This window comes from Rhinolophus sinicus, chromosome 14, assembly GCF_057876585.1.
Source record: "Rhinolophus sinicus isolate RSI-liver-muscle chromosome 14, RSI-T2T, whole genome shotgun sequence".
Taxonomy (NCBI): Eukaryota; Metazoa; Chordata; class Mammalia; order Chiroptera; family Rhinolophidae; genus Rhinolophus; species Rhinolophus sinicus.
The window spans coordinates 102,622,948-102,763,997 of NC_142514.1; the positions used below are offsets into that span (position 1 = coordinate 102,622,948).

General features: G+C 45.2%; 6 protein-coding genes and 1 non-coding gene across 21 annotated transcripts; 2 read left to right on the plus strand and 5 right to left on the minus strand.

Annotated features, from left to right (window-relative positions):
- The first annotated feature begins 674 nt into the window (after window positions 1-674).
- Window positions 675-24,264, plus strand: BACE1 (beta-secretase 1). 5 transcript variants are annotated; one of them, XM_074335442.2, is made up of 9 exons: window positions 679-1,424; window positions 16,440-16,528; window positions 18,031-18,247; window positions 18,734-18,871; window positions 19,575-19,652; window positions 20,631-20,732; window positions 21,086-21,235; window positions 21,491-21,662; window positions 22,287-24,264. In XM_074335442.2, the coding sequence occupies exons 1-9, from the start codon at window positions 1,164-1,166 to the stop codon at window positions 22,526-22,528; spliced, it is 1,449 nt and encodes a 482-aa protein (XP_074191543.2). In that variant the 5' UTR covers window positions 679-1,163; the 3' UTR covers window positions 22,529-24,264. The 5 variants fall into 5 exon arrangements, with proteins under 5 accessions (XP_074191542.2, XP_019569183.3, XP_019569180.3 ...); XM_019713622.3 differs by having other exon boundaries at window positions 680-1,424; window positions 19,575-19,709; XM_074335441.2 differs by lacking the exon at window positions 22,287-24,264 and having other exon boundaries at window positions 675-1,424; window positions 21,491-21,907.
- RNF214 (ring finger protein 214) lies at window positions 12,949-57,648 on the minus strand. Of its 6 annotated transcripts, none has more exons than XM_074335433.2 (16): window positions 57,388-57,648; window positions 55,688-55,803; window positions 53,129-53,639; window positions 52,363-52,422; window positions 49,143-49,283; window positions 48,342-48,389; window positions 46,506-46,645; window positions 30,627-30,723; window positions 30,366-30,454; window positions 29,716-29,806; window positions 29,417-29,515; window positions 28,838-29,214; window positions 28,580-28,712; window positions 28,266-28,370; window positions 27,874-27,969; window positions 12,949-13,575 (listed from the first exon to the last, which is right to left on the minus strand). In XM_074335433.2, exons 1-16 carry the CDS (start codon window positions 57,646-57,648, stop codon window positions 13,516-13,518), a joined length of 2,424 nt encoding a protein of 807 aa, XP_074191534.2. In that variant the 3' UTR covers window positions 12,949-13,515. The 6 variants fall into 6 exon arrangements, with proteins under 6 accessions (XP_074191534.2, XP_074191536.1, XP_074191532.2 ...); XM_074335435.2 differs by lacking the exon at window positions 12,949-13,575 and adding an exon at window positions 19,274-26,968 and having other exon boundaries at window positions 53,594-53,639; XM_074335431.2 differs by lacking the exon at window positions 12,949-13,575 and adding an exon at window positions 19,274-26,968.
- A 306-nt stretch (window positions 57,649-57,954) lies between these two features.
- Window positions 57,955-82,978, plus strand: PCSK7 (proprotein convertase subtilisin/kexin type 7). Of its 5 annotated transcripts, none has more exons than XM_074335437.2 (17): window positions 57,955-58,092; window positions 59,635-59,756; window positions 60,241-60,720; window positions 61,495-61,629; window positions 62,242-62,407; window positions 63,551-63,641; window positions 64,568-64,622; window positions 65,085-65,223; window positions 65,925-66,025; window positions 68,619-68,786; window positions 69,208-69,315; window positions 69,765-69,867; window positions 79,358-79,514; window positions 80,040-80,134; window positions 80,883-80,976; window positions 81,158-81,302; window positions 81,565-82,978. In XM_074335437.2, the coding sequence occupies exons 3-17, from the start codon at window positions 60,253-60,255 to the stop codon at window positions 81,928-81,930; spliced, it is 2,391 nt and encodes a 796-aa protein (XP_074191538.1). In that variant the 5' UTR covers window positions 57,955-58,092; window positions 59,635-59,756; window positions 60,241-60,252; the 3' UTR covers window positions 81,931-82,978. The 5 variants fall into 5 exon arrangements, with proteins under 5 accessions (XP_074191538.1, XP_074191541.1, XP_019569171.2 ...); XM_074335440.2 differs by having other exon boundaries at window positions 81,666-82,978; XM_019713612.3 differs by having other exon boundaries at window positions 81,185-81,302.
- LOC141572598 (small nucleolar RNA U13) lies at window positions 77,950-78,053 on the minus strand. The gene has a single exon (XR_012497919.1). It is a non-coding gene; the product is annotated as a small nucleolar RNA U13 (small nucleolar RNA).
- Window positions 82,979-83,214: 236 nt separating the features above from the next.
- TAGLN (transgelin) lies at window positions 83,215-89,252 on the minus strand. The gene is made up of 5 exons (XM_019713615.3): window positions 88,991-89,252; window positions 84,833-85,024; window positions 84,552-84,729; window positions 84,147-84,249; window positions 83,215-83,808 (listed from the first exon to the last, which is right to left on the minus strand). The coding sequence occupies exons 2-5, from the start codon at window positions 85,010-85,012 to the stop codon at window positions 83,664-83,666; spliced, it is 606 nt and encodes a 201-aa protein (XP_019569174.1). The 5' UTR covers window positions 85,013-85,024; window positions 88,991-89,252; the 3' UTR covers window positions 83,215-83,663.
- A 1,721-nt stretch (window positions 89,253-90,973) lies between these two features.
- Window positions 90,974-107,110, minus strand: SIDT2 (SID1 transmembrane family member 2). Of its 2 annotated transcripts, XM_019713607.3 has the most exons (27): window positions 106,357-107,081; window positions 104,522-104,643; window positions 104,050-104,214; window positions 103,916-103,961; window positions 103,420-103,521; window positions 103,231-103,314; window positions 102,370-102,469; window positions 102,108-102,173; window positions 101,111-101,204; window positions 100,698-100,750; window positions 99,879-99,950; window positions 99,644-99,715; window positions 99,390-99,452; window positions 98,462-98,580; window positions 98,100-98,173; window positions 97,937-98,003; window positions 97,295-97,368; window positions 97,030-97,153; window positions 96,412-96,529; window positions 95,780-95,916; window positions 95,445-95,553; window positions 95,115-95,191; window positions 94,914-94,960; window positions 94,543-94,648; window positions 93,787-93,897; window positions 92,472-92,585; window positions 90,974-92,374 (listed from the first exon to the last, which is right to left on the minus strand). In XM_019713607.3, the coding sequence occupies exons 1-27, from the start codon at window positions 106,537-106,539 to the stop codon at window positions 92,312-92,314; spliced, it is 2,562 nt and encodes an 853-aa protein (XP_019569166.1). In that variant the 5' UTR covers window positions 106,540-107,081; the 3' UTR covers window positions 90,974-92,311. The 2 variants fall into 2 exon arrangements, with proteins under 2 accessions (XP_019569166.1, XP_019569168.1); XM_019713609.3 differs by lacking the exon at window positions 99,390-99,452 and having other exon boundaries at window positions 106,357-107,110.
- A 7,781-nt stretch (window positions 107,111-114,891) lies between these two features.
- On the minus strand, window positions 114,892-140,126 carry PAFAH1B2 (platelet activating factor acetylhydrolase 1b catalytic subunit 2). Its single transcript, XM_019713627.3, has 6 exons — window positions 139,571-140,126; window positions 133,566-133,653; window positions 124,410-124,499; window positions 123,514-123,630; window positions 122,188-122,310; window positions 114,892-118,208 (listed from the first exon to the last, which is right to left on the minus strand). The coding sequence occupies exons 2-6, from the start codon at window positions 133,644-133,646 to the stop codon at window positions 117,930-117,932; spliced, it is 690 nt and encodes a 229-aa protein (XP_019569186.1). The 5' UTR covers window positions 133,647-133,653; window positions 139,571-140,126; the 3' UTR covers window positions 114,892-117,929.
- Between the last annotated feature and the right edge of the window lie 924 nt (window positions 140,127-141,050).

A 141,050-nucleotide genomic window follows, 5' to 3' on the forward strand; every position in this document is an offset into this window, starting at 1 on the left:
ATGTTGATAGAATCATATGGCTTTTCTATTTTAAGCTATTAGAGCTCTAAAGCTTTTCATCTTAAGCTTTTACCAGTTAATATATATATATACTTCCTGGAGTGATAACACTTTAAAAGCTGACAACAGCCATTCACCCTTAGTGACTGACAGCATAGAAATCAGGAGGGTCTCAAGGATTCACAGCATGTGGGAGGGAGCTGAGGGCAGGTAGATCATCAAAGGCACTGAAAGATTCCAGCGGGAGACGACCCGACTGGCTCTCATCTGGCCACAGTGCTCGTGGAAATCCCATCCATTCTTTAAGGCTCAGATTAAATACTACCTCCTTCCACTGAGTCTTCCCAAGTCCTCTAGATGTCCCCAAAACCCCTACTCCTTTTGTATGGTGCATGTGCATTTTGTTTCTCTCTGTAGCCTGGCAGAATGCCTGGCATACAGTGGGTGCTCAATAAATGCAGAATGAAGAACTGACAGAATGAGAGGTCTGCTGCCCCTCTACGCTAATGGCCCTTCCCATCCTGCCAGGATCAATGCAACCTTGTCTGCCAGGGTCCTGCAGGGTGGACTCCTTCTCGGCAGAGGGCATCCCAGACCCCTCACCAGCTCCGGAAGCTGGGCTGCCTGTTCTGGGAAGACTACACTTCCCAGAGATCCCAGGGAACAGCGAAAACCCTTGGCTTTGACAGCCGCCGCCACAAGTCTTTCCGCCTCCCCAGCCTTCCTCGGAGCTGGGAGCTGGATTATGGTGGCCTGACCTGCAAACGCAGCCGCAGGAGCTCAGATCCCCTGCCTTTTCCTCCTACTGCCGACCTGCCAGGAGGACCGGGAAAGCAGCCACTGCCAACCTGCCATGCCCGCCCCTCTCAGCTGCCTGGGGGCTCCAAGCCGTCCTCTCCCAGACCTATGCTGAGGCTGAACGCCACTGGCCAGATGTAGCCAGGATCCATCTCCTCCCCTTTCTTTCTCTCTGCGGATTGCTCCTGACTGATACCCACAGCCTGAACCGGGGGCTGGCTCAAGGGCCTGCAAGCTCTGCAGCCCCGATGCCACACAGCTCTCTCTCCTGAGAAGCTACCACCAGCATCCAGAGTTGGGGGCAGGCAACAGGGACGGACGTGGGCCCCGAGTGAGTCCCGAGGGCCTGAAGGCCAGGGCCCACAATGGCCCAAGCTCTGCCCTGGCTCTTGCTATGGATGGGCTCGGCAGTGCTCCCTGCCCACTGCACCCAGCCTGGCATCAGGCTACCTCTGCGGAGCGGGCTTGGGGGGACCCCCCTGGGGCTGAGGCTTCCCCGGGACACTGACGAGGAGCTGGAGGAGCCTGGCCGGAGTGGAAGCTTTGTGGAGATGGTGGACAACCTGAGGGGCAAATCTGGTCAGGGCTACTACGTGGAGATGACCGTGGGCAGCCCCCCACAGACGGTAAGGTCGCCAGGCCAGCCCTACCCTCCTTCCTGCATGAGCAGAGGGGAGGCAGGCTGGGGATGCAGCGTGGTGGCCCCTGCTGAAGTGGCTGGATGCTGTGGGCAGGAGAGACTCACTCCAAACCTGTCCTCTGGGGTCCTATCGGTAGCAGTCATTCCCAAAGCTCCCCTTTCCTGCCTCCCTTTCCCTCACAGGCTTCCCAGTCTCCTTGGCCTGACTGCCTTCCCTTTACTCCCATTTTACATACACACCCTTCAGTAAGGGTTCAGGGCAAAAGAAACACTTCAGTGCAGGGATCCTGACCTGGGGAAGGGTCCAAGCCGCAAGGGACACTATGAACAGGTGTCAGCCTTGGCCCAGCCTGGATCTTGCAACCCCATCACTCCATATGTTGGTCAGCCAACCCTATCCCCTCCTCTGGTGTTCTGCAGTCAGGGTTTCCATCATCATTCCTGGCACCTTGACGACCAAGGTATCCTGGCATGAGTTGGATCAGGCCCTTTCTCCCACTGTCCGGGCTGCCACAGAGACAGCAAAGGAAGGTGTCTGAGCTTCTCTGACCTCCAGAAGCCCTGGACAGACTCTTGCCTTCCCCAACCCTTCCCTCCTCCTCCCCCATTCCCTTTTTGCATCTGCACTCCAGCCCCTCCTCCACCCCATGCTCCCAAGCCTCCAGAGCACAGGCCAGAGGGGGCTGATCTGAGCCTGGGGAAAGGACAAATCGCAGCAAAGGAGCCAGAGCCCCCTTCTAAGTATGAGACTCCTTCCATGAGCTGATAGGTACTGGGGAGGGGAACAGGGTGTGGAGGGAGGGGTGTGTGGGGGGAACATGGCAATGATGGTGAAAATACTACCAGTTCTCCCCATCCTTCCTGACAATCCTCCAGGTACCTCCAAGGTGGCTGGTGGAGGTTGCACCCTCTGCATCTCTGCGGGTGGGTGGGAGTGTGGGCATGAGCAGCCCTCCATGTGCTGCTGTGGCTGACCTCTGTGCACATTTGCCTCCTCTGTGGGTGAGTCTGGGCATAGGAGGCAGATGGCTCTGTGTGTGCTGGTGTGTGTCACCTTGAATCTGAGCCCGCATGTTTTTGTGAGCCAACCCCTCCCCTGGATCTGTGTGCAGGAGGCCTGTCCTTGGGAGGGTCTGTGAAGGTGGGAGTGTGTTTATGCGTAGCAGGAACAGCCATACTTCCCTGGACTTCTCAGACAGCTCTTACACTGGATCTGGGAGAAACGCAAGCTTCCACCTCCCAATTACCTGATGGAAGAAAGCCTTCCTAGGCCCATGCCACCCAGGCCCTCCTGCCTTCCGGCTGATCCAAGGTTCTGGGCTCCCCCTCTCAGCCCTCCTTTCTGCTGTGCACCACAACTTCGCCAGACTCTCCAGTCAGTTCTCACTGTGAGGATAGAGCCTGAATCCAGGCCCGCAGCTGCCTGGCCCACCAGGGTGGCAGGTATTGTCAGGGATCAGGGGTTGTGGAGCCCTGGTACCGTGATGTCCTGTGGAAACTGTGCGTAGACCCTGTGGCATGGGCACAGAACAGGGCTGTGGAGCCAACAAGGGCTTTGAGGTCAGACAGACCAGGCATTCCAGCTTTTCTTCTTCTCAGCTGTGTGGTCTTGGGCAAATGATAGAACCTTTCTGAGGCTATTGCCTCCCTTTAAAATATGGGTGAAGTGAGATCACCTTTGTTAGGTGATTTTGAGGGTTAAATGAGACTACCGTGTTTCCCCGAAAATAAGACCGGGTCTTATATTAATTTTTGCTCCAAAAGACACATTAGGGCTTATATTCAGGGGATGTCATCCTGAAAAATCATGCTAGGGCTTATTTTCCGGTTAGGTCTTATTTTCGGGGAAACACGGTATGTAGGTGAAAGCACTTAGAACAATGCACCTGTACACATAATTGACTTCTAATAAGTATGAAATCACTTTTTCCTAACTTGTCTGGCCACTTGTGCCTCTTCTGTACTATGCAATGAAGCATTAAAAACTTGGGTGTTCTGGGCCTCTGTGTTTTACATATGTAGAACTGGGGGACCAGTTACTGTACTTCACTGGACCCATGAGATAATGCCTACATCCCCCAGCCCAGAAATTAGGAGAGAGTATTTGTCCAAGAAATGTCAGTTCCTTCCCGTTCCTTCCTAGAAGGGGAAAGTGGACTTAAAATTCAACACCAGCCCCAGAAGCCAGTGCTGGGGAGACCACAGTCTGAAGGACTGTGGCTTGCCCTACAACTTCAAACTTGAACCAACGCCAGCCAGTGTCTGCTCTACAGTGACTTTGATTCTCTCCCTGGCAGTCTGCAGGAGGGATGCCCTTTCACCTTGCCTGGTGGGCTGTTGTAAGCACCATATAAGAATGCTGATGGCAGAGTACTCTGAACAATTAAAAGTGAGCACTTTCTATGTGCCATGCAATTAATTGCTGGGTTTGGGGGCTGATGCACAAAGAGATGGAACTTACATTTCTGCCCATAAAGAGTTTAGTGTGCAAGTAAAAGTGCAAGTGCTGATACAAGGTAATCCAGAGCAGTGGTACTCAAAGTGAGATCCCCAGACCCTTGTCATTGGAACCCGTTAGAAATGTAAATTCTCTGGCCCAACCCCAGACCTACTGAGTTGGAATCTCAGGGGCTGTATCTCAAGTTTGAGAAGCACTGATCTACAGTAGTACAAGGAATGAGAGCTGCACGTGTTCAGGAGGAGGCTAAATCAGGGAAGGCTTCACGGAGGTGTGTGAGCATGGTCTTGAGGGATGGCGAGGAGGAGGGAGTCCATTCCTAATGGGGAAATGGCACTTGTTTCACCAAACTTTAATTGCACTTTACTTGTATGTCCACTTCTTTCCTCCCTTAGACCGGGTCCCTTAGAACGGGAGAGGTCACAATGAATGGAGGAATGAGTCATGTGTATTTGGGCTTAGGCATATTTATTCAATGAGAAACCCAGTCCAGTGAATGTTACAGCTTTAGATAAATAAGATAGAGCCAAATTGCCAAAAGCCTTAAATGTCAAGCTATAAGATTTGGACTTTATTCTGCAGATATAAGGGGAAAACTGAATTTATTTGTGCAGGAGAATGGCATAAGAAAAGCAATCTTTTAGGAAGAGACATCTGAATTTTAGAAAGAACTGAGCCCACCAGGCAAGGTGAAATACAGAACTGAGAGGTACAGAGGCAGGAGGTTCTGTCACATGGTCCCAGGGTGAGGCCCTATGACAAGGACGGCATGAGGCTGTGATAAGATGAAGAGGAAAGGGAAGACCAGGACGCAAGGAACAGTACAAGGCAGATGGACAGGACTTGGTGACATTGGTGTGAAGGGTGAAGAAGAAGGTGTCAAAGATGATTTTGAGATTTTGATCTGGGGTGAATTGGAGGAGAACAAGACTATTTAGTGGAATAGGCAAGTTGGCAGGAGGGGATAGCTCAGCAGTACTTGTATAAAATATATACTTGTATCTATGGTTGCGGTCTATGTAAAGTTTTTAAAATATAGTATACATAATTTTGTTCTTTACAGTATATACATGTATGTAGATACACACACATAACGTGTTTCCCCGAAAATAAGACCTAGCCGGACAATCAGCTCCAATGCGTCTTTTGGAGCAAAAATTAATATAAGACCCGGTATTATATTATATTATATTATATCATATTATATCATATTATATAAGACCAGGTATTATATTATGTTATATTATATTATATTATATTGTATTATATTATATTACCGGGTCTTATATTAAAATAAGACTGGGTATTATATTATATTATGCCCGGTATATATTATATTATATTATTATATTATATTATATTATATTATATTATATTATATTATATTATATTATATTATATTAATAACCCGGTCTTATATTATAGTAAAATAAGACTGGGTCTTATATTAATTTTTGCTCCAAAAGATGCATTAGAGCTGATTGTCCGGCTAGGTCTTATTTTCAGGGAAACACAGTATCTATACATATATATGCGTATATATAGATAGATAGATAGATAGATAGATAGATAGATAGATAGATAAATAGATAGATATAGATATAGATATAGATATAGATATAGATATAGATATAGATATAGATATAGATATAGATATAGATATAGATATAGATATAGATATAGATATAGATATACTGGAGGTGCCAAAAAAATGTACACATTTTAAAAGTTGTTATCTATGTATTGCTTTTCAAAGTCGAATTGAATCAAAATGGCAATGTGTAGTATGACGTTCGCTCAAAAGTTGGCGTTAATCAAATGAATGCTAGCATCATTCATTGTACGTGCACTTACACGGTGGAAAGTTCATGAACTTAATTGTCCAACCTTTTCGTATTACAATTTTAATACAATATTTTCCTTTCTTAAAATGCGTATACATTTTTTTGGCACCCTCTGTGTGTGTGTGAGTGTGTGTGTGTGTGTGAGTGTGTGTGTCATAGATACTATCCCCCATGCCTCTCTCTCTCTCTATATATATATATATTCTTATCATTCACAGTTTCTAGCAGAAGAAATAGAAACTGAAATGGTAAGCAGTTGGCAAGGTGGCAGGCCCTGTGTCACCATTGTTCTTCCTGCTATACCATGACACCTATTTGTGTGGCTTGTGGAAGAAGAGTTTATCATGAACACCCCTCTTCCATTCTCCCATGACGCCTTCTCATATCTCCCTTACCACACTTATCCATATGTATTATAAACGTTTTTGTGTGTTTCCCTGATAAAAAGTCTAGCTCTTGAGAACAATGTCTTTAAAATTTTTTTTGTTTTCCGTCAGTGTCTTATTTCTCCTTATCTAATATCTATGACAACACTAGGCTCAGAACATGCACCTAAAAAATGTCGAGTGAATGAATAAATAAACTGTAAGACATTTAAATAGAACTGTTGTTGGGCAATTGTAAGTACAGAACTGGAGCTGTTGGTGAAAGTATTTTTATTCTTATTCCTTAAATAAAAGCATGTTATCTCATTGTAATGGTATGAGCATCACTATCCAAATACAGGATAATAATTTAATTGTTAGGATTGAAATCTGGTGATAGTCGATTCAGTTTAACAAATATTTGCTGAACACCTATTGTGTGCGGAAGAGAAAAACAATGTCATAGTAATCTTAGCACTTGGAGAGTTCTCTATATGGTGTGAGACACAGACATATAAACACCTAAATAACATACAAGGTCAAATGCATTCGGTACAAATAGAAGAATGGTGAGTCTTGGAAGTACAGAGAAAGAAGTGGTTACTTCTGATAGGGCGTTAGGAAAGGCTTGCTTGAAAGGGTAGCATTTGCATATGGCCTAGAAAGAGGAGAAAGCTTTGCTATTTGGAGAGAGGTGGGGAGGAAGACTTCATGAAGAGAGGCATGAGCTATGCTAAGAAGCTGGAAGATGTGGTCTGGATGTGAGGCTGGGTGGAGTTTGGGTTTTATTCTAGAGGCAGCAGAGAGTCCTTGTAAATATATGAGAAAGAGAATGATCTAGTGTGTTTTGGGATCTAGGAAAACAACGTCAGTGTGGAGGATAACTTGGATAGTCTAGAGCATGAGAGGAGGATGTCAGTTAAGATACGAAGAGCCTGAAAGAGGACGGTGGCAGTGAGGACGGAAAGGACAGGTCCTTAGAGACCAGCATTCACATGTTGGTTGACCCAGGCGGTCTCTGCCCTTGGTGAGGGAAAGGGAAAAGAAGATGTTTCCCTCCTTTCAACCTCTCTAACTGTGTTTGTGTCAAGGAACACAGCAAAAGTAGCAAGCTTTTAAAGCACAATTTACCAAAATTCCATGTGTATTATTCTGCTTTAATTACAAGGGATAGGTATTAGCATGCCCATTTCAGGGATGAGGAAATTGAGGCTCAGGGATTAAGTGGTTTGCCCAAAGTTACTCAGCTAAGGAAGAACAAAGCTGGGGTTCAAATCCAGGTCTTTGGATTCCACGTTCAAGTGCAAGTCCAAATACTGGGTTCTTTCCAGTGTTCTACAGTCTGGGACATGTTGATTGACCTTGAGATGCCATTGGACCATTCTTGTGGATGGATCCAGCAACCACCTGTGACTAGGAATCTAGAAACCAGGAGAGAAGTTATAACTGGAAAGATAGGCCCAGAGTCACCTGCAGAGGTGGTTGTGGAAGCCAACTTAGCAAATGAATTACTCTTGGAGAGAATGGAGAGAAAAAAAGGAAAACAATTAGAGAAAGCATATTGTATGTAGACTAGGGATCAAGGAAACAAGAGGAAAGAACCAGAGAAGTAGAAAACAATGAGGGTTCAGGGTCTCAGAAACCAAGAAGGGCCAAGTGGTTTTCCTCTCCCATGCCTAGAATGTTTTTCAAAACTGTGGTTTGTACAATTCTGTAAAGGAACCACAAGGGTGAGGGAGAAGGGAAGGAGAAAGGTAAACAGGCAAGACTCTGTACCGTCCACCCTTCCTATCACCAAGCACCCCCCACTTCTACCTGCCCCCAAATCTCCCAGCCCTCCCAGAATAGCTCATCTTTTATTGTTTTTACACAGTGGAATTCCAAGCTATATTTCTTTTCTTTCTTCCTTCCTTCCTTCCTTCCTTCCTTCCTTCCTTCCTTCCTTCCTTCCTTCCCTCCCTCCCTCCCTCCCTCCCTCCCTCCCTCCCTCCCTCCCTCCCTTTCTTTTTTTTGTGTTAAGAGTTCTGGTACTAAAAAGGTTGAAAATTGAACCCAAAGACCTACCCTCCAAATCAGACAAAGCCGGTGGATCCCAGTTCCACATTTGTCATCCGGTCTCTGAGACAACTGGCTGGCCTGGGATTGGGCTTCAGGTTGCACATTGGCGCTTGCTAGGACCTTCATGCTGTCACACACTTCTCTTCTTCCTCAGGTCAGGAAAGAAAGAGTTCAGCTGGGATTAGAGGCAATGAGAAAGCCCTCTCACTAAGGTTGAAGGTCAGGAACCCTTCTCCTGTATCTCTAATAAAGAACTAAGCAGAAAATTCTGGTTGGAAATCCAGGAAGAGAAACATCTCCCAGGGAGAACCCCCTACCTGAAAACTAACATCTCCGTCTGCTGGGAGCCATCTTTCGTGGGGGCCTGGGCAGTAGAGAGGTCTGGGTAGGAGCCAGACCATTTCCCCTGTCCTAGAGCTGCCTGGAGCTTCCCCTGGTAACATGGGCCCAGCGAGCCGGGAAGCACCCTTCACTGATGCTCGTCTGCCACATCCTCAGGTGCTGTGGCCAGTGGGTCCTGCACGCTCTGAGGAGAACGATGAACCAGTAGTCCTAGGGGCTGAGTGGGGCAGCCGGACTCCTAGGTCTTTTTTCTCACAGATTCTGACAAAGCCCAGAGCAAACTGGCTGAGCTCCCTGCCTCTCCCACCCCAGCCAATCCTTTCACCAGACCTTCTGAAATGTTACGGCCTACGGCTGGCTATCCTGTCACCTACCCACTGTGATGCCACTGTGCCCAGGCTGTCTGTCTTCCTGATTGGCCTCTTGGTGTCAGTGAACCTCACCAATTATTCTTTTCCAGTGCTTGTGCAGTCTTTTCCAAGGAGCACAAAAAGTGAAACCTGGTATCTCCCAATGGCTCGAGCAAACAAGCCTACGTGCTGAGCACGACCCGGTGCCATGGGAGAAAGTGGGCTTATGCCATAGGTCAGCTTCATTTTCAACTGAGGACAGACCTAGAGTAGATTAAAGCCACTGTCACCTGCGGGTGGGACATGGTTAGACATCAGGCAGGACTTACTGTCTGAGAAGGAAACGCAGGCACTTAGCAGCAGTGATACTGCACAGACTGGGGGTTTTCCACGTGGGTTCTGTGGAGGCTGAAGGTGCTAAAGAGATGCCCCAAGAACCATCGTGGGGACAAGACAGACACAGAGGAAGTGAAACCTCTCCTTCAAACAGAACATCTCTGCTTTTTCTCTCTTTGGGACACTGGGATCCTGCATGACACTGGGAAAGGGTTCTGCTGCTTAAAATTTTTTTTTTTGAAAAATTATTTTATTAGACCTGATCATTAAGAACAGACATGTGTATTTTTTGATCTTTCATATCCAGCATCTCATTTGAATCGGAAGCACTGATAAATGTTAATTGAGCTGGATTTGAGGCTGGGGGAAATGGAGCGTCCTAAATCTAAAGGAGGAAGGGTGCACTAAACAAGGTTTGGTATAACCCAGCCACCGTGGGATTCCTTAAAAAACAACAACAACAAAAACCCAGCCCAAGGTGGGGAACCTGGCAGCCTGCTTGCTCCCAGGTATTGATTGCCAGCTGCATCCTGGAGATCTAAGTGGAAGGCGGGGGGTATGTCTGGGGAAAGGAGTCCATTTCCATTGGGTCAGCTGATTCAGTCAAGGTGGGAGGAACCTGGACAGCTGCCAACCACTGGACTCAGTTTGAGGCAGGAGCTATGTGCCCTGCTGGCCCTCAGCACCCATAGCTGCTGACATTAGGCATCGCATGTCCTTCCTTGCCCCCTTCTCTCAGCTTTGGTCAAGTTCAGGTCTGGGAACATCCACTTAGAAAAGCAGGTGAAGCTGGATCAGAAGGCTCTGGGAGCAAGGAGGCCTGATGTCACTGTAACTGCTCTAAGCACCTGCGTGTATTCAGTCAACTTGTGTGTGTAAGATGGGTGTGGGGACAGAGCCAGGAGTGCAGTATCCAGGCTCTCGGCCTCACGTGGAAAGGTGCTGGCTCAGGTAGTAAATGGCCATCAACTGTGATTGGGTGGCCATCAGCTGTGGCTAGTTGTAACCAGTGAGCCATTGGCCACTAATATAACTGCCGCTGCTAAGCTAGCACAGGGTGGTGTAGTGTGGTGGTGTAGTGGCGTGGTGTGGCAGAGAGGTGGATTGCAGTTAGCAAGTTAGGTTGGTTGGCAGAGACAAGCGGACGGCAGGTTGTGGATCATGTGGCTCCTGCCTCCTGTGTCTCCAACCCAGCCGCCAGTGAGACTATAGTGGTATGACTCCCCTACCTATGGCTCCGTGGGTGTTCCTTTTTGGCCTCACCATGTCCTGGGTTCTTATGTGGGGAGCAGGACCAGAGACCCCACATGACACCCTGCATGACAGTGGGTGTCAGTTGTCATTGTCGCCATGCACAATACCAGACTGAAAATCACCCCTTCAAAGACCCTGGGGCTGAAAATTAATGGCAAGGGTCCGGAGTGTCACAAAGAACGGCAGGAAATCAGGTGATTACTGTTAGTTGAAAAATATCATTATGGGGCACCTCCTGAGGGCCAGGTGAGAATTTATTAACACGGATACAGATGTGCTCCCACTCTTGTGGAGCTCACAGTGTGTGGGACACACAGGCATTAGATACATTATCAAAAGTTTGATGAGTGATATACAAAGAAGCACAGGTGTTATTGAGGATCTGTAAGAGGAGGAATCTAATCTTGGCTGAGAGCATCAAGGCAAGACCTTTGGGGTGTATAAGCTGTGACTTGAAAGTTGAACAGAAGTTAGACAAAATAGGAAGAGCACATTTCAGGCAAAGAAAACAGCATATGCAAAGGTACACAGGTGAAACATCATTGTGCTATGAGAAACTTCACGAGAAGCTTGTGACAAAGGGGCAAAGTGACAAGAGATGTTCAGTGGAGTTGACCTGGCTAGATGTCTGCAAGGTCAAGGATCCCGGGATTTAATTCAGATAGTTTTGTATCAGTTATCTGATGCTGTATAACAAATTACTCCAAAACTTGGTGGCTAAAGAAAAGAGCCATTTTTTCTCTTGAGATTCTGTGGGTTGGTTTGTGGTTCTATACAAGTCTTTCCTGGCCTCACTCATGTGGCTGCCTTCAGTTGGTGGGTCAGCTGGGGGCCAAACCAAGCCAGGCCTGCTTGCCCTCTTTTCCCATGACGTCTTTCATCCTCAAGGAGGAAAGACTGAGCTTCTTCACATACAATTTCAGGGCAGCATTCCAACAGGGCAATCCCCAAATGGACAAGCACTTATCAAACCTTCTTTACTTATGTCCCACTGGCCAAAGCACGTCAAGTGGCCAAGCCCAGAGTCAGTGTAAGAGGGGATGACATAAGGGCATGGATACAGGGGATGTGATTCATTAGTGTAACAACCTTCCATATACTTCCTTTCCAAATGAGAGAGATAGGAAGGTCAAGGAGATAAAAGAGCAGACTTGGGCTTAGTCAGAACCAATGGATCCTTGTCCTGGCTTTGTGGCTTACTGTGTAAGATGGCTCACGTTGCTTACTCTAGGTCTCAGTTCCCTCCTCAGTAAAACGGAAGAAAGGCGTCTATATCTCAGCTTAGCTAAAACATTTGTTATACATATATGTAAGAGCTCTTCTCTCATCAACTCTGAGGCCCACACAGAAGGAAATAGACTAGGAAAATTAGAAGTAGAAAGAATTAGAGTGAAAGTCCTTTCCCCAGAGGCTTGCAAAACTGGTAAGACTCTGGCATAGACTACCAAGAAAGGCTGTAGATCTTAATAACTAGAGATCTTTCAGAACTGGAAAGAGCCCCATCTCTCCAGGTGAATGGACAGATGACTCCTGAAGGCCCTTTTTGTCCTGAAGTGTCTGAGCTATCACTGTCTACTAGTAGAGCTAAGATTTAGGGAACACAGTTTACCCTAAACTCACCAGTTCCATACCTATCTCCTCAGCCAAGATCTAATCTGAAGACTCTAGAGCCTTGTCTGCAGGATGAAAGGGCAGGTGTGCCTCTCCCAGTGGGGTTTGTTAGCACTTACCATGAAGCTGCCTTCCCTCAGAGGCCCCAGGGGCACATTTGTTTGTTAAGTGATTGCACTGACCTAGGCCTGACCCACAGGCTTCGGTCCCCTGGGCATCTAAGGGTTATAGCTACAGAGACTCCTGAGTTGGCAGAGCCCCAAGGGAAGGGGGAAAAGTAAGATGGCTCCAGGACTCCAGGCTGCCTGAAGACTTACATCCTGTGTCAAACCAGGGAGCCTGGAGAGAGGAAGGCAGGTCTAAGATAGAGCCACACTTACAACCTAAAGCTCCCAGCTCAGGAGTCATTAAGGGATCCCTTCCTCACCTACCCAAAGTATAGGGTAGATTAGCTCTTTCCCGCTTTCTTTCCTTTAACTATCCATTAGTTCGAGAAAGATTTATTGCCAGGCACTGTGATATCCGCTAGGAACACAATAGGAATTTTTAAAAAAATTAGATACAAGGGAATGTGAGAGTAAATGTGAAATTAGAGTGGCACGTTTTATGGAAGCATTTTAGCAAGAGAATATGACCTGGTGTTTCTCCCTTGGGAAGTCTCTTTTGAGCTCAGACTGAAGGATGCTAGATGAGTAGACAAAACTGCAGGTGGAATAAAGGATGGTCTAGCAGAATAAATGGCCTGTTCAACAACAGCCTTTGGGTGGAGGGACCATGGCTGGTTTGAGAACCTGAAACAAGGCCAGTGTGGCCAGTAGGCAGAGGGCTTGGGGGAGTATGGGACAAGCCAGGCTGGATATGGAGGCTGGGCTGGACCATGAAGGGCCCTGTAGAAAATGTAAACACTTTAAGTTTTTATTTTCATAGCAAAGGGAAACCATTGACATAGGAGAGGGTTAATATGGTCAAATTTGCACTTTGAAAAAAAATCACTCTAGCCACAGTGCAGAAACAGGTTGGAGAGGTAACGGGTGGTGGCTATGCCATGACCACTTGAGAAGTTATTGTCATATTCCAGGATGAAATCACGATAGCTTAGCCTAGGGGTGGCAGGGGAGATGGCAAGAATGAACACATTCGAGAGACTTTTAAGACTGTTAATTGAACAGGACCTGTTGAGGCGTTGGATAGAAATGTGAAGAAGAGGAAGGATGCGTTTGAAGTTGCTGACTGATGGAGCAGGTGGATGATGATGCCATTCACTAATACAGGGAACACTGGGGAAAGAACGATGTGCAGGACTGTGTGAGGTCAGCTTGGGACATCCTGAACTTGGGGCATCACTGACGTGGTTCCTATGTGCTTCTGGAGCTCAAAGGAGGGGAAGGAGCTAGAGCTATAAGCTTAGGAGTCGTCAGCATACAGGTGGTAACTGCAGCTACAGCCGTGGGTGAGACGGTTAAGGGAGACAGTCCAGCAGGAGACGAAGAGGGCCAAATCCAAGGCTTGAGAAGTGAGCCTGCAAAGTAGACAGAGAAGATATGGTCAGAGAGGTGGGAGGATGACCACGGGGTAGGATGCAGGGAAGAGTGTTTCAAAGAGGGAGGGGTCAGCAGTGTTGAATGCTCTGGAGAAGTCAAGCAAAATGAGGCCTGATTTGAGAAATGTCTTTTGTATTTGGTGACATGAAATCATTGGTAACTGTAGTAGGGCTGTTTTATAGTGGAGGGAGAAATAGAGGCGAAGCTCAGTTGTAGAATGGGTTGAGGCGTGACTGGGACAGCTTGGCTGAGACCTTGGTTGTGAAGGGAGAGAAGGTAGTTGGAGGCGGATGTGAGATTACAAAAATTTTTTTAAATGAATAAACTCAAGCATTTGTAAATGCCAATAGGAAGAATCAGATTTCAGGGTGGGAGTTGGGTTGGGGGAAACATCATGGTGGTTGAAGGATTTGAGGGACAGGGATAATTAATAGGGTGGGGTGCCTGAGAAGGGAGGAAGGAATTGGCTCCCAAGCCTAGATGGCAGTCTGCTCTGGAGCCAGCCGGAGGGACAGCTGACAGAAAGGAGAGGTCTGCGTAGCTGCAGGCAGGTTGCAATGGCTGGTTGTGGGAGATGAGGAAGGTCCCATCTAATGGCCTCTGTCGGGTGAGGTAAGAGGTTAGGGTGTCTGCTTAGAAAGTGTGGCAGCATGGAAACTTTCCACCACTATTTTCCTTTTTCCAGCTGCCCTCAACTGCCGTTTCAAGGTGAGTGTAGTTGCTCTGTTGACAAAGGCCCCTGCCCTGTAGGAGGCCTCTGCGGAGGCCCCCCAGGGGGCTCACACTAGAAATGTTGAAGGACAGGACCAGAAATCATTTCTCTCAGAAGCAGGATCGCACTGCAAAGGGCAGACAGGCAGTCGGACATTTGCTCAGGAGGAAATCGTAACTGCTTATTTTGATTTCACGTTTCCTTGTGAGAGTGGAAAAGGGGAGGCAGGGAGGGCAGTAGTGGCCTGAATTCCTGTTAGGGGCTGAGTGGGCAGGGAGTGGAGGGGGTCATTCCTCCCTGGGCTTGACCCCCTTTTTGAGGTGAAAGGGGCGACCTTCCTCAGACAAGGAGACAGGCTGAGAATGGAAGGGCAGCGAGAGTACTAACTGGGCCTCCTGGCTGGGGAGGGACTGGCCTGCAGAGAGAGTCTCTCTGTTTACAGGAGAGGGGAGGAGTGGGGACGAGGAGGGGCCTACAACAGCTGGGACTTAGAGCCCCCGGATAAAAGCTCAATTCCAGTGTGAAAAGTGGTCATATTTTCCTAGAGCCGGCCAGGCACACATTCCAGGCAGTTCTCCCTTGCACAGCCATGGGGACCAAGGCTGCGAAGGAGACCCTCTTTCCTTGGGGTCCTGTGATAGCAGGGACCCCTGCCTATAAGAGTCCAACCTGGTGTTGGGAGCAGAGTCCTGGCATGTGGTGGGGGGGATCCTGGGGAGTGGGTGGGTGAAGGAGCCTTTTTAATAATTAACCTGGTTGATTGAAATCTGAACTGCTGTGCCTCCAGCTTTATTTATTCTCTCTGAAAACATAGCATCTGGAGCTGGTGGCTGCTCAGTGACCAGGGAGAAGAACAGGGAAGAGTCCAAGAAGAGGGCACGGAGGGAAATGGGAATCAGGCCAGGAGTGGGGTCCAGGAAAGAGGACAGAGGCAGGGTCAGAGAGCGGTGTGACAGTGAAGAGGTGTCTTGGGGGACACGGGGAGGCCAGGAAGCCTGAGCAGGTGTTGGGGGAGGTGCGGTCAGCAGTGCCACAGAGGACCACTGAGAGCAGGAAGAAGCTGGCAGAGAGGAGGAAATTGGAGCCCACAGAAGCATGGTGACCTGCCCAAGGTGACAAGTTCAGAGCTGGACCAAAACTGAGGTCAGCTGATTTGACTGCACCAAGGAGAGAAGATACAGAAGTGAGCAGGAAGAAGCTGAGGCTGGTGGACATGGCAAGATTGCAAGACTCACTTTCCAGATGACTGTGCTTCTGAGGACAGGGCTTTCCCTCTTTTTGCCTGTCAGGACGTAGTAGACATTCAAAAAATGGCTCTGGACCGACTGAGGGAAAGGTCAGGCCATCAAAGGAGGAAGGAGCGACAAGCAGAAGGGGTGCTAGAAGGAGCTGCACAGATGCTAGGAGGAACACCGAAAAGATACCTGTCCATCTTCATTTAGCCGAAACCAGGGCCTGATGAGATGGGACAACAGATGGGGCCCCTGGCTCCCCACCGTTTCTTACAGGAGGACTCAGACAGGTCTATGTCACCTCTGAGACAGAAGGGGAGTCCTTCATGAGGAGCCACATTCTGGCAGGCAGGGTCAGACACATGTGGGTACCAACATGCCCTTATGGTCCCCCACGACTCCCCTGGCCAGTGCCAGCTCCTAGAATAGCTCCTCTCTGAGCTGGAGGGGGACAAGCCAGGCTGCCTGCTGAGTGATGTACTTCCTAGGAGAACGAGAAAAGGAGGGGAAAGGGCAAGCTCTGAAGACAGAATCAGCCAGGTACACAAGGTAAGTTAAGGGCAATCTCAGGGGAGAGAGAGAGCTGGGAATGGAGATGACACACACACCACACACACCCACACACACAGATAATGTGGCTTGGATGACATAGAAAATGCTATGATTCTACAGAGAAGACAGAGGCAGACACAGATTTCTGAGGCCACGCTGAGGATGCCATAGGACTGCATGTTCTGTCTGCAATCGTGGTACTGGACGGGTCTGTCCAGTCCTGCCTCATGGAAGCTTCGCCCTGGACATTCCAGAGGGAGACTGTGGCTGGTGGGATGAAGGGCACTGAGGTGGTGGCTCCAGAGCCGCCTGCTGGTAACATCTTTCTCTCCCCTTTCTCTGACAGCTCAACATCCTGGTGGACACAGGGAGCAGCAACTTTGCAGTGGGGGCTGCCCCCCACCCTTTCCTGCATCGCTACTACCAGAGGCAGCTGTGAGTCCTGGGGAGAGCTGAAGGGAAGAACCCTTCCCAAGTGTTCAGACAGAGAGAGGGCTGGAGAGAGAAAGACTAGCTCCTCAGATACTTTCTTCCTGCAGGGACAGAGGAAGGGAAAGGAAGGCAATAGTGACCAGAAAAGAAGAGTGGGGTGGGGGTGGATTTGAGGTGTACTATGGGAAAGGGTAAGCTGAGGGGCAGCCCGGAAGTTCTCCCGTACTGAGACCAGGCAGCTTCCTGCGGGAGGGAAGGCAGGAAGGAGAGCAGCCCCAAAGTTCTCAAACCATCTCAGGGGTCTCCTTCTCTCTTCCTGAATGGGGAGGCAGAGGGACTTCTTCCCACATCCCCTCAGTGGCTCTGTTTTCTGGAAACACCAACTAAGCCGAGGCTGAGCAGACTGCAATGACAGCTCGCTTTGCTGTGTTCTCACCCAGGGGCCGCTCTTGGTGGCTTTGCACAGTTCACGGAAGTGAAGAAAGAGCCTTCCATAAACCCCACTGCCTGGGCCAGTATCAGGGGCTGGAAGCTTCAATGTCTCCTCCCTGCACCACCCAGAGTTCCAGCAGCTGGACTTAGCTAACTGGTGGAAGGGAAAGTTGAAGTGGGTTTTCAAGGTAAGAGAGGCAGTGAGGGATGACCTGGGAGTCCCCTTAGCATAAAAGCAGGAAGTGGCGTGAGGACATCTCATCTCTGAGGCATCTCTTTGTGTGTGAAAACATGTGAGTAAGAGGCTTAAATCCTGTTCTTGGCAAAGCCACTTTCCCCGATTCCTGCCTTCTCAGGCTGCCTCCCCTTTAACTTCCCATCTGGAGGAAGCATTCAGGGAGTGGGGCCTGCTACGGTCAGTGAAACGGAATTCACGCTCAGTCCCTGTCCCAGTCCCGTCACTGTCCCCATTATACACACACAAGCTCTGAGTAAACCCAGGTCAGGGTGTCACACGTTGATAAGCATGTTTCACACAAGTGTGGTGTGTAATACCTACATGCTCTACTGAGATGCTTGCACAAATCCCTTCTCTGGAAGAATTTGTAGAGGTTCCACATTCACCCCGCCTGGCACTTTCTCTACCACTCAGCTGGTACCACTGCGTCCCAGGGCACCAAGAGAGTCAATGGCTCCTTTTCTCTGGGAGTTTGCTGGAGCCAGGGGTGGGGGTGGGGGGGAAGAGATGCCCACTTAGCTGTCCCTTCATCAGTAACAAGCACAATACACAAAGCGTAGGCTTGTTCTTCGTAGGGCCGGAGGTCAAGACCTTGGACTATGAGCTGTGGAGACAGGAGAGCGAGCCCCAGCAGTAGGTCGTCCCATCTGTTTGCAAGGTCACTTCACATTCTGTGCCAGGTGATTGATCTCCCTAAGTTCTGCTGAGCAGCCTGAAAGCATCTTCTTCATCAGGATGCCCCTGATAAGGCTAAGCTTTGAGAGTCACTGATGCTGGATCCCTATACCAGTTGTCATGGCTATGCATGCACAGATCTCTGCCTCCTTTTCCACAGGTCCAGCACGTACCGGGACCTCCGGAAGGGTGTGTATGTGCCCTACACTCAGGGCAAGTGGGAGGGGGAGCTGGGCACTGACCTAGTGAGCATCCCCCATGGCCCCAATGTCACTGTGCGTGCCAACATCGCTGCCATCACTGAATCAGACAAGTTCTTCATCAACGGCTCCAACTGGGAAGGCATCCTGGGGCTGGCCTATGCCGAGATCGCCAGGGTGAGTGGAACAAGTGTTATGCCTAGTGTCTGCATATTGCACACTGCACACCTCACAGGGACGGAGTTGGGGAAGGGGAGGGAACTAAGGGAGAGATACAAATCAGCTTCGGGGCATAGGGTGGCAGTCTGAACCATCCCAATAAAGGTCAAAACTATAGTGGGAGATGCTGTGATAGGTACAGGAATAGGTTGTGGTTTCTGACTCTAAGATCTTTAAGAATAAGCGGGCCCCATAAATCTGAAACAGGTTAGGCACTTGGGGATTGAAGCTCATGTAGATCTGTGGGCCCATCAGTACTTTCCTGTTTTCATTGCCAGTGTCTCCTGCTAACCCTCTCTCTGCCATATCTCAGTACCTCAAGATGGTCTTTGCCAAGGAACGTCCCCCAAGTCTGCTTTCGCCTTCCAGTGTAGGCAGGAAGCTGGCTTAAGTCCATTAGGGCCCTCTGTGTGATGATTCACTCCTTGTCTCTTTCTGTCACAGCCCGACGACTCCCTGGAGCCCTTCTTTGACTCCCTGGTAAAGCAGACCCACGTTCCCAACCTCTTTTCCCTGCAGCTCTGTGGCGCTGGCTTCCCCCTCAACCAGTCAGAAGTGCTGGCCTCAGTTGGAGGGAGCATGGTGAGTAGGTCCTAGGGGAGTGGAGGGCCTGGCACTGGGCGGAGACAAGGGTACCATCTGCCTCCCCTCCAGCCAAGGCTACAGCACAGTCTTGGGCTCCACTATTTAGAGTCTCTATATTCCCCACCCCCCACTTTTCTTTTTCCATCTTTTTCTTCCTTGCATTATTCCGGAAAGAATTCAAGGCACCTATAGTAACCTTGGAAAGGATCAGAGATGATTAGGAAAGTTTCAAAGGAAATGAAAATAAGACCTGTTATATTAAAATTATTCAGTCTGATGATCAGAAGGCAGAGGTATAAGGAGTTTAAAAGTCTATTTATTAATTTATTAGGGCAACTGGTGAATGGTTCTCCATCTCCAACAAGCAGGGAAAATAAAAATTTATAACAGAAGCAAATAATCATTCATTCAACATTTATTGTGCCAGTTTAGATTTAAATAACTTCACATCAAGGGCTGAGTGATTCTAAAACAAATAATTAAAACTCCTGGAAAGTCTCTTCCCCTGAACACATTCTTAATACATTTAAGAAACTGTAAGTCACTTGGGGTTTGATTTGATTAGATGCAGGAAGATGAGAAAGGTGACCTATAGGGAGCCTTGCCATCCCCAGAAATGACTGGTCCTATTGCTTGCTCTCCGGGTGACTTGCCGTCCTTCTGTGCTGGGACTCGGGTACCTGCCTCTTTTTCTCCCTAGATCATTGGGGGTATTGACCACTCGCTGTACACGGGCAGCCTCTGGTACACACCCATCCGTCGGGAGTGGTATTATGAGGTAATCATTGTGCGGGTGGAGATCAATGGACAGGATCTGAAAATGGACTGCAAGGAGGTAATAACACCAAGGGGGAACTAGGAGGGGTAAGCGGGGAGGCCGCACAGTGTGAGGTCAGACCCTGGGTTACGAGATTGGGAGGACAGGCAGAGGTGCAGGACCTGTCGCAAAGGCTGGGGGCTGAGGCTACAATAGTCAGGAGTGTAAGGGTCACACAGCAGGACCTGGGTTTTGGAGCTAGGGGCTTTCACAGGGACTGCATGATTTACGGTCTAGTCTGGACCCTAGTCACTGCCTCGCTTTATGGCCTTGGGCAAACTATTTGCAAGGCAGTGTGATATGATATAGTGTAAGAGTCAGGCTTTGGAGTCAGGTAGACCTGGTTTTCTAGCTCTGCCATGTACTAACTAACTTCTGCCCTTAGGCAAGTTACTATGTTGTGTTTCAATTTCCTCATCTGCAAAACAGGTAAAAATAGCTTTCCAAAGACTGTGGTGAAGATAAAGAAAATGCAGTTTTTATCCCAATGCCTGGCACATAGCAGTACCCAATAAATGGCAGCTAAGCCATTTGGGTCTTCCTTATCTAGATTCTTAATGTATGCTAAGTTAGAATAGATTTAAAACTGCTATACAGGATATTTTTATTTTCAAGATGTGGAGAATGTCTGCCCACCCAAGACAGAGTTAATATTACTAAATACTTCCTGTGTACCAGGCACCATTCTAAGCACTTCAAATGTATTAATTTATTTAATCCTTATAACTCTATGAGGTAGGTACTATTATCATTTTAAAGATGAGGAAACTGAGGCACCCAGGTTCAGTAACTTGCCCGATGATATACACCTAAGAAGTGGCAAAGCCAGGATGCCAACTCAGGCAAGACCCCCCAGTCAGACTCACCCTTCCGACTCTGGCCAGAGCTTGGCATCAGAAAAGGCTCCTGACGATTCTAACCCTCCCTTCTCCCTCTTAGTACAACTATGACAAGAGCATCGTGGACAGTGGCACCACCAACCTTCGTTTGCCCAAGAAAGTGTTTGAAGCTGCAGTCAAATCCATCAAGGCAGCCTCCTCGGTCAGTCGGGATAAGGACAGGGGTACAGAGATGACAGAGGCAGAGGAGTCCATGAGAGTCATATTCTTCAAAAAGAGCCAAAAAGTCTACCTTCAAACACTTCTACTTAGAGCTCTTTAAAACTGTTCTCTTTCATGGGCCTGTTTGCTCATCACATAACCCCCCGGTGTAAAGCTTTGGCCTCACTCTCCGGCTCTCGTCCTCTAATTCTTGGGTTTCAGTTCAGCTTTCCCCAGTTTGGATATACCAAGGAAAAGGAACTAAAAGGGCCCAGTAAATATTATCTGAAAATGGGAGACGCAAGATGGTGAAAAGAGGCTGCTTCCTCACTGTTTTCCCTTTCTTCCCAACAGACGGAGAAGTTCCCAGACGGTTTTTGGCTCGGGGAACAGCTGGTGTGCTGGCAAGCAGGCACCACCCCTTGGAACATTTTCCCAGTCATCTCACTCTACCTAATGGGTGAAGTCACCAATCAGTCCTTCCGCATCACCATCCTTCCACAGGTATGTCCCTAACCTGAGTCCGTGGGACCCCAGGGAAAGGACAAAGTACATATAGGACCGTCAGCAGACATGGCTTCCCAGAACTTGGAAGACAAAACAGCTAAGTGTCCAGTGGTAAAGAGCTCTTGGAAAAACCAACCCCTCAGAGTTCAGCGATGACAAAGGGAAGAGTGGCCTAGAAGGCAGAGGTGGGGTAAAGGATGGAGTGAGGAAGAGAGGAAGACATACTCTCACTCTTTGATTCCTTATCCTTAGCAATACCTGCGGCCAGTGGAAGACGTGGCCACGTCCCAAGACGACTGTTACAAGTTCGCCATCTCACAGTCATCCACAGGCACAGTCATGGGAGCTGTTATCATGGAGGGCTTCTACGTTGTCTTTGATCGGGCCCGCAAACGAATTGGCTTTGCTGTCAGTGCTTGCCATGGTGAGAGCGCCAGGGTGTGGGGTCAGTCTATCCATATTCTCCCTGTCCAGCAGTCAGGATACCTGGACCCGTCAGTCTGGGAGGTAGTGACAGTTGCCTCGAGCCAGTCAACATATTGTGCAAAAGCTAGTGTCAGTGCTTGTGCTTTTGTTGTATTGCCTGGCATAGTAACCCCTGCCTGGATCGGTAATCTTTGTTGGAGGCCCAGGGTGGCAAATGCTGTTTGGCACCTTGGGAAGCTCTAGATCCAAGGGCAGCAGGCTGAGCCTACAGTGACCCTGGCAGCTGCTGTATGGTGAGGTTGAATGCTACTTCAGAATGGCAGCAGGGTCTTGCAACTGGATTTCTGCAGTAGCAGGTGAGTTTACTGTGTATATATGGGGCTGGGTTTTTAGTCAACTCAGAACAACTGACTTTTAGGTATCATTCCTACTAGATACTAGGTATACAGGAAAAGGCTGCTGCTCCCAGTGAGCTGGGAAGACAGACATGTCTCCACCTAGCACTGGCTTTCTAAGCCTCCTCAGGGGCTAATTTCAAGGCCTATGAGGAAGTTCTTTGTTGTATAACACAAACTGCTTTTTCACAATGAGCCCTGCCCACTCACATCTGCCCTTTCTCCAGTGCACGATGAGTTCAGGACGGCAGCAGTGGAAGGCCCCTTTGTCACCCCGGACATGGAAGACTGTGGCTACAACATTCCACAGACAGATGAGTCAACTCTCATGACCATAGCCTATGTCATGGCGGCCATCTGCGCCCTCTTCATGCTGCCACTTTGCCTCATGGTGTGTCAGTGGCGCTGCCTCCGCTGTCTGCGCCATCAGCACGATGACTTTGCTGATGACATCTCCCTGCTGAAGTGAGGAGGCCTATGGGGAGAACTGAGATTCCCTTGGACCACGCTGGGTGCTTCTTTGGTCACAAGGAGACATGGATGGCACCTGTGGCCAGAGCACCTCAGGACCCTCACCCACCCACCACATGCCTCTGCCTTGACAGAAAAGTAAAATCTGGCAAGGTGGGTTACAGGGATTGCACCCGTAGGAAACAGGAGAGGGAAGAAAGACACGCTCTGGTGGTGGGAATACTCTTGGTCGCCTCAAACTAGAGCTGGGAAATTCTGCTGCTTGAAACTTCAGCCCTGAACCTTTGCCCACCATCCCTCTCAATTCTCCAACCCAAAGTATTCTTCTTTTCTGAGTTCCCGAAGTACTGGCACCACACCCAGGTTACCCCAGTGGTGTGTGTCTGCAGTACCCCGGCAGAGAGAGGGCCCATCTTGTTCCCTGCTGGCCAAAGGCACTTTGCTATTGGCTTTAGAGATAGGAACTGTATCAACAAGTCTAACAGTGGTACACAGGTTGCCTCTTGAATTAAACAGAAAATAATCACACTGAATATTTGTACAAATGGGGGCAGTTGGAAGAGGAGGGGGAGAGGGAGTACAAAGCCAGGCAACAGTGGGGATTAAAGCTAGAAAAGGCAGAAACATGACCACTCGCCAGTCCCAGTTTTAGACTTCATCTCCAACACAGAATCCGTCTGGTAAGATGGGTGTTACTTCCCAATGTTTCTTTCCCTGAGGTTGGAGCCCAACCAAAAGTGAGATGGGAAGAAGGGCTTATTTAGCCAAAACGCTCTTTTTAGCTCTTAAATGTAAAGTGCCCACTAAGAAATTCGATCTAAAAAAATGAATTTCTACGTGATTAATTCCACTGGTCTCCACCTGAATGCTTTGCTCTACATATGCTAGGCAGCATTAAAATAACCCAACCCCCCAAGCCCCAGTTACCCTATGGGAAAGCAATTGGAATACAGGAAATAGAGCATGGCTGGGCTCCGTCTTCCTGCACATGTCTTCGCTCCCTCCCCCAAATCCCTAGTCCTCTGGAGCTCTGCAGCTGAGGTGCTAAGAATAGACAGAGGACCTCTCCTACCTAACTCCTGAAGATTCGTTCAACAGGTATAGGGGTGATGCTGTATATTCCTGCCTGGATTTCTTCTTTTTCAGCTGTTAAGTTGTAGTAAGATCTTTACATAACACAGAGCAGTTTCACTGCTTTCTCAGCCTCTCTAATGGCCCCTCCATTCATTTGGCTGAGGCACTCCACAGTGGCACAAGTATTATACCAAGAGTGTCAGGAACACAGGGCTTCCTGGTTCTAGCATCATCGCCTTCAGTATCAAGGCTGCCTGGAGAAAGGATGGCAGCCTCAGGGCTTCCTTACTTCCTTTACCGTAGGAGCCCCTCAGTGGAGGCCATCCTTTTGCCCTGTCCTGCTCTCTACTCCCCAATCCTAATTGTACTCGGGTACCCCAGGCTGGTTCTTGCGCTAGGTATTGGGGACCAAGTTCATTTCCAATCAGTTCTAACACAGTTGAGTATGACACCAGTGTTAGTGGGAAGAGCTCAATTTTCCTAGCATACCCACTGGATCCTCTTCCTATGTGGTCAACACACTGCTTCCAGGTATGGGACCTGCCAAGTGTGGAATTACCTGATGAGCGAGACGGAAATACTAGGAGGGCCTCTGGAGATCCTGGCCTCAGCCAGCTGCCCACAAGCCATAAACCAATAAAGCAAGAATACTGAGTCACAGGTTTTGATCTGGATTCTCTTCATTCCCCTGCACTTGGTGCTGCATTGGCTGACTGGGAACACCCCATAACCACAAAGACTGACAGGAAAACTGGAGACTGTCCACTTCCAGCTCGGAACTTTGTGTAAATAAACTTCCAGAATTGCTACCGTAAAATAAAAATGCCACATTCTGCTTTATAATTTCTATCCATGTTGTGGAAAACTGCCTTTTCCCCAGCTCTTTCCAAGGCATAGAACCCAACCCCTTCATTAGTAAGTTCCAACGTCACCTTTTCTTTCAGGAGAAAATTTGTGCTTTACAGTTACTTCCTTTCTACCCTGAAACTATAAACACTAAGTGGGGGGAAAAAAAAAAGAAAATCTTGACAAATGCTTCTTGCTTGTAAAAGTATGTATTCTATATCTCTATTTTTAAATTCTACTCCAGAAAAATGACTGTCCCACCTCTACTCACTGCATTAGGGGCCTTTCCCATTGGTCTGCATGGTTTTTACCACTGCAGGCCAGTGGGAAGAAGGAACAGGGAGAACAAAGGTAGCCAAAACTTCAGTACTGTTTTCTGATTTATCCTGAACAAGAAAGAGAAAAGAGCAACAATGAAGCCCCAGCTCCCAAGCACAACTCTCCAAAACACTGGTCCTCCTGCTATAGTTGGCTTTCAAGGGCTTTCACTAGGAAGCAGTTAAGCCCCCTACTTCCTCCCTTTTCACTCTACTTCTTTGGCTTCAAAGATTTGTGGAAAGTAAACAGAATATTCTTTATATTCATTTCTAATTTCTAAATTTTCAAGAGATACTGAAAAATATTGCAGGTGGCCCAAGGGCTGCTACAAAGTTGAGGGGAAATAAAATCTTAAGATTATAAGATAAAAAATGAATCTTCCCGCCCCCCAATAAAAAAACAAAGGAACTGGTCTTCCATTTTGCCACATTCCCTGATCGTGACAGCTACCAAACGGGAGACATTAATATTTCATTAACCAAAGAAAGTGAGTCATCTAATCTCTACAGAGGGGAGTGCACCGAGGCCATTTCAATCACCCTACAAAACGCCAAGGAGGTCCTTGGGAAACTCAGCTCTTACACAGATGCCAGTCAATAAACCGGGCAAGTAGGGCGAGACAGGAGAAAGAATATGTCCATGAGAGCTGACAGGCAAGGGTGAAAAACAAAGAAGGAAAAGAGGAACCAAAACAGAGAGGAGAGAATTTAGATGGATCTTAAAGGAAAAGTCTTTGCTACCCTGATATGTATTGCTAGTGCCAATAAGCATTTCCAGGTCCCAGAATGGGAAAAATTCAGCTGTTGGCAATATAATAATGTCCTTCCCCTGGAGCTAATTTTTAGAAATTTAACACTTAGTTTATACTTCTTTTATTCCAAAAAAGAAGGATGCTGAAGCCATTTCTGGTAGGAGTAAAGAGAAAAGGATAGGAAAAGACTCAAAGGCCTAATGGAGTCACAGCCTTCCCAGGTATAAACCTAAAAACTAGAAGTACTCAATAAGCAGAGGTGGAAAAATTATCTAATTCCAGACAGCTATCCATAGAACAAATGACTTATAAACCTGAAACCCAACCTCCCGCCCTCACATCACTTTGGTCTCCATTTTTCCCAGGACAGGAAACGTCCCTCATAGCTTTCTTGCTTCAAAAATTAAAACCCAGCATCCCAAGATCATTCTAAAAGTAATTTTGCACAGACATCTCCTCACCCCCAGTGCCTGCCTGGGGCTCACCCAAGGTCACCAAACAACTTGGTTGTGAACCAGCTGCCTTAACCTTCAGGGGGGAGGAGGTCAGTTCGACTAGGAGACCAGAAGTGAAGGAGAAGAGATGAGGACTTCACAAGGTTGGGCAAGTCAGTGGTGGCACGGGATGGCTTGGTGCAGAGAAGACCTGTAGACTGTGCTAGTTTCTAAAGGGATGACTATCGAGGAAGTAGGGTGGACAGGGGTGTGGGGGAAACATGACCTGATTATGTTGTTATTCTTGGACTGTGAATTTTGCTGATGTAAAACAGAATATTCTGTAAACCTGAAGTCAATGTACAAATAAGAGCGTTAACACAGTAAAATAGTCAATGAAAAGTCAAACTATTAGGGCTACATTGTTTTTTTTCTCCTCAATCAGTCTCACTTTATCTATTTGGAGCAGAATCATCAGAATATCACTGAGGCTTCCAGAGGCTTTCAGTAAGCAAGGCATCTGGTTGGACCGCGGGTGAGCACCAGGGTTCAAATCTGCATACATGAGCCTTAAGGAAATGGACTAGCAGTTGAGCCAAATCAAAGCAGGATGGCCTTAGAGCAACAGCAGCTTCCTAGATAGTTTTTATATTGTATTTGAAAACAGCCCTAGGCAAGAATATCATAATTTCAACACTAAACTAAACATCTTAGCTACAATCTGCATTCCTCAACGGAACTGCAAGGTGAAGGGAACATTTCTGCATAATATACATACTTTCATTTACGAACATTTGAATACAGACTTTCTATACACACATTACCTATATAATAAAAATGTACACGGCATGAGTATATGTCACTGTATAAATATAGAGTTTTAGAAATGTTGAACCCGCGCTTCCTGTTCACATCAGTTTCTCCTCTTCTTCCTCCCCAGTCAGGTCCGTCATTTAAGAGTTGGACAAAAGGGACAAGTGTCATTTGTGTTGGTCTGGGCCCAGAATTTGATACACTAGAAAGAAAGAAAGACATACCTCAGGTTTATCTGGAAAGATGGACGAAGGAGGAGAGGGAGCGCCATTAAGGGTCACCAGGTCTAAGGGACGTTGGCTAAGTCAGAGAAGCTCTCACTGTGGGGAACTCGAAGGGCCATTTCCTTGGGCTCTTACCCCTCAAAAAATCTTCAGAGCAGGTAAGCCTGTTCTCACGGGAACACTAACAATCAGCTAATAGGATGTCAAGCTCTTTCTGTTGAACATCTAGCCTTGCTCTTTCTCATGCTCCGTTTAGGGTGAGATGAACCTCCATCTGGTAACACCCATACTCTCAAGTCTTAATCAGGATTTCCTCTTACCAAGAATTTAGATGTAAATTCAGTTTCTACCTCTTGGAAAAACAAAATGAACAAAATAAAATAGTAAACAAAGGAATCATTCCTGCTGCTACGAGACTTAAGTCTGCCTGGTAACATAATAAGAGATGGGACTAATTAGTCAGTTTGGGAAGATAATCTCTAACAGGCAGGCCTTCAAGCTATTCTGTTCATGGAATTACCAATCTCATATTTGGGTTCCCTACTCCATTCCTCTCACTTAAGCAAAGTCTCCTGACAATGTCATATTTGAAACAACAGTTAGATATGTGTACCTTATCGTCAGTTTTCCAAGAAAGTGCTCTAGTATGAATTGCTACAGTGTGAACTGCTTATCCAGTCCCTTAAAAGGAACAGAGTAAAAGGCGTGGGAGAGCCTAGCTGCCATCATTCCGAATTCTGCTGATGTTTAGGCCACAATTTACTGAAAACCTTATGTTCAGATATTAATGATGAACATCAACACTAAAATGTTCAAGAGAAGTCAAATTATCTCAGTTGTCAGAAAAGAAATAGGGGGGATGAGGATGGTATGGAGCACCCACCTCCTTATGCAACACATGGCTACAGGCCATTGGATGCAGCTCACTGGGCTGGACAAGTTTCTGGCACATGAGACACAATTTACAGGTGGCTGGAGCCTACAGACAGGGGAGGGACAGTCAGAAGAATAAGAAACCTCTGGGTCTCCTTGCTTTTTATGCCCATGATTCCACCTACGTAGCAAAAAGATTTTATACCAGAACAAATAAAAGTTCAAACACAGATTCTTGCCGAAAGCACTTGCACTTTCCCAGTTGGGGCTGCCAACAACCCAGTTGATAAGATAATGGTTTCTTCCTGCACTCCATCTGCTATAAACCCGCTCCCTCCTCCCTGACCTCCAACCCTCACCCCCCAGCCCCACATCCTAGTTTTCAAAGAAAAAGAGTCTTACATGTGAAGACCTTCCAGGATATGAAACTTGGGCAGAAGGCAAGAACACTGGGGTACTGATTTGGGCCAATGGAGCAGGGAACAAGGCCCGGATCCGACCAAGTGGCTGTAGGCAGAAACATTGTCAGAGTAAGAAAAGAATCTGAGTAACATACATATAACAAAGGAAGTCATTTAGTTCCCAGTCCAGCAAAGGAAGAAAGCAGACTCGATACCCCTGACTGCAATACCGCTTCCCACCTCAAATTTTCTTAAATCTGCCTCTTCCTCAACATCTCAGCAGGTCTGAATTCTCCCCCAAGCAGCTTCTCTCACCTGAGCACTTGCTGCCGCTCGCTCATGTTCTGCCAGTCGTGCCGCTACCAGCTGGATCAGTTCCTCCATGGTCAGGCCTGCCATGGTGGTACGTGCCGTCTTGATTTGCTGAAGAATGTTGGTCATCTGGGCCCTAAAAAGGAAAGGGAGAGAAAGTTTATGCTATGCTCATGGGGGATATCCATGAAACCTCCCCTATTTTAGCCTATCAACGTTTCTCGGACAAATTTTTTAAAATTAGTTCTTAAAGATACTTACTTATTGCATTGTGGGAACCGAGTCAGCAGCTTTTCCAGGATCTTCTCCAGTTTATCTACTGGTTGGGGCCGGGGAGTTTCAGTAGAAGTCTTAACACCACCCAAGCCTGGGGGAGGCGGGATGGAGGCGGCAGGGGGCATGTGTGGACCATGGGGGCCAACAAGGGAACCCAAGCCAGGGCTATTTCTCCCATGGGAGCCAGGAAGGGGTGGTGAAGGCTGGTTGGGCTGGGAAAGGGCAGGGTTCAGGATTGGGAAAGACAAGGAACGGGGATCTGCACTGGGCATAACCATGGGCATTGTGACCTGCCCAATGGAGAAGGGCATCCGAGGAGCCAGAGAGGGACTGGGTTGAAACACCTGAAGCATGAAGTCTGTCTGTAGAGGGGAGGAGGTGAAAGACAAGAAATAAAGGAAGAAAATGAAAGTTTAAGAAACTGGAGCAGAAATCAATGAGCAACCTTTACACCAAATAACATACATAAGAGTAAAACCAGTATCTTCTTACAAAGGACAAGTAAAAGACTCTGGTCCTGCCACCAACACAGAAAGGTTGACTCCCCAAAACCAGCACTCTTACCTCTGAGGGGGGTGGAGGCAAAGTGGGAGTAGGGATCTGAGGAAGGCTGCTCAGCTTGGCTCCGTTCCTCACTAGCTGGATATGACTATTAAATTGGTCCTAGAAAATAAAGAAAGGAAAGGATTATCCTTTACTGCTGAGCTGAATGAGCCTTTCCAGAAAGAGAGCACCATCCAATGTGAAGAAAACAAAGGGAGTGGTAGAACAGGCCCAAAGTGGCAATGCAAAAGGTCCCTCCCTATTACCAGAAGTGTTTAAATGCAGACTCAGACTCAGTGATCACCCATTAGTACACTTACCCGAACATTCTTTTTCATCATCCGAACTCCATTCAGTCTTGTCTCCCATTCCTGTTTGGAACGAACTGTCTCTAGTGTTGGGGGAGTTGACCTTTCAAGAAACCAAAAGGAATTTACAGAATTAAAGGGAGACTAACTCCTAACTCTGAGATAGCACACAGTAGCTGACTAATGGGCCTGGAGAGTAGAGGGTGAAACGAATGCAAGAGAAGGCCAAAGATCTAGGGCATTTGCCTCACTTTAACTCCAGTATCTTTTAAGCAAAGTATTGGGGAAATAGGACCAACCACAGAGAGAGGGTTCTTGTCTGCCTGATTCCATGGCAAAAGGAGGAGAAATGACTCTATCTCCAAAGATATTTGTTATGCTTTGACAGCCTAAAAGATACTGTTGATACAACTGGAGAGGATACAATAGAAAATATAAAACTATAAAACTGTAGAAAGGAAGAGTTAGAGAATGAGGAAGTTTAGAATAGAGGAAGCAAATTCACTGAACAATTACTACTGCACAGAGACAACCTTGAAATTCCTGTGAAGATAGAATAAGTGCCAGACTAGCTGACTTAGGGTTTCAAACCTAAACAACAACAACAAAACAAAATACAAAACTGCAGGATCATTAAAACTCTAGAATGGGAAGGTACTTACTTGAGGTAAGTAAGGTGCAGTTCTGCCTCTTTTTCTGCTTCTTCTAGCTTCAATACCAGCAACTCTTTCCGACTTTCTAGTGATAAGATCTAAAGAAACCACACACACAGCAACTTTATTAATTTTATATACACAAAGCTACCCCGAGATAGTTAAAACAAATGCTTAGTGGCTATATGGTGTAATACTTATATGGCTTAGTGGTATAATACTATACCAAAAGGACATGCCATCTGGAAGCCCAAAATCAGCTCTTCTCACCTCTGCCTTCCAGGCCCGCTCTGTCTCTTCTATAATGTTCCGATTTATTTCGCCATCCTGATTCTTGAGTCTATCCAATTCCATTTCCCACACCTCTCTGTAAGATAAGAAAGCAAGAACAAGACTAAGGGGGGGAAGACATCAAGGCAAAGTAAAACCCAAAAGTGATCTGCCAGATATGTTATAGGAAGTCTTACTCTAAGTATTAACTATAGATATAGACAGATAATGTTTCAAGTGGTCTATAATTGCATAAAGGCAAGTAAAATTTGAAAGTAAAAATGTTCCCATTTCCACTTGCTAATAAAATGAGGTTCCCCAGAACAGGAAAAAGTGCCCCTAGAACTAAAACCCACTGAAGGCAGAATGTTCTCCTATGTTCGAGGAGGGCTCAAAATCATTATGGCATTCCTCTTATGTCCCAACTTGTCCTTTGGTATGGTACTGAAGAATGCAGGACCAAACACAGGGGCCCATTGAATACTCATCTCTAATTCACTACTAAACACACAGTTACTGGCTTGTTGATTTTCCTATTTTCTTAGCTATAGTAAACATTCTTCAAAAAGAAAAAAATCTTCTCTTCATACTTCAGGACTTCTCATTTCTATCGGTTTCCTCCCTTCTTACACTGCCTTACCAGCCCCAGCCCTCGAGTGTGATATACACACTCTGGAATAGGGTGACCAACTGCCTGGTTTGCCTGGTCCTGAGGGATTTCCCAGGATGTGGACAGTCAGGCACCCTGCTCAGGACTGGAAATACCAATAACGGAATAGGGCCAGCAAAAGAAATTCCTGGTATTACACTTGACTGTCATAAGTTTTATAGCTGAAAGCAACAGGCTTACCCAGATCAGTGGACAGTATAATGTGGAAATGTTTCATTTACTTTCACTGGATTTTAAAGGTGAAAAAGATGAAAAGGTTGGGAAGAGTTATATCTTAAGAAAATGTTCCCAGTTTTCTTCAGTGAGAGAAACAATTTTATTCCTCTTCTGTTTCTTTAGTAGCCTCACATCTTTGAAAGGGAGCAATTCACTTAATAAAGTGTTGCGGTCTCTTCTTTCACTTGACCCAATCCTCTAAACATCCTTGTTCTCTATTTTACAGATAAAGTACAGGTGTGTCTGTGTGTGTGCATCATACACATTCATTCATTGATTCACTAACATTAGTATGACCCCCCTAATGACAAGGTCTACTTATGTGAGAAGTGACTACGTGGGCATTTTCCTCTTTAATCTCCAGTATTGTCCTCTCTAAATTAACTTCCTGCTAGAGGAAAAATTCTCTAATAGTTTTTTAATAAAAGGTGCATAGGTAGCTGTGTTTCTCTACTATAACATATTCTTCAAGTTAAAAAATATATGAGGAGTCAGAATTCTTTTACCATAAGAATATGTGAAATATGTTGTGGGTTCAATGATCCATTTAGTCTACATGTGTGCGTGTGCGTGTGCGTGTGCGCGCGTGTGTGTGTGTGTGTGTGTGTGTGTGTGTGTGTGTGTGTGTGTTTAGTTTCCGGTGTACTAGTCATTCTTTGACAATGGGATAATTGTAGAAAAACATTACAGTTGTCTTCTTTGATCAATGTTATTCTTGAAAATTACAGATGCTCACCGAGTATCTCTAACTTCATTAAACACATTTTTCAACTACATATATACATTTATATTAGAAAAATCCTCTTACCATGCCCATGGGGACATTCCACATATGCACACACACAAAAATATTTTCTGTTGGACATTTGGCCACGTCTACCTCACTGGGATCCAACAAGACAAATGGCACTACTAGCAACCACAACCACAATCACAACTGCTAGCAAACAACTTAAACAGTCATAAAAATGCCCAGTCTTATACGTTAACCAGCCTGAAACATATATATCAGATTTCACTTCACGAAAGGGTACTACTACCTGTGACCCAGGCTAGGACAAAAAAAAAAAATCAGTCTCCTATAGTAGATGGTCAAAAAAATTGTTGGTAGAATAGAAACCACTTTTCACTTTTTTAATGATTGGTCTAATTTCTTTCAAGTCCCATACTTCTGTTATTTTGAATAGCTGGTTCAGGGAATCAATGGTTCAAATGAATAAATCCTACCAGATCATATAAGCCTGACTTCTTGTAGGTCCCAATGATTGCATAATTTTTTAAATTAATTTTGGTTTTGACTATGTAAATACTACAAATTATAAAAAGTTTACAAAATATAAAACATAAAGTATCTTACACAGAGGTCCCAACTCTCCTAATTACTGGTTGTACGCCCTAGACAAGTTATTTCATCTTTCTAGGCCTCAGGTTCTTCATCTGAAAAACGAGCAGTACCTGAAGCACAGGACTCATGAGCGAGTCACTGAGAAAACACACATCAAGAAGTGAATATGGTGCCTAGCACACGAGATGATTCCAACAAGTGTTATTTTCTAAGTATTTTTTTAACTCAGTTTCTCACAATTGCACTACTAACAAAGAATCATTATTATACTTCTCAGTCCTTTAAAATAAATATTTGTGTATTTATGTAAGTATATGTGACATACAAATTCATTACATATGCTTCTCAAAGATTGTAATATTTATCTTATTCTTTCAACCTAATGTATTTTTACATATCATTAAGTATTCTTCAAAAACATGATTTTTAAATAACTGTCAATTGTGTATATATATATATATATATATATATATATATATATATATATATATATATCATTATTTAGGTACTCTTTTATTTTTAATTTCACAATTATAAATAATGATATAATGGGCATCTGTGCATATGTACTACAATAGATTAATCATAAAAGTAATGTATTTAGATTTGAGAGGAAGCTACCTACAGTAGTTAAGAACACAGCCTCTGGAGCCAAATTAAGCTCTGAGTTCAAATCCAGACCCTATTACTATCTATGCAACCTTTGGCAAGTTACTTAACTTTTCTGTGCTTCATTTTCTTAAAGTAAAATGGGGATCATAAAAGAATTTACCTCTCATAGAGCTGTTAGCAGATTAAATGAGTTAAAATATATAAAACACTTAGCACAGTCTCTGGCATATAGTTAAGAGCTTAATAAATATTAGTTATTAGTTATGGATATTAGAATATTTTCCTTCAGAGAAACTAAATTTTTTCCACCACTAGTGGTAGTGGAAATCAGGTGATTTTAAAAGAGAGGAGGAGATATTAAAAGTCTTGTGAAATATCCTCAACAGTCAGAGACACAGCTAAAAATTAAGTCCTTGCCCAAATACCTTCCTTTCATAATATATTACACTCCAGGCAAGGTGAAAGGAAACAAAACAAAAGCTGTTGGGTCAGTTAATATTATAGTGTTATGTGTCCCGAATTTGGGGTAGGTTATGAAATCCTTTTCACTGAAACTGAAGCTAATACAGATCAACATCGAATGAATGAGATCAGACATAAAGCAGAAATAATTTATCCTGGGACGAACAGCAAAATTAGTTTATGAGGCTAGAATTCTTCCTTTATTCAATTTAATTCAACAACTTTATTGAGCAGCCTAGTCCTAGGCATTCTGCTAAAATTTGGGGATATGAAGATGCCCAGTTCCTGCCCCCAAGAAGCTCACAATCCAGTGGTTTTCCAGGAGAATAAAAGAAACAAGAAATTCTGGGCAGAACAAACAGCATGTGCAAAGGCCAGAGTAAGAATGCACAAGCTAAGGAAGTGGTCCAGGTGGTGCAGCAGGCAGTGACATACAAGTCGAATACGAGGGAATATACTAGTAGTCTGGGCTGGGGACACAGATGGCAGTGTCACTAACATAAAGATAGTAGTGGAAACCCTAGGTGTGGAACAAATAATCTAGAACAGCAGTTTGCACAACATGGTTCACAGTCCCCAAAACCCTTGGAGGGCCTGGTCTATGAAAGCAAAAACTAACTTCACTAAACAAAAATAATAACACTAGGGCTGGCCTCGTGGCTCAGGCGGTTAGAGCTCCATGCTCCTAACTCCGAAGGCTTCCGGTTCGATTCCCACATGGGCCAGTGGGCTCTCAACCACAACGTTGCCAGTTCAATCCCTCGAGTCCCTCAAGGGATGGTGGGCTCCGCACCCTGCAACTAAGATTGAACACAGCACCTTGAGCTGAGCTGCTGCTGAGCTCCCAGATGGCTCAGTTGGTTGGAGCGCGTCCTCTCAACCAAAAGGTTGCCGGTTCGACTCCCAGCAACGGCGACTGGACCTGGAGCTGAGCTGGCGCAGCTCCACAACTAAGATTGAAAGGACAACAACTTGACTTGGGAGAAAAAAAAAAAAGTCCTAGAAGTACACACTGTTCCCCAATAAAGTCCTGTTCCCCTTCCCCAATAAAAAATAAATAAATAAATAAATAAATAATCTTTAAAAAATAAAAGATAAATAAAGTCAATGGGAAAAGAATGATTTATTTAAAAAATAATAATAACACTAAAATTATTTGCTTTTTTTCACTCTCATTCCTTCATGAGTCTACAATGGAGTTTTCCTGTGACCACACGACAAGTGATAATATCATGACTTTGACGGCTAATGGAATATATGCTTCTGTATTCTTTTGTTTTCCAGCATTTTCTAAGGTAGTAGTTTTAAGATATAATCTAATCTCTCAAATTTTTTCCTTCTCAGTAGTTCTGTTGTGCTCACTAGCTACTTTAGTAATACTTGCAGTAATCTCTATAATTTCATTATTGTACAATAAATCATTACTGTAAAATTTCAAAGTTCTCCACGCATCTAAGTTGAAAGAAGTACTTTTCATTACTTTGCAATATTTTTTAATTTTTTAAAAACCTTTCTCAATTTTTAAGTTCTATTTAAAATACATTATTTTTAGTATTTTTTTCTAAAATAAAAGAAAATTTACTTGTAATTTCTCTCTTACATTTAAAAATGAATCACTGGCTCAAAAAGGGAGATTAGAAGACTCACTTTCTCAACCCACAGCTCCAATGTATATATCTAAAGATACTAAAAAGATGCAACTGGCCTAGAGTTATCTGACTCATGGAAAGAATGAATCTGGGCAAAATTGTAAATAAGAAACCAAAGTATGACAAAAGCCATCTGCCTCTTGGCTTTATAGATCTTAATAATTTACCTTACTGTACCTGAAGCAACAGAACGTTTTCTAATTATATTGTGCCAATTAAGTTATAGTGACATTTTGAGACCAATCATTCAGAATTTAAACAAAAAGGAATTGAGTAGTTTAAATGCAGATGTTATGAATTCTTCAAAATTTTACAAATTGTTAAAGCCTTTCAAACTAAAGAAGAAAAAGCCATGGAAGCATCTTACCCGGGTAAGTTACTGTACTGTATTAACTGGAGAAGCACAACTTTGTACAGCTGACATTGCTACATGCCTGCTGGATGAAAAGTCAGTAAAATAAATCATGGCACTGTCACTCTTCAATGATACAGTAATTCATTAAATTAAAGATTTTGGGGGGCTGGCCCGGTGGCTCAGGCGGTTGGAGCTCTGCGCTCCTAACGCGGAAGGCTGCCATTGCTGGTTCAACTCCTCGAGTCCCCCAAGGGATGGTGGGCTCTGCCCCCTGCAACTAAGATTGAACACGGCACCTTGAGGTGAGCTGCCTCAGTTGGCTGGAGTGCGTCCTCTCAACCACAAGGTTGCCATTTCGACTCCGGCAAGGGATGGTGGGCTGTGCCCCCTGCAACTAGCAACGGCAACTGGACCTGGAGCTGAGCTGCACCCTCCACAACTAAGATTGAAAGGACAACAACTTGACTTGGAAAAAACATCCTGGAAGTACACACTGTTCCCCAATAAAGTCCTGTTCCCCTTCCCCAATAAAATCTTTAAAAAAAAAAAAAAAAGATTTTGCTGCAAATTTGAAGACTTAGGGTTTCATCTGTGGAACTATAATTTTGCTTTACAAATAAACAAATCTATAGATGTGGCTAGACTTGCTATTTTGTTTATATTCGTCTAGTATTAGCACCAACTAATCACCAAAGATAATGTTGTGTGTGAATTCTTTGCAACAAACACAAGTTATGCTCATATAATCCAAGGTAAATAACTTTTTAGAATTTCCTGACTTATCCAAGAACAACTCTGTTGACACAGAGTACACTTACAGTATAAAAACTATAGTGGATAAAAATATTGGCACCGTACACAAATCAAGAAGTGGCATCAAATTATACTATTGGCCATTGTATTCTATAGTGTCACACACTTGTAGTTGGGGGGGGGGGGCAAGGATACCTGTGATAAAACCATAAAAAACAATTTTATGAAATCTCGACTCTTAAATACACATCTTTTTAGTATTCTGATTGCTGAACTGCTAGATGCCAAAATACAATGGTTGTCTCAAGGAAAAACACTTGTGAGATCATTTGAACTGCGAGCTAAAACTAAACCTCTTTTTTCATGAGACACCATTTTTACTTCAAAGAACAACTGATCGACAAACTATGGTTATTTCTTGAAAATGAAGGAAGAACTCTTATTTCAAAGGAAACAACTAACAGTATTGCCAACAATAAAATTCATGCTTCCAAGTGAAAATTATAATTTTGTACCAGCCATTGGGAGCTTCCCACTACTTATAAAAAAAGTCTATTCTGATGAGATCAACAGTGATATAAAATACTGTGACTCTTTAAATATTGCATAATAAAATGTGTCAACACTAGGAAGATCTAAATAACTCTGAGCCAATATTTTCCAAATCATCAATGCATTGGGATACTAAATCAACACTGAGACCCATCTGGAACTACAGAATTAGTATAAAGATTATTTTAAACTGAAGACATTTGAAGGTCAACAGATGCAGAATAAAGTCTTCTATGAGTTTCCCTTATCTAATTTAAAGCAGCAACTTCTAGAAAATAAAGCTGTTATAAATTCCTCTTCAAGGCAGTTCTACTCTGAGGAGAGAGAAAGTGAATAAGAACTATACTCCAAATCCCTTCTCCAGGGGAGTTTTATGGCCCTGAAAAAGACAGAAAAACCACTCATATGTGTATAGACAAATATTATCACAAACTTTCTATCTCATTTGTTCTCCTGAAAACGCATTTATCTTTCCAAAAACTCCCATAAGTGCCCTTTCTCACCCTCCTAAAAAGTCATTTGTTTTCCTGTTAAGTGCCTTTCTCACCTCTCCCCTTCACCTATTAAGATGGTATATAAGCCCCAAATTCTAACCACCTCTTTGAGTTACCTATTACTGAGTTCTCCCACATGTATCACATTGCACATGTAAACGCTGTTTTTTTTCTCCTGCTAATCTGTCTTTGTCAGTTTAATTCACAGACCTCAGATGTTGAATGAACTAGGGTAGAGGTGAAAATTTTTCCTCCCCTACACAATATAGTTAAAAGATCCATCAAAGGGCAAGGCAAGCCAAACGGATTTTAATGTAACTGCAAAAAGTTCATTGATGTGGTTTCAGATTCTACAATGCAACTAACCTATAAGAAACTATAACCTCTCAAGTTTTGGCATACTATCAAAGAATACCCACAATTATCTAAAAAGGCTATTAAAATACTCTTTACTTTTCCAACTACAGATCTGTGTTTATCACCAGATTTTCTTCATATACTTTAACCAAACAACATACTGCAATAGATTAAATGCAGAAGTAGATAGAAGAATTAAGTTTCTTCCATTAAACACACTTACAAAAATGTAAACAACGCCATACCTCTAATTAAATTGATTTTTGATTTGGGTTAAACAAAGAATTTTTGGGACACAAAATATGTGAACCACAAAAGAGCGGTAAACTGGACTTTATCAAAATTTAAACTTTTGCATTTCAAAAGACACTATTATAAAGTGAAAAGGCAAGTTACAGACTGGGAGAAAATATTGGCAAAATGCCTATCTGATAAAAGGATTATTGAGTGATAAAATACTCAATTAAAAAAAACATGCTTTTTAAAAGAAAAATGTATAACAGAATATATAACAGAATCCAGAGTCTCTACAATGCATTATTCACAATATTCAGGATCTAATCCCAAATTACCAACATAAGAAGAAACAGGAAACATGATTCATAGTCAAGAACAGAAATTGGCAAACTATAGCCTGTGGGTCAGGCTGCCACCATTTTTGTAAGTAAAGTTTTTCAGGAACACAGCCATAGTCATTTTGTTTACATAGTGTCTATGGCTTCTTTCAGGCTACAACAGAGTTGAATGGTTGTGAAAGAGACCGTATGGTATGCAGACCTAAAATATTTACCACCGTGTTTCCCTGAAAATAAGACCTAGCTAGACAATCAGCTCTAATGTGTCTTTTGGAGCAAAAATTAATATAAGACCCAGTCTTATATTATATAAGACCCAGTATTATATTATATTGTATTGTATTATATTATACTATACCCGGTATTATGTATTATATCATATCGTATCATACGCGGTCTTATATTAAAATAAGATCGTGTTTTATATTAACGTTTGCTCCAAAAGACGCAGTAGAGCTGATTGTCCAGCTAGGTCTTATTTTGGGGGAAACACAGTGTACAATAGTCAATTCCTTCTTTCCACCCTAAGCCACTGGCACCACTGATCTGCTTTCTCTCACTATAATTTTGTATCTTCTAGAAATTTATTTGAATAAAATCAGACAGTGCATAGTTTTTATTCTGGTTTCTTGTTTAAGATAATGCTTTTGATTCCAACTCCTGGTCAAGAAAAAAGGCAATCAATGGAAAAGGACTCCAAGGTGACCAAGATATTAGAATTACAAACAAGGATTTTAAAGCATCTATTTTAACTATGGAAAAAATATAAAGGAAAATATACTTACAAGCTTTTAACAAATAAGAACTCTCAGCAGAGAAATTGAAACTATAAAAAAATAATTATATTGAAATGACAGAACTGAAACATACTAGAAATACGCATTTCACTGCATGAGCTTAACAACAAAATGGAAATGTTATAAGAAAGAGTAAGTGAAATCAAAGGTGCATCCGTAGAAATTATCCAATATGAGAAACCGAGTAAAAATGATTGGAAATAAACGAACTGAGCCTCCACAAGCTGTAGAACTGTACCGACAGGTCTAACATATGCAAAAGTGGAGTCCCAGAAGAAAAGGAGTCATTGGGCTGGAAAAGATATTTGAAAATCATGTCAGAAAACTTCACAAATTTGGTGAAAGACACTACTTTGCAGATTAATAAACTCAGAAAATCCTAAACAGGAAAAGTACAAAGAAAACCACACATAGGCATATCAAAGTCAAACTGCTAAAAAACAAAGGTAGAGACAAAATCTTGAAAGAAGCCATAGATAAAAATGACACAAAACACAGAAACAACAATATGAACTGTCACTGACTTCTTTCTCATCAGAAACAACAGGAACCAGTTTATATTAGAACAACGTCTTCAAATGAGTAAACAAATTGTGGTATATTCACACAATGGACTACTTCTCAGCATTAAAAAGGAATGAACACCTGTGTCTATTAAAGAAATTGAATCAAAAATGAACAACCTTCCAAAACAGAAAGCACCAGGCCCAGGTTAATTGATAAATTCTACCAAATATTTGAGGAAGAACGTATACCAATTCTCTACAATCATTTTCAGAAGACAGAACACAGGAACACTTCCTAGCTCATTCTTTGAGGCCAACATTACCCTGATACCAAAACTAGACACAGACATTAGAAGAAAAGAAAACCACAGACTAATAGCTCTCATGAACATAGATGCAAAAATCCATAACAAAATATTAACAAATCAGATCCAGAAAAGTATAAAAAGAATTCACACCAAAACCAAGTGGGATTTATCCCAGGTATTCAAGGCTAGAAAATCAATTAACGTAATCCATCATATTAAAAGACTGAAAACAAAAAATCACAGACCGTATCAATAGATGCAGAAAAAACATTTGACAAAACCCAACACCTAGTCATAATAAAAACTCTCAGTAAACTAGGAACAGAAAGGGACCGTCTCAACTTAATAAAGACTATCTACAAACAACCTATAGCTAACATATTTAATAGTGAGAAAATGGAAGCTTTCCCACTAAAACCAGGTACAAGGCAAGGCTCCCTGTGCTCACCACTCCTTTTCAACATCATATTTCAAGTTCTTGCTAATGCAACAAAGCTAGGAAAAAACGGTGTACAGACTGGAAAGGAAGACATAAAACTATCTTTGCTTGCAGACGACATGATAGTTTATGTAGAAAATTGGAAAGAATCGACAAAAAAAAAAAAAAAAGCAAAACAACCTCTTTGAACTAATAAGAGATTATAAAATGGAAATGGAACTACCTTATGACCCAGCAATTCCACTCTTAGGTATCTATCTATCCAGAGAAATCCAAAACGCTAATTCGAAAAAATATATGCACCCCTATGTTTATTGCAGCACTATTCACAATAGCCAAGACATGGAAACAACCAAAATGCTCATCGGTAGACGACTGGATTAAGAAACTGTGGTACATTAATACAATGGAGTATCACTTGGCCATAAAGAAGAATGAAATCTTACCATTTGCAACGATATGGATGGACCTAGAGGACATTATGCTAAGTGAAATAACTCAGACAGAGAAAGACAAATACCATATGATCTCACTTATATATAGAATCTAAAGAATAGAATAAATGAGCAAACTAATCAGAAACAGTCCCGGGATATAGAGAAAAAACTGAGGGTTGCTAGATGGGAGGGGGGTGGGGATGAGGGAGAAGGTGACGGGATTAGAAAGCACAAATTGGTAACCGTAACACTGCCATGGGGATACGAAAGACAGTTTGGGGAATATAATCAATCATGTCGTAAAGATTTTGTAGGGTATCTGATGGACACTTGTCTTATTAGGGAGACCACTTCATGGACAGTGTAGATGCCTGACCACTGCAGTGTACACCTAAAGCTGAATAATAATGAATGTCATCTATAATTTAATATAGATAGATGATAGATAGATAGATAGATAGATAGATAGATAGATAGATAGATAGATAGTTACAGGATATTGAGTACAGCATAGGGAATAGAGTCAATGGAATTGTAACAGCTATAAACGATGTCAGAGGGGTAGTAGATTGGGGGAGGGCGGTATCACTTTGTGAAGGCTGTAAATGTCTAACTAGTACATTGTTTTGTACACCTGAAACTAATTTTTAAAAAAATACTGTATTGTATAAAAAAAAATTCACAAACAGGTATAAAGTTTAGACTCAAACACAAAGACAAGAAGAAAGGATGGATGTGTCTGCTGATAAGAAACTAAAGGAAGTTTTACCTGATGGCCTCTAGTTTTTCAGTGAAATAAAAAGCAAGCTCATCTGCTAAGACTAAGGAGAAAAATGGTAGAGACATGAAGTTTAGAAAGAGAGGTAAAAGTCTAGAAGAGGCCTCAGAAGAAGAGCGAGCTCTGAATATCCAAGTAATGTTGGAAGTCATAAATGTATTCTGGCCCCGAGATACACAGTTGTATGATTCTCTCCAGAAGCACTCAGCAGCCCAGGTGTGAGAACAGAGAGAGGTCAGGTGGCTGACGGACCCAGGACAAGAGTACTACAGAAAAATGGAAGGAAAGGAACAAGTCTCATAGAATTGATAGTAATGGTAAAGGAGTATTAAAGGCTGGCTAGGGGGGGGAAAATGCTTCCAGGGATCTGACAAGACTAGTGGAAAATGGAGTGAGATCCTTGAACAAGAAAGAGGACTTGATGTGATCAAAATATGGGATATTGCAACAGCCTGACTCACTGCTATTGTACCTAAGAAACACTCAGCTAGATTTACTGATTGCTAGACAAGCTATTAAGACTTCAAAGCATACCAATTAGATAAACTAACATTTGGTGAGAAATTTCCAAAATGAATCCTTATGCACCATGTCAATTTCAATTTAGCATAGATTCTTGTATCACACCCAAAGCAATGCATCCAACAGTAATCCCCTTAATCTGCTACGTATCTATCAGTCCATCATATAAGTTCATCAGGCAAGCTCAGAGCATTAAAAAAAGAAAGAATCATGCTTGACATTGCTGTTTTTCTGCCACTTGTTCTAAGCTAGTACTTCTATGAATCAATTGATGATGTCCTTTAAAGCATAAGCTCACCATCTTTTATTCTGGAAGAGCCCTACCTACTTGTTGCCATTCTCAATGAGTCACTGTTAAAGGGAGGAAGCTGAAAAGAAGTTCTGCCCTGGCAGGGAACTAGCATGAAAGCCTCACCTTTCTAACACCAGCGATAATCTTGAAGGATGCAAGCTGGGGACTAGAAAGTGTCCCCACAAAAGCAAGACAACATCCATGACAAAGGAGCCAAGTGTCCAGGGGGGAAAAAAATCAAATACATGACTAACCTGAATATTTTATTTTTATTTTTTGGTCAATTCAGGGTGTTTTCTTTAAAAATTTCATTACATTAAAACACAGAGTAACTACCTCCAAATAGCACAAAGAACTCAGCAGAATTCTATTAAGTAAATTCATCTTTTTATAACATCATTATGAAATTCTCTTAATTTCCTATCCAGTGATTCAACAAATATTTGTCAAATAATTGTCAAATATACAGCACTGAACTAAGTGTTGTAAAATAATTTTTAAAAAAATTTTAAATAGATATGAGAGAGAGAAGAGCTTAGCCTTTACAATATAAATGACCAGTGAAGACATATACAGGTGGGAAAAAATGTAGAGTATATATAAAAATAAGCGCTAAAAGGGCAGAGAGCTATACAGGTGTTCTGAGGAGAAATTAGTTCAAGAAGAAATGTGAGGAAGGTTTCACAAATGAGGTAGAATTTAAGTTGAAACTTGTAACATGAGTAAAATGGATAATACATCTTATAAAAGAACCCCATTTTCCAAAAGAACTCCAGTTTTCCAAGCCAAAAATATGGGAGTTACTCTAACTTTTCCCTGTCCTACCTACCATTGCTACTCTTATTATCTTACAAACATGTTCACTTCTCGCCTCCCCAGACACCGTGTTTCCTCCAAAATAAGACCCAGCCGGACAATCAGCTCTAATGTGTCTTTTGGAGCAAAAATTAATATAAGACCCGGTAGTCTATTATATTATATTATATTATATTATATTATATTATATTATATTATATCCGGTTTTATAATAAAATAAGACCAGGTCTTATATTAATTTTTGCTCCAAAAGGCGCATTAGAGCTGATTGTCCGGCTAGGTCTTATTTTCGGGGAAACATGGTACCACTTTAGTTTTGGCCACCATTATTCTAACCCCGGCCCTGACAGAAGTCTTCTAAAGAGTCCTCTACACTACTCCAATCCATTTTCCAATTGCCAAAATCATTGATCCGAAATGCAAATTTCGTCCTTTGTTACCCATCCTCCCTTAAAATCCTTCAGCATCTCTCACTGTCAGGGAAAAAACCCAAACTCCTTAACACAGTATGTGAGCCTTTCGTGATCTGGCTTCTGACTACTGCGCTAGCCTCATTGCTCTCCCTCAGCTGCTAGCTTCCCTGTGGGCCCTCTGCCTGCAATCTTTCTTCCAATTCTTTGCCAGACTAATTCCTCCCTATACCTACTCCCACCACTGCAACTTTTTCTTTGAAAGTTTCAAACCAAAAGAAAAGTGAATAGAATAGCACAATGAACATATGCCCTTCATCTAGGTTCTCCAGTTATCCCACTCTTTTTGCCACATTTACTTTAGCTCTCTCTCTGAACCACCTGAAAATTACAGACATCATGAAACTTAATCCCTAAAACTCCAGGAAGTATCTCTTAAAAACAAGAACACATTACCATAATCACAGACAAAATATTTAACTGATGATATTACCTAACATGTAGTCTATATTCAGAATTTCCCAATTATTCTAAAATGTCCTTTATGGTTTGTTTACTTAACCCAGGATCAAACCAGGAAGGATACATTGCACTTGGCGGTCAAGTTCCCCCTTGTCTTTTAGGACTCACCTTTGGAACTGTTTCCTCGGGGAAGCCCTCTATGACCACCCACCCCAGTCTGTGTTACAGGTTTCTTCTAAATGTGTTCATATCGTCACTGTCATGGTATCATTATGCTATTTTGTAATTATCTGTTTATTTACCTATCTCCTCTAATAAGCAATAAGCTCCTTGAGGGCTTTTTATTACACTCTCTAGACACATATTGTCTGGTTCATAGTACATATTCAATAAAGGCTGAATGAATGAATGAGCTATGAACAGTAAATATGACTGTTATTGTGTCTCCCCTCCCCCCCAAATTCATATGTTGAAGCCCTGACCCCCAATGTGACTGTATTTGCAAACAGGGCCTTGAAGGAGGTAGTTAAAGTTAAATGACGTCATTAGGATGGGGCTCTGATCCAGTAGCACTGGTATCCTTACAGGAAGAAGAGAGATAGTAGGAGTGTGCATGTAGAGAAAAGGCCATGTTAGGGCACTCCAAGAGGGAAGTTGTGTCTATAAACCCGGAAGAGCGGTGTCACCAGAAACAACCCTGCCAGCATCTGTTCTTGGATGTCAAGCCTTTGAAACTGTGAGGAAATAAATTTCTGTTGTGTAAGCCGCCCAGTACTCTCTGTTATGGCAGCCTGAGCAGACTAACACAATGACCAAAATCTCTGTGCCCACAGTTCCTATGGGTAACGGTATGCTAAACAAAACCTATACCAATGCCAGAACAAAGATACACACAGAAGACTTCTTCCCCTACCACATTTAACAGAACGAAGGACAGAAAGCATCATTCTGACACTCATGACATACATAAAAAAACCCAACTGGATCTTCAAGACTTACAAGCTGCAAATTGTTCGTATCCAATCAGATGGTAAAGAAGATAAGAGATATGTAGAGTGTACAATACGCACATCCAGAGGCAATCTTTCATGGAGCTTAGAACAAAATTACAGACTCACCTTCCGAACTTCTGCTCTTTAAGATACCTGCTGCTAAGTTGTTTACATGTACCTGTCTATGCTTCATCTTCCCCACACAGACTGTGAAGATGATAGCAGAGGCCATGCTATTGGGTGGCAGTAGTGTTAGCTGTCTTAATGAATAACAAAGCCTACTATATAGTGTTTTGCTCCTAGTACCCTCTTTATAAATGCTAGCATGTGGATCATGAGGAACGGCTGAACTGTTAGCACTAGATTCTCAAAAGAACAACTGATTGGTCTGTAGGCAGGCCATCTCTCATTCTTTCTCAAGTTGCCCTTCCACAGTTCTCCCCTTTCATACTTGGAAAATGATTCAGCAAATATCTTGTTACTTTTTTTCACTTAGCTCTCTGACACATTAGCAAGCCAAGATTTTCTTGATAAATAAAAAGGTGCTTTAGTAGAATTTAAATTGAATCATCACAGTATTCATAGTTATTTTGATTTCCAAACTGCTCAGATTAAGAAACTTGGAAACTGAAAAATATGTTTGATTTCTATGCCCACCTTGCTCTTGCTACAGTATCCAGAAGAGGACACAGATCCACTAAATAATTCTTTCCAAACAGCTTACGATGTTACTGTTTGAAACCTGCTTTTGGTACTTAATAGCATAATTATAATAAAAGTATTCTAATAGCCTGAACTTTAAAAAAAAATCAGGTTATAAAGCAAGGAAAATAGGTGTTAGATGCATATCAAAATCTTGATCAAACTTGGGACTTGCTAATATTTCAAAGTATTAATGACTCTGTGAAATTTCCTTCATTAAATTTAACATAGGGTGCTAAAAAGCTAAAATCACTGGAGGACTTCTATTTGTGTGCTGTTTTACAAATAAAAATTAGACTGAAAGTAGCTAGAAACACAAACAGGACTTACGCACATACACATACACATAGGGTTCTTATTCTCAACAGCATCATTTACCTTCTGCCTTTCTCACAAAGTTTCTCAATTTCAGCTTTCAGATCCTGCTCCTTCTGCAAAAACTCCTTCTTTTCTTTCTCTATCTTCTTCTTTGTTTCTTCTCGTTTTATTGTTACATCCTGGATAGCCTTCAATATCTCCTGTGTCCCACACAATTACAGTTACACACAAATAAAAAAGGAAATAAATTAGTTCTTTTGGTCTGAAGGTTATTTTCAACTATCACAAATTAACATACTGAATTTAGTAAATTCAAATTGAATTGAAAGAATCTGGTTGATGAGTAGCTCCAAAAGCTAGTATTTAGACATAAGGAAGAAACGTATAATAAAGCAGATTTCAATTCAACGGGAGAAAGAATTTCTAATAATCACAACTGTTCAAAAATGGAATTTACTGCCTGTGAAGCAATAAGCTCTCCATTACTGGTGTTCAAATAAAGGCTAAATGAACACCTGTGAAGAATGCTGAGGAAGGCATTCTTGCACAGGGTGGGAGTTTGTTACTTCCAACAAATATGGTCTTGCTTTGTTTTGTTATGGTTCTGCTTTATTATGAGGTTATTTTTTGTGTTTTTTTTTTTATTATTTAACTATATCTATTTCATAATAGAAGTCAAATAATAAAAAAGTGATAAAGTTAAGTCACTTCCTAATTCACACCAATTCCACCCATAAAGTAATCCACGTGTTAACTATTTTGTACTTGCACATCTTTTTCCATTCTCAAACAAATACATGTATACTTATGTATTTCATTGCTTTTTTGTCTTTTTTAAATGAGATCATTATATATACATTCTTCTCTATCCTGCTTTTTTCACTTGACATGAGCATATTGTCAGTAAGTATAGATCTAACTCAAAAATAGCTGCACAACATGACATGTATATATCCAATTTATCCAACCATTCTGTTAAGAGCCCATTAGGTTGATTCCAGTTTTTTTTGTAACTATAAATACTGTAATAAACACTCTAGATGTCTATACTTTCATGCAAAAACTTATTTCTGTAGAATAGACTCTTAATAATGAGACTGCTAGATCACAGTATATATACATTTTAAATTTTAACTGACAATTCCTAATAACTTTTCTAAAAAGGTCATAACAATTCAAACTCCTACCAATGTCTGAAAAGAGCAAATTTTTTCCTCACCCTTAACAACTTATTTCATTTTTGCCACTTTTCTGGAGGACAGGGAGGAATGGCATCTAATAATTATAATGAGCCTTTCCCGAACTTTCATTCTTTACTGTTTTCACTGTCTCCTCCAACTAGAATAACATTCAATGAAAGCACAGATTATGTTTCGTTTACCACTAAATCTTCAGAAATTATATTAGGAACTCAAAAAATATTTTTTGAATGAATACTCGTGAGGCTGAGCTTCTTTTCATATATTTATTACCCATTTGCTTTTCCTCGTCTGTGAATTACTGTTTATAACTGTTGTATACAAAATAATAGTCCTCTCACCCACCAAATATGTCCATATTCTAATCCCTGGAACCTGTGAATATGTCACCTTCCACAGGAAAAGAGACTTTGCACATGTGATCAAGGTAAGGCTCTTGAGCTGGGAAGATAATTCTGGATTATCTGGGTGGGACCAAGCTAATCACAACATGGGTCTTTAAAAATGGAGAACCTATCCCACTGTGATCAGAGGAAGACATAATTAGGGAAGAATGGTCAGAGATGCCATGTTGCTGACTTTGAAGATGGAGAAGGGGGCCACCAAGTCAAGGAATGCATGCAAGCAGCCTCTAGAAGCTGGAAATGCAGAGATTCTCCCCTAGAGCCCACAGAAAGGAATACAACCCTGCCAATACCTTGATTTTCACCCAGTGACACTCATGCTGGACTTCTGATCTACAAAACTGTAAGATAATAAATTTGAGTTGTTGTTTTTTGTTTTGTTTTGTTTTGTTTTTACTTAAAACACAGTTTTTTAATTTATTTTTCAAAACGTGTGTTAAGCCACTAAATTCATGGTAATTTGTTACAGCAGCAAGAGGGAACTAATATACAATAATCTTTCCTGGTTTTTCTCTAGATTAACTTTTACCATGAATTTACAGGAATCTTGGAATGCCATGAATACTAAACCCTACCTCAGATGCATTACAAGTATTTCCTCTCCGTCTAACATTGATCTTTTAGACTGTTTTTTTCATCATTTGCCTTATCAAAAGTTTTTAATTATATGTAATTAAATTGATTAAATTTCTTATTATAGCTTCTGGGTTTCCTCCCTAGCTTAGAATGATCTCTTGCAACTTGAGGCTTTATAAATATTCTCCTAGTTTAAAATACTTTGCAGTTTTATATGTAGATTTTTAATCTACCTAGGATTATATTTTTAATATAATGTGATATAAGAGCCTAATCATATGATTTCCTAGACAATTATATCAACAAACTATATTAAATAATCCTTTTCTCTCTGAAATAAAATAGAAGTGACAGTTTGAACAAGATGCTCTCAGAGATTCTTTTTATCCTTAAAATTCTACTATAACCATTAAAAACTTAAATACTGCTTTTCAATTTCTATTAATTTGGAAACAAAATTGAAGTTTGATTAGGGATTGTAGCTTTACTTATTGACAATTTTAACATAAGCAGAATACCTGGTGATTCTTCATTTCTTCTTCTCTCCTTTGCTGAAGTTGCTTCAATTGCACTTGGAGCTGATTCTCCACTTGTCTCTGCTTGTCCAGGACCTCCTGGTAACGTTCCTTCAACAGGGTTCTCTCTGTCATCATTTTATCCTGTTGGTAACAACAGAACAAAAGTGTAATTCTCCAGTTTAATGGCAAGAAACATTCACCAAGTGTCTGTGCAAGGCACTGTACAGAGAGCTCTCTATGGCTGCAATGTCCAATTCTGTAGCTACTAGCCACATGTGGCTATGTAGGTTTAAACTAATTAAAATAAGGAAATTAAAAAACCCAGCCCCTCAGTCACCTAGCCACATTCCAAGTGCTCAGTAGCTACCTGACACTAGTGGCTGCCATATTGGACAGCGCAGACATGGAACACTTCCATCATTACAGGAAGTTCTATTGTACAATACTGCTCTAAGGTGGGGGTTGGCAACCTATGGACTGTTGGCCAATTCCAGCCATCGCCTGTTTTTATAAATAAAAATTCTGCAGGAACACAGCCATAACCAATGGCTTACAGGTGGCTTTCACACTATAATGGCAGAGTCCACAGAGCCCACAAAGCCTAAGATATTTATTATCTGACCTGTAAGAAAAAAATTTTGCCAATCTCTGCTCTAGGAAATAAGAGGAAGGAGGTATTTTATCATCCATTAAGAGAAAGAAGAATGGGCAAAAGCAAAGAACAGATTATCTACCAAAATGCATCCAGAAATAGGATTTTTTATTGGTCATTAGCTCTGAAAACTGACAGATCCACAAAGAGGTCTGGAAAACTTGTGATTCAGATTGGGCAAATCGGCAAGCTCTCTCTCATAAAAAGTAGGGAGTAGAAGTAAGGACCACAGTTTAGCTCTGCCTCTCTCATTTCAGTAAATCGAGCAAAGCAATAGTTACCTTTCAAAGGGACACTAAAACTTAAAGAGGGTCGATTTAAAACACATTTGGTATAAAGTAGTCCATGTAAAATTTAAACTGAGAACATTAAAGTGAATGTGTTTATTAAAAGACAACTATTTTCAAAGAAAAGAAGGTTTAGATGTGAATGTGGAAAAACTTATCAAATGATAATTTTTCAAAAAACTCTCAAGGTGGGACTTTAGCTTTGGGTTAAGTTAGTCCTTAATGCATGTACTGAAATGTGATTATGGCTCCCCAAACAGATGACTTCTCAGTATTACATCTTTTCAGGAATCATGAAACTGGGGTCTATGAACTGGCCTCAGAGATCTTCAAACGCTCTAAAATTAGGGTGTGTGGGTGGGTGTGTATGTGTGTGTGTAAGTTTTTTGAGATGAGAATTCAAAGTTTTCAAAAGATTCTGAAAGAGGACCTTAACCCAAGAAAAGTTAAAGAAAGGTTAAGAACCAATAAATGAAATTAATAGATTAGAGATTCTTTTCTTTTTTAACCATAGTTCTTTCCCTTTACTTTCTTATGGTACCTTCTCTGCTCATGATGCATCGTTAGACAAAAACAGGATGGGGGAAAAAAACACTAGTTTCATGAAAAGAAGCCTTAAGGTACATACTACTAGTACAAAGAGATGATTTAAAGGCAAAAAGTAAATTACCTTATTCAGTTCATCTCATCTTAACAAGCCAAAGCATTGTTACATTGTTTTATCAGTGTCTAATTTCCAAGAACAAGGAGTCACAATTTGACATGCAGGCAATGGGCAATTACCGCAAATGCATGAAAAGGGTGGCAAACAAAATAGAAACCAAGTTGCTTGTACTGCCACTAAGCTTAACGCCCGCTTAGTTCCACTGCCTTTTTAAAAGATTGTGGGCCACAACACCACTCAAAAGAATACAGCCAAACAAAAAACAACCCTCGGTCTCTTTTGACCCAATCACTTACCAGTTTCCATCCTGCTTCAGACTGATACTAAACTGAAGTTATAACTTCTTAATTGGCCCCTTCGATTGCTAGTCATCTGAACCCCACCTTATAACTACGGGGACAAAAATAGTCTATGTAAAGTGCTTAGTGTAAGTGCTAAAGAAAAAAGATGACTTCTCCCCCTTCCCTGGAGGTTGTCTTCTACCAAACACATCTCCATCACGTCTTTCATCTCTAGGTTCTGTTTACCTGTCTGTTGTTAACTCCTGAGTTGTTACTCTATACTTAAAAAGTTTTATTGGCCTCATTTGATTAATGTACTCCAATAACTTACTTCTTTCCACCTGCCCCTCAATTTCTTCTATGTGTTCTATATATTCATTTTCTTCTCCTCCCTTCCCACCCCCCAAATATTCACTTTCTTATCTGGTTACTACAAGCACTTTTCCTCTTTCTTCCACTCAGCACATCTTACCCTAAAGACCATTCTTGATCCAAGGGGGGCCTTTCCCAGCATTATCCTTCCTTTTAAAAAATATACATTCAGACAACCATATATTTAAGGGGTAGAAGTTTTTCCACAAAATGTCAGGGATAGATCAAGGGGACCAGTTTAACAAAGATAAATGTGAAGTTCTCTAAGTTTTAAAAACCAATTACCTAGGAATAAAATGGGAAGATACAACTAAAGAACACATGAGAGAAAGACTTGATGGAGGACGAGTGAACGTCCCACAGTGTGATGACTGCCGACATAAACCAACTTAAGACATAGTGTCTAGAATGAGAGAGAATGCGAGTCCCATTGTATTGTGAATTAATTATACTCTATCTAGATTATTACATTTAATTCTCAGGATCACATTTTAGAAGAAACATTGATAAGACGGAACATATCTAGGTGAAAAGGTAACCAGGATGATGAAAAGACTGAAAACATATCTTATGAAGAAAAGAACAACGTTAAAAACATCTGGGGATGTTTCACCTGGAAAGGTCCAGACTTCAGAAGTGAGGAAAAGGCAGGAAAAAAAAAACCAAACTGCAAATATATGTAAGGCTAACAAGTAAAAGGATTTAGATTTACTCTACATAGAGAGAACTATAACTACAAGTTTTAGGGATCCTGTCCTCACCTCAGAATAAGATTTAACAATAAGAGCTATTTTAAAAAACACAATAGGCTGCTTTATGAGTAGTAAGCTTTCCATCTCTAGCTAGCTGACTATCTCTCAGGAATTTTATAAAGGAGGTTCCTGCACCTTTCCAACTGAAATACGACTCTAGATTTTCTGCATTAATGGCTTCGTATATCAACAATGACAGTTTAAATACTTACCAGATTCTTTTCAATATCTTGATCTGTGTTTACCTCTGAATCAGCTGTCTTAAAGTCAGTCTACAAAGAAAGAAACAATTATATTCAGAACTGTTCAGTGACATTTTAAAAGGGAGAATTATTCTCATACTTTCACCTAGAAATCTGCCACCAATAACTAAGAAGCTAAATTATTAGCTTCATAGCAAGAGAAGTGCAATAGTTCTAGCAAAAGGACACTGACATCCATACTCGGTGAGCATTTATCCCACCTGAATAACCTGAACAAGACCCAAGAACTGATGGAGAGACAGCCTCAAGTCTGAGATAAGACTTTGCCCCTACAACTTATGGTGCCCATCCTTCCTCCTACAACAAAGCACACCAGTCACTAGAAAGCAGGATACACTGTACTTCTTAAGATGTATGTCTGAGAATTAAGAAGGATTCCTCCTGCAAGGACAAAGACGGGAAATATGAACGCTAATGACCTACACTCATCAATTACTCAGTGAGAGATTATATGTAGATCATAAAGTTCCTAGTCGCCACAATCAGACAATGGCTCCTGTCTTTATTATGTATCGAACACCGTAATGAAGTCATGGCATTGCACTATAGGGAAATAGTATGACAACTGCCAGTATGAAAACGAGACAGAGTAGTTCTCCACCAACCAGGAATAAATGTCTCCTACCCTCAACAAAAAAAAAAAGAAAGAAAGAAAGAAAAAAAAAAACAGAAAAAGCCCCAATTCCATGTTAATAGTAGAAACTTGATACTTGACCTGTACAGCAATGTTCTGAGAAAGCTTCAGGGAAGAGCTATCCTGATCATCATCCTGATCCACTCTGACTCCTTCAACCCCATTTGCTGGAGGTACTACAGGTCGGAAATCCAAGCCTGTGTCCCTGCTACCTTCCTTTAGGACGGAGGCTTGTGGGGATTTCTCTTCAGAACAATTCCCGGAGACAAGCTGCTTTGTATGGCACCCTGCCTTAAGAGACCGAGTGACAGGATGGAGGCTCTCCCGAAGGCATGTGTCCCCCTCCTCTCCTGCTGTGTTGGCCACGTCCTTCAAATCAGACTGAGACCCACTGCCAGAAAGACAAAGGGCTGTGGCTATCAAGTTTTCTCCTAAGACCGCCCGGTGCGCTGCTGAAGTGTCACCTGCTGATGAACCAGGAGTCTGCTCTGGCTGTTCCAAATGGACATTTCTGTTATTCTCCTTGGTTATCGTTTGGCTACTTACACTCGACAGAGGTGAGTTCTTGTGCTTCTGTGCAGGGTCTTTGGAGCTATCAAAACATAAGATAAAAAGTTTCTGTCTTCACCCAATCTTAAAGAGAATTAGACATATAATACTTTTAATGTAACCACTAAAAGAACAAAACTAGACTACATAAACCCCCCAAATTATCGGAATGAAAAGGAACTTAGTGTCTATCCAGTGATATTTATGCCACATGCAGGGAATATAGCTTAGTAATTAAGAACCTGGGTTCTGGAGATAGTCTATAATAAATGACCACACATAAGTAACTCTGAAGATCTAAAAAATGTTTAAGGCCAATCTGAATAACTTTAGGGATGCAGAGGAAATAGCCTAATGGAAGAATATTTCACTTGTCACATGTATTAATTTAATTACACATAATATTTTAATAAGATATTAATGTAGAAATATTTTATTCCACTCTCGTGTTTCACAAAAATAATTCTCACATAAACTCATGATACAGATCTTTAACCAGAACCACTTTTTAGGTTCAACAGTTTCCCAGAGCATAGCACCTTCACTTCAAGTTTTCTGAAGTACAATTTTGAATCCAAAATTGAAGCTGTCAGCAGAAATTTTATCCCAGACAAGGACACTTATGTACAACACTAGAATAGTTGTTTTATTGTTTATCACAGAGACTCAACATATTGGTTTCTAAAGAGATCTTTAAAACTTATCTACAATGACATCCAACATTCACAACTGTATAAGTATCTCACCCAGGAATAACGACTAAATCTGTGTTAAATTTCTTTATTTTTTTTAACTGATGTTGTCAACGGATTAAGCACCCCAAACTAGCACTGACTGAGGTTTCAACAGTACTTGCTATTCAAAATGTAACAACTAAGAGAGCATCTGATGACATGAAAATCTTTACGCTAAGATGATTCCTTATTGGGAGTCAATTGAGGGGTGGGGGCACACTTAATTACAAATTTGGGCATATATAGTACCTAGATATGAATCCTGACTCTGCTACTTACTAGTTGTTTCACTCTGGGCAAGTTACCTAATTTCATTTACAAAACAGAAATAAAACTACCTACCTAATAGGATTATTGTGAGGATTATATGAGATAATGCAGATGAAGTATTTAGTACAGTGCCTGGCACATAGTAAGCATTCAGTACATCTTAGCTGGTATTATTATTATTATTACCAGTAGTGTGTGGCTGATTTTATTAATATTTGTAAAATGAAGATCCAAGTTTATGGTTAGGCTTACTTAACACTTTCCCCATTAACCATTCATTAACAAATTTCTTCATTTAAACAAATATTTACTAAGTACTCTGGAGTCAGACAAGTCTGGGTTCAAACCCTGACTCCAACATAGCTTGATATCCTTGGGCAAGTTACTAACCTCTTTGTCTCAGTTTCCTCACCTGTAAATGGGAATAATATCAGCACCAACTTCCTGGGATTGTTGTGAGGATTATATGTGTTAATACATATAAAACTGTTAGTATAGTATTACCTATTGTATTAAGTGTGAGGTAGAATATATAATCAATTTAGTACAACATTGTACATAATGTGTCAAGCGCTATAAAATGCAAGATTGGGTAATCGTAATTCTTGCCCTCAAGAGTTTAAATGGAAGGCAAAATATATACATAAAGCAGTAAGCCATATTAACAAAGTTATCTACTTATCTATAGATAGATACAGATAAAGAAATATGAACACACATGTGTATCTGTGTGCATATGTACCTATGTGTAGATATATGTAACGTGATTCATATGTATATAGACACATATATAAAATATATAAACATGTAATTAAATGAACATATAATCCATGTAGAATAGAGTGGGAAAACATTTGCATTTTTGGATGAGTTTGACGCCCTGTATTCTAATCTACTTATTCAACAAATATTTAGCATGTCTGCTGAGTGTCAGATGCTATGTTAGGTGCCGTAAATACAAATATAGATCAGACAGTCCCTACCCTTAAAAAGTTTCATCTAGTGTACTGCCACTAGAGCCAAAGAAGCCCAGCTCCAAAGCCCTTTACCCAAACAAAATCTCCCCAGCCAAGAAGCCACACGTTACCTTAGACCATCTAGGACAACTTCGTCTGATTTGGAAGCACATAAACTAGAAGAGGACTCCGGAGGATTGGGGGCATTGGTCACCACACCAGCTACCTCAGACGCCGCCATCATGCTCTGTATATTCACAAACAAATTACAGGCTACAAGTTTCAAATTTTTAAATACAATGTATCTTTCCCCCTCAGAATGTCCACATAACAGGGTTGTTCCAGGAAAGAAATACAAAGTTGAGCTCCAGGAACAAACATTTAAGAGTATTTTATATAGTAGGGTATTAAGAGAGCCATTGCACGCACTAGGTCCCTGTGGGCATCAATCCTCAGGAATCACTACATTTATACATTTATTTATATTTACATAAGTACCTAGGAGTCTATGCAAAGCTTTCTCACTTTTGGCAAAAAATGTATCCATTTAAAATAGTAGCTATAGTCTGGGAACCTTCCAAATGGTCTACATACCTACCGTGCCTAATATCACTGATAAAAAATGCATCTTTTGGCCTAATATCAACAATAGCTTATGTTTTCAAATCATTTTATGGATGTTACATTAAAAGCATTCTCCACTAATTTAAGAGAAGTTTTGGGGAGGTGTCTGTGTGTGACAGAAAAAGCAGTATTATATCGGACAATCCAAGTATCTTTTACTACATCAATGTGTTCCCACTGATGGGAAAAGTTTGAAAACTTGATAACCACTAAGTACAGACTCCTCACAATTACTACAGGGGTGCAAGAGTATGAGAATCTTGGTTATGCCAGCATGAAAATGAGCTGAAAAACAGGGTTATCGAAGTAAGGGAATCAGGACAGATGACTTTCTTAGATCAAAAGGTGATCTTTTATGTTGCACGACAAACTCATGACTTTCTATGGTGAAGAGAAAGGGGGGGGGACATATATATAATATATGGGGGAGTGGGTGTAACACAGGGTTAATTTAAATTCTTGTTTTGAGTTTAACAGTATCACAGGTAAACTCCTGAACCTTCAAGAGCACAGAGGGCAAGTATGGAGACTGGGCTGTGTCAACACTTCAGTCACAGGCCAGAGACCCCCTGGACCTTAGTTTTCCCCATTATACAAAGCTTCTAGGAGAAAATGGGCCCCAAATCGCTATTACTGCTCCCTCAAGAGCAAACATCCTTCCCTAGCAGAGCCCACGGGTCAGGGGTCCTTGGTGCCCAGTAACTGAAACGACAGGGCAAGGGTCATACATTCTACTCTGCGCTGGAGCCCAAGGAATGAGCGGCATGTACGCCGGGCTGCGGAGCGAGGTGGGAAGTCGAACGTGCAAGGGAATCTCCACACCGCAATCCGGTCGCGACCTCCAGCGAGGTGGCGACGGCCGGAGGGATGGGTCCTCGGGGGAGAACGGGGGGCGGACGCGAAGGGGACAATGGGGGAAAGCAGCGCCGGGTGGACACGGCCGCCCTCCACCAGGGGACTAGCTAGGCTGGCCGCTCGCTCCGGCCAGAGCCTCTACGTACCTTCCCCTCGACCACCCCACCCCCGTGGCCAGCCCCGTCGTACTTCTAGGCCAGGACCCCCGCCCGCATCCTCACAACACCCTCCACACCCGCCCCCACCTCAACCTCCGCCCCCCCCCATCGCAGCGCCCAGCCCGCGCGCCCACCCCGCACACCCCTCCCGCGCCGCGCCCCCGGGAGGGAAGAGGGGGAGGGACGGGACGCACCTGAGCGGGCGGAGCGGGGGGAGGGGGCGGCCGGGCCTCGGGGGAGGGGTCGAGCGCCGGCCCGCGCGCGACACCTCCCACTTCCGGCGGCACGAGCGGAGGGGGCGAGCCTCGGCCGGGATAGGAGAGGCCGCGGTAGCACCGGCCGCCCCCGACGTCGCCCTCTGGCGGCCAGAGCTGGAACAGTCTAGGGGACGCGGACGGGCGGAAGCCCACTAAGATACAAGTGGACTCTCCCCCGACGCAGGGAGGAAGGGACATGCGATCGCGAGAAGGGAAGAGGCCGGGTGGAAGGAGGAGCCCCTCTCGAAAGATTACAGGGAGAGTCGGGGCCAGTGGCGGTCAGAGGGAGAAGAGGAACGAGGTGTTATTAAAGATCGCAACCGAGATGCCCTTCCCAGAGGACGCCATGCAGAAGACGGTCGTTCTGTGGAAGGCCCCTCTTAAAGATGCCCGAGAACTCGGGATGGTGGGACCCCGCGAGGAAAGCCCACCACCCCCGCACGCTCCTCTTCCGGCGGAGGATGCTCTAAAGAGCCGCCACCCTAGCGCCGGTTGCTCCCGGCCGGTCGGCCCGGCCCGGGGACCCGCCGCTGATTGGTTGCGCCGCCGGGCGGAAGTGATGCTACTGTCACTAGCTCCTTGGGCTACCGGGAAGCCGCGAGTTTCCGCAGGGAGGCGGCTGCAGGAGCTGCGGCCGGGCGGGTGAGTTGGGAACTCGGTGGGGGTGGGGCATTGGCAGTCCGGGTGGCCAAGAAGTGGGGGAGCTGGTGTCTGAGGATGAGGGAGCTGCACAGAGTGCTCCTTCAGCCCTGGCGTGGGAGAGCCCAGGGACCTGGGGCTCCGGGGTCTGCGATTCCAGGATAGGACGGGTCCGTCTGAAGAGAGGAGCACATTGCAACGGGGCAGTCGAGGCCCGGGAGGGGAAAATCAATGAAATTGACCCCTGTAGGCAACCTGGTTTTTAGGAACAGGGTGTAGAGGGTGCGAGGAAGTCTCTTGGGAGCAGAACCTTGAACTTGGGGCTGCTCATATGATTCCTCTTCTTCCTTGGCACCTAAGAGCTGTAAAGATATGCCTAGCAATTGAAGGAGGTTAAGATCTGCTGAAATTTCAGGGGGTATTTAAGGTTCCTTTCCGGGAAGCCTGGGATAGGCGGTTGAGGGTAAAGAACTGCTCTTCCAGAGGGGAAGGAGGAAGTGGTGGTCAGGTTTCTCTTCCGGAAATCTACTGAGACTGAAGGAGCCTGCCTAGATGGGTTACTACCTGGCTAACAAGATTTTGTTTTACTTAGAAGGGTATGCAGACTGGCAGAGTCCCCTGAATATCGTGGGACAATCGAGGCTGCTGGAGGGCAGGGAGGAATTTGAGAGGAAATATGCCTAGGAACCTAAAAGAAAAAGAGAGAAGGAGATGTGGAATGCAGAATTTTGGAGGGAGTGTAAGGTGGCGTGCGTTCACTTCTCCCTTTCCAAAGAGACTTTGGTAAAACTCCCATTTTTCTGTAATGTTTTGTGTCAGTTCCATTTCGGGGTGTGCGTTTGGGTACTAAGCTTTGCCTCAGAGTGACTCTGAGGAGCTCAGCCACCAGTTAGCACACGCATGTTCTGCCACCTAGTCACTTGTTCCTGTTCCCACGGTTGCCCAATAGTTAGTTCTAATTTGGCCCTTCCAGCAAACCATGGATGACAGTCCCAGGTTTGGAGCCTGAGCCCTCACTTCCAAGCCAACCTCCTGAGTTAGTGACTAAGGGTAGCCCCTCAGTGCTGCTTTCTAGCCATTTCTTCTCTCCCGGTTGCCCACTTGCCCTTTGTGCCTGTTCAGTTTTGTTTCCATTCTCAGGTTTTCCCCATTTCCCTTGCCTCCTGCCTACTCTTACTTCCCCTGGTATCCTTCAGATACAGAAACCAGGAAGTTACCTACCACCTGGATCGCCAGGAAACAGTGCTACCTACTTTTTCCAGAGGGGTTTTCGGTAACAGCTCAAACCCTCTTCTCGGCCTCTAGAAGAAAAAAGAAAAGAGGGTGGTATGATGCTTAGGACAAGAAGTAGAGTTTCTGGGTTTTGTACTGATTTGACCTTACCGTACCAGTTCTATTCCAGCCTACGACCTATTCCAGATACCTGGAAGTGATGCTTGATGATTGGCCAGTTTCTCTGGTTTCAGGTCCTGGAGTTCATGGCTAGCCTCTGTGTTCCACTGGGCTTGGGGGGGACACCATTTCTTCTTTCCTTGGGGTCCACAGGTCTGCAGTCTGTGCTCAGAGTCAACACAACTCACAGTGAAAGTGATGCCTTTTCTCCAGTTGCACAAAATGAGCGTGAGGTGGTTAGCCAGACCAGGAGCTCAACCTCTCATGGAGTCCAGGTGGGAATGGGGCCCAACTGAGGGGTGTTAGCCCTGAGGACAACTAGAATGAGAAGTCAGCTGGAGGAAGATTTGTGTCCCCTCTAAATACGGGAGGAGAATCTCTTCTAAAGAACAGTCATGGTTCCGCCAGTCATTTGTGGGAGTGGCAGGACTTGCGAGCCCTTTTCATGGCAACAGTGGGAGAGAGCAGCATGGTGTCAGTTAGCAACTGGATGTGCTGCTTGGTCGTCTGGTGAGGTGGGGACTGGCCCATGACTCCATGGAGGTGCCCACTGGGTTTGGTTGGTACTGGCCTGCACTCCACCTGGGACTTATCCCTGTTGGTCAGGGATAAACATGAATAAAAAGACGGAATCACACATTTCATAATTTAAAAGGAGCGGATTGGGGGTTTCCACTTGTAGTATATTGATAGCCCAGTGTCCCTCTCAGATTACTGTAATTATCAGCTTTTTTACTTTCATGTCCTTTCTCTTTGCAGCCTACTGCTCTGATGCCGAAAGGGAGGCAGAAAGTACCACACTTGGATGCCCCCCTGGGCCTGCTTACCTGCCTCTGGCTGGAATTAGCCGGGCTTTTCTTACTGGTTCCCTGGGTCATGGGCCTGGCAGAGACAGGTGGTCCTGGGGCCCAGGCTCCAGGGGGGCTAAGCTGGGCTGTGCATCTGGACAGCCCGGAAGGCAAGAGGGATGAAGAGACTCTGGGGCAGCAGGCAGACGCCTTGGCCCACGCAGCAGGGCTGCTGAATGCTGGACGCATCGGGCAGCTTTGGGGGCACTACCTCTTTGTCCAGCCAGCTGGGCACTGGCAGGACCAGCAGGTGGAGGCCATCCGGCAGCAGGCAGAGGCCGTGTTAGCCAGGCATGAAGCTGTGCGCTGGCACGCAGAGCAGAAGCTGCTGAAGCGAGCCAAGCGCAGCGTCCACTTCAATGACCCCAAATACCCACAGCAATGGCACCTGGTAAGTCCAGCCCTGCAGTTTTCAGCTTCAGATGGATGGGTTCTGAGTATCCAATTCTTTAGTGGGCTTTTGGCTGTATTACTTTTTAGTTGCCCCCACCCTTTGCCTGAGGAGACATTTCTGTGGGCTTTGGTGGCCTCCTTCCTCCAGGCTCCGTGTTCCCAGAGCTCACTTCTAGAGAGCCACAGAGTGCAGTGGTTAGGGCATGGGTGCTGGAGCCAGAGAGTGCAGTGGTTAGGACATGGGTGCTGGGGCCAGGCTGCTTGGGCTCACATTCCAGCTCTGCCACTTGCTAGCATGTGCCTGGGGGCAAGCTGCTTAACCTCTCTGTGCCTCCATTTCCTTCTCTGTAAAATGGAGATTATAATAGTACCTACCTTGTAGAGGTAGTTAGAATAAGTGAGTTAACATATGTATGCCTGACACATGGTAAACACTATAAGTGTTAACTACTAACATTATATAATGTTAGTATAATATACATCATACGGCATAATAATTGTACTTTCCAACCTTAACCCTAGCCACCATTTCATCTTTATTGCCGTTGAATGCTCCAAGCTTTCCTGGAGATCTAGACTGTGGCATAGCTCTCACTTGTCCCTCCTTGGCTCCAGCCCCATCTGGACCTATTGGTCCACAACCTCTGGCTCTTTGATGGCAGCCAAGAGTGAAAAAGGGCTGCTAGCTATAACTTATAGCTCTGTGGGCTATGCTGTGTGTCACTGGATTCCCAAGACTTTGAGACAGTTCCTGAGTCTGTCTCTCCTACAGAATAACCGGCGGAGCCCCGGCAAGGACATCAACGTGACAGGTGTATGGGAACGCAACGTAACTGGGCGAGGGGTGACTGTGGTGGTCGTGGACGATGGAGTGGAGCACACCGTCCAGGACATTGCACCCAACTATGTGAGTGACCCTGGAACAACCCTTCCCCCCCCCCCCCCACATGTCCTACCTCCTTGATATTACCTCAGGCTTGTCCCTTTCCTTAGAGGTCACTGGGGCAAACAAAAGGGCTTGGGAGGTGCCATGGTATTCTTCAACTTCTTCCCCAGCCAGCATTCCAGATTGGCGGTTAAGACACTGTGAGTGGCATCCCCCTCAGCAGGAGAGGATCCTAGGTGACACTTCCTGGTTCCTGTTGCCGCTCCCTCCCTGCCCTGGGTAGGCAGGAGAGGAGTGGCCCCTGTCAGCAACTTCCTTCTCCACGCAGGTTCTGAGCACCTTCCTCTCTGGACAGCCTGGCCTTTAGGTAGCCCTAAGTCCCTTTATCCCAGGTTTCCCAAGTCATGGAGCAGTTTCCTGGGTACATCTCTATAATGGGCAAGAGAGAAGTTTGCTGCGAGCTATAACACTTCTCAGTTTTGCCCCAGTGTGTCCTGTCCTCGTTGTTTTGTAGCCCGTGTGGTTTGCAGAGAGAGATGGGCCTGCTGCCCAGTTCCCCTCTCTTCCTGAGCTCCAAGACCTGACCTCTTACAACAGTGAATGACCACCTATTGCCCCCCCTCAATGTTGCAGAACCCTGAGGGCAGCTATGACCTCAACTCTAATGACCCTGACCCCATGCCCCACCCGGATGTGGAGAATGGCAATCACCACGGCACACGATGTGCAGGAGAAATTGCTGCGGTGCCCAACAACAGCTTCTGTGCAGTGGGAGTGGCATATGGGAGCCGCATAGCAGGTACCTTCCAGCCTGGCCTCAGTAGGTTTCTTCTGGGATGGCAGTCTTCATCTCCTGCCCCACCCCCCGAATTCTGAACTGTCTTTATCCTACCCTCAACACATATAGAACGAAGGATAAGCTTATAATAGGTGTCTGTAGGACGAATCAGTTCATTGGTGTGTTTTTTTCAGTGCAGTAGTGTCTCAGACATGCTTTTAGCAGCAAACCCCACCATGTAAAACAGATAAAAGGGAATGCTCTTGATGTGGGATGGAGGCCTCAAGTCCCACCTACTCAGTCTCCTCTTCCCTCTTGCTAATCTTGGTTATGCCCCATCAATGACTCAGCTCATCGCAATGATACCGCCTTTACTTATTTGTGTGATACCAAACACCCTCTCATCTGCCTTTCTCCTTGACCCCACATGTCTGTGGAGGCTCTTCTGTCTCCCAGCTCTCCAGCTCCCAGGCCTTCTGATGATCACTGTCCGTTCTCCATCCTTTCAAGAGAGCTGAGCAGCTCCACCCCCGACTGAGGGTTGTTTATGACTCCTTCTCCTCAGGCTTTCTGTCAAGGGAGAAGGTGAAAGGCATGAATAGGGACGTCCTCTCCATGATTCTTCATAAATGCTTGGAACCACAAATTGAATAGATTGGCTGTATTCTTCTTAACCTCCAGCAGAGGGCAACAGCCCTCTCTGTGAATGAGGCTGCAGAGGGAGCCAGAAACCAACCTTCAGGGTCCAAGTCCCTTCCAAAAGCTCCATTTGTCCCTCCGTAGTCACCAGGATGGACCTACCCTATTTTAAAGGGTGAAATTAGGCATCCATGGGAGTAGTTCATAGTAATGAGTACCGTGTATTGAGCAGTTTCTATGTAACAAGCCCCACACCGATGTTTTACATGATTTAAGGATGCAAATGAGAAGGGAAACTTGGCTGCCTACATTGCAGCCTGTGCCTCTTCCAACCAGAACCCATGATCCTTAAAGTCTAAGATTTAGCATTATGTTAAAAAAATATTTCTGGACAGGGACATACACATGGTATAAAAAACACAAGAGTGCTTAGAGGGAAAAGTAAGTCACCACGTGCAGCTCCCACCACCCAGTTCCCCATCTAGGGAGTGAGTACTGTTCAGCTAATGTGGCCTTACTGCCTAGGTATCCGGTTACTAGATGGACCCCTCACAGACAGCATGGAGGCCGTGGCATTCAACAAGCACTATCAAATCAATGACATCTACAGTTGCAGGTGAGGCAGAACCAGGAACAGGTGACAGGGCAAGACGCTGGGGCACCTGGGATGAATTCTCCAACAAAAGAACAGCAAAATGGGCTGACTTGGGCAGGTCCCGGCAGGGATCTTCTCATTGGGTTCAGCCTGTAAGTCCATTACTTTTATTTCTCCAGCTCTCCAGCCGCTGGGGTCTCAGTCTGAAGGCCCATGTCACCCCAGTAATCAAGTTGCCACGTGAGCAGTGCTCCAGGCTGCCCCATGTTTATTTGTTTAATAAACTCATAAAGCCTCTGGGAGAAAGTGGGCTTTCCTCTCAACCACAACTAATCTCAAGGCCCAGCACCAATCCCTCCTACCCTGTACACATAAATGCACCTGCAGCCTCAGGTTATGGCTATGGTGTGGGGGCACAGGGGTGGGGAGAGGAACTTTGGGATTGGGCTTTCCCCATGGTACTGATGGCACCTGCTCTTCCCCCTCATCAGTACCTCCCTTAAATCTATGACATCATCCGCAATGTACATTTCCTCTTAGAAAAAGAATAGAGAACTCCTCCGACCCAAGACCTTACACAGATTGAGCACTCGGTGAGTGCTCGTCCATCAAGCCTAGTACCAGATCCCTAGATCAGGAGAGGAAGGTCTCCTATCTCTCTCTAACACTAGATACTGTCTCCTGTTCCCTGGGACCTGAGAAAGGATTTTTAGGAGCCGGTTAAAGTAGTCCTAAATTAGGAAAGTTTCCAAGGAAAAGAACCTTAGCACATACTTCTGTTTTCCACTTGGGAGTGGGGGCTGGACCTTTGAACCCTATGTCCTTTAATCATGGGAGTCCTGCTGGAACCCTTTGGAGGAGAGTAAGAAGGTGGCCAGCTGAAACTGGGGCCGGGGTGGGCAGCCACAGCCTGGCTCTGGCTCTTCCCTCTGGGTATTTCTCAACAGCTGGGGACCAGATGATGATGGGAAGACAGTGGACGGCCCCCATCAGCTTGGAAAGGTACCTGTGAACTGCATGAAGACTTTAGGAGACCCAGTTCCTAGAAGAATTCTACAAGTCACTCCCTCTCCAGCCCCACCCCCATTTGCAGTGCCAGACCTATGCCATCTCGCTCTGCCACCTCCTTTTGGGAAGAGCACTTCTAACTGGAGATGGGGGAGTGTGGGAGGCACAAGTTCTGTGAGGGAGAAATGGAACAGGGCCCTGAGATCGCTTCCCTTTGATTTTGTGCTTGGTTCCCCATTCCTGGCCCCACTGTTTCTGATAAGTAGAGTACATCCATCAGTTGCTCAACTAACAGCTTCCTCCCCTTCTTGAGTCCATCTTTAAATCTCTTTCTCCCATGCCTAGTGCCTTTGGGCTTCTTTCCTTTCCTTTCTAGAAAGGGAGGAGAGGACAACTGGTGTGGAAGGTAGAGGTCTGTGAGTTTCTCAGGTGATCCCGTGTGTTTTTGCTCTTCAGGCTGCCTTGCAACATGGGGTGATGGCTGGCCGCCAGGGCTTTGGGAGCATCTTTGTGGTAGCCAGTGGCAATGGGGGCCAGCACAACGACAACTGCAACTATGATGGCTACGCCAACTCCATCTACACAGTCACCATAGGTAGCGACCTGTGGTTCCGTGTGTGTGTGTGTGTGTGTGTGTGTGTGTCACTCAGTGGTGAGGGGATGATGTATCTTGGTGTGCCCTGGCTTCCATGTGGCTAAGTGTCTGAGCACGAGCTTCTCTTCAGGCTCAGATAGTTAGGAGGGACTAGCCCTGCTCTTAGAGGACCCCAGGATTTCCTTAGAAGTCACCATAGCCTGGGAACACTTTCAACCCAGCATCTGGAGGTACCCCTCCCCAGCTCCACCTACTACAACTGGTTAGGCCTCTGCTCCGGCCTGTCTTTTCATGGGCCACTTACCATAGCGTTACCGTCCCAGTTGTATTTATTTACTTACCTGAGTTCCTCCCTGGCTATAATCTCCTTGAGATCAGGTCTGGCCTTTTGCACATGGCCCCAGTGCTCACACGGTGTGTGACTCGCAGTAGATAATTAATAAATGCTGAGGAAAATGAATGTGTGAATGGATGAGTGGGTATGGAGGTGAAATGCCCCGGTTTTACCCTGGAGCAAGCCTATTGAAAGAGTGGTATTTAGGGCACAGATATCCTCTGCCACTTGAGGTTGCTCGCTCAGGTGAGGAGTGTGGGTACTCTGAGGCACTTGGGCCACCCAAATCATTTTTCAAATTCAGAACAATCTCCTAGCTGGTAAGTCACAGGGAACTTGGCTCCTATTTCCCCTGCTCTGTTCCCAGGTGCCGTGGATGAGGAGGGACGGATGCCTTTCTATGCAGAGGAATGTGCCTCCATGCTGGCCGTCACCTTCAGTGGTGGGGACAAGATGCTCCGGAGCATTGTGAGTGCCTCCTGGGCCCCCACTCATGATCCCTGTCCCACAGTACTTCTCTCAGGCAGCATAACTTTTGTTTCTCTGCTTCCCTGTCCTGCCCTCAGACTCGTCTTCCCTGACAGATCTGTATCTCTAAGGGGGTACCACCGTTGGAAGAACGGAGCCGAGGACTGTAAATAAATTTGTGAAAATGGTTTTTAGCTTCAAACTTCACTTACAAATTTACATATTATTAGAGGAACTGCTGAGCATCACATTGATTAAAGAACTTCTTTAAAATGTCTTCCTTTGATAGAATTTGGGCTTTGGCTAATTTCCGAGGGATTAAAACAACAAATCATCATTCCATAGCTGTTCAGCCCTTATGTAAATACTGTGAGTTCTGGTCATGTTTATCAGCAGGAGTAAAGTTAGTGGCTGTCTTTATGGGATGGGTGGGATGAGGAATCGGGAATGGCTCTGTTAGCCCAAGAGACAGCTCTTTTCTTGGAGCTAGAATTGCAAACGAGAGATTGGAGCAAGGGAGTCGAGCTCCTCAAGCTATGGGAACCTTTTAAAGAATTCAGGGTCTAGGGACTGCACCCAGCTGGCTGAGCTCCATCCCAGCAACTTCAAGCCGTGTCTCTGGGCCATCATCAGAGAGCTCCCTGCTGGTCCCTGCTGCCCACAATAGAGTAATATGGGGCCAGGGCTCCAGGCGAGAGCTGGACTAGAGCCAGGTGGTATCAGATTTCTCCAGTGGCTGGGGTGGGAGGTCTCTATGGGGCCATTGGGAATTAGGCTGCTTTGTCTCCTGCTGGGTCAAATTCATTTTCCAAAACTGAAATTTTATTTTGCCAGTAAATGACTTCTGGTCAACAAAATGTTCCAAGGCTCTGTGCCAGTTGATCCCTAGCCCCGCCCCCTGCCCCCCCCCCGCCCCTCACCCTGGGGAGAAGAGAAAAGAGAGTGGACTAAAGGAAAAGAGCCAGAGAAGCTTTGCTCAGCAGACAGACAGGGGTCTGGGTGCAGAGGGCACTACCCTCGTCCACTCCCACAGTGGGTGGGCTAGGAGGAAGAGCAGGAACAAGCTGTGCTCTTCACGCCCTGGCAGAACTCTCAGGAATTGACTCATCCTGGCCCCACTGAGGACCAGGGGCTCCCCGGGCATAATCGTCAGTCTTGCTCTGAGGGGCCTGGCTTTTCTCCTAACTCAACTCCACTTTGTATCCCCACCACCACCTTCTGTCAGAACTGGAACTTGTCCAGAAATGAAAGAGTTCGTTTCGCCAAGTTCCCATCTTTGGCATGTCCTTGTCTTGGAAACCTCCTGTTGCCAGTTTCTGTTCAGTGACCAGCTTGGTGGAGCTGTCTTCCTGAGGGCAGGGTGTGGAGGCACATGCTGACCACCATTTGGCTGCCAGGGGCTCCTGCCACCATAGGCGAGCCCACGGGCCTCACAGCTGCACATTGGACCATCACTGTGAGCCTGTTTCCTTAACAGGAAAAAAATCAGTCTGCTCTCTGGCACAGACCAGGCTTTCCACTCTCATTGAGACTACAACTTGGAGAGTTTTTTTCTCTTCTTCTGGGTATGCCTGGTGTCTGAGTGAAAATTACATCTCTTGGCAGCTGCTGTAACAGTTGGAGGGCAGCAGTGAGTACAATGGAGAACGGGCAGCTCTTGGCAGAAGTTAGGACCCCGGTATCTGACCCAGAAGAGAAGTTTGGAAGAAAAACATGCTCTGGTCTTAACATTGCTCCATCCAAAGTGCCAATAGTGGAGTGGATTTACGCGGGGCCCTCCTCAGCTAAACCCTTTGTGGCTCCAGGGTTGATGAGAGCATAAAAAGAACTTGATGCCAGACAGATGCCATCTCTCCCCTGCAGGCAACTCTCCCCCTCCCGACCCCCACTTTCACCCTTCACTCAGAACCGTAGGTAGAGAAAGGGGGACTCGTAGAAACCACACTGAGGCACCAGGCCCAAAGCAGTGAGGCAGCTCATTCTGTCGATTGCCACAGGCCAGGGGGACAGGCAGTGTGGACACTAGTGCCATGCCAAGCCCACGGTGGGCAAGGGGACACACTCCCTTGGTTCGCACTGATGTCATTCCAGCCCCTTATTGCCGAGCTGCCAAGTTGGATTTCCTTGAATGGTGCTGTCACTGTTGTCCCAGCTCCAGCTGGGGCCGAGGAGCTCCCTGGCCACTTCCTCTGTCTAGCATGATTTCAGGGTCTGGAGGGTAGGCACTGGTGGTTAGGGCGGAGAGTTTGGGGATGGGTTGTTAGAGCAGCAGGAGTCAGGAAACTCCTCTGCATAAAGGCCTCTCCCATGGCTCCATCTGCTTTCCCCCACAACCAGACGCTCATACGTAACTCTTTAATTTGTAGTCTCCTTTCTCAGCTCTTCAGAGATTGTCTTGTGAGGCCTAGAAGGATTAAGGATCTGTTTTGTCCTGACCTGCTAGTGAGCCTCCCTCTGGTCAAAGATTTCGCTCTCATGAAGGAAGGGCGCACCTGAGAGACTTGTTCTGAGGACAAGTCTGTACCCCACCCTCCACAGGACCTGTGAGCGCAGTCTCTAACCCGAGGCCCCTCCCCTCCACACCACTTCCCAGGTGACCACTGACTGGGACCTTCAGAAGGGCACAGGCTGCACTGAGGGCCACACCGGGACCTCAGCTGCAGCCCCCCTGGCCGCTGGCATGATTGCCCTCATGCTGCAGGTACGGCCCTGCCTCACGTGGCGTGACGTCCAGCACATCATCGTCTTCACGGCCACTCAGGTGAGACCCCAGCAGGAAGCCAGACGGTCGGCCCTGCCCACCCCCAGGTTCTGGTGCCAAGGACTTTAGATTTTAAACGTTAGGCTCCAAATCCCTTTCAGAGTTGCATGTGTATAGGAAAGGAGTGGAGATCCCAAGACCGCAGACCTCACCTCTTATGTACCTATTCTGCTGATGCCATTTTACCTGCGGAGGAGGTCTCTCTGGAGCCTGGGACTCCTGGCTCCCTCTCTAGAAGCAGGCCATTAGAGTGGTGACATCATGGGGCTTTGACCTTTTGTCCCAGCTTTCTTTGGGGAATCTGTCCTCAGTGGGAGAGTCTGGACTGGATCAACCAGCAAGGCAAGCAGGGAAGCCAAAGTTAGGTTGTTGAGATTACATTGGAAATCCAAGGGACTAACCAGGCCCTCTGTCCTCTCAGTATGAGGATCGCCGTGCAGATTGGGTCACCAACGAGGCAGGCTTCAGCCACAGCCACCAGCATGGATTCGGCCTGCTCAATGCTTGGAGACTCGTTAATGCGGCCAAGGTGAACAGGTGTTGACAGGGCAGGGAGCCCTGCACAGAGTGACCAAGGGAGGGGCTAATGCCTAAACCGTTGCTTGGCACGTTGTGAGTGCTTAATGTTCATTCATTTACCCTCATCCCAGCTGAGACCCATTTTATAAATGAAGAACCAGGCTCAGCACGATAATTGAAGTTTCCAAACCATTTGTAGGGAGTAAATTGGGACCTGAGTGTAGCTTGGGGCTGTCAGGGTGCTCTGGTTCTCGTCTTCCCACCTGAGCACAGCCGTTTCCTCTGGCTCCTTGATTTGGTGCCACAGGGAGCACTCCAGGGTGTCAGCAGGAGCCTCCGAAGTGAAAGAAGGTGATGTGGAGAGTAAAAATAGAGAGCTGGGCCCTGAAGATCAAGTCAGAGCGAGATCAGTCTTGTTTATTCATCCACCTCCCCCCCCCCCCCACTTTCCTTTAACAGATCTGGACATCTGTCCCTTACTTAGCTTCCTATGTGAGCCCTGTGCTAAAAGAGAACAAGGCTATCCCGCTGTCCCCCAACTCACTGGAGGTGCTGTGGAATGGTAAGTAGTCAGCAGAAAGGGGGTTAATCTTGGGCTTGAGGTTTGGGGGCGGGGTGATGGGGAACTCATCCTCCCTGGGTTCTACCCTGTTCCTTTAGGAGCTGAGCTCCAGCCAAACCTGTGGAGTTTTCTTTGACCATTTTAGGACATGTTGCTGCTTCTGAGTTGGCTGCCCCCCTGGCTGCTTAAACAAGCCCTTTCTCCAGAGTTATTAGTAGTGAGAAGGAGCTGCTGAGCAACTGATTAGAAAGGCTGGTGGGTGGAGTGGGATTGGGACTGGGGGAGACTAGGCAAGAGCTGAAAGATGCTCCTTTGACTTCCATGCTGAGAACTTGCCAGACAATTCTCTTCATCCAAGTGGCCTTTGGGTGAAGTGAAGGAGTTGGGAATTTCTTCCTTTGATTCTCAGCCTTGTCTAATACAGAAAGAGTCACATGGGGTCTGTTGGGGGTGGGACAGGGGAGAATGTGAACGTCTCCCTGGACTGTAGTTGCCAATCTGCCACCACCTCCATTGCACCCAGGGCCACTGGGGTTGTCTGAGGTCTGTAAGTCAGAGATGTGGTTTTGTGTTGAGCACAGAGGTTGAGTCCCTTCCCAGAGAAGAGGGAAGCTGGGCTGGGAAATTTATGCTAGAGGATCATCTGTCTGCAGATTCCCCGGAGTTCCCATATGAGGGTTTCCCTACCTCTGGCTCCTTGGGAGATTTTTTTTTTCCCTTGAGAAAATTTGACAGTTATTTGCTATTTTTTTGTGGAGATTGAAGCATTTCGTGTTTTGTGCCCAAACTAGAACTCCATTCTCACTTTTTCCATCCATGTAGGAAGTGATCAAACCAGAGCAATGACAAGAGGAAGAATGGCAAAAGAAGGGAGCTCAGAAAGGAAGGTCAGGGGCAGCTACCCTCGGGTGGAGGTGTCTCTGGGAAGAGTCCATTGTCTCTCTTCCTAAGCATGTCCAGTGCTTGCCCACCTGTAGGTGGAAGGAAATCATGGACGTAGTTCACTGAATTTTCCGTAAAAGGAATGCTGTCTCAGAAAGGGCAAGAAGCATCGCCCAAGGCAGAGAAGTTAAGGATCAGTCCCAGGAAAGCAGACCAGTCGGCACTCCCAGGCTTTGCCTTGGAAACTCCTGTGTCTTAGAGATAGTGAGCCTTTCAACTTTTACTTCCCTCCCAGGACTGCTTCCTATTATTTAAGTAAAAAAGTAACCCGCAGTCACACCTGTCAAATGAGGGGTCCACTTAGGAGAGCGTTAGGGCCCTTTCTAGCTTTGTCATCCTGTTTCCCACTAACTAGGGATGTTGCCCGAGCATGCCTGACAAACTTCCGTAGGCATAGAGGCATCTGGCACTGCTTGTTTGTCACTAGGAAGCATGAAAAAGGACAGATTGTCCTGGGTAGAGAAGCCTGAGAGGGGGGATAGTGGAGAGAGAGGGTGAAGCCGAGGGAGGGGAGACTAGGGGTTTTGCTAGTGGAGCCTGTCATCAGTTTGCAGGCTGGCAGGCAGGACTCTGCTACAGTTTCTGGGGTCGGCAAAGGTGTCTCCCCCTCTGTTGGGACTTAACCCCTGAGTAGACAGAACAGAAGGCACAAACTTGTGGAAACTGAACTTTGTGTAAGGTGGAGGGAGCTGAACATTGCTGAGACAGAAGAGGTGGTAAAATACCACTAAGACGCTAGAGCAGTGGTGTCCAATAGAACTTTCTATGATGATGGAAGTGTACTCTGTCTGTGCTGCTAAGTTTGGTGGCTACTAGACATCTGAGGACACTGAACACTTGAAATGTGGCTAGTATGACTGAGGAACTACGTTTTTATTTTATTGTAATTAAATTAAAATGCACATGTGGCTAGTGGCTATCATATTGGGCAGTGCAGCTTGAGAGCAAGACAAGTTTTTATTCCTCCCCATTGGCAGGAGGATATGGGGGAAAGGATTGGGGCCCCTGCGTTCCTTTAGATCTGACTCCAGGGCTGAACTAGAGGGTAAGAGGGAGAGAGGGGTTTGAGAAGATTGTCTAAAATACGAGAGAACCTGTGTGTGTTTATAGAAGATTCCTAAACACCATTTGCACTTACCTTTTTCTCCTTATTTGCAGTCTGAGTATGTGGCTAACCCTCTGCCTAGGCAGTGAATCCTGTCCCTTCACTTCTCCACCTCTTACCTCTCCAACGCAGTCTTCCCCTCGCCACTGATTCTTCCTTCTGCCTTCAGACATCCTCAGTTCACCTATGAGGAAACAAATTAAAATCCCTGCCACCCTTCAACCTGTAACCTTTGCAAACGAATTATCTAAAGCAATTGCTTGCTTTTTCACACACTCTCTTGACCACTGACACCTTACTTCATTACTCACGGTGCCCCTTTCGGTCAGGTCTGGGGCTGGTTCAGAGTTCTTCCTTCCTGAGCTTCTTGTTGCTTCAACCCTATTAACGAGGTCTTTGGAGCAGCCTCTCTCTGGCGTCTATGACCTCCTTGCTCCGTAACCTCTTCCAGCTTCTCGCCCGAGGTACTTGCTTTCTGGTGTGCTGGTCACACTGCTCCCAGCCGAGTGCCTCCTGTACTCATTCCGTGGTCTTCATCCTCCCTCAGCATCTTCTTCCTCTACAGCACAGCTGGTTCTAGGGCTTCAGCTACCACCTCTCTCCGCCACCCCCCCCACCCCCCCAATGATTCCTAGATCGAAATCTTACTCTGAAGGATAGAGATTTTCATAGCTTTCACAAGATTATGGGCAAATAAAGCCCTGGGATCTGCTGGCCAGAGAGTGAGAGTTGAAAAAAACAAAACCAACTTCCCAAAGGCCAAATAATAATAATAAGCTGATGGTCATCAGCTAAGACGAGTGCTTTTTATGTGCTAAACACTGTTCTAAGAATAACTCATTTAATTCTAGTAAAATAATTCGAGTGTTCTCACACGTATGGCCACCCAGTCCCTATATGGACCAATAAGAAAATGCACGTAGCATGCCACTGCGTATGCGTGCTGACAGACAAGTACTCACAGGGCTCTTTTTACATCCCATTTCATTCCATACTGTTCCGTGTTTCTATAAACCCCTTCTCTGCTGTGTTAATGCTCTCCTCCAGCTGTGCCACAGATATTTTCCTTCATCTTTCCATTCTTAAATCATTCGTGTGCTGTTGGATATTCCACCAATACATTACATTGAACATGGAAATGATTTTAGATTTTATTATCACCTCTTAAAAGCCAGCTTGCTTTCCAAGTTTCCCCCATTTCTCTCAGTGCCATTACCATTCGTTAGGTGCCCAAACTTGAAACTCTGGAGTTTTCAGTCCCTCTGTATCACTTGCCCTTCCCCCGTCTTCCCTTTCCTTTCCCCTGCAATTTAGTCTTCCCTGTATTTCCCTGAACGTCTCTTGATTGATTCATTCATTCATTCTACAAATATGTGAGACCTACGTCATTCCAGGCACTGTATTAAGTTGTAGGGATTCAGAGATAAGACATGATTCCTGCTTTAAAAGAGCTCACAATCTGGTAGGGAAGACAGTCCAGTCTGCATGACGAGTGCGGTGTTATAAGCACTGCAATCAAGATGACACGGGTGTCAAAGGAGAGATGCCTCCTGCCACCAGGGAAGACAGAGGAGGATTCTCATAGAAACAGGTGACTGACCTGAGTGTCACTATATAAACTAGCCAGGAGAAGAGGTTAAAAAAAAAAGGGGGGGCATCCAGGCAGCAGGGGCAACACATGCAGAGTCAATGGAATCTTCAGGGAGCTGCAAGTCACGTGGGATGGCTGGGGCATGGGGTGCGAGGGTCAGAGGAAGGTGTGGAACTGCAGGCGGCAGGGCCAGGAGAACTGTGTGCCCCGGGAAGGAGTTTGGACTTTATCCTGAAATCTGTGGGGAGCCTTCGAGATAAATTGTCACCAACTGACGTTAGCACTAAGGGAGGAGGACAGCAGTCAAAGAGATTCTCAAGGCCTTACCTTTTAGAGATGCATACTAAATCTTTATTCTTGAAATGATCTGATGCCTGGGAAGTCCATTAAAAGAATCTGAGAAGGGGAAGAAGTAAGGATCAGTGATAAAACAAGATTGGCCACATACTGATAATTCCGTGTTTCCTCAAAAATAAGACCTAGCCGGACCATCAGCTCTAATGCGTCTTTTGGAGCAAAAATTAATATAAAACCCGGTCTTATATAAGACCCAGTATTATATTATATTAGACCCGGTCTTATATTAAAATAAAACCGGGTCTTATATCAATTTTTCTCCAAAAGACGCATTAGAGCTGATGGTCTGGCTAGGTCTTATTTTTGGGGAAACACGGTTATTAAAGTTAGTTGTCAAGAACATGTGTTCTACTTTTATGTATGTCTAAAATTTCCTATAATAAAAATTTATACATAAATGCGTATATAAGTATTTGTGTGTGTGAGTGTATATATGTATGTATATACATATATATGTATATTATTGTAAATTTTAATATATAAAAAGATTTCTAAGTTTTTATCTTGGGCAACTGGTTAGATGGTGATGCCATCAAATGATACTAAGAACCCAGAAGGAAGAACAGTTTAGGGCAAGGGCTGCAGAGTGTCAAAAACTGAGGAAGAGAATTTTGGCTCTGCTGTGTTTAGCCTTCTGTGAGTCATCTAAAGATTATATCCCGGAAGCAGTTGAATAAATAAGTTAGAAGGTCTAGACTGGAGGTAATGATTTGTGAGTCACCAGCATATAAATGGAAGAAAAGGGTCTGGGAAAGAATGAGATCACCAGGGTTAGTGGGTAGACAAAGGATAAAAGAGGACCCAAGACACAGCCAGCATAAAAGGAGTAGCCAAAGGAAAGGAGCTCATGAAGAAAACAACTGAGAAGAGATGGCCTGAGAGTAGGAGAAAATCAGGAGGATAGTATCACCGGAATTTAGGACAGTGACAATGGGAAAAGGAAAGTAGAGAAACAAGAGCTGAGGAGCATCCCTGGTTTTATCAAAGAAGCCATTGGTGACCTTGAAAAGAATTGTTTCAATGTATTCATGGGGATACAAGCTAGATTGCAGTCGGTTGGATAATTAATGGGGACAGGAGAAGATTTCTGGTGAAAGATGGCAAATTGAACACATGCTTTTATCTTTGCCTTTTCTCAAAACCTCACCAAAATAAGAATAAAGGAATAATACTGGTATAAGCACAAGGATGAAGAGAATGAGAGAGGAAACCACAGCAAGTGAGAGATTTCATCACGTTTTTGGAAGATGGAAATGAGTGGAGAAGAGAGCAGGGCTAAGAAAATTGCATAGCAAATACCTGCAAGGGTGACACTGAGCAACAAGCCCCATCACGCCAGAGAACCGCAGAGGCTCAGTACTCAGAGGCCCCGTGTACTGGAGAGGACAGAGGAGGTATGAGACCAAAAACAGGGATCAATTAAGAGGTAGATTCCCGGGGACCTTCTCCCATCCTTAGCAGCCAGAAGATGGTCCCTTCCTTATCCAGCCAGGAGTTGGGAAGTTCATTCTGCAGAACCAAGGACCCCAGGTACAGCAAAAGAGACAGGGAATGTACTGAGAGAGGGAGACCCTCCCCAACAAGCAGCCCCTCTGATCCCAAGGCACTGGCAGACAGGAAACTGGAAGATTCCTCTCTGGAGAAATAGAATGACCCCTCAGCAAAAGGTTCAGAGATACTGATATGTGGGCCCCTCCATGAAATAGTCCGGTCCCAGTCCAGTTAACTTTAGGGAATCCCACCAGTTGAAAAGCTCCACCCATGGTTAGAGCTTCCAACTGGTTTTTGAAGATAATAGGGATCACTGTCCATTTGAAATAATCTTCCAAATCCCCCCAATTTCTGAGAGAAATTATTTTCAATCGCTAAAACCGAGGCTAACAATCATATAGGAAAGTAGAATAAGGATGTTTTCAGAAAACAAGTCTCATGCTCCATCTGTCTGAAAACTGCTAAAAGATGTGCTCCTCTGCAATGAAGGGGAAACGGAAAGAAAAAGGAGAAACAAAGGGGAGGGAAGGAGAGAAGGGGGTGCAGAGAGAAAGGGAGAAGGGGAAGGGGAAGGAAAGCCCAAGTGAGCGGTAAAGGCAGGTCCCAATCCCACAGCAGTGCAGCAGACAGGAATGGGACAGAAGGTTCCAGAGAGAGACTCTCCAGTGGGAAAATAGCATTGAGGGAGCCCCTGACTTGGTTGTTCATTTATAAAATCATATTCAGAGAGATTAGGGGTTCTTTTGTGCAGTTTGGGAAGAAGTAGTGACAGGGCCATGAATGTAAGTCAACAAAAGGGAAGTTAACTCCAGAGGAGAAAACAGCAAACTGTTCTGGAAATGAAATATCATCATTGAGCACTACTTGGCTAAATTCCATGTATTTATAAGGTCGTTGTGTGGTAAACAAAGTATTGATGTTGCCAACTATTGTGATATAATTATTTTGAAAAAGCAGAGGAGAGGGCAAGGTGGGGAGAAGGTGTGGGCATATTAAATCCCTATCTGGTATAATTGAAAGTTGATAAATAATGCATAAAATTAATAAACCATGAAATAGCCATACATGCTTATTACTTAGAAATGTGAAGGTAGATCCCAGAAGAAAACAACTAAAAGCAATAAAAAGCATTTTCTTTTGGGTAGTGGATGACAAAGGTGGTGGGAACAGAGTAGTGAACTGCTTTTTTACCTTATAAGCACTCCAGAACCAATTTACTTTTAAAACCAAATACACTATACCATTTTGATAGGGGGGAAACAAAGGTTAAGGATGAATGGGAGGGTAAAAAGTAGAGAGAGTAAATATAGACATCTTTTTCAAGAAGTTTGACAGCAAAGGAAAGGAATAACATCTAATACTGATATAATCTTAATATTTACTGGGTACTGCTCTAAGCACTTTATGTATATTAACTAATTTATCAGCTCTATGAAGTAGGTACTGTTACTACCTCCATTTTACAGCTAAGGAAACTAATCCAATTCTCATAGCTAGCAAATGGCAGAGCTGGAATTTGAACCCAGGCTGGATGGCTCGAGTCCAAACTCTTGACAGTAGGCAGAAGGAAGTGAAGAGTTGAGAAAGGGTTTATTTGCTTGTGTTTTTCATGTGTAATAGCAAATACGTAAGCAAAAAGATCCAGCCAAGAAAACGGATAATTGGCCTGATTCAGTTTTGGACTTTTGCCAGACAGTTACTGTGAAAGGAAAAGAAAGTACCGGGAACTTGAGAGTGTAAAAAAGAGTGTTGGGGAGACGAGCTGTGGGATCTTTGCCAGGTAGGAAAGAGGAACCTGATAGATTTCTTAAAGAGCAAGAAAATAAAGGGGTCAGGAAGGGAGTGGGAAAGGTGGAAGGACAAGAGGTTGCTTTCAGAGAAGGCACGATACTGGCGTGGAAGAGCTGACAGATGGAATTACAGAAAATACACCCATGCACACGTACATACACAGAGAGTCTAGGTGCGTATTTACCAAAAGTTGTGGGAGCTTTTTTGTTTTCATTTTTGCTCAACTACTTTTCTAATTTGTCTTCAATTAATTTGTGTTTGCTTATATAAGAAAAGCCACAGTGACAGGTACTAAAGCATTCAGTCCAGGTAATGACAAGGACCAGGGTCTGCTCATGGGAGTGGGCACTGACATGGGAGGGAGAAAGGTCTGTGGAGCTGAGGAGGTGAAGAAATGTGAAGTTATGACATCAGAGAAGTAGACCCATGAACACTGGTGTCGTAGTGGGTGATGGGGGGGGGGGGGCACTCTTCCATGAACACAGTAAGAGGGCCACTGAGCAGCAGGCCAGTAGGCACAGGGTCTGGGAAGGGACAGAAAGTGTCACAGAAAGGCTCATGCTTTTTCCTCTTCTTCAATCCTCATTATCCACACTCACACCACCTCAACCCTACAATAAGGCAGCAGCATTTTAGCTGGCCTCCTGTCACCCGTTTCTTCCTACTCCAATTCATCCTACCCAGAGCTGTTAAGAGTAACCTTCCATAAGCACTTAAAAAAAAAAACAACAAAAAAAAAACTCCATCTTTGCTCAGTAATCTCTAGTAGCTCTTGGTTTGCTTGTTTAAATTAAATGTGTTTTCACGTTGGATAGGTAATGTGCCGATGTCATAATAAGGCTTGAGGGAGGCACATGTCACACAAGAGTGTGAGCACCCAGTCATCACACTCATGAACTACAAAAGGATCTAAAATAAAATCTTAAAGCCCTTCTCATCCTCCGTCCCTGCCCCAACTTTCCACACCTCTCTGAGCTCTTCATCTGTGAGACAGAGAGGCTGCTCTCTACCCTGCCTGTTGGGATGAATTAATTACTGGGAGAAAAGGTGCCTTAGAAAGAATTATTGCTCATTGCAACTTGGTTTCTTAATATTACCCAATTCAATTTTCTACTTCAGGCATTTGTGTTTTTTAAACTTTTTATTTTGAAATAATTGTAGATTCACAGGAGGTTGCAGACAAATGTTCAGGAAAATTCCAGGTACCCTCCTCCCGATGTTGATGTCTTAAACAATTATAATGCAATACAAAAACCAAGAAAATGACATTGGTACCACCCAGAGAGTTTAATTGGATTTCACCAGTTAGACATGCACTCATATCTGTGTGTGTGTGTGTGTGTGGCTCTGTACAGTTTACCACATGTGTAGCCTTGTGTAACCACTAGCATGAGAAAGATCCAGAATGATACCATCCCCACAAGACTCTTCATGTCATCCCTTTATGGCCACACCCATCCCCTCTGCCCCATCCCTAAAGCCTGGCAACCACCAATCTGTCTCCATCTCTAGTTCTGTTATTCGTGAATATTATATAAATGAAATCATGTATTATGTATCCTTTTGATTTTGGCTGTTTCATTCAGCATAATTTCCCTGAAATTTATTCATTTCAGTGTTTGTTTTTTTTAAATTCTGTATTGCCTTCAATATGAAACTTGTTCATTTCCACCTCTGCCTTTGTACATGCCATTTTCCCTTCTAGAATACACTCTACCAATCCTTTCTACCAGCCTGCATTCATGTCTTCTTCAGAGTGTCTCACTGCTCTGTGCCTAAAGCCACCTGACCCATCTCTGTTCTAGTATCAGTAATGTATATCTCACGCCATCTCATTTTCCACTTGCAGGTAGAAGGCAGAGACCATGTCCAACTTATCTTTATATTCCCAGCATCTAGTACAGTGCCTGAAATATAGGAGGTACTCCATAAATTATTTTTTGGGTAAATGAATGGCTGAAGTTGCTCCATTTGGTTCTTATATTGTGTCTTCAGTTTGCGTTGTCTTCCCAACTAGACTCTAAACTAGACTGGAAACTCCTTGAAAGCAGCTACTACATTCCACTTATTCATGTACTCTTGGCCCCAGTCAGGGTTGCCGTGGTATTCATATATGGCTTCAATGAGCGTGTACTTTGTGTATGTTGGGATGAAGTAAGGGCGTAAGTGTTCATGGGGCTGGTTTCCCAGCTGCCCAGCCTGACTTCCTATAGTCAGCAGGATGGACCTGGAGATGTCGGGGCTGAAGACCCTGGAGCATGTGGCAGTCACAGTCTCCATCACTCATCCACGACGTGGCAGCTTGGAACTAAAACTCTTTTGCCCCAGTGGCATGATGTCCCTTATCGGCGCCCCCCGCAGCATGGACTCGTAAGTACACCTGCCCGTACCTTCTGAGCTCTCTATGCAATGAGGGCCTTTTCAAGGAAAAGATACAGGAGAAATGGACACTGGTACTGCCCTAAGTTACCATGGCACTGGCCAGCCTTCGCAGCTGGCAGCCATTGATTACGTGCTTTGTGCAAGTGCTTACAATGTGCTAAGCACTGCGCTTTCCATTTATTTTCTCGAATCCTTGTAAGAACCATGCAGAGGAGACTTTCTAACCTACTTGTACAAATGAGGAAACAAGTCATGGAGCTAGTAAGTACCTGGGAAAGTAACACTAAATTTAGATCTGTCAGACTCCCCAGCCTGTGCACAACACATTGACACAAGTCCCGCATCCCATGAAATCCCAGGAGCAAGGACCCCTCGTGGCACCCTCCCAAATGGCTGTAGCTCAGGCAGGCAACATTTTCATGGCTACTACAGTAAGAAAAGAATGTTTCTGGGCAAAACAGTCAGTTCCCTGCCCCGTGCCTTTCAGGTTTTCTACTCTGTTCTTTCCCCCAGGGATCCCAACGGCTTCAACGATTGGACCTTCTCCACAGTGCGATGCTGGGGGGAAAGGGCAAGAGGGATTTACAGACTCATCGTCAGGGATGTAGGTGAGCCTGCCTGCCCTTCCATCAGGGCCCTGCCTTTCATGATTGTCATCTGGTCACTCTGGATCTCAGAGTCCCTCAGAGAAATTGTCCCATGTAGAATACATGGGGTTGCCATTGGACCAACAGGATATATACCAACTATGCCCCATCCAAAAAATGGGCGTTGATATCTAAAATTGTTCATTTATGCTACCTCTCACATTCCTTCGAGAAGTGACTGATCCATTTTTCTTCAGGATAGCAACAAAAATTCTTTGTTGAAATCACATTTCAAGTCCTTTCACATATAACCATCCTTTGGCCAGCCCTGGTAGGCAGGTAAGGGCAGGACTAATTTTCACCATTATTTTGGAAAAACTGAGGTCACACAGTATTTCTTTGGAGACTGGAAATTGAACCCAACCCTCCCATCTTCCAGTCAAGTTAGGTATTCATTAGACCAGTGGTTTCAAAACTTTAATTTAGTAGGAGGACACTTTTTTCCAAGCAAAATTCTAGCTGAAACCCCAAAATATGAAAGAGGTAAAGGCAAAATGTCTGTGCTGCAGAGCGCTACCTTTCAGCCTCCCTGTTCCCATCCCTGAGGACACCATACGAGCCACGTCTGCAGAACCCTGGGGTCAGTGGGACACAGACAACTGCAGCAGAACATGTGGCCGAGTCCCTTTAGGTGGCAGGGCGGGCAGCATGCTGTTTGCATGGCTGACAGAGGGGCATGGCTCACGGACTGCCCCACTTGCTGCCCTAGGAGATGAGATGTTCCAAGCTGGCATCCTCCGTCAATGGCAGCTGACCCTGTATGGCTCTGTGTGGAGTCCAGTAGACATCAGGGACAGACAAAGGTAGGTATAGACACATGTCAGAAGGAAGGCAACTCACCAGGGTTGGGGAAACAGCCCACTTAGGGAGCTCCCCTTCCCTGGGAACCCACAATGCACCCCTCCTCTTTGCTGTGGGGCTTCCCTCTCTTCAGCTCTAAGGTGGGAGGATGGGTGAGAGAGCAGGTGGTACCAAGTTCAGTAGGGCACCCCTGTCTCTTCTTCTCCACAGACTATTAGAAGGTGCCATGAGTGGAAAGTACCTGCATGATGGCTTCACTCTGCCCTGCCCTCCTGGGCTGAAAATTCCTGCGGAAAATGGTTACACCATCACCCCTAACACCCTTAAGGTACTAGGGCCTTACTCACACTGTGGACAGGCAGGAGTGTCCTGGGGGAGTTAGTCCTTGGTGGGTAAAGAGGGGGTGGGAAGGCCGGGTCGCGGTCCTGCTGGTTAACTCTCAGAGGGCATTCCTTGTGCATGTGTGGTGAGTGAGTGGTGTGGGGTGGGAGAGGCAGCCCTTGTACAGAGACTTTCTGAGCTCATCGTTCTGAGCTAAGGCTGCAGGCTTTGGGAAACTCCCTAATGCAAGTGGTGGACTTTTCCCCCAGACGCTGGTCCTGGTCGGCTGTTTTACCGTCTTCTGGACTGTTTACTACATGCTAGAAGTATACTTGAGCCAGAAGAATGTGGCCTCTCTCCCGGTTTGTAGGAATGGACCCTGCCATTGGCCCCAACGAAGCCGAAAAGCCAGGGAGGAGGGGACAGAACTAGAATCAGTGCCACTTTGCACCATCAAGGATCCAGATGGAGTGGAGACAGAGAGGGAGGGCCCTTCCACCACCTCTGGTCTCCTTGCCCCAGACCTGCTGCATCAAGGGGACTGGAGCCTGTCTCAGAACCGGAGTGCCCTGGACAGCCCTCCTCGGCACCTACCCCCAGACCTGTTGCAGGCGAAGGAGGAGCAGATTTGCTGACCCAGAGCCTGACAGACTCAATATCGGCGACGCTCTTCCTTCCCCAAATTGGGGAAGCTTGGAAAGCTGCTCCAAAGTCCCAGGAGCTCTGGGAGAAGGCAGTCCTGATGCTTACGTCTGGAATCCAGAGGCTACAGAGCACCCTCTGACTATGCTCAGGGAGGGCCAGGGTTTTCTTAAGGTACTAATGGCAGAGGAACGGTGCCAGAGAGCAGTGTGGCAATAGCCACAGCATCTTCCTCGAACCGAACAGGAGCTTTCAGTGAGAAGGTCTTGGACAAGGGTTGTCCTCCATCCCCCATTAGGCAGGCCTCCATCCTCATTTCTCCTGGGCAAGCCCATGGTACAGGTCACAGGCACCCCCACCCATGCGTGGGTGAGAAGATACCTGCCATGGCCAGAAAAGCATCTCAGCAGAAATATCACTGCCGTCACTTGGGAAGAGGGCTTGAGTGGAGGTTTAGAAGAGCCCCGGGATTTGCCTGTCCTCCTAATGACCCAGGACCGAGAAACAGAGGACTTTTCCTCTCTCCCTCATCTTCTGCCTAAGCCTTGGACATACTGGTACCGGCAGTCAGCCCTCAGCTCAGCACTCTTGCCCTGAAAGCAGCTGCCTCCATTATCTCTGATCAGAAGCCAACCATGAACACAACCCTGACTCCTTCACCACCCCCACCTTTCATCCTGAAGGATCGGTACAATGCTCCTGGCAACACTAGGGGTGGGCACGGCCCCCAGGCCTGTGCTGCTTCATAGGGGAGTCTGCGAAGGACTGGGACAGGTGCCAGCCACTGCCACCCCAGCCCTGTGACCACACTGTCGTCCTCTGCAAAGTGCTCAGGGAAATGGCCTTGCCCACCAGAGGCCAGCTGTCTGCCTGACAGGCTGTGACTCTTCCTTCCATTCTTGGCCCCCTCCCCTCTTCTGAGCTAGTTGGTTGATTTAAATTTTGTTTTTAACACTCAAGGTTTGGTTTTCTCTTTTCACAGCAACATTTTGTTGAATTATTTTCTGCACAGCCTTTCCAAAATAAAAACCTTCCACACAATTCTGCCACACCCATCTCCTTTCCTCTAAAGCAAGTTGCCAAGTAGCTCCTCCTTCCTGTCAGTCCCTGAGAGTTACTCTCCTCTTCCACGGCCGGGTCCTCTGAAAGAGCTGACCCGCTGGAACCCTGGAATGTGAGGGGTCCTTCAGAGGACAGCGGCCAGGACCAGCAGATGGTCCTGTTTCCCAGAACCACACAGAAGTGACTAGGGCAAATCAAACTCTGGCAGCCAGGCATGAGAAAAGATTGATATATATATTTTTTTCTGTTTTGAATTTCAACCCCCAAAATATTCCAGCAAAAAATGGAAAGGAGGTCGGGCTGGGTCTCCTTCAATGGGCATCTGTTGCCAAGGAGGACAGTTGACTTGCACCGCCCCCCAGGCCACCCCCAGCCCACCCCACCCTGCTCAGCCCAGGGTAGGAAAAGACAGTCGAGGTGGTGGGGGAGCTGGGAGGAGGGCCCGGGGAGTGGTGCTTTGGGGTAAGAGACTGGGCTGAGGCTGAGGGTGGGGGTAGAGTTGCCCAAGCGCAGTCACCTTTGCTCAGTGACGGAGCGGAGCCTCGGAGCCTTGAAGCTTGGCCAGGGCTGAAGGAACTACACAGGTGTGGGTGAGGGGGGCTAGGCGGGACGGCTGCAGCCAATGAGCTGGGGAAGGGCAGGGCGGGGGGCTAGCTCTCGCCCTCTAACTGATGATCTGCCGAGGTCGTCCGTAGCCCGTCATGCCAGCCTGTGAGGCCCCTCTGTTGCTGCCCATCTGTAGGCCAATCACATGCTTTCCTTCCTGCAGTTGGCTCTCTGTGAACTCCCTCTTATGCTCCTGGGCTTTCCTGGAAAAGGATGAACCAGTATAAAGATCTGCCAGGACTACATGTTTTCCACCTGTTTTCTGTTTGCTCTATTACTTCCTAGCTCGATCCCATTCCCTCCCCATTTCACTTCTCTTGTTCATTAATCTAGCTTGCCCCCCACAGGCTAGGGAGACCTGTTGAGCACAGGAAGGTAGAAAGGGAAGAGTCAAGAAGTATTAGGGCCCCATTTCCCCCTATCCTACACCCTCACTTTGCACCTTCCTGGCTCTCTGCTGCCCCAAATCACTCACACTAACGGGTTAGCCCAGGCCACCTCCCTTCTTGTGCAGAGACCCAAGTGTAGACTGGCCACATACTTCATAAACCAGTTGGGATCTCCACGGTAGTGCCCATCATTCTTGGTCACTGCCAAGCTGCCCAGAGCCATCAGTGTCCTCTGCACTGCTGCCATGTCTTTGCCTGTGAGAAGAAGGGAGAGTGCACAAACTTCAGGACTGTGTAAACAAGACTTCCAAGGCAGGGCCTGCCCCTACCTTTCAGCAAAATGGCCAATCCAGGGGCAAAGTTAGTCGCAGAATCAAAAAAGGCGTCAGTAAGGCCCACGGTCTGCTCTTGTGAGCGTGGGGTGGACTTCCCTTAGCATAGCCCATTCCTGCTACGCAGTCCCATTGTTGTGGAGTGCTCTGGTCATTCCTTGTCCCTCTCAGCCACCTGTCCTTCACCTGCCTCCCCCACCCCTTTCCTCTCTTTTCTCTCCGTACCTTCAAAGAGGTCAACTGTCTGGAACATATCAGTCTTAGTGACCCCATAGTCCTCAGCTGCCTTCAGGAACTGAGCCACCTGCTCCATCTGCTTGAAGACCATGGAGGGGGGGTTCTCAGGCACCTTCACTGGCTTGGAGCCATCAGGATACAGGCTGTTCACCAGCTTGCTCAGAATCTGCCAGGCATAGAACGCAGCTTGGCACTTGGCTCGTGGTACCTGCCCCATGACTCCAGGGGGATGGCACAGCCCCAAGCCCCCTTCCCAGAGTGCCACTCACCAGGCCATTCTTCAGCCAGACCTGGAAGCCCAGGCGCCCACGGTCCGGGCGCCCCACATCAGGGCCACACTGCACCACAATCCACTCCACCAGCCGCTCCTCCAGCTCTTCATCATACTTCTTCTCAATTTTGGATTGCACCTCTCGGCTCATGCCATAGGAAGGTCCCTTGTTGGCCATGTTTAGGGAGAGCTAAAGCAGCACCGGCCAGAGAAAGGAGAGGTCAAGGGCTCAGAGAACAACGGCACTTTCACTTGTACCAGGCAGGTTCAGCTCTGTGGGTGCCCAACCACCCTAAGTGTTTATCTTTCTCCCCTTGCTTCCTGATTTTGTTTTCATGGCACTTCCCTTCTTGGCCAGGCTTATCTCCTCAGTCCTGGGGGCCTCTCCAATCTTGGAGATGGGAGACCAGATCAGAGCAGAGAAACAGGAGACCAGACCTTTGGCAGTCTAAAGTAGGGATCAGTGAACTTTTTTGTAAATGACCAGACAGTATCTTAGGCTTTGCAGGCCATATGATCTCTGCCATTGTCGCAGGAAAGCAACCTTAGACAATACATAAACAAATGAGCATGGCTTTGTTCCAATAAAACTTTATTTGCACAAACAGCAGGCTGCATTTAGCCTGTGGGCCACACTTTAACACCTAATCTAGAGCATTCTTTCTTTGCCAAGCTTGGTCACAGATGTACTGGGGAGGCCTTCTGGAGGAAGCCACATTGCCCCCCAAAATAAAGCCTGCAGGTGTCTTTGTCCACCTAGGTGTGAGGTAGTTACTGGTTCTTTCTCAGGTTACCTCCAACTTTTCTCCCCCCTTTATCCTCTAGCCCAGAGGCTGTAACTCCAAAACTCTAGCTCTTTGCCAGGTCAACTCAGCATCTGGCCTGTAGCTAAAGAGATTCAACTCATCCATCCCTAGCAAACTCTAGGAAGACTGCAAAGCCCGAGAGCTTCTGGTGAAGAAGTTGCATTTCCTCAGGGGAGCCAGATGACAGGGAGAAAGAGAGACAGAGAAACTAGTATACCCACGGACTTTCCCTCTTGCCCAGGCTCTCACCACTATTGTAGCTTGAGTAACCAAGAAGCCAGAGTCTTCCAGAGAAATCCCAGAGCCAAGAATCTGCCTCTCCAGGCCAGCAGCAGCTGCTGCCCTGGAGGCCTGCGGCTGGCCCTGCTCAGGGGAGCCCCACTAATGGAGGGGGAAGATTGCAGCAGCAGGGAGAGGCAGGTACGACGCTGAGCAGACGTAGGTGTGGCTGTTCAAGGGGAATCAGAACTGGCCAAAGGCATCAACCTGGTGTGGTGCCCACAGTTCATCTGAAGAGGTACCAAATGAGGCCAAACCCATCCCCTGGCCTCAAAGGTTGGGAAAGATGGAATGGTCTGAGGATGGAGGTGGTCAGCACTTTCCTCCAATTCCCTCTCTTGTCAGAGTTGAGACTCTCTCCACACCGTCCGCTGACCACAACCACCTCAGGAAACAGAGTGAATGAACACATACGTGGTCCCAGGCTGCTGGACTCGTTGCCCTACCCTTCCTTTCCCCACAGCTGACAACTTTTCTGAGCTCAGGTTCCCCGTCTGCACAGTGAGGATAATATCTACCTCAGAGGGCTGTGAACATTCCATGAAACAATGTCTGTAACTACCTAACATATTGCCTGTCCCACAGCAGAATGTCAGTCCTTTGCCTCCCAGAGCCAGTCTCCTGGAAGTGACCTGGGAGAGCCAACCCCTGATCAAGGTATAAAAAACAGTAAGTGGGGGCGGCTGGGTGACTCAGTTGGTTAGAATGCGAGCTCTGAACAACAGGGTTGCTGGTTCGATTCCCCTATGGGCCAGTGAGCTGCGCCCTCCACAACTAGATTGAAGACAATGAGCTGCCGCTGAGCTGCCAGAGGGGCGGCCGGATGGCTGTTTGTTAGAGCACGAGCTCTCAACAACAAGGTTGCCAGTTCAATTCCCACATGGGATGGGGGGCAGTGCCCCCTGCAACTAAAGCTTGAAAATGGTGACTGGACTTGGGGCTAAGCTGCGCCCTCCACAACTAGATTGAAGGACAACAACTTGGTGCTTATGGGCCCTGGAGAAACACACTATTCCCCAATAAAAATTTAAAAAAAGAAAAAGAAAAAAAACAGTAAGTGTTCTTCCCACTCTAGTCTCCACCCCTTTTCAAAAACATTCCCTGAGAGGACAACAAAGTTTGAGAGACCAAACAGGAGAAGGATTCATCTAAATCCTAGCCACTGAGCAACTCACTTCTCTCTGAGTTTGTTTCCTTATTAGTAAAATGAGGGTTGGGCCACCTCTGAGGAAAGGGTGCTCTGAGCACCACCACCCCTCTCCCAGCCAGTGATGCCAGAAAACCCAAAGGTAGAAGGCTACACAGCAAGCCCCTCCCTTCCCCACCCTGCTTTGTGTCTCACCCCTGCTTCCCAATCACCCAAGGGCTCCTGGGCAAATCACTGTGGTCAAAACCCACCAGTCAACAGGGACAAGTGATTTCAGCCCATCCTGGCCCCACCACAACCACCGTGCCCCATCTCAGGTTCCCCCTCCCCCCCACATCCCAGGCAGGCAGCATGTATCCCTGTGGTCCAGGCAGGCACCACCTTCCATGCCCTGACCGCTTGTATTCCCCAACCCTCCACCCTCCCAGACCATAAGCTGGGAGTGTGAACTGAATGGAAGCAGAATGTGACCCCCGACCCCCAGCTTTCAGTCTCAGGAGACTCAGAACAGGCAGTCAAGGTGCCAAGGCTTACCATGGCAAGGACACAAAGTTGCAGCCCCTAGATCTAGAGATAATATTTGGATTTTGATCAGAACAGGGAGTGGGGGTGAAATGTGCACACCTCGCCCCCACCCTGCTCCCTCCTGGTGAACAGTCTAATAGTGGAGAGTTCCAAGAAATCCCTCAAAGTCCTCTGATGAAGACCTCCCCAGTCCCACCTTAGACCTGCTGGGCAGAGGGAGAGGAAGAGGGGAGGAGGAGGAGAAAGGGAGGAGAAGAGGGAGAGAGGGAAGGAGGGGAAAAAGGAGAGGGAGACAGCTGCAGGGCAGCCCACCCAGGGGACTTCATAAACAAAGGCTTCTGGGACAGGATGGACAAGGCAGCCTGAAGCTCTGCTTTGACCCTCCTTCCCTGTGGCTCCCATTAACCTCCCCTGCTCTGAGAGAAGAAAACGGAGTCCAGCTGCAAAGGGTCAGGGGGCACCTCCTACCAGCAGGAACCTGAGAAAACGAGCAGAACTAGGGGCCTCTCCAGGAGCTGTGCCCCATTCTGTCTTCAAAATAAAACACAACAAATAGGAGTGAGCACCTGTGGATCTTTGAGATGGCAGGAAGGGTGGCTCATCTATATGCTAGGGACAGAAGAGTGGTCCTAGTCACTGCTACCCTTTGACTAGCAACCACTGAGAACCAGCCAGACCCTTCCAGAAGGGCCCAGGGTCCCAGGCCTGCCCAGCCCTGACAGTCACCCAGGCCAGAACTCCTGGCAGTACCCACCCCCCACTCCTCTGCCTTTAGTGGGTGACGTCCCACTCTCAGTGTATGCAAGGAGCTGTGTACCTGGAAAATCAGCTCTCTCACCTGTTTCTACATCCTGTCACCCCAGCCTGTTCCAGGATATAACAGTTTTGTGGCCCTTCCCACTGCCTCAGGGGCTACCCCGAGGCTCTCGCATGCTGCTCAGGCCCTGGGGATCCACCAGTGCGGACACTGCTCTCTAGCATTAGTGTACTCACACCCCTTCTCACCTCCTTGGACATCCTCCTAGATGGACAACAGACAACAACCCCTTGGGTCTAACCCAACAACACCTTGAGCCTATTACACACCCTATGACGTGACTATAGCTGAAAATGTGGAGTCTCCTGCTCACCCCAGTTCCCAATCCCTCTTCACCAGCCAAATCATCCGGGGCATTTCAATGAACTCAAGACTGCCCAGTCTGAGCAATTCGGGATTCTAGCAATCCCATCCCATCTATCTAGGACCACTTCCCCATCTGGAGGTTAGAAATGCAGGCTGATTGAGAGGGTGGGCTCCCCCAGCTCCAGGAACCCTCCCCCAGCTCTGCCTGCAATCCAGTCAATGCTCCTGTCAAGCTCCAGCCCAACTTCCCTCCAACCCTGAGACAAATGCACTTACAGAGGCTCCTCAGGGCTCGCAGGAAGGAGTCAGCTCTATCTGGACTTGAACAGACAGGATGGGGCGCTGGCTGGGTGAGGGGTTTAAAGGGCTGCTGCTGTGGTGATGTCAGCCTCCCCCGCTGGCTCACCCCATGGCCCCCTCCCTACTAGAGGAAATGGGCTTAGTTCCCCACCCCCAGGCCCCCCAGTGACTCCACACAGGCTCCATATTTGGGGAAAGACACCAAGTTGGAGGAGTCTGCTGGGGCTGCCCGAGACATTCTCTGCATGCTTTGGTGATGCAGCGGGCGGGGCGGGGCTGTGCTGCCGGCAGGGAAGCAGCGGGAAAAGCCTTTTATGGACAGGACCCTGAAGGCTATCCCTGCTGTCTGGGCTTAGGGCTGCTCCTTCACTGTTCTCTGCTCCCGAGTTTGAGGGGAGGGGGAGAATTCAAGAGGGTCTGGCCAGAGAGAGACAGAGGGGACTGGGGGGTTCCATCCCTGAAGTTTGAAGAGGACAAACCAGCCACCCTCTCCTCCTGGACTTTCAGCTCTAGTCAGAGATAGGAACTAACCTTTACTGGGGGCCCACTACTTGCCAGGCACTTTGCAAATGCTCTTATTTACTACAGCTAGATCATGACAGCATAATTCCTAGCTCCATCTTACAGATGAGGAAACTGAGGCCCAGAGTACATCTTACCCGAGGCCATATGGTTAATCATGAGTGGCAGAACCTGCACAATCCCTGCCGACCCCCAGATGGGAGCTGGAGAGGCTGTCAGATCCACCCTTTGAGTTGTACCACCCTGCTCAGGCTGAGAAGAACTACAGTTGAGGTGGGCCTTGAGTTACATGCTCTAGTTGGGGTGGGCTTTAAGGATTCAACAGCAGCTTAGTGGACGCTGGCCCCCATCCAGAGGGTCTCTAAGGTCTGGCAGGGCCTGAGACACCAACAGTGGGGTAGGAGGCTCAGGTGCTACTATAATGCCTCCCTCCCTCCCTCCCTTTAGAAACAGCCCGTCTATCCTGAAAACGGACTGGACTCCGTCACCACAGAAAGAAGACCCACTCATATCTTGCTTGTTCCTGGTTTCAGGGGTTTCAGGAAAGGGTAGAAGGAGGTTAAGAAGGTGAGAGACTGCAAATGTTGTCTCTGGAGTGCCCGCTGAGGCACGCCTCCAACCTAGGGCAGCCTGGCAGGAAGGAGCTAACACTCTCCACCACACACTCAGCACAGACACACCCAGCACCACCAGGAGGGCTGGCGCGCCACAGGCAACGTCCTAACTCCGAAGCTCACCCCGCAGCCCCCTCCCTGCTAGAGGAAAAGAGCTCCGCTCCCCACCCTCAGGTCCGCCAGCGACTCCACACTGGCTAATATCAGTGCATAGAGCTATAGAGCCCCCTAGTGGCGTCTTCGGGGAAGAGCAGAGAGGCGGGGGAATCGGCTAGAGAGCAGCCCATAGATCTCTGGTTGGGTCCTGAATTCACCAGCTTCCTCGCCCCGCAAATCGTCTCCCTTAGCCTGATGAAATCTAAACCAACCTTCCAGGGTAACTGCAAACGTCCTTCCTCTTGGAGCCTGTCATCCACACGCCCACTCACCAGTAGCCATCACCATCCTGTGTTCCCGCGCACCACGCCAGCCGTGACCTACATGCTCCTGTCCCTTAAATCCATGTCAGGGAGCACTGTACCCGCAGCCTGCTAAGCTGGGAGGTGCTCAGCTCAGAAGTGAAGCTGCCTGACTGGTAGGTGGGGTCCAGGTGGGCAGAGGACACTGCCATTTGCCAGGCCCCGAGTAAACATTTACTGAATTGGTGCCACTGCTCAGCGCAGAGGAAAAACTTGGAGGAATCAAGGAACTGTTGTTCCCAGTGGGCCTGCAGCTTGGAAAAGAGAAAGGTAGACCAGAGAACTGGAAGACGGAAGACCCCTGCCCCACCCCACATTCTCAACATCTACACTCAGAAAGGGGGAGAAAGCAGGAGACCAAGAACTGCATCTGGTTGTTTCTTTAATTGAATGCAAATTCATTCATAGAAAACAGAAATGCAACCATAGCGTGGAAATAGACATTAAATGGAGTTCTTAAAAAAGATCCAGACCCATCTCCTCTCCTCAGCCCAAGGGAGAGCTAAAAACAAGTTGGGGAGAATAAAACACATTCCCATCTGTGAGGCAGAGGCCGGACCTGACCTCCCCAACCTTGGCATCTGGAATGGGCCATGTAGGGCAAAGAGGCCCCCAGGACCAGAGCAGCCAGGGGTCCCAGAGCTGGGGCCACTCAGTGTAAACTCCAAGGATTCATATATACGTATGTGTGTGACAAACACAGAACTTGGCTGAAGAAGGACGGAAACTTAGGAGCCAGCCCTAGATCCGAGAGTGAGGCTGGAACCAGGGACATAGAGGGAAACGTCATGTCCCTTTCTTGAGCCCCTTTCTAAGATAGGCACTGGGGCTCCACTGGTGGCCGTGGAGGAGGCAGGATGGGCTGGGCTCTTTGTATCCTCCCTCCTTCGCCCCTGGCCATTCTTGGGTAATGTCAATGGCACTGAAAGGCCCCCAGCTGGGGCTTGGCAGGACTAAGAGCCTGGAGAGAAAAAGGAAGAAAAAGGGTGAGTTGCTTTTTCTTTCCAATCCTGGTGCCAGTGTCAGTCTGGAGGCTGACGGAATAGGAAGGTGACCTCTGAATTCAGCCCCTCAGATCAAAGGCAGTTCTCACATATGGGCTGACCCTCATTGACAAAGAGCCAGCCAGGGACGTTCGCAGGTCTTAGCACCAAAAGCCTGGCACCAGCTGGCCAGCCCCCAAAATTCTACACCCCCCATCTATCCTGGCTGACCAGAGTGGGCAGTGATGGCAGCCAGGTACAGCCTCAAAGAGAAGGGAGGCCCTGGTGCAGGACAGAGAGTCAGGCCCAAAACTTAGGAAGAAAGGGCTTTGGGGACCAGGCTGAGGGAGGGGGAAGGGTGGGCAGAATGCGAGGCATGAGATGGGCAGGGCAACACTTCCCCCCTTCCTCCTGCAGAGGGACAAATGGAGAGTCAAGGACAAGGCCCACGGAAGGCCCAAACACTGAGAAGAAAGCAGCAATTTGGCCAGCATCAGGGGTCTCAGGGGAGCAGGCCTCCTCCCTGGCAGACGGCAGCTACAAGGTTCAAGGCCACTCCTGTGACTGTCCCAGGCCAAGCCTAGGCTCGGGCTCGCTGGCTCACAGCCACCCAACACCGGGCAGCAGGGCTGGGCCTCACACCCCTGGTGCTACAGAGGCTCCGGGCAGTGAGGCAGAGGAGCTCTGGGCCCCAAGGGTGAAGCAGGGGCATGGCTCCCGCTAGAAGACATAGATCTTATCCCGCTGTACGGTGTCCAGGTCGTCGTCCAGTGTCAGCAACACCTGGGGGGGGGGGGGACACACTGAGTCAAGCACAGGAAACGGGACAGCCTGCCCCTCTACCTCACCCTCCCCACTGGGCCAGAAGAGTCTCACGTACCAGGAATGACCCAAACATGGCGATGGAGGACAGGAAGTGCCAGATGTCATGGTCGTCAAAGAAGTCAAGGAGGATGCAGTCCCGGTTGTGCTCCCGCGACTCCGCAGGGGTTTTCTGGGCAAGAACAGGGAGAGCTGCCTGCCCACCTCGCCCTGGCAGCCCTGCTCCCTCCAGGGCCCTCCCAGTTCCCAGCCCCGGGAGGAGACCACCTTATTCCTGCCTTGCCCCTTGCCCTCGTCTCCCACATCCAAGAATTGGCTGGTTCCAAATTTCTCCCTGCTTCTGCCCTCTCCATTCTTTCACTCTGATCCTCCTCCCCTCAGATTCCTCTTTCCTTTGACCTAAGAGCAGAGGGTTGTGATGACCTTGAGACACTAGAAGGCCACAAAAGCCTCCTAACTCAGTCCCTTAGTGCCTTGGACCCTGCCTTCTGCTCTAATCAGGCCTCCAGGGCTCATTCAGGCTCATTTTCTTTCTAAAGCACAACAGGCAGGTCACAAACCCCTGCCCAAGCCTGGCAGTAGCCTTGTTCTGTGGCACTCAAGGTCCCCTGTGCTCTACCCATAACCTCTATCCAACACACACTGGCTGGACCTTACTCTGTCTGGGGGCTGTCTGTGCCACACGCTGAGGTCACAGAGATGACATGAAAGGCCTGCCCTGCCCTCAAAGAGCTCACTGTCTTCACCTGGCTCCCAAAGTAGTACATTCACTAAGCCCCAAATGTGCCTCCAGTTCTGCCTCTGTATCGTTTGTTACACAGGCCCTTCCCCATCATCCAAGGTCTTTAAGGCCAAGAGTAAGGCCTGCCTCTTCCAGGAGCTTTCCTGGACCTCCTAACTCAGAGGCCTCTGTCCTCTGCCCTCTTGTACATTCCCCTGCCTGTCTTACCTATACCCTTCATCTTGTGTATCATATTGTAAACAGAAAGCCAGAATCTCACAGTCCTTCTCTTGAACTAGATTATAAGTGTGTCAAAGGCAGAGTTAGTTCGGATCACAGAATTGAAACCTGATCCAAGGCAGGTGCCCTAGGAGGCAAAGGACAGAGCTGGCTTCAAACCCCAGCTGTGCCACTCACTAGCTCTGTGACTTTGGGCAGGTCCCTTAGCCTCCCTGAGCCTCAGCTTCCTTGTAAGTACAACAGGGACCCTTCATGCTGGCATGCTGAATGGTAGGAGAATTAAACAAGAAAGCTTCTGTGAAAGTGCTGGCCATGGAAGTGCTCACGAACTAAGTTTGAAAAGGCCATGTGTGGGCTCAAAATGCACGTGTGGGCAACTCCCCCCCCCCCCCTCGGCAGGATGACTGCTCACCTGCCAGGTGCTGAGTCCTTGGAAGAAGAAGAAGAGAGCAAAGCCCCAGACCACCGAGGTGCAGGTGATGCAGAGCAGGGGGATGAGCTTGATCCTTTCTCCGCTGCGGAGCTGCGCGTGAGGGTGGGGAAGGGAAGGGCAGCCTGAGCGCCAGACCTCCTCCCACCCCACATCCTAGCCTGTCCTACATGCTGCTCTCCTGGTGCCTTTCCAGGCTTTCGGGAAGGCTTCTTGGATTCATACCATCATCTCATATAGTTACACAGCTCAACTTGTCCTTACGCCAGAAGCCTAGGGTCCTCACTTCTGATGTCCACCCTGGCTGGGCCTCCGTGTGTGCAGAACCCTGTGCTGGCACGGGGTACTGACCAGGCAGCTTTCCTTGTGTGCATGGGGCTCCTCTCACATCGGATGGCATGAGGGTTCCTTGGGAAGCACTTGGCCCTCGGAGGTCCATGCCTGCCACAGACTCGGGAGCCCCACCTCCTCAACCTCTTCTGCATTGAACAGGGCTCTTACCAACTGTGGCCCAAAGTGCTACCAGTTTCATGCGCCATTCTTAGAATACGGAAGGTGCTCAGTAAGTGGATATAGGACATAGTGTGTCCCAGGGGGCTAGCCTCTCCCCTCCTCAAACCTCACCGGCAGATGGACAGAAGATTCTCCCTCCCTCTCAGCAGTACCCGGGCAGGCTGTGCCCGTGTGCCTCCCCAAAGGCAGAGCAGCAGGCAGAGGAGGCTCAGCCGCCCCACTCACCTTCATAATGATGTAGAAGGCAAAGTAAAGCAGCAGGTTGCAGATGCCGATGGCCAGTAAGTAGGAGGCAAAATCATTGGGGCGCATGATGAGCCCATAGGCGGCCCTGGAATGAGGGAGGGAGGGCTAGTGCTGTAGGGGCGGGCCAGGCAACAAAATGGCTTGCCCTCGCTCCGACCCCATTTTTATTATGATCTGGGTCTGATTCAGAGGCCCTCAGAAGACTCTAGAACCCCAAGTGCCAAAACCTCTCTTGTCAGCCCCCATTTCTCATGCCCGAAGCTTAGAATGTGTCCATGGCCCCCAAAGCAGTTGGCCAAGTCCCCAACTGTGCACCCAGCCAGGTGACCACAGATAGTGGCTAGACTTACAGGGACCAGTTGATAATATTGCCCATGACCAGCAACACCATACGGTCCTGGAGGAAAGCAGAGGCGTGGGGACTGAGACGGGGGAAGAGCGACAGGGAGGGAGGCGGGAGCAGGCCCGAGTCGGTTGGTGCCCCCACCCCCACCAGAGGAACGCGCGCCCGCGCAGGTGGAGGAGGAGGGCCTGGAGAGCCAGGCAGGTACCACGTAGAGCGGCCCGCTGCACTGCCGGATGCAGTCTGTGTAGAGCACGTGGAGGATGCGACGGCAAATCCCTGAGTCTGCAAGGAGAAGGGAAGGTACCCCTTGTTTCCCACAGCCCTGGCCTGTGCCGGCTGAGAGGAACCAGGGCCTTTGGAGGCCACAGCTACGCCAAGGCCGCATCTAATTTTTCACCCAGTGATTCCTCCAGGCCCCCAGTGAGAGGGCAGAACCCAAAGGTCTCCTGTGATCCAGGCCCCCAAGGTCACCAAGCCCTCATGCCATGGGGCCCAGCAGGCCCTCTCCCCATGCCCTCCCCGGACACCCACTCACCCAGCTTCCAGCGGCCCATGTAATAGAGCTGTATGCTGAGGAGCAGGGTGGACACGATGTGAATGACGGAGAAGACAACCCAGAACGCCGTGTTCCCTTTGCCAAACACCTGCCAGGGGCCACGCAGGACCGGGCTGAGGAGGCACTGCAGCAAGCTGCTCCCCTAGCCCGCCCTTCCTCCAGCAGAGCCAGGCTGCTGCTCAGCCAGGCCAGGGAAAGCACCTTGGGAAGGAGCAGGATCTCTCCTGCCCGAGGTAGAGAGGGGGTATGTGCACGTGCGTGTGAGTGCACGTGCACCTTTCCTACAGGGCAAGCAGAGTGGGGCAGGGCCTCACCACACCCAGCACAGAAAAGAAGATGACGATGGCCAAGCAGGCGTAGGCACTGTAGGCACTGGCGTTGATGTCCGGGTGCCGCTTCTGATAGAGTTTCAGCATGCACAGCCCGGCGATCATATACATGAACGACGTATCTAGGGAGGGGGACGCGGACGTCAGCTTCAGCAACACCCACCGAGCCTTAGCACAGAACTCCCAGCCCCGACAGTCAGGAAGGGAGAGGCCCCACACCACCTCATGGACACAGAGCGAGCTGGTGGCGGGCTGACTCGACTCCCAGTCCTTTAACTGTCCCTGCCATACCATACTGCCACCCACTGGCTGTCGTCCACAGCCTGACTTCCCCTGACAACACAACTTAGTCTGAGCACCCTGAAATCAGGGACCGTATCTTAATGATCTTCGTTTCCCCAGTGCTTGCACATGCTTTCCCATAGGAAAGGCTCAACACATGGATGAAATAGCACCCAGATGCCTATTCTCCATCAGCTAGGTTGTGTGCACAGGTAATGCAGCCGTGGAGTAACCTGGGTGGCTGAGTCTTGGGGATATCTGTGGGTGACGTGGGAATGGAAGACTCAGGCAGGTCCGTGCTCTAGGTTCAGCCAGGGATAGGGAGGCCCGCTCACCAAACTGGAAATTGGTATAGTTGGGGCAAACGTGATAGCAGGCGCTCAGCAGCCCTTCCATCATCAGGGCTGTACCCATGGCATAGAACAGGCCAAAGTGTTTGGGGATCCCACATTCCTGTTGGGGAGAAAGAAAAGGGAAGGGAGAGAGGAGGTAAGGTGGGAAGGGAGGAAGGGACCCAAAAGAGGGAGATTGTGAGAGAAGGGGATGTGGGTAGAGTGGGCATGTAGGCAGGGCTGGGCAGGGCTAAGCAGGGCAGGGCAGGGCTGAGCAGGGCAGGGCAGGGCTGGGCAGGGCAGGGCAGGGCAGGGCAGGGCAGGGCAGGGCAGGGCTGGGCTGGGCAGGGCAGGGCAGGGCAGGGCAGGGCAGGGCAGGGCAGGGCTGGGCAGGGCAGGGCAGGGCAGGGCAGGGCTGGGCAGGGCTGGGCAGGGCAGGGCAGGGCAGGGCAGGGCAGGGCAGGGCAGGGCAGGGCTGGGCAGGGCAGGGCAGGGCTGGGCAGGGCAGGGCTGGGCAGGGCTGGGCAGGGCAGGGCAGGGCAGGGCAGGGCTGGGCTGGGCTGGACCACGCCTTCTAGAGTCTGGAGGGGGGACATCAGTGGGCAGGCAGGTGCTCCTCACCAGGGCATAGAGATCATTACGCAGCAGGGCTCGGTTGTGGTTGATTTCCCGCTGCAGGATGATAAGTAAGAAGAGGAGCCCCAGCAGGATGTACCCCAGGTTGCTGAGAATGTTGTTGAAGGCGCTAGAAGAGGTGGCACAGGACACATTGCCTCGGCCTCACACTGCAGCCTCTTCCCCACCTGAGGGGTCAGTCGCAGAGCCCCTGGACACTTTCCAGGTTCACCTTTTCCCTGGGAAAAGGGCCTCCCCAGACAATCCCCACCTGAGGTTGCCCAGTGGGTGAGCACAGAGGAAGTTGTAGTAGCAGATGTCCTGATTCCCTGTGACATTCACCACCTGCAGCAGGGAGTGGGAGCAGGAAGGGGGCAGCTAAAGCACAGAACTCAGACTGCTGCCTAGGTGCGGTGGAGCCAGGCCCCAGCCCACACCGCTCCAGCCCGTCCCATTCTGCCATGGATAGGAAATGCCACCACAGCCAGTAGTCAAGTCCTCCTTTTGGCACAGTTGTCCCTTACTGGGTGTGTCTGAAAACCCTGGGGTGTGACCCAGTACAGAGAAAAGGGAAGGGAAACCTAGACTTACAAAGTCGCAGGACTTGTTTCGTGAATGCCCACAAGAACGTGGGGAAGGTGCCATCACTGATACTGTGCTATCTCCATGTTGCCATTGAATAAACTGATGCTCAGGGAGGTTCACACGACTTGCTTAAGGTTATCCAGCTGGTGAGGCAGAGCTGGGATTTGAACCCAGGTCCTGTGACCTCAAAACTGTGCTGGCTGCAGAGCCCCAGGCTGGGAGGCTCTACACTTAGGGCAGTGTCCCAGACTGGGGGGAAGGGGCGCCTGCAGTTCTGGGAGGGCACTCAGCACGGGCCCAGGGGAGCCAGCCCCCCCGCCCTGCTCACCGTCTGGTAGGTGATCACCAGCTGCACCACAGGAAGCGCATAAAAGACGGCAATGGTGGCGATGTTCCTGGGGAGTGGGAGGGCAGTGGCCAGGTGGCAGGACCCGAGAAATGGCCACACCACCTGCCAATCACAGGAAGCCCCACCCACCGCATCTACTCACCAAAAGTAGATCTGGTACTTTTTCCGCAGAACCCGTTTGTCCTTGCGTGCCAGGTCGGCCACATAGAGGTATTGCTGGGGAGAAGCTGGAGTGAGCCCCCTTTTCGATTGCCTGGAGAGTCCCCTCTCACCCAAGTGAGAGAAGCACAGGAGGGGCCAGGACGGGTGGGCAGGGTTCTTAGGCATTCCAGTGCTGCTGGCCAATCAGCCCAGAAGGGCTGGGAATCCAGTCAGTTCCCCTGGAATCTGTCCTGCCCCAGCTGAGCTCTTTTTCACCCCAGGGGGAGATATACTGAGGCCGGAACACTGAATCTCCCTTCCTTGGGGAACCCCTGACCAGGGTCAGCCCACAAGGAGTCAGACCTTGGTGCGAATGACATTCTTGTCTGATTCGATGTCGGTCAATGTGTCATAATCCTCCTCCTCCACAGAGCTCATGGAGTCCAGTCGTGGCCGCATGCCCACAGGGTCAAGGGGACGGTCTGAGGAAGGCAGGAGGGAAAGGTTGCCCAGTGGGCAGAGCTTGAGGTCTGTCTCCACCCACCTAGAGCAACTGTTACAATTACTAGGCAGTGGAAAGAGGCAAACTGTGGGCTCAGAGCAGGGGTGGAGGTAGGCTCAGTCCCGGGGGCAGGTATCAGTGCTTCTAAGTCCTTGAGGGGAACCAGGGAGGACTCTGCAAAGAGGCCACCAAACAGGGACTGCTCAAGCCCTGGCCCCCCTCACTGAGCTAAGGCTTCCAAGCCAGGACACTGAGCAGACCCCGGACCCCAGACTCAAGCAGCAGAATTTGGCAGAAGTCATGCTGATTAGAAGGCACCCAGCCATGGGGGTGTCTGAGAAGACATCACCTTGGCCCCCACTGGGTAAAGACCCAGTGGGCCCTGGGGTGCAGGCAAGGCTGAGAGGCTGCCTCTAGGAAGAGCACCTGCTGCTTTAGCCTGTTCTTTTTTTGTGCCTTCAGAAGCTTCCTCCTGTGACCCTGTCTGACCCGAGGCCAGGTCATGACACCCCTGCCCATGAGCCCTACCCCAGCAGGCCAGGGAGTGAGGGTGCTGGTAAGCATGACAGCAAACCAGAACATCTGGCCCAGGGCTAGCTGGGGTGCCAGCCTAGCAGCATCAGAGGCCAGTACCTACTTATTGCAAAAGACACAAGAGCTGGCAATTATTGGCATTAGATGGGAAAGCCATGCACAAAGCAGCTTTCTGGCCCCAGAGCCTACCGGCTCCAGTCAACCACCCTGGCAGGAGCTGATTGGCAGAGCAGCGCCACCCCCCCCCACATCTACCCATGGCAATGCACAGCTGCCGCATCTGGCCAAAGGGGAGGCGCCGCTTGAACTGGTCGTGCCCTTCAAAGGAAAGGGAAAGTTACCAGGGAAATGGGGCCAAGGAGGAAAGACAGAGGGAGGAGGGGGAGGAAGACAACAGGCCCTTCCTTCCCTGCCCAGCATCTGGCAGAAGAGGCTACCACCCACCATGAGGCTTCACCCAGCCAGCACCAGCCCTGCACCACACGGCTTGGCCTACCTGGCCCACTCACCCTGGTAACTGTAGGAGAGATCCCCGGTGCTCACGCTGTCAACCAGACCCTCGGTAGATCCGGAACAGTTGTCTGCAGAATGGTAAGTGGTGAGGACAGACCTCAGGTAGGGGAATGCCGATCCATCCCCAAGGGGCTCTGAGGGGGCTGGCTGCCAATCTGCCACCTTAAAGGTGGCAGCATCAGGAAACGTGGTTGTGAGTGGGCCAGCACAACCTCTGGCGTTGGCACATACCAAAGGAGCCATAGTTGTAACCCTCATAAGGGGAGCTGCCAGGGAAGGAGTTGGCCAGGACCCGAGGGTGACCTGCAATGAGAAGTCAAGGTTCCCTTAGTCCTGGAAGTAGAGAGAGGCCAAAGCCAGGGAGAATAGAGAAGGAAGAATCCAGACAAACAAGAGAGATACAGAGTGGCCATGGCAGCAGCAAAGAATAAGCACCCATCCCAGCAAACACAGCTCACTCCCACCACCACCATCTGCCTCGACCTCCCTCCCATGTGTGTCCCCAATGGAAACACTCGCCACCTTTTGTCCTCCCTGAAGAGAGAAAGGTCAAAGAATTGATGCATTTAAATTGCCAGCATCAAGACAGCATTGGCCTGCCCAGGTCCCACTCAGACACCCCTTGTGCTTCCCCTCCCTCCCCAACTCTGGACTCCAGCTCCTCTGCCCATAGCACCTGGAGCTTACCAAGGAGAGAAGCTGAGAGAGAAGGTCCCAAGCAGGAGGGAGGATAGAAAGAGAGCGAGGGACGGAAGAAAGGGGGAGAGAATGAAAGGTTAATAACCCCCGAGACTGTGAGCCCCATTGTCTGAGGCAAACAGACAGTACAGCTAGACCCAGAGAACGAATCAAGTGGCAGCCTTTCAGAGAGGCATGTTAGGGATAGACAGGCACAATACCCTAGCCCCATGTCCATCCGTAGTTACTCCCAATCTGAATATCCAGAAGCCCGCAGAAAGCCTCCTCCAACCTCCAAGGGAACCATCCACCACTATCCCCTCCAAAAGAAAAAGCAAACTCTGCCCTCCCACCCAGGCCCGCTGCAGGTACCGCTTTCTGGGCAGATTCGGTCCACAGCCACCAGAAGGGTCTTCTTCCTCTGCCTGCAGGGAGAGAATCCAGAGGCAAACTACAGGGGCAGGACAAGGAGCCCTCCTATGCTGGGCTGGCCTGCCTTCCACCCTCTCCACCCCATCACCCTGTCCTTCATTCGTGATCCTAGGGTTCTCCCAGGTTGGGAAGCAATGTGAGGTCTCCCTGCTTGGGAAGAAGGTCAAGGGAAGATGCTGTTTCCAGAGGAGAGGCACCTGGACCACAGACCCTAACAGGGGCCTGCTTTCCTCTGCCCTGTGGATGGTGTGGGAGACTACGCAGGGCCAGCTCAGATCCTGCCAGGCCATCTCCCCCACATCTCCTGCCCAACCTACCCCAGAACAGGCGAGGACCCAGCAGTTCCACTTTACCTCCAGTTCTCCCAACAGGCCAGGAGGATGGTCAGCAGGTAGAAGGACAGAAATATGCCCAGGCAAAAGAGCATCCCACCTACATAGGCCTCAGCTGTGGGGAAGGAAGCAGGAAGGTGAACAGACCAATCATGGCACACAGGGCCCAGCCAAATCCCTTACACTGCTTCCCTCAAATGTAATGACCATGGCAGAGTGAACAACTTGCCGTTCCTCAGATATGCCAAACTGTGACATAATTCCTGTCTGCGCTCATGTTGCTCCCTTGGCAAGAACTCTCTCCTCTACTTCTTCCTCAAAAACTCCATCTTAACTTAACCTTCAAAACCCAGCTCAGGCACTTGGTCCTCTAGGGAGCTTTCTCTGTCATGCATTCCCAGTGACCTGTCCTTCGCTCCTCAGAGCTCTCAGCACAGCAACAGGCTCCTGTCCCTCTAGGCAAGCACTCCTGAAGGACTACAGCTGGAGCGCGGCACCTGGCACACAGAAGGTGCTCAATAAATATTTACTAAATAAAAAATCCGTAAAGGAGACGCACTTCTTTCCCCTCCCATCACAGTCTCTTCTTTTTCTCTTATACTTTCCAGTTTACAAAGGGCTCCATTCCATCATTCAGTAAATATTTACTGAGCGTGACTAAGGGGCCTGGTACTTTCCTACTAATTTTGTGCTAAACCTCACAACTTAGTGAGTGAGACTAATGGGACAGATCCTATTATCCCTGTTATAGAGATGGAGAAACTGAGGCTCAATGAGATTACACTGCTCTGAAGTGTCACAGAAAAAACTAGAACTCGTACTTCATTCTTTAGTCATGGACTCTCTGTACCAAGTTATAGTGGGACGCATCTCCTGGCCCTCCCGTCATGAAGCCTGCCAAGAACACGCCCCTTCCCTACCCTGTCACCCTGCTTGACTAGGTCTTCATCACACTGCCTACCCAGGTCTGAGAGGAAGAGCCAGAGGCCAGTCCATCCCCACTATGTCACCTACTCACATGTGACTGCTCGAGATACCAGCACTGACAGGGTTTTCTGGCGGTGCCCTTGATCGACCGGTTCATCTAGAAGTAAAATGTCAAATTGGCAAACAAATGGCTGCCTGGAGCTTGGCTACAGTTAGGGGGACCAGGCCTGGGAGTGTCTGGGGCCAAAAACCCATACTCCATCAGGTACGCCAATCAGTCATGCAGGCGCTTCTACCTCCCGGGAAGTCACCAAGACCTCCCGATCCCCAGCCAGGCCCGGGCACAAAGCTACCTTCTACAAAAGGGTAGAACGGCAAGGAACCCCCGCAGGCCTGGTCTTCTGTCTTCACCACCACCACCACATAGAAGCTGTTGCTGGGGAAGTCTTTGCGCTGCAGGATGATGATGATGACGATGACGACGTAATCACCGTCATCATCACCATCAGCTCATCATCAGATCACCAATCGTCATCACCATCAGCATCCTTTGCTGAATACCTACTTTGGGCCAGACGTTATGCTGAGCTCTCTTCACATATGATTCTACTTAACCCTCCCAAAGATCCGTGTGAGATCAGTACTGTCGTTACCCCTGCTGGACAGTCTCAAAAGTTAGCTTAGGGTCACACTGCCAGTTAAGGTGTAAAGCTAGGATTATCTGACTCCAGAGCCCAAACCCTCAACCTGCACACTATGGCCAGGTGACCAAATGTGTGTGTGCCCCACCATCATGGAGCCCATGGGTTGGGCATCAGCCAGAGCAAAAGTGGAGGGACCACGTTGCCTCCATCAGTTACATGACTGAATGTTGTGAGGTAAACACATGGCCGCCCCCTCCCTGACCCCAGCATAGGTTTGAGCCTTCGCTGAGAGCAGGCACAAAGCCTCAGCCAGGGCCCCTTTCCTCTCCTTGCTGTCATTACAGTGAATGAGGTAGATATAACAGCCAGAAAGGGTATGCTGCTCTTTCCTATCCCCAAAGGCTACTGGAATTATGACTCACTCTCACGTACTATATCAGGGGACCGAAAGCCTCAGGGACTGATGATCCAGGACTCAGTCTTATGGGTAGAGGAGGAATGGGGCAGGAGCAGGGCTTTGGAAAGCTAATCACTGGCCACGTCTCCCACACGCCCACATGCATTTCCTACCTGCACAGTGATGGCTGCCTTCTTGGTCATAGTCTGGTACATGCCGATGAAGGCTACGTTGTTGTCTAGGTCATAGACAGGGCACTACAGAGGAGGACGGGAGAGGTAGATGCAGGGACCTGGGGCCTGCCCCCTCTCTTTAGAAGCCCTGCTACCCGCTGGTGGAGTGTAAAACGACAGGACACTTACCAGGACATCCTGGATAGAGATGACTGAGCAGGGGAAGGCCTTGTTGGAGGTCACTTTGACAATCACCGAGTCCACTCCCTCTGGGAACTCATACTTGAAGTACTGAGAGCATAAGGAGGGTAGCAGGGAGAGCCCTGTCTCATGAGGATGCTCTCTCTGCCCCTCCAGAAGGGAACAGTGTGAATTCTCTTAGGGTTTGGCAGTGGAGGCTCTCTAGGAAGACAGGTCTTAAATACAAGCAGCCCCGTTTTCTGTATACTACTCCCCTTGACCTCAGCTGGGCATTCAGGACAGTGCTCGAGAGGCAGCCAGACCCCATGTCTCTGCACTTCCCATGCTATCTGCCCCTTACCACCTTGGAGCCAGAGCCTCTGTTTCTAGAGTCCCTCCAGGGAGAGCCCAGCCAACTTGAAACTCATGGCAAAGACCACCAACGACTCCCATGTTCAAGTTCACCATTTCTCCTCTTGAGGGGCAATCAATAGGGGGATCTTACCTGAGGCTGGGCTGCTGTGGTATTGAAGCTAAACTGCTCTCCAGTCCTGCAGGACAGAGAAGAGTCCCCCATGGTTACTCCCAGAGCTTGGGAAGGAGGCCAGACCCATGGTCTCCTAACTGTCCCCTGCAGACCTGAGCACAAAGTCGTCCATTCGGTTGACCCGGAGCTGGTACGTGGTGTTCACTGGTGACAGGGTGGACACATCCACGTAGAAGAACTGGACCTCAGACTCATTCTTAGTGGGGGGCTGACACAGCGTTCGTTCCACCTTTTGGTAGAGGTACTTGCGCTGATACCTATGTCCCGAAGCAGAGAGTCGGGATGTGACTACTGTTCCAAGCAGCATGCCACTTTCGGGGAGCAAAACCCCAATTCTTCCACTCTGGTCTCTACCACCCTCCTACCCCTACCCCCACTAGGCTGACAGATTCCAGGCTGGCTGGCTTGGCCCTCACGCCATTGATCAACCTCCTGGTTCTGGGGAGGGGGAGGAGAAACAGAGGGGCTCCTGGGTGGTCTGAGGCCCCAGATAAGGACCTGGGTGAGGCTCTGGGCAAGGCCTGGCCTAGGCCTACCCCTTCCCTGATCCCGGGTCCTACTCACAGCCCTCGCAGGATTAGGGGCACCTGGAAGGATACCACCGCCTCCTTCTGGCGAACCACGAACAGCAAAGGAGCCCCCTTCTGCTTATTCAGTACATTCACGGACACACGCACGCCTTCTGTCTGTAGAATGAGATGGAAATGCCCCTCAGTTAAGCCCGTGGTGACTCTCCCTCCGCCACCTGGGATACAAGGCTCTAGAAACTGTGAACCCTGCCCTGTCTTATGCCATCCGCTTTGTTCTTTCTCCACCTTCTTCTGCCAGGGCAGCCCCCAGTTTCCAGGAGGGACTAGTGCTAACTTAGAGGAGTCTTTATGGAAGAGGCTGGTTCCTACAGGACAGGTGCCAGCAGGGCAACATGACCCAAGCAACTGCAGGAACTCACTTCCTGACAGGAAACAGTGGAAATCTCAGGCCTTTCTAGGATATCCCATTCCTATCTATGTTCATGGGATACACACACACAGACACAGGAGAGCAAGAAATGCTCCTCAGCTTTCATCCTTGTGAGCCTGAAGTTCCAATTCAACAACTAATATGGGTGTTGGCGGGTGGACACACAGGGACTGTTGAGAGCTAAGAAAACCAAACTCTATCCCTAGCTCTGACCAAGGGATAGGGCTGTGGAGAAGTCACTTCACATCTCTGAGCCTCAATTTCCCCCTCTATAAAATGGAGATACTCACACAATGGGATTTATAGATGATGTAATACAGAATTGTACACCTGAAATCTATGTAATTTTACTAACAATCGTCACCCCAATAAATTTAAAAAAAATGGAGTTACTCTCACTCTATGCGCTATGGAGGAAAGTATATAGGACAGCAGGAGTTTAAATGAAAAATAAAATTTCATGAATCCTGTGACTCTTGTTATGGGCTGCTGAAACCTGAGCCTTAGGGCAGCATTTCCCAGAGGGGTAGAGGCCACAGCTCTCAGGGTAACTCCAGATATGGGAAAAAGGGAAGAAAGTACTCTAAACAGGAGATCAAGCTTTAGAGAACCAGATTGAAGGCAGATCCTGGCTTGTTATAGAAACCAAATCCCTCCCCATCCAGAAAAATAAATTAGATTCCCATTCTCAACTCCACTGCTTCTCAGTAAATGCAGTCATGGAGAGAGCTGGGCAAGAGACCATACAGCCAGGCTACAAGAATTCTCCAAATTTCAGCTCTAGACTTCCGGTACCTAGCTATGCTCATGTTCAACTCATGCCTAAGGAAGAAATGAAAGTGAAATCAGGGTGAGATAGATTCTCTACAATAGACAAACTCCCTCTCTCCTCCCACCCAACTTGGAGTTAACCTCATCTATGCCACCTTCAATTTACAAGGCCAGCTGGCTTTCGAAGGCTGGAAGAGGGCTGGGAAGGTCCCAGCAGTTCCAACAGCCTGAGAAGTCCAGCATTCATCTGCCTGGGGAGTCTCAGTTACAAGTTGCCTGGGCAGAGCCTTTCGGTTAGAGCCTGTCTCATACCCATGGGGTTTTCTGGGCCAAGGCCAGTACCAAGCCTGCTTCCTCTTTCACCCAGACCCCACATAGCTATCAGATTCTGGTTTTGGGAAGGGAGCAGGTCAGTCTTGCTCAGACCACATCTGGTGGAAAGGAGGGAGTCACAGAGAAGATGGGAATGAGGTTCAGAACCTGTCCAGTGGGAGCTTCAGACAAACAATGGTGGCAAAGGAAGGAGGACTGGTCAAGAAGGTCCAGGGTGTTTCTGGGAAACTGGAACCCAGTCGGGCTCCTGCTTCATAGTTTCTATGGGATTAACAGAATGGCCTAGCTCTGTCTGCTCACCCACTCACCAGCCCCAGCCCAGCCCCATCCCTCACCCGGTTCCGGGTCACAGTATGGTTGAAGGTGTAGATGTTGACCAGCTCGCTGTTGACCTCATCCACGTAGGTGCGTTCAAACTCGGCGTCTTTCTGCGAGACATTCTTGGGCCCCAGAATCCCCAGATGGCTCTCGACCAAGGCCACCAGGAGCGCCAAGAAGGGCAAACCCAGAGCGAACATGGCCCTGGCAGGGCGGCAGTGGCAGCGGTAGAGGTGGTGGCGGCGGCAGAGACAGGCAACAGGACACCTCCGGGACAGGTTGCGGCTCCGGCCGCAGCTTCCAGCATCTCACCAGGACCAGAACTTTAACCCCGGCCTGAGATTAGGAAACGTCCCCTCCCTGGAAGTGCACAGACGCTCCCAGAGGCCCGGGAGGGAAGGGGGCAACGGGGAGGGGGAGGGGAGAGTGTGGGGTACCGGCTCCGGGAAGGGGTCCCAGCTCACGAGAGGCAGAGCACGGCCCCGAGACCCTGCGGCCGCCCGCCGAGGCGGTGAGCGAGGGAGCAGCTGGTTGCTGGGAGCCTGGCGACGCCGGGAAAGGGGAGGGAGGAAGGATGGGGAAGCCGGCGGCCGGGCGGCCGCGAAGGGAGGAGAGTCTGAGGGTGAGGGGCGTGATAGTTGGTAGCCACCCGACGCCGCGCGGCCCAGCGAGTTTTTCTGGGATGCGGGCCCTTTAAGGGCAAGCAGGCGCGGCGACTCCGGCTCTCGGAACTCGGGAAAGTGTGCGGCGCCGCGAAGCAGTAAACAGCGGAGCAGCCAGCCCGCCGGCTGACGTCAGGAGAAACTGACACAGATTTAAAGAGCCAGGTTCCGTATTGGGCCTTAAAGGGGCTGCATTCTCCCGCTGGAAGCCTTCAACTCCTATCCCTCTACTGCCTCCTCTTTCATTATCCTGCCCCGCTCTGGAAGCTCACTTTAGAATAGACGGATGTTTCCGTGAAGGATCTCCCAGTGTCGGATTCTTGTTAACAAATTCTTCTCTCTGCTCAAACTTAGGGATGGGATTTCCCCCCCCCCCCCCCCCGACTCCCATGCCTACTGCCATTATCACTAACATCCTCCACCCCTGGGCCATTTTTGTTTTCTCCTGGGATCTTAAGAAACGAAGAATTAGGAAACAGCATGGTCACACTGCCGCCCTGCCGGTGGAGGGATAGCTGACGCTGAACTGCAAATAGAACCCTTGTGAATTCTCACTTCCCCTTGCAGCGGCCACACAGCTTCAGAGAGGCCTTAAAGATTGCCGGGCTTTCTCCTCTTCTCTCAGAGGCAGCTACAAAGCTCATGAACGATAGTGATTTTCAGTGTAAATTGGTGAAAACTTTTCTACAAATTATTTTGTCACTGTTTCAAAAGCTTTAAGAGCTTTATACTCTTTGACCCAGTAATTCCGCCTCTAGGACTCTGTCCTAGGGAAATACAGATAAAACTATGTAGGCAGCTGTCCTTATCACTGTGGTATTTATAATATAAAGCATAAAGAAAACAGCTTAAATGTCCATAATGAGGAAGTGGTTAAATGCACTATTATCACAAAGCCATCAAAGATGATGCTTAAGACTTTAAGGGACATGTAAGCAGAGAATTCACAACGTCACACTACATAAATACTATGGTTTCCAATTACATAGACATGTATTTAAAAAGTTGAAAAAAATCATAAAAATTTAGCAATGATTATCTTTGAATTACATACAGGTGGCTTTCAAAATAACGTATCATTTTCCTTTAACTCCAAAAGTATAAAAAAGTACCCCCCAAAAGAAAAAAACAATTGCTGTATTGTGGGTGGTTTTTCATTTTTTATACCTTTTAAAAATTTATAAATTCAAAAAAAAATTATAAATTTTATACAATGAACATGAATTTCTTTTACAAACTAGATATTGTACAAGACAAGCTAGATATGTTTAAAGAAAAAGAAATGTACTATGTCCACCTCCATCAGACACCCGAATGAAGCCACCTGGGCCAGTGGCTTGTCAAAGTTCTCTCTCACAAGATTCCAGCAGTCTCAGCTGCTGCCCATGCCTCATTACCTGGGCATTGTTTCAATGAGAACTCTTTCACTATGACCAATTATTTTATTCATTTCTGCAATAAATATCGAATGGGCACCTACTATGTGCCAGGTACTGCTCTATTTATACTGGGCAAATGGTGAGTGGGAGAATTAGACCTGGCCCCTGTCCCAGCATTCATACTTGAGGATGAAGACCAGAGGCAAGCTGCAGGGGCTCGAGAACCGTAGAAAGATCAAAAGAGAACAAAGAGAACCTTAGCAGACTCCTGAGCAAACCCCTCATTTTACAGATAGGTGGAGTGAAAGCCAGAAAAGGTCAGCTCATGAATAGCTCACTAGACTCAAGTCTCCTGAGCTTTGGTCCAGTCTCCTGAGCTTCTTTCCAGCACATCTAGACAAACCTGAATTGGAGGACCCTCAGGATAACAGGAGGTGCCCAATTTAGAGAGTCAATGTAGGATTTCCATGTTACAACTGGACTTTACTTTCTCCCTCATCATGACCCTCCTCATCTTGCCAGTAAATCTGGAACTCTAAGAAATACTCACACCCTGAGTTTGAGCTCCCCACTTAACCTGATGTTAAGTAACTGGTCTACCATGTGCCAGGAACTTTCCTGGGAGTTGTGAGAGACACAAGTTGAGGCTCACAGAGTCTGCTATAGGCTGGTTGGTGCTGTGACTGTATTGAATAAGTCCAGGCTGGGGATGAGGAGTCCAGGGAGAAGTATTCCAAGTCTAGCTCTTAGGCTTTGGGGCAAAATGTGCCTCTAGGCCTGTTTAAAATGCACATCCAGACACTACTTACAGTTACTGAATCACAGTCTCTGAGGGATGGAGCCCAGGAATCTGTATTTTAGCAAGTACTCCAGAAGTTTGCTATGGATAATGAATTTTGAGAACCATTGCTTTGGGGCCAACAACTATGAACTATCAATATTTGTTTGCTCCCTTTCTCCTGGCAACTCTTGGGAGAAATCTATTCAAATAAACCCAGAAGGGATCCTTCCCTTTTGCAAGGTCTCAAGGGCTTAACCTTTGACTCCTCAACACCATGAGTGTTCAGACAGGATAGGAGGGCAGCAGCTGTTCTCAGGTCCTTTCCTCAGCTTTGCTGCCTCACGCCCCAGGGAGGGAAGGACAACTCAGTTGTGAATAGGCCCCTTTCTTAGGTCTGGCAGCCCTGAGAGGAGAGAAGGACTTTTTGTTGTTGGCAGCAGTCAGCATAAAAGAAGAGCAGTGCTGGGTCTCAAAGCCAGACTCCTGAGTGCAAAGAGATGTCAAGGTCTCAGGGCTGCCCCCTCAGCCCTCTGCACAAGCTACTGCATTCTCCCTGCATTTTATTATATAAAAATCCCAACCCAGCCTTGGTGATGAAGGGGGCAGGGTAGGGTCACAAGGCTCAGATGACTTCCTTCTATTCCCTGTGGGCCACCCTTCAGAGCCTGAGTACAGAAAGGACCTAGGAAATGGGACCCTTCAGCAGGGAGCTGACAAGGTTCCCAGCATTCCATGGTTCCAACTCCTTTTTAAGCTGTGGGATTTTTGAGATTTGGAGCAAGAGGACAAGAAGGAAGCTTCCACTGGCTCAGAGGTATTGTTAAAATGACCTTAATACTGCACCAAGAGCAGGATACTGTAAGAGTCACAGTAAATGGATGAGCTGAGTCCCATCAGGTAATTTAGAAACCTGGGGGTAAGGAAGTGGTCATGTCTGTGGGTGGGGGGCAGAATCAAATCAGACTTTAGAATTAAGTAATGCTGTAACTTCAACCCAGAAAAAAAGGTTGCAAAACCAACCCTTCTGAAGGAAATGAAGTTTCCTGTTTTCATTGTGACCATAAAAAGGGTTATCTACTTGGAGCTCAAATAGAATTGTCCTGGACATAGGCAGCCCCGGCAGCAAGAGCACAGCACTTCTTTCTATCACGCCAAGTTGTTTTTTCTCAAGGCTGCCCTTGTGTCTGATTCTCTCTCCTTCAAGGACTGTGAAAACTGGATGCATATAGATTGGGAATCAGCTAAAGATACATTTACTCTGTCATTCTGGGAATAAGGTCTCAAAACTGTCACATGGCTTCGTGATATTATGGAAAAAGCAAGGACTTTGATGTCAGAAGGTTGTTGGTCTAAAGCCCTGCATTGTGCATCTTAGGCAAATTAAACTTTCTGAGCCTTCAGGACCCACGTCTCACTTCCATTGTCCTTCTAAATGCCTCACAGCTGAGCTGGGCTTGGGCTTGGCTACATTCATCGATCTGAAATGTCTAAAGAGTAGGAGGGGAGTCAAGAGAGAGCAGCTTTGACTAAGTGAGCAGGACTTTCTGCCAGAGATAGATCAGCCACTTTCCATTTCCTAATCCTGGACTTTCACCATTTACACTGGGAAATGTGCGCAATACATTCAAGCCGTGGGTCTGCTTCCCTGTGGCCATGTGATGGAAACATCAGAGCTTTCCAGGAAACGAGCCTGGTCATCAGGTTGCTGAAAACAAGCAGATAAATAATTGATTACTCAAATCTGTGTCTCTAAAGATCACTGATAAAAATGAGCCAGCCATCCTTCTATTTCAAGCAAGCCTGAGTCTCGGCTGAGAAACCAGAAGATGCGACCGAAGAGCCTTTGACTCCTCGCTGGCTGTATCTAAAGATCATGTGCTGCTACCCAGTCCTTATTCCAAGTTGTTCTCAATAATAGAAAGGGGCCCCCCCACACACACTTCGGCTCAGATACAGGCCACATCCGGTAGCTTCTCGTGTTACTTCACTGGTCCTTGGAGCCTTCACAAAGGTGATTTTCTCTCGCAGTACCTTTGTTCCTCTGAACTAGTCTAGCGTTTTCTTATAGCTTCATTTTTCCTATAAAAATTATCTTTATTAATTCCATCTAGCTCTAATCAAACAATTCCAGAAAACGTCTGAAAAAATTTTGTAATAGGTATGTACTGCATCTTTGTTTTTGTTGTTCTTAAGCGAATTTTGTTTGCCCTTGCTCATCACAAGCAACAATGTTTATTGTTTCTCACAAGCAGCAGCATGGTACTACTGCAAGAACAGGAATTGTAGTCAAGATTTGTATTCCACTTTAAATTCTGACAGTTCCTGGCTAGTAGACCATGAACAAATCACTCAATCTCCTGTTCATTCATTCCTTCATTTATTTGGTGCTTAGTTTGTACTAGTTACCAAGTTAGGTCCTGGGAACACAAAGATACTTAAACACATTTTCTGTTTTTACGGAATTCATAATCTAGCAATGTAGACAAATAGGTAAGCATACAGGACAGAATAAGTGCAATGATAAAAGGTTTACACAGGATATCATGGGAACTCAAGAGATGGGAGACCTTGTGCAGACCAGAGCTGGAAATAGAAATCAGAAAACACTCCCTGAGGGGTTCTTAAAAGATAAGTAGGAGCAGGAACATATTCCAGGGGCAGGGACATTCCAGAAGAGTTGGGGGTCTCAACTTGGGGCCAAGGCATAGACTCAAAATTCAATGCTATTGTCAGGAAAGTTCAAAGTAAGGGGTGTGTGGATATGAACTGAAGAGGGCCAGGTCATGGAGAGGACTGGATGTTACATTTAGCTCTTTGAATTATTAGATTATCAGTGAGCATACAGCAGTGCACTGATGTGTCCTGAGTTCTTTACAGGTGTGCTGCCAAAGCTTGATCAGTGTGGAAAACGATATGTACTTTTATATAGTTTTTTGATATGCATTTTATTAGTTTCAGGTGCACAAGACAAAGCAAAACTTAGACGTTTATCATTTATATCCCTCACACTGTGTGAACCCCCCTCCTCCCATCCACTATCCCTCTGTACGTTCCCCAAATTATGATATGCATTTTTTGATGTGACGATTTAAGCTAAAAAAAGTCAGCAAATAAGCAAAAGGCAAGAGGTATAGCATAAAATCAGGCCAAAGAAAGACCATGTGTTTAACAAAACATTTCAGATCTTTACTTCACGGCTATGTAACAATATGTAGCTGAATTAAGATTTCACCCTTGCCATGGCTGGAGAAAAGTAGATGGATTCTCCTTGCCAGTTTTCCCCGCACTAGATGCCATGAGGGAACTTCCCCTTCTGCCACACTACTCTCTCTTCTACTTCTCCTGAGCCATAGAAGACGTTCACATGGCATGGTTTGGAGTCAAAGCCTCAGGCCCAGACTGCTTTCACAGCTGCTTTGTGAACTAAGGTGAAACTGCAAGCAGCTGACAACAGCCTCTGGGGTAGGGGTGGGATGGGGAGGAACTTGGTGTGATTAGATATGGGGGTAGAGCAACTGGAAAAACAAAAACACCTTGGATTAATATCTCCAAATTCTAACCTCTTCTAGGAGTAACCCATTTTAATCCAATAGCCTCACTGTGGTGAAGAGTGAAGTGAATGTTACAAAAACCATAGAAACTTCTAGCTGCTCAAGAACATTCTATTGGCATAGCAATAGCTGGAATTATTGCTGGGGTGGCTGGTGGTATTAGTCATCAGGATAGGCCCTGATGGCCAGTTGAGTAACTGACGCTTGTTCTAGTCACATAGCTCTCTGAAGAAGCTGTACTGGGGCAGGCTGTTTAGCTTGGGGAGGCAAGAGAGATAAATGAGAACCTTCCGTGCTCCTGTCCTGATTCTGTAGTCACATTGTTAAAGACTGATAGCACTCATTCAGTTCGGTTGAGGTGGTCCACATGTCATCTGGACTAAACTATCTGCAAAACCATTCTAGACCCATGTAAGAGTGGACTTCAAGTGAGGCGGCTGCGTTCTGAAGGTCTGATGTGAACCCTCCTTCAATGTTTTCATCAGCTAACTGTGGCCCCACTCCCAACCCTCAGCATATGGAAGCTGGCAACATTTATTTTGACTGTACTTACACTTTCCTGTTTCCTTTTATATTTTAAGCCTTATCTACCCAAGTAGTATCCTCCGGTCAATCTGAACGTATTGACATGTTAATACAGTTGCCTGGCAGTCTTTGAACTCCTTCATGCGTACCACCAAAACTTCTTTCTCCATAACACCATAATCTAATTCCACTGCTGGTTTTTTTTTGTTTTGTTTTGTTTTTTAAAGATTTTTTTGGGGAAGGGGAACAGGACTTTATTGGGGAACAGTGTGTACTTCCAGGCCTTTTTTTTTTTTTTCCAAGTCAAGTTGTTGTCCTTTCAATCTTAGTTGTGGAGGGTGCCATTCAGCTTCAAGTTGTTGTCCTTTCCGTCTTAGTTGTGGAGGGCGCAGCTCAGCTCCAGCTCCAGTTGCCGTTTTCTAGTTGCAGGGGCCACAGCCCACCATCCATTGCGGGAGTAGAACCGGCAACCTTGTGGTTGAGAGGACGCATTCCAACGGAGCCATCCGGGAGCTCAGTGGCAGCTCAGCTCAAGGTGCCGTGTTCAATCTTAGTTGCAGGGGGCGGAGCCCACCATTCCTTGCGGGACTCAAGGGATTGAACTGGCAACCTTGTGGTTGAGAGACCACTGGCCCATGTGGGAATCGAACCGGCAGCCTTCGGAGTTAGGAGCATGGAGCTCTAACCACCTGAGCCACCAGGCCAGCCCTCCACTGCTGGTTTTAAGGTGGGAAACAATTTGGCCAGGTAATGCACTTGAAAGAAATTCTAATTCCATGGCCACATGGAGGATGAAAATGAAAAGTGTATCGACTGCAGAAAGACTGAAGGAAACTGCTGCCTTGGTCCAGGCAAGAAGAGTCATTTTATCCCCAGGGGGCTTTCTAGTGAAAGGAAACTAGTGAGGTGTCTGTCATGAACTCAGTAAACCAGAATCTAGAGGTAAAACAATATCCGAGGTTGAATGAGTAGTGGCAAGGCGAAGGACTTTGAAGTGACGTAAATCTGCGTTCAGATCCCAGCTCACCCATTTAAATTACAACTCACTTTGAAAAAGATACAAAACCTCCCTAGGCCTCTCAGCCAACAGTAAAATGGAGATGCACCTACATAAAATGTTTAGGTGGCTAATGGACGGGAAATATTAAGCTGAGGCTTTTCTTCCTAGACGGCACGGGAACTCAGAAGAGTCCAATCAATTTAAAGCACTTAAGTTCATGATGGGAACAATAGATATTCCAAAGTGTAAAAATCTAGTGATTATTAATGAGAAATGGAGAAACAGTGGAAATTGGGGCATTTAATGTGAATAAATTCTAAAGACTGAAATTAGGAAAATGAGTCAAAAGGTCAATTTAATGGTTTAAGGGCTAATTCTGTTTGTAACTGCTAGATATTCTTAACCAATCTGAAATATTTCCTTTGACAATTTTCCCATTTATCTGCTTAGGATTCCTTATATCAGCTCATCCCACCCTACCATCCTACACTCCTGAGATTAAATGATGAGGGTCAGCTTGATACATTCAGTTCCACAGAACAGGAGCAGGATGATCTAAGTATCCAATTTGCTTGTGATAAGGTAGGGAAAAAACCACCCTTTCTTTTCTACATTGAATTTACACTATGATAAAGGAGGCAGAAAGACAGCAAATTTGAGTGAAATGTTTACATTTATATTGAAATATGCACTAAAACAGAATGAGATCTACTAGTTAATGAAACTTTGCCAAAGCACAATCACAAACTTCCATGGGGGAGGGAGGGTCCCATCAGCTAGCAGCAGTGATCCCCAAGCAGGAACACCAAGGAGAAGCCTGGGAGACCCCACTCCAAAAAGCCTCCTTTCGAGAGACCCCCAACTCACTTCTCCCACATGCACCCACAGAGATTTAGGAGCATGGACATGCTCCACATTTTCAAATATTTTTAGTTTCTGCTTCACCGCAATAAATATAAAATTGGCAATGCTCATACACCACAGCACAAACAGCATTTCAGGCTTTAGCATACACCTGTAAACAGTGACTAGGTTAAAAAAAAATGAAAAAGAAAGCTGGAATTTTAACAACAAGAGAGAATTCTTAAGAGCAGGGCATAAGCTACTCAAGATTTGTTTTGCTGGGTTAAGGTTTTTGACAAAAGATTTAGGTTGAGGCAGATACCCTCAACAGTCCAAATAGACCCAAGATAGTAGCCAGAGCACTGCCCATGGCAGTCTATTGTGGGCAGCAAAACAACAGGCCCTACGTCACCCCTGGCAGTGCATCTTCCACCTGCCACATTCCAGATGTGACCACAGAAATCTTTATAGTGCCATCACCAGCTGCCACCTAGTGTAGCAGAAATGGGGGGGGGGGGGGGGCAAAGGAATTAAAATTTGCTGGGAAAGGAACAGAATACCTCTGCTAGCTGCCTGGAAAGTTGGCCCCTTAATCACAATGACAACTAGGACATTTCACTTGGACAATGCATTCAATTTATATATACGTATGTATATACATAAATCCAAAGATTAAGCATTAAGTTCTGCCACTGTAGCAAACTGGGATGTTAATCAAAGAAAAAAAGAGATGAACATTTTTTGCCTACAGCAGTGTAAAGAAAATTGGCAACTAAGGAAAGCAGACTCAATATCTGAACATCAGCAATGGGGCAGACTTTTACTTAAAAGGACAGTGGTTCAAATACTATTGCTGGATAGCTCTGGTAGAAAATGTAGTAACATCTGAGGTTTATACATATAAGCAAAGGAGCTGAGGTCAATTCACAAAGCAATATTAATCCTTAGTTAAGGGAAGCTCAAAGCCTGTGCTGCCGAAATAACCTAATTGGTGTTTGGACCATACTCCCACCCTCTGACAAACAGAAGATCTGGATAGGAACCTGTCTTTTTACATACAAAATCGTGGCTTCATTAATTCCTCTCCTAGGAACTATAACTCAGCTAACGGGACAAAAAAAATCTGTCTTGAAATATTCAAGAACCTGGGCTACTAAAAATAAAAAGGAAATTTTAATACAGTAAAAAGTTAGTAAACATGTATTTTCTGTTGTTAATGAAGACATGATACATTTTTAAAAAGTATGTATTTTTGGTTAAAAGACAAAAAACAAAAACAAAAATAATTCCTAAAAAGAGGCTTAACAAGAAAACAAATCCACCCAGGTTCTATCCCTCTTAATGAGAAGAGGCTCTCAGCACGAGTCAGCAACCCCCTCCAACACACAAAAAGCACTGCTGTTGGCCTTGCGAGCAAAACATAAGACATATGCCTTAGTTATTAAACTTGAACGTTAAGCAGACTTATTACAGAGCACATCTGGATGGGTTACTTCAATACCCACCTGGTCCAGTTGAAAACACTTTGTTTGCAGATCCAGTTTGTACATATTTCATAGGTATATTGAACAATAAACCATCTATTGTCCCTTATTTTTAAATGGCAGTTCTTGTAGCTCAAACCATTAAGATTATAAAGAGCTGTCTTCCAGAAATTTTCAGATGAAGACACATTAAGGAGAAATCTTGGAAATTAAACAAACCTAGTTCTTTTTTACTAACTGGTGGGATTGAGCAGAATGTCTTATCCTGAAGAGCAGCTTCACTTGTTTCCCCATAAGAAAAGGCCAAATTTTTCTAGACTGATATAATTTAAAAACTAAGCCAATAAAAAAATAAAATATACACCTTAAGATACTAGAAAACTTGAAATAATGTCAGGGCTTATGGAATGGGAAATAAGAGTTCTGATTTTTTCCCCCCAAAAAAGGAATCTGTAACAGGTTTTAAAGGCAAAACAAAATAAAGCAGACTCTGAATGTGGCTAGCACTACAGACTCTAGAGCACACAACATCACACAAGAATGAATCACACATCAGTAATAACATGAGAGTAACTGGCTGGAGACTTACACTTCCAGCAACAGAGCTCCTCGGTCAAAAATGTGTTAAAAGCTTGTAATGTCAACAAGGACCAAAAAAAAAATAGGGCGGAAAGGCTGCATGCATGGGTCTATTATAGACATGATATTCAGCAGCATAAAAATAATACCCTCCATAGAGACCCCCAAATGGGGCAAAACCGATTTTTCACTGCTAAGCCTGGGAAAGACTAAGAGAGTGGAACAAATTCACTTGTAACTATAGCATCTCCCACATTTGAATGACAAGTATGTCCAATCTGATGCTGTATGTTAAAACACTGAGAATACATATAAGTAAAGCAAAATAAAAACAAAAGGCTACATTAACAACCTTCAAACCTTGGGAAAAAACAACAGCAACATGTTTTAAAGCAAAGTAGGTGTGATTCTGATCATTATTATATACGACATAATCCATAGAAAGGCCAAGAAAAGAATCTTCATTTTGTTCAGTACTTAGGCTTGATGTTGTCCTAGGAAAAACAGTGATACTTCAACGAATGTCACACATAGAACTAAAAAGTCCCCTTCTGGTTTCAAATGAATTTAAACAACAATCTTCCTTGGCTAATTTTTCTCCTGTGTCAAACAAAACCTTCTATGTACAGAACCAATTTAAATCCCTCCTCCCCTTCAAACACTAGATATGAACATCCAGGAACATTCTACAATGCAAAGTGCCTTAAGAAAGAGAAGGATTCTGTAGTGCCAGTGACATAACTGATCTGAGGGAGCTGGGATGCTATTAACACTGATGGGAGCCAGTCAGGCAATGGTGGTTTGTTTCTCCTCAGGTGTTTCCTCCAACAACTGCATGATCAGTTCATGTAGGGGTTTGCATATCTTTGCGTAGCCCCCTCCTGTAAGATGCAAAAAATCAAACATGTCGTGGCAGGAGATGGCACCGTCCGAGTGCACGAAGCCCCCATCTATATCCAGGAGCTGAACATTGGCAAGCTTCGGTAGGGAAGCCTTGAGAAGTTGGTTCACCTTGGCATTCTTTTGCCTCAAAGGATTGGGCTTCTCACCTCGAGGTAACAAACCCTGGGGAAGAGCAGAGAACATAAGATGAGAAGCCACTTGCATTTCTCTACTTACGTATTTGTGATTTCAGGCACTCCCAGAACACCCACCCCATTTGGCGCTTTTTACACCTTTGATTTCTGGAACACTGGACTAGATTGTTTTTAGTAAAAGTTCTCTGACCATTCCTTCTAATCATGAGTTCCTCTTCCTCCTCTTGTCCCTGAATTGTTGGTGCTCGTCAGGGTCTTCTCCTTGGTCCACGGCTCTTCCTCCTCTAAACACCAGCCCAGATCTAGTCCTGAAGCTTCAGAACTACATACTGAGTATGGGCTACAGAACCAAACCTGAATGTTCCTGAGGCACTCCCAACTTAACATGTCCAAAAGCCATTCATCATCTTCCCCCTTCTCCTTCAACTCTGCTCTGTCTACATTCTATCAACTGGTCATTCCAACATCCCGAGTCGCTCATTCCATATATTCTAGCTATCATTAAATCACTCAGCTTTTGCATCCTATTTTTCTATTCCACTTTTTTCTCCATTCTGATGATATACACTACTATGGCTAGGGAACTTATCACACCAGTCACCTCAATTAATGTAATATCTCCTATCTTCCTACTTCCAATGTTATCTTCCCTTCACATTCTTAACATAGTCGCTAGAATAATCTAGCTCAAATACACAGCTTTTTATTAATGCCACATGGAACCTACAATACTGCACATAAGAAACAGAGCTCAAATAAATGCTGTCTTGATGAATCAAGACACATAACATTTGGTATGTAAAAACAGAGATGTGTACTAAGTTCATTTAAAAAAATTTTTTAAACTTTTCTATTTATTTTAAGTGTGTTTTTCCAGGACCCATCAGCTCCAAGTCAAGTAGTTGTTTCAAGCTAGTTGTGGAGGGCGCAGCTCACAGTGGCCCATGCGGGAATCGAACCAGCAACCTACGAGCACTGCGCTCTAACCAACTGAGCTAACCGGCCATCCCTTAACTTTCATTCTTACTTTTCAGGTAAATCAGATGTAGATAAAAGCCTGGTCTCATATGGTAAGAGCAAGGTTTTAACATCTCAAACTAGAAATGGCCTTTACAGACAATCAAACCTATTATTATAATAAAATGATTCAGATATCCTGATGTTTTAGTTGATTTATAGCTGATGTCACATACTCAGTTATAGTTATTTAGGCCAAAATTTTGCCATCCATTTCTGCTACAGAGTATGGGTAGGAGGTCTTATTTCACAAAAATAGATTTTCTGTGGATATTCTATTTTAAAAAATGTATGTTTTTATGCCCAAAGTACTTGTTTTAAATTTTTTCAGCAAAATATTGGGGCCTTGATTATAATTTATTGTGATTGTTTAGTCCCAAAAGAGAATTATGACTCCTTCTATCCTTGTTAAGTGCCTCAAAAATGTCCCAGATGAGGTTACCTTAAACCCTAGCTTACATGACTGTGACAAGTATAAAGCTCTACACCTCACAGTTAACAAAGAGCAGCCCTCAGTGCTGACACAGCAGTCTGGGTGAGCTAGAATGAGCAATCAGGAAGAATGGCCAGTGAGCAATACATACAGAGGGTGCCAAAAAAAATGTATACACATTTTAAGAAAGGAAAAAAATGTACTAAAATTTAGTACAATGAATGACACTAGTATTTGATTAACGCCATCTTTTGAGCAAACATACTACACATTGCTACACAATTCAACTTTGAAAACTAATACATAGATAGCATTTCTTAAAATGTGTATACGTTTTTTTGGTACCCCCGGTATTTCGTTCTGACTTTCAAAGAATGCCACAGTGTCAAAGCCGTAAAGAATGATTAAGCCGCAGGAACAGGGCACCACACCTATTGGGATTTTCTTTCTCTCTCTTCTTTTTTTTTTTTAAAGATTTTATTGCGGATGGGGAACAGGACTTTATTGGGGAACAGTGTGTACTTCCAGGGCGTTTTTTCCAAGTCAAGTTGTTGTCCTTTCAATCTTAGTTGTGGAGGGTGCCATTCAGATTCAAGTTGTTGTCCTTTCAGTCTTAGTTGTGGAGGGCGCAGCTCAGCTCCAGGTCCAGTTGCCGTTGCTAGTTGCAGGGGGCGCAGCCCACCATCCCTTGCGGGACTCGAAGAGTTGAACTGGCAACCTTGTGGTTGACAGCTCACTGGCCCATGTGGGAATCGAACCAGCAGCCTTCGGCATTAGGAGCATGGAGCTCCAATGGCTTGAGCCACCAGACCAGCCCCAGGATTTTCAAGCAAGGATGAGAAAGCAACTTATGTATTCGCATGTATTTTCCTAAATATATGAGTACCAAAGGTATGCCATATGATTTCCCCCTATAATGATTAGTAATTGCTAAAATATTATGTTGAGAAAAGAAAAATATTATGCTCCTAATCCCTTTACCATTTAACAACTATTTTAATTGTTGCCTTTCTAATTGCATACTTTAGAATAATTCTAAATAAAATATACATACTGTTTGGTATTGCAGTTTTTCACTCACATACATCATCAATCGTTTTCACCCAGTTCTCATAATTGTCCTATGATCAGTGCTATTACAGTCAATGACTTGTGCAAATCATTTCCCCCTTGGGTTGATTATTTAGGTCATTGCCAATGGTTGAGTGTAGGTAGAACCACTGTATGTCAAATTTAAAAGTGTAGATGAAACAAAGAATATTTATGGAGGATTTATTCAGCAACTTTCAAGCAACACATCTGTCCTAAGCAACTACTGTGCACCAGGCACTGTACTGCAGAGGTGAACTCTTAACCACAATGTAATCCTTTCTGGAATAAGGCAAGATATAAACAAGTAAATTAAATTAAATTAAATACCATATTTAAAAAAAAATGACGTGGCTCCTCAGTATCTATAAGGTAAAATCCAAGCTCCTAACATGGCATTCAAATTTCCACATGACCCAGCTGTGGCCTCTTTCTCCTCACCATCCCAGTCTCAAACTTTATTCAGTGACAACCCTAAAATTCTTCTAGCACTTTTGTTCACTAACCCAACGAACACATATATGTATAAGCCTTTGATCATTTTCTGTTTTTCCTCTGTAATGCCTTCTCTTCCTTCCTATCCTCATTTGTCTGGAGACCAACTAATTCTTTAAAAGTAAACTCAGATATCAAATATACCCTGGTCTCCCTTCCTCCCATTCAGCATACGGTATAATAATTCTCTCTTGAGGCTGCTGTGTCCATCCACTAGACTGAGCTCCTTGAGAGGGACTATGCCTTTTTATTTTTGTATACACAAGGACCTAGGATAGTTAGTAGCTTCTGCACAGTAATTTTCACGTTTGTGGAGTAAATTACTACCTTCTTAACACTAATTAAAGAACTGAACACATATCAGATTTTGCTAAAACACATTTTTAATTGGACTAAGAATATCTACAGGTAAACATTTACACTGAAATAGACGGCTGTTTATCTCTGAGATAATGAAGACTCAGCGCTTTAACTCTACAAAGGATAGCAATTTTTGTTACGGGTAAGACTATAATGTACTCATTTTCTTGGTGACAGAATCTCTGATGTATTAGAGAATTTAGAGATTCTAATAAATATACCACCTTTAACATATTAACAGTGGAACAGAACAACGTATCTAAGCTAATCCAAACTGAGATCTAATAAAAAGAGACACAAGACTAGGACAAGTCTCTTATGAAGTTTTAAAAATTATCAGAAGACAGTAAAATAAATAAATAAATAAGGCCACCTGAGACAACAAAGAGGATTTCCACTTTTAAACAAGGATGAGCAGATGAAAGATGACCCCACAGCTGGTCTGGGAAATGAGACCAGTAAGGTAATGGGATATATCAGAGAGTAGTGTCTCAGGAGTAGCATAAACTGCTTCCACCTAAAGATTCTTTATACTAATGAAGGATCATATTTCTAAAAGATTCCTCAGTTGACCTAATGGCATCCAGGTCTCCACCCACCCAAGATTACATACCAATACAATGATTTTGGCCTGTGGCTGCCTTGTGTTGATAAGTTGTACAATGGCCTCGATTCCACCTGCTACTTCTTCTGCCGTATTTTCATGGTTGTTTGTTCCTACCCAGACAACAATGACCTATAATTTAGGAAAGGAAAAAAGGGGGGGGGGGGAGATAAATACCCAGGAATAAAGGAGATTCTCAAATGGTACTGGACAACTTCAACTGAGCAGCCACCGTAAAACATTGATTCATGCCTCATATGTATCAGGATATACTCCAAGAAGATTAATACTTAAGTGGTAAAACTGTACTAGAAGGAAATAAGAGAATTCTTTTACCATTGTGGAGTTGGTAGCTAATCTCTTAAAATCCAAAATTATACAAAAAAGATAATAAATTCAATGTATAAAAATAAAACCTGCATGTCAAAATAATTAAAGTGAAATCTAAGAAACCTGGGGGAAAATGTTTGCTACCCATATCAAAAAGTCTCCCTCACTAGAAGTACCTTCTAGAAAAAAAATAACAAAAGTACCCAAGGTTGTGTAATGGGTATAAATACACTGTTGCACTCAACAAAAAGAGTCACTAGGGTGGAGGCTGGATACATTTTTAACAGGTTTTTTCTTTTAAAAAATTACGTTTACAAAATGGCTATCATCTAGAGACATACATTTTGCTATGACTGAACAAAGTAACTTTCCATCCTGTCACAAAAGAGAGGAACATGGATGTGTTTTTCTGTTGCAAAGGCAAAGAATAAAATATAACTAAAGCAACTGTTACCAGTGGCTCAGTTTTGTCTTTTTCTTTGTTTGGGATTGAAAAATAAAATTATATTCAGGACGTCTATAATGTGATAAGATAGTCGGTACATATTTATTGCGAACCTTTGTTCACATCTGCTTCAAATTTTCTTCAGAAGAACTTGGAGGTTTTGATTACCAAATTTGTTTATATGGTTAAATAGATCCAAAATTACTTCCTGAAGTGGATCATGGCCCACCTCTGCGCAGTTTCCCCCTCATACTGCCTCAGGTTCACAGAACAGCGTACCTCATTAGCATCACATCTCTTCCTACAGCTGAAGAAGACAAGTATAACAACTACAAATACCACCTAAGCAAGCAGTACACTGATATCTTAATTACATGTGTATTTGGAATGTTCTTAAGCAGTGACAATATTATTTATCTTAAAAGGGGCACGAAGCAAAGAACAATAATGAAATAAGCTTTAAAGAGGCAATTTTTTAAAAATATCAGTTTCAGACAATTTAACTATCTGAAAAAGACTCAAGATTAATGATATTTTTAAAAAAATAAGCTGCATTTTACCTTAGGTTTAATGTTCTCCAGTTCTCCATTCTTTAGTCTCCACAAAACATGTCTTGTTGTATCTCCCCCAATTCCAAAATTCAGTGCATGGAGTGGGGAAAAAAGCTCTCGCCATATCTAAAAAGAGAAACACTTGATTTACTTAAGCTAAAATTAATGGGAAATGAAAATCTCTCAATTGCAATGTGTTGTAAGACATCTGAAATAACACTTTCCATTTCCTGTATTCAAACATAACACTGCAAAATGGTGTGCTACTCACAATTTGAAGGGCTTTGAAGATGCCATTGTATAACTCAGCTCTTCATGAAGCATTATGTCTCAAGAACTGAGTTGCAACTCAACCTGATGCCCCTTAAGACGTAGTAACATTTATAATTAAGTTGCCAACTCAATAAACTCTTCTTTCCCTTTATTCAACCATTTAAAGGAATACGGTGAAGTAGAAACACGAGATGAAGAAATTTAGGGTGCTGGAGCCAAAAAGAAATAAAACTATCTTTCCTTTTAAATTTCCCTTGGAAGAATGCCTAAATTTAGAAAAAGATTTGGAACAGCTCACTACTAAAATATATAAAACAAGAAAATCGTAAAACACAAATAGTAAGAATTCAAAATTATGACTAGGACAAATATAATGTGAAGCTTCTCGGAAGCCAAGGCAAAAAAAGGTTTAGTTATAAACAATGGTAATTTTTTAAATCTCATCATGCTTAATGGCACAAAGTATTCCATTACGTAGGTCTGATTTCCCTTATACTCTGAATTAGAGCTTCTCTAAAGTATCATGCCTACGCCTATAGGTTCAGCTCAGAACAAAAGTCTGCTAGTGATGAATATCACATCTACATTAGCAGGTAAGAGCCGCCCCCACCATCCCTTCCTTCCATCTTTACCTCATATTGCTGCATTAACTGCACCATGGAGTCCCCCACAAACAGTACATCAGGTTCTTTGTCCTTACAGTCGAGGACAAATCTGTTGTGCTGGTTTGAAGAAGAAGGAAAAATTAGAAACTGGCATTTCTTTCCCTGTGACACTTCTTGGCCTAGCCAGAACAGTTGTCCAACTAGTTATTCTGTTGTTAAACATTCTATTTGGTCAGTCCCTAAAGTTGCTTCCTCTTGATTTGCAATTAAAGCTAGAACTTTTTTCCCTCCCTTACCATATGATCAATTCTAGGATGCTCAAGAAAACTGGAATTTTACTGAAACCAGAAGAGAAAAATACATTTAACATGTTTTTTTAAAAACGTATCTTTTCCTCAAACTTTTAAAAGGAAAATTTCAGATATACATACAGAAAAGTTGAAGTAATACAATGAACACCTGTACATCCTCCATCTATAGTCAACAATAACATTTTCCCATATTTGCTTTATCTTTGTGTGTGTCTGTTGAACCATTTGCAGGTAAGCTACAAACATTGTGAGTCTTCGCCCTTAAACATTTCAGTATGCATCTCCTAAGTGTAAGGACAGTCTCCTGTAAAGCCACAAAACTACTATTACATGTAAGAAAATGAACGATAATCCCATAATACCTAATATTTAATCCACATTCAATCTTTCCATTTGTTCCAAGAGTTGGAGAAAGTATTATATCTGTTTCTTCTATCCAATCAAGAAGTATGTATTTTATTTGGACGTTTTTAATACGCCTTTGAAAATGTCTGTTAACTCCAAATGCGAGACACTGGCAAACTAGGACCCCAGCCTTTCTCAGTCTAATCCAAGTTCAGAAGCAGTAGTGACTTAGTCCGGGAATGCTTCTCTTTGCTCTAAAGGCACAAGACACTTTCTAAAATGGATTTCACCTGTCAATGCTAAAGGACATAGTTTAAATTTTTATATTCATTCCAGCAACAAATATACACGATGCTTTCTTTAGGCAACAGGTCTCTAAACCAGTCCTATAGAAAGGTCCAAATGCTGTTTCTTTTTCTCAAACTATATTCAATTATGCTCCCCTAGGAATTAAGGTTGAGTTACTACTTATCTGCTGATAATACCAATGGCAGATGACACTATGGTGCGACTGAGATAATCATCTGCTATAGGTGAAAATACAAAAATATTTCTGGAAATAATTTGACAATTTGTTGAAACAGTTCCTCTCTTAAGGTGACGGGATTTGGATAGCTTTTTCTTTATTCTCATGTCCATGTCTTGCGTAAATAAATTTTTTTAAAAATTACTATTGTTTCAATAAGTAATTTTAAACTGAAGGGGTAAGATGAGCAAGAATAAAACTTTAGCTAGCAAGCAGGCGCACTTTTACATCACTCTCGACTGTGTGCACTATGTATAACACCAACTACCTTTCAATACGTAAAATAGCTCGTGTTTATACAATGTCCTGGAATTTAGGCTCTGTTATTCCAACAGGTCTAATATTCTACTTTTTTTTTTTTTTTTAAGTATAAGAGTAGTTGCAGGGAAGTTTGGAAAACATGCAAAAGATCAAAACAAAACCCCTATAATTCTACCATCTTAACTCAGTAACTACCGTGTTTTCCCGAAAATAAGACCTAGATGGACCATAAGCTCTAATGTGTCTTTTGGAGCAAAAATTAATATAAGACCCGGTATTATATTATATTATATTATATTATATTATATTATATTATACCCGGTCTTATAATAAAATTAGACTGGGTCTTATATTAATTTTTACTCCAAAAGATGCATTAGAGCTGATGGTCCGGCTAGGTCTTATTTTCAGGGAAACATGGTACTTCCTTCTGGCAGTGGTTTGAAGACAGAAAAACCTATGTTCAAATCTAGCTTGTCTACTTTTTAGTCCAGTGACCTTAAGCAAGTACATAATCTTAGTCTTTTTTCCCACAAGTGCTGGCAACTATGTTTTAGAGCTGTGAAGATGAGAGTTCTATGAAAGGGGCCCAGTTTTTGGCTGGCACCCAGTAGGTTCTCAATAAAGAGGAGCCACTGTAACTGCACTTAACATTACACTAGAAGTATTTTTCTACTATGTTTCCCTGAAAAAAAGACCTAGCCAGACTATCAGCTCTAATGTGCCTTTTGGAGCAAAAATTAATATAAGACCCGGTCTTATTTTAATATAAGACTGGGAATATAATATAATATAAATATAAATATAATAAATATAATTTAATTAATATAATACAGTGGTAACTCGGTTTTCAAACGAAATCTATTCCAGAAGACCATTCGAGTTCTGAATCGTTCGAAAACAGCCAACACCTCGGCCTCAGGATCTTGCACTCAGCGGAAGCCACGTGACATGTTCAACTTCCAAGGCGTGTTCGAAAACTGAAGCATTTACTTCCAGGTTTACGGCGTTCGTAAACCAAAATGTTCCTCAACGGAGACATTCGAAAACTGAGGTACTGATGTACTGGGTGTTATATTAATTTTTGCTCCAAAAGACGCATTAGAGCTGATGATCCGGCTAGGTCTTATTTTCCGGGAAACAGGGTATGTACTTGGAGCTATATGATTTTCAGAACCATAATTTTTAATGGCCACATAATATCCTACTGAATGCATCCACTGACATACCCATTTTTTTTTTAGCTCCTTTTCCTACTGATAGACTTACCAGTCGCCTCCTATTTACTATGATGAAGAAGTTTACACACATTTTTTACATTTGGGGAATTCTTAAGTCAAAGGAGATTAGTATTTTCATGGATCTTGGATATATTTCCAAATTCTTAACAAAAGGGCTACATCTATCCTGACTCCAGTAACGTATCGGAACTAGTTTTACCACACTCGCACCTGCACTGGATATTAGTATTTTTCTCTCCCTCCTTTCTCTTCTCATTGTTTAAATCTGTACTTTTTGTAAACAAAAAGTCAAACACTTCCTGTCATGTTTATTGAGATACTTACCTAGTGGTATCTTAAGGATATTTTTATTGATAACATAACAAAAAACATCAATGCTTCATCTTTAATATTTACTGCTGGTATTTTCCTGCCCTAAGCCTTCTTTTTCTGCCCTAAGCTTCTTTTTCTGGTTAATGTTTTGATATGATTTATACTAAATTTATCTATAGTCAAGTCTTTCAATGTCACCCTTAAAAACCTTTTATTATGGAAAATATCAAACATACAAAAAGAAAAGAGAACACAAGAACCTCCATCATCAGCTACAGCAACCATCTTATTGCCACTATTATTTCAGTCATTCCCCAAACTACTGTGCCACCCATCCTCAGACTATTTTGAAGATAACTGAGGATACAGCATTTTATACATAAATATTTTAGTATGTACCTCTTAAAAGTTTACAAAAACGACCACAATACCAATTTTACTTCTCCAAATTAATAGTAATTCTTAAATATCAACAAATAACCAGTGTTCAATGTCATAAAATTTTTTTTTTTAGTTTTTTTAAAAAATCAGAATCCAAACGATTTGTTTCTTAAGTCACTTTTAATCTACAAGTTCCCCCTCCGTCTGTCACCATCTCCCAACCTTACTCTCTAAGAAATGTGATTGCTGACCTATAGAACCTCCTATAGTCTGGATTTTGTTCTTTGCATTCTTGTGGTGGTGGTGAACGTGTGTTCCAGGTATTTCCTGATATGTGGTAGTCTACATTAGGGTTTGATATTTTGGCAATACTTCATGGGTAAATCACTTCAATACTTGTTTTAATCACGGTTTTTTTCTTTTGATGTTTCAAAATAACTTTAGATTTACTGAAGAGTTGCAAATATAGTAGAGTATTCCCACATACCCATCACTCAGTTTCCTACAATGTTAACATCTTACATAAGCGTGGTACGTTTGTCAAAACTAAAAAATTAAGATTGGCAAATATTATCAACTAAAGCAGACTTTATTCAGGTCTCACCAATTTTTCCACTAATGTCTGTTTCCTATTTCCAGAACCAATCCAGGTATCACATCACATTTAGTCTACATGTCTCCTTAGTCTCTTAATACAGGACAGTTTCTTGGTCTTTCCTTGTCTTTCATGACTTTGACATGTTGTGGTCAGGTGTTTTGCAGAATGTCCCTCAATTTGGGTTTGTCTAATGTTTTCTCATGAGTAGCCTGAAGTTATGGGTTTTTTTTCTGAAGACTATCACAGAGGTGATGGCCCACGTTGTATCCTATCGGGGGGGACATGACACCAACATGACTTATTTCTGGTGATGTCAACATCAATCACTTGGTTAAGGTGGTGTGTGACATTTCTGCACAACAAAGTTACTATTTTTCTTTCCATACTCTATTTGTTAGAAGTGAGACACTAAATCCAGCCCACACTAAAGGTGGGGGTGAGGGGAAATTAAGTTCCACCTCCTGGAGAGAAGGGTATTAAAAGATAAGTGGTCATATATTAAAACCACCAAAGACATTTATAGGGCAATACTTTGAGGCAAATATACTGTTTGTCTTTAAAGTTGTGTCCACTAATTTTAGTATTCATCAATGGATACTGCCTACAGTAATTATTACTATGGTGTTCTAATCATGATTTTCTTTTCCCTCCTTCCTTCTACATTAATTAAAATTATTCTGTAAAGATTTGGCCTGTCTCCCCTACTTATTTATTTATCCAATCATTTATAGCAAAATGCATTAATGATTTATTTTATTGTTATAAACCAATAATATTGTCATTTATTAAGTTGCTCAAATTTTCCAGCTTTGCACTTTGGGTATTCTTTCAGATTGGCTCCAAGCAGTCAGTCAGTATCTTCGATGAGCTAAGCCAGTATCACATGTCTTCTGTGAAGCACTGAGGATACATCGTATCAGTGGTATTCCTGTCATCCATTTATTTCCTTTTCTTTTTTGAGTACTTCCTTGCTTTCTTGCACTATGAGATCCTCCAGGCTCATCTTTTATTTCCTTTGTTCCAGTTGTAGAATCAATCATTTCTCCAAGAAGCCCTAATTCCTTTCATTGGAGAACTGTATTTAAAAACCAAGTTCTGTGTGTATAATATATTTTAATATTTAGGAAAGTTAGTCCTTCCATATTATGTTTTTAAAAAATTTTAATATTCACATACTTTTTTTTCTTCCTTGACTAAAATTTTTTTCCAGTAATTGCTAATTATTTAAAGCCTGCTAATTTATGCCGGGAACAGCAAAGGCATCGAGTTTTAGTTACTACTTTTAATAAAGTTATAAATAATCTAAATGTCCATCAATGAAAAAATGGACAAATCCATTGTGGTATTTTCATACAGAGCAAAGGAATACTATTTAAATAGAGAAATAAATAAACTATAGCTACACTTTTAACATGCATGATATACCGCAGAAAAACACATTCAAAGAGATACTATTTATATAAAGTTTAAAAACATGCAAGAAATACTGTTATTTTTTTTTTTTAATTTTCATAGAAGTAACATTGGTTAATAATACTATATAAGTTCCAGGTGTACAATATTATAATTTGGTAACTCTATACACTACAAAGTGCTCACCATCAAAAGACATTACATACAATATGTACATATATGAAAAAACAAAGATTTAGGATACTGGTTTGGGGGTGGGAAAGTAAAAAATGGAAAAAAAGGTGATCAATGAAGGGTATACAGAGAACAACTATTCTAATAGCAATGTTTCATTTTTTTAGGATGAGTGGCAAATACACTGATGCTCAAAATATTTAATATTTTTTAAAGATATAAACAAACGAGGAAGATTAAATAAAAATAACCAAATAGTTGATTCATATGAGAACTGCTGGGGGAAAAAACCTACTACCACTCAAAATAGCTAATTGATAGACTGAGTTTTAAGCCTGGGAAGACAAAGACATAAAGAATACTATTACAGGGGCCGGCCCGGTGGCTCAGGCGGTTAGAGCTCCGTGCTCCTAACTCCGAAGGCTGCCGGTTCGATTCCCACATGGGCCAGTGGGCTCTCAACCACAAGGTTGCCAGTTCAATTCCTCGAGTCCCGCAAGGGATGGTGGGCTCTGCCCCCTGCAACTAAAAAATTGAACATGGCACCTTGAGCTGAGCTGCCGCTGAGCTCCCGGATGGCTCAGTTGGTTGGAGCGCGTCCTCTCAACCACAAGGTTGCCGGTTCGACTCCCGCAAGGGATGGTGGGCTGTGCCCCCTGCAACTAGCAACGGCAACTGGACCTGGAGCTGAGCTGCGCCCTCCACAACTAAGACTGAAAAAACAACAACTTGAAGCCGAACAGAACCCTCCACAACTAAGATTGAAAGGACAACAATTTGACCATTGTTCCCCAATAAAGTCCTGTTCCCCTTCCCCAATAAAATCTTTAAAAAAAAAAAAAAAAAAAAAAAAGAATACTATTACACCTATAAAGAGTATAAAGAGAATCACTAAATTCTAAAACATGAAATTGGGGACTTAAAATCATACTGACTTGTTACTTCAGAGAGGTAATATGGGTGGAAACAGATAAAGGTTAAATATAATAATTGTCAATTGATGATAAGTTTATTAAAAGAAAGCTAAGAATATTGCAGAAAATAAAGTGCTAAAAAAACAATCCGACATATCAAGAAGACAAAGGGCCCAGCTAACAGGGATTCCTACTTGCTCAACCTGGGACAATTTAACTTGAGCTTCAAAATTACAGTGGCTTATAACTCGCTGAATCAAATAAGAACCCATGGGTCCATACTATAAAAAAAAAAATAAGTGGGCCGGCCCGGTGGCTCAGGTGGTTGGAGCACCATGCTCCTAACGCCAAGGTTGCCGGTTTGATTCCCACATGGGCCAGTGAGCTGCGCCCTCTACAACTAAGATTGTGAACAACGGCTCTCCCTGGAGCTGGGCTGCCGTGAGCATCTGGAGGCCAGTGTGAGGGGCCAGCAGCCAGTGTGGGCTGCTGTGTGCTACTGTGGGCTACCGTATGCCGCCATGAGCGGCTGGTGGCCAGTGTGAGTGACTGGCAGTTATCAAGAGTGGCCAACCGGTGACCAACTGCCTGGGGGGAGGGGGGGCAACGCTCATAATACCAGCATGGGCCAGGGAGCTGTGTCCTACACAACCAGACTGAGAAACAACGGCTTGAACTGGAGTGGGGAATGTGAAAGAAAGGGGGGGAGTAAGAATTGGTTTAGGCCAATACCATCTTGCCAAGTGATCAAACCTAATGCAACAGGTGCTCAAATACCGTCGTTTTGTTCACTGTTGTTTTGCTGTAATGTTGATATGCTGCAGAGCTTAACTCTTGTTTATATCAATTGGCCTATATACATTAAAGCAATTGTCACAACAGGTGAAAACTTGGACTACCATTGGATTTTTCTTAATTTTCATCATTTTGAATTGTGTGCACTACCATTGCTACATCAGTTTGATATCAGTGTTGAAAAATTATCAGTTATATTTGCTGTTTGTAATCTATTTGTAGCTTAGGATTTAAATGGATTTAATCCATTTTTAAAGCTGAGTGAATTTTTCTGAATAGGAACAACTATCTGCAATATGAGTTTTCATAGTGATTAAAACAATTAGAACGTTCATCACTAGTAGTTGAGAGCACATGTTCATATAGGAATATAAAAATCAATGAATATTTGGTAAATTCCAACAGGCTTTTACCATGAATGCAATTTTGTGTTGAACAATTAATAATTAATAATTAAAATATAATTTTGGATAATATCAACTTGTTAACAATAAAGTGACAAAAGCTCAAAAAAAAATTAGCCTATAAAGTTGATTTCATTATACATCATTTTGCTTAAAGTCACAGAACCTATTGACGATAAGTGAGGACTCACTGTATCACCAATGAGACAAACCAACATCATGTGTCTTCTATGTGATGCACTGAGGACATCACTTTATTGATATTACTGCCAAAAATGCATATTTTAAATCTTGATTATGAGGGAAAAGATAAAGTCAAATTGAGGGACTCTACAAAATGAATGGCCTATACTGTTCCAAACTGTCAATGTCATGAAAAACAAAGTCTAAGACATGTTTCAGATTATAGGAGAATACAGAGATATGACAAATAAATGCAATGTGTGATTCTAGACTGGGAATAAAATTAATATAAAGAACATTATTAGGACAACTGGAGAAGTATGAATGTAGTTTCTGAATTAGTAACAGTATAATATCAAGGTTAAATTGCCTGAATAACAATACTATAGTTATGTAAGAAAATGTCATTGTACTTAGAAAACACTGAAATATTCAGAGGTGAAGGGGCATGATGACTGCAACTTCCTCTCAAATGGTTCAGAAAAAAAAAGTATTTGAAACGTATGCAAACAGGTATAAACACAATAATTAGGCAGATGTGGTAAAATATTAAGAACTGGCAAGTCTCAATAAAGGATATAGGGAGTTCTTTCTAAAATTTCCGGAATGTTTCAGGTATAAAACAAATAAGTCATGGGGATATAATGCACAGCATAGGGAATATAGTCAATAATATTGTGATAGCGTGGTAGTGTCAGATGGTTGCCGGACTTACGGTGATCACTTCTTTAGGTATATAGACGTTGAATAATGTGGTATACACCCGAATAATACTGTATGTTAGCTATATTTTAATAAAAACCTTTTAAACAATTTCAAAGGCTTAAAAAATACTGTAGAGACATTGTTATCTTCAAAAATTAACAGAGGGCAATTACCATGCTTTCAAACTATTCTTCAGTTCCAATGTCAGATAGTGACTAGGCCTGATATTTCTTTTTCTTTCTTTTTTTAAAATTTCTTTTATTGGGGAATATTGGGGAACAGTGTGTTTTTTCCAGGGCCCATAAGCTCCAATTCGTTGTCCTTCAATCTAGTTGTGGAGGACGCAGCTCAGCTCCAAGTCCAGTCTCTGTTTTCAATCTTTAGTTGCAGGGGGCACAGCCCACCATCCCATGTGGGAATTGAACTGGCAACCTTGTTAAGAGCTCGCGTTCTAACCAACTGAGCCATCCACCTGCCCCAGGCATGGTATTTCTAACATTAGAGTTTTATTTACAATAATAAATTCTTGTTGACCAATAAAAATACTCCTTTGCTCAAAAGTCTCTCAAAAATTGAAGAGACTCATCTCATGTGAATAACACACATGCACTTCCTTTTACCTGAGACATCCATCTGTCATCTCCTTGAATATCTTCTGCTGCATGTGGAATGGCTGCTGGGTTTGAGTCTCCTTGGCTCATTCTACACCTGAGGAAAAAAATGTCTATGTCATGTTTCATTTATTAACAGGAATGTTTATTTGTTACCACTTAAATACTGTATGTCAGGTTTTAAATAATAATTTAAGTTGCATTGTGGTCTTGCCCAGAAACAAAATGGACTTGATTTTCAGCAGAGATGAGTTCCAGGATACAAATGCTTAAGTCTCATAAATACCTAGCATCACTAAACTTCCAGACAGGGTTGAATATCATTTAGGAACAGTGCATTTTATTTTAAAAATCTACTCCAAGTATATACTTTACATCTATATTAAATTTTCACAATTACATATTACTGTATTACTGTAACTTCCAAATGACACAAGGAATCAGACACTTACAGTTCAATGAAATCTACATTACAGCCTTTAAGGCTGCTAGAGTTACACACTTAAGAATTACTACAGCAATGATTAGAATCCACTGGTTACTATCATCACACAAATACTATACTACATACTAAGATAAAATTAGTCATAGCTTTGGCCCTGGTTTTGACAAATGTTTACTAGGTATTTTTATTTTTGACAAGTCTCCACTAAGAAAATTTTATTAACGATAAGTCCAAATATGGCATCTGATAGTGCAAAAGAAGGAATAAGTCAAATTCAGAAAATTAGAAATGCTAATCTTCTAGAAAGACAAATAAGAAACCAGGCTGTTTTCATCCAACTCTAGAGAATACATACTAGAGGCATTAGGCTCAAGAGATCACTTGGCAAATGCAAAGGATGATGAAAAAGAAAAATCTAGGGCTTTGTGTCTTATAGAAAAGGAGGCCATACTCTTGGAAAGAGGATTGAGTTTCAACACTAATTATGCAAACGAAGCAGCTCAGTTCTAAATGACACTAGGTCTAAAAAAAAAAAATTAGGCTCAGGTTTAGGCCCAAATCTGACTGAAGATGTAAAATACCATCTACACCCTGTGTATATATTTCTTTAGGTTAGTAAAATTTGCAACTGTCAGAAACTTATAGCGATGAAGGATCATATGTTCTATATTTTATACATACTACCTCCAATCCTTACAAAAGCACTGCAAAGTGAGGAAGAGAAGGATCGGACAACTTAGGTAACTTGCACAGTGAGTGTCGGACCCCAATCACTTCACATCTAGCCCACTGGTCACAAACCAGTTCACGATGACTCCCTAAAGGGGGCCTTATATCATCCTAACCGTATCATCTAAAAGACATTTAGGGAGCTAAAAACATCAACGTAAAATATAAGAATCAGGAAGAACTGCAAAAGGAATTTGTATAGTTCCAAACAGAGTACGCATGGTATTTGCTTGGGCTTTCCCTGTCTAAGAAAGGTATGGAAAAATTAAAAGATGCATAAAGGAAAAAGAAAAATGATTAAAGGGGTTAAAATAAACAGCCACATAGAATTGGTTAATTTGAGGGTTTTGCTTTTGTTTTTAAACTCATAAAATATTCTATACTTTCTATATAAAAGCGTCTTTGGGTCTAAGTTCAATTTTAGATTTCAGTCTGGCTGTTCAGATTAAATATGACATGATACTTACTAATAGTTTTGATTTAAAAAGTACCTTTCTTCTCTGCTGATCAAAAGCTCTATTGGCCTTATGACAGACAAGGGGTAATCAACTTTTCCCACTTTATGGATTTCAAAATTAAATAAACAATGTAAAGAAATATTAACAACAAACAGCTCCATTTTCCACTAATTGAAAAAGCCTATTTCCTAACTTTTTAAATAGATTTAAGAAACCATTTCATTAGTTTGTTCTCATTTATTTTCCCACCTGGGTATTCTGAGGCAAAAGTTAACTAACACAGAATTAATTGAGAGTATAATTGAGAGATCACGACTGAAAAGGAGAAAAATAACCTGTCCTACTCTCACTATATGATTATGTAATTGAAACTATTTTTACTGGGGATTGTTTAAAGAATAAGAGTGATACACTGTGAATATGAGGTACCTTCATAATAATATGTACTCAAACACATCCCTCACCACTTAACAGACAAAATGTAGGCCCTTAAGTTCACTTCAGTTCTTGTGATACTATGTCCCGATCTTGTTGAAAAACTTAAAAAGAATTTTGCTGCCTGGAGGGTGTCTAAATGAAAGGAGCCGAGATGGCGAGAAATTGAAAACCTGTCATACTATAAATAGTTGGGACAAAATGGATGTTTGTAATCTGTATAAAAACTGGTTGGGGAAGTGGAAGACACAGACATAAACAGTTGTTCAAGTATTCAAACATTACTAAGAAGGGATATGAGGCTTATTCTGCATGTTCTCCAAGAGGAAGACAGGGCTAATGAAGAGAATATACAGTGACACAAATTTCTAACAATTATGACTACAAAATGACATGGCCTGTCTCTCAAGGTAGATTCCTCCAACAGAGATTCAAAGACAGGCTAGGTGAACACCTAATGGGAAAGCATAAAGTGAACTAAAGCATGTGTCTAAAGATTGGTTCAGATTAGTGGGGTCCAAACATTTTTGAATGTTTTAGATCTTGAAATGCACCCTAATATATGTATTTATTCATTTATAAATTAAATATGTGAATTATTGCTAATCTGTATATTATATTGTTAATTATATTAATTTATATATTGTAACATATACATACGTACATTAGTAAGGTTTATTTTTTTCCTTTTTTACATTAAAAAATAAATGTAAAAAGAAATTCTAAATTTTCCCTGAGTTACAATGGATCATCTTATGCATCCCCAGTGGAGCACATACTCTACTTTACACAACCAATGGTCTATATAAACTACAAGATCTCTTTAGAGCTATGATTCAATTTACAGACAGGGATTTTCAGAGTTCTCCCAACAAGTAAACGACTGATCCAAAATAATAACTGCAATTAAGATTTATTAAGAATTTACTATTTACAAGATACTGTGCTAGGAGCTTTGTTATTGAAATAAAACTAAGCCTCAGTTTTAGGGAACATACTCCATGATAGGGAGAGCTGGGATTTGAACTCTGTGGCCCAGTTAAAAGGGATTCCCACTTGCTCAACCTGGGACAATTTAATTTGAGCTTCAAAATTACAGTGGCTTATAACCCACTGAATAAAATAAGAACCCATGGGTCCATACTATAAAAAATAAGTAAGAATTGGTTTAGGCCTATACCATCTTAACCAAGTGATCAAAGCTAATGCAGCAGATGCTCAAATAATGTCGTTTTGTTCACTGTTGTTTTGCTGTAATACTGGTATGCTGCAGAGCTTAACTCTTGTTTATATCAATTGGCCTATAGTACATGTCATCTGGGTGATATTCCTCCAAAGCCTATAACTCTTGAACAAAGGACATTAGGCTCTATACAGAAAACAGTATATAAAACAATGATAAATCCTAATTTACTAAGTTAACTTACAACTTCTATTACTACTTCCCTAATTTAATGGCATTCTGATACCCTGAGAAAAATACTTTCATCTTGGTCCTAAATTTTTTCATGGGCAAAATGAAAAAGCTATCTGGACAGAGAAACTGAGGAACAAAGTGTCACTTATCTGAGGCTACCAGGCAGGTAGAGGCTGGGAGAATATCACATAATAGTCCCAATTAGCTAGTTTTTTTTTAAACTATGTATACAAGGTCATCCATCCATCCTACCTCTACAAGGTAAAGTATCGAAGCAAAAATTTGTTTCTTTGTGCCTTCAGACACTTGGATTTTGTATTATTTTGCCAAATCAAAATCTTACATTACAAAGTAGCTTTCAGTTTTACAGATGGCTATGGCTTGGTAACATTTTTAAACAGCAAGTAAAGAAAAACTGAGCCACAAACCTATGCAGTCTCTTTAAGGACCAGGTTGGAAATGTACAACCTAAGAAACTATGCATTTAGAGGATTCAAATAATTTGGGAATTAGATAAAGTAAACTGTTGTATTCTTTACAATAAAAATGAAGAATGAATGAGAGAACAGCCTGTGGGTAGGTCACAAAAATCTGAGGATTTTGGGTTTCTTGCCTCAGGAAGAAAGAAATGTTGTAACATAGTGGTATTCAGAATGGTGAAGCGATAATCAGTAACACCAAAAAAGTACCAACAGGGAGGGATTTGACTATCTCATCTTTCTGATTCATAATAATCTCCTGCGTGCAGCATTAACTTCTCAGATCACAAACAGCAGGTTCAGTTAGAAAAACTCAGCCAAATAGAGGTAAATGCCCAAAGAATACAAGTTTCGTTAACTGATAAGGAAAGACTTTATGCCAAGGAAGCTTTAATTATCCATTAAGATAAGTTCCCTGGGAAGATAAGAGATCGGCACAGCATTTCCCAATTTTCCTGCATTTTCTATCTTCTCTACTTAACTTTGACTATGACAGCAAGACAGCAGAATTTCCAGATGCTTATACCAGCATGGTGGAGTGGGTCTAATCAGAAACCAGTACCAACAACAAAGAACTATAATATTTTCAAGTGGAGCTGGATGTTTCTTTAGTTTAAGCAGGAAACAGAGAGGGAAAGTTGCATTAAGAATTAAAAGATTTAGAATGTTTCCACTTTGACCTAAAACTCTTCATTTTGTCTCAGAGGCAGTTGGTAGGGTTATTCGGAAGGGGAGGCGGGCTTCATCCTGAATACCCTGACTCACTGGGCTGGTGGGTGGTTCCCTGGGGTGCCAGCACATCCATAATTTATTATCAAATGCCCAAAACAACAAATTAAAGCACATTGATTTTGTACTCCTCCCCTGCTCCCCCACAAGGAGGCAACCTTTGTATCAGAACAATGTGCCCAGAAGAAGAATCTAAACACACAGGCATATCCAAGGCAAAGGCTATTCAAATATTCGGGGTAGACAATCCTGTGTTTTCTCCTCCTTTCTCCACAGCTTTACCTCCCCTCCCCCAATTTAAAGTTGTACAAAATGAGGTCCCAAGATGGGTTTAAGTGGTCTTCCCTTTCTCCGTGGGTAAGCTCTAAAAGGAGGCCAGAGCTTCAAGTGTTTGCTTTTCTTAAGGTTTACATATAAATTATGAAAAGCAACGCTGGCCTTGGAGCTATGGAAAACAGTACAGCGAGTCACCCACCATAGGCCAGAAGGTCCTAATCTGGTAAATGGGCCCGGACCAGGTAAAAAGCACCTAAGAAAACCTATCCACTGGCAGGTTTAACTAGCTCGTTGACGATGGGCAAATCACCAGCCTCGCTGGGCCCCATCTCTAAAATGAGGTGCTGGACTGGATAGGCCTTTAAGAATAATCCCTTCTGAGTCGTGATAGTCCATGCATTTTTCAAATATACTAGAGGAGAAAATGGAAAAGTTTCTAAAGAGTTGAAATTTTTCAACAAAAGGGGGAGGAAAAGTACTCAGTCAAAAAACAACTGAGAAATTGGGTTGGGCCGGCGTTAAAGGACTCAGACAAGAGGAAAGGGGAGAGGCGGATCAGAGGTGCAGCGTCAGGAACGGAGGGAAAGGCACGGCAACAGCTGAGACTGGAGACAGAAGAGTTGCTACAAATGGTGCTGACAGCGGCGAACCATCGGCCGAAGGGAGCTGGGGTGCAAGGAGGCCTCCTGCAGGAGGTGGACGGGGAAAGGCGGTGCGCCCCGCCAGTGTATTCCTCCACGGATAAAGGCGAGGTGGAGGAGGCAGCCAGAGGCAGAGAGTCCACAGGTTTGAGGGTGGGTGCCGGGGAAAGGCTCTAGGGGGCCGACGAGCTGCCGAAGGTCCAGGGCCAGCGCCGGCCACTGGGAAATCAACGCCGCACCCGCGCAAAAGGCGGGCGCGCGCGCGGCCCCCCAAGGGTCGGCGGGGAGGAAGGGCCCAGGAGAGTGGGGGAGGGGAGGTCGCGGGCCTCTCACAATAACCAATCGCAGCCCCCTCCAACCCCAAGCTCTAAGCCACAGGCTCCCCACGACCCTGGATGTACTCACTCAGACAGAGGGTCCTGCGGGCCCCAAGCGGCTGCGGCGTCGGCGGGTGGCGCGTCTGTCGCTCGCTCAGTCCCGGCGGCCCGGCTCTGGCGCGTCCCTCCTCGGGCCCCAACACCAGCAGCAGCACCCCCACTTCCGGTACTCCTGCCACTCAGGCAAATGGCTTCCGGAAGTTCCGCCCCATCCTGCTTGGCCTTAGCTTGGCTCCCCACTGCCCACTTTCCCTCTCTGCCGGCGCTCGCTGCTGCCGCCCAGGTGGCCTGCCACGCCCCACGAGGATCTCCGCTTTGTTCTCTGCCCTGCCTTCCTTTTGCATGTAGGCTGCGCGACTTGGGCCTTTATCTTTCCTCCAGCTGCATCCCTGAATCCTGCGTTAATGTCACCGCGGTGTGGATATGGCATTCTGGACAATGTGGCGTGACCTCATACTGACGCCATTCCCTTTCCATCCAGCCAACCTGGCTTCCTTCTCCACCCCATGGAATAAATCAGATTGCTGCAAGTGGAGGGAAGTAGGGCCCCAAGGTTAATGAGGTAGTTCCCTACATTTACAAGTGAAATTTCTGTATGGATCTCGGGGTACTGCCTCTTAAGGTGACACCAAAGGGAGCTAGGTAGTCAGTCTTTTCCTTAATACATCCAGTTTAGGAGAAGACATACACAAAGTCAATAATGAAAAGAATATATGATTAAATGCTATATAAATGCAGTACCTGTAAGAGCAGTGAGGAGGGGCGAAAGGTGTATGCAGGCTGTAATAAGGAAACATTTGTGGAGCAGTGCTCTGAGCTGGCCCTTTAAGGATGGATAGGATTCATTCAGACCTATGCCTGGAGTCCAGTAGAGCCTTCCAGCACTCTGAAAATGATCAGGGTCTTGATTTTGCTCACAAAACTTGTTAAGAATACTATGAAAACCTGGGAGCCTAAAGTTTCAAGATAAACCAAATTATTTTTCAGATCACCTGTGCTGTCAAGTGGTGCTACGTTTATCTATGTAGGCATATACAATCCAAAATATTTTTCATATAAAATGATTTTTACATTACTAGTTTATCTTGGAATTCCCTTGTAGAAGTTCACACAATATATGGCACACCTGTAGGTGCTCAGGAAATGTTTCTTGTTTTAAGTGTTTTATTAAAAATAATTCATGTTTGGGGAACACAAATGATGGTATAAAGACGCAGCCCAGAAATATATTAACAGAAGAGAAATGGCTTGAATTATTCTCCAGGGGTAAATCCATAGAATCTGGCATTTCCCCACTTTTAACATTAACACACTTTAATGTAATTACTGCTTTAATATACTGTCTTCCTTGCTATACTGTAAGCTCTGAGCTGGCGGGGATCTTGTCCTGTGGATTCCTAGCACCTGGCATGGTGCCTGATTAAATACTGCTGAATGCGGAATGAAATGATCAAGGTTGAATGTGTGCCTGTGTGGAACCTATGGCCTATCTTTATACTTTCTTGTTT

Excerpts from the sequence above, each read along its gene's own strand:
- BACE1 (XM_019713621.3), top strand. The coding sequence starts at position 1,164 with ATGGCCCAAGCTCTGCCCTGGCTCTTGCTATGGATGGGCTCGGCAGTG. Across the intron at positions 18,248-18,733 it reads CCTATGCCGAGATCGCCAGG|CCCGACGACTCCCTGGAGCC; the intron begins GTGAGTGGAACA and ends TTTCTGTCACAG. Across the intron at positions 18,872-19,574 it reads CCTCAGTTGGAGGGAGCATG|ATCATTGGGGGTATTGACCA; the intron begins GTGAGTAGGTCC and ends TTTTCTCCCTAG.
- RNF214 (XM_074335431.2), bottom strand. The coding sequence starts at position 57,648 with ATGTCCCTTCCTCCCTGCGTCGGGGGAGAGTCCACTTGTATCTTAGTG. Across the intron at positions 55,804-57,387 it reads CCCCCGCTCCGCCCGCTCAG|AGCATGATGGCGGCGTCTGA; the intron begins GTGCGTCCCGTC and ends GTGAATATACAG. Across the intron at positions 29,215-29,416 it reads TGCCTCCACCCCCCTCAGAG|ACAGACTTCATGCTTCAGGT; the intron begins GTAAGAGTGCTG and ends TCCCCTCTACAG.
- PCSK7 (XM_074335440.2), top strand. The coding sequence starts at position 60,253 with ATGCCGAAAGGGAGGCAGAAAGTACCACACTTGGATGCCCCCCTGGGC. Across the intron at positions 69,316-69,764 it reads GACTCGTTAATGCGGCCAAG|ATCTGGACATCTGTCCCTTA; the intron begins GTGAACAGGTGT and ends TTCCTTTAACAG. Across the intron at positions 81,303-81,665 it reads TCACCCCTAACACCCTTAAG|GAATGGACCCTGCCATTGGC; the intron begins GTACTAGGGCCT and ends CCCGGTTTGTAG.
- TAGLN (XM_019713615.3), bottom strand. The coding sequence starts at position 85,012 with ATGGCCAACAAGGGACCTTCCTATGGCATGAGCCGAGAGGTGCAATCC. Across the intron at positions 84,730-84,832 it reads TCTGGCTGAAGAATGGCCTG|ATTCTGAGCAAGCTGGTGAA; the intron begins GTGAGTGGCACT and ends TATGCCTGGCAG. Across the intron at positions 83,809-84,146 it reads GATCCCAACTGGTTTATGAA|GAAAGCCCAGGAGCATAAGA; the intron begins GTATGTGGCCAG and ends ATCCTTTTCCAG.
- SIDT2 (XM_019713607.3), bottom strand. The coding sequence starts at position 106,539 with ATGTTCGCTCTGGGTTTGCCCTTCTTGGCGCTCCTGGTGGCCTTGGTC. Across the intron at positions 101,205-102,107 it reads GGTATCTCGAGCAGTCACAT|CTGAGGCCTATGTAGGTGGG; the intron begins GTGAGTAGGTGA and ends CCTTCCCCACAG. Across the intron at positions 95,554-95,779 it reads TCTTTTCTGTGCTGGGTGTG|GTGTTTGGCAAAGGGAACAC; the intron begins GTGAGGCCCTGC and ends GGCCCCTGGCAG.
- PAFAH1B2 (XM_019713627.3), bottom strand. The coding sequence starts at position 133,646 with ATGAGCCAAGGAGACTCAAACCCAGCAGCCATTCCACATGCAGCAGAA. Across the intron at positions 124,500-133,565 it reads ATGACAGATGGATGTCTCAG|CACAACAGATTTGTCCTCGA; the intron begins GTAAAAGGAAGT and ends TCTTCAAACCAG. Across the intron at positions 118,209-122,187 it reads AGGCCAAAATCATTGTATTG|GGTTTGTTACCTCGAGGTGA; the intron begins GTATGTAATCTT and ends GCTCTTCCCCAG.